Source organism: Nothobranchius furzeri, chromosome 14 (genome assembly GCF_043380555.1).
Source record: "Nothobranchius furzeri strain GRZ-AD chromosome 14, NfurGRZ-RIMD1, whole genome shotgun sequence".
Taxonomy (NCBI): Eukaryota; Metazoa; Chordata; class Actinopteri; order Cyprinodontiformes; family Nothobranchiidae; genus Nothobranchius; species Nothobranchius furzeri.
This window is the reverse complement of record NC_091754.1, coordinates 30,676,442-30,820,620: the sequence shown is the minus strand read 5'-3', so window position 1 is coordinate 30,820,620 and position 144,179 is coordinate 30,676,442. Positions and strand designations below refer to the sequence as shown.

General features: G+C 42.3%; 5 protein-coding genes across 6 annotated transcripts in view; 4 read left to right on the top strand and 1 right to left on the bottom strand.

Annotated features, from left to right (window-relative positions):
• ankrd50l (ankyrin repeat domain 50-like) overlaps window positions 1-7,075 on the top strand; it is a 21,964-nt gene extending 14,889 nt beyond the window's left edge. For both annotated transcript variants that reach the window (XM_070544059.1, XM_015965930.3), the window contains exons 3-4: window positions 2,380-2,597; window positions 2,800-7,075. In XM_070544059.1, coding sequence (XP_070400160.1) covers window positions 2,380-2,597; window positions 2,800-6,344 — 3,763 coding nt within the window. In that variant the 3' untranslated portion in view covers window positions 6,345-7,075. The remainder of the gene's footprint in view (window positions 1-2,379; window positions 2,598-2,799) is intronic.
• A 15,709-nt stretch (window positions 7,076-22,784) lies between these two features.
• fhip1b (FHF complex subunit HOOK interacting protein 1B) lies at window positions 22,785-46,270 on the bottom strand. Its single transcript, XM_070544060.1, has 12 exons — window positions 45,946-46,270; window positions 42,621-43,083; window positions 41,340-41,744; window positions 38,732-38,962; window positions 36,758-37,003; window positions 36,280-36,447; window positions 34,967-35,046; window positions 34,544-34,713; window positions 32,907-34,289; window positions 31,538-31,716; window positions 31,008-31,170; window positions 22,785-27,710 (listed from the first exon to the last, which is right to left on the bottom strand). The coding sequence occupies exons 2-12, from the start codon at window positions 42,747-42,749 to the stop codon at window positions 27,403-27,405; spliced, it is 3,462 nt and encodes a 1,153-aa protein (XP_070400161.1). The 5' UTR covers window positions 42,750-43,083; window positions 45,946-46,270; the 3' UTR covers window positions 22,785-27,402.
• A 3,143-nt stretch (window positions 46,271-49,413) lies between these two features.
• On the top strand, window positions 49,414-56,903 carry cnga4 (cyclic nucleotide gated channel subunit alpha 4). Its single transcript, XM_070544385.1, has 7 exons — window positions 49,414-49,559; window positions 49,900-50,055; window positions 50,166-50,272; window positions 52,069-52,652; window positions 52,760-53,005; window positions 53,300-53,465; window positions 55,918-56,903. The coding sequence occupies exons 1-7, from the start codon at window positions 49,414-49,416 to the stop codon at window positions 56,697-56,699; spliced, it is 2,187 nt and encodes a 728-aa protein (XP_070400486.1). The 3' UTR covers window positions 56,700-56,903.
• Window positions 56,904-59,582: 2,679 nt separating this feature from the next.
• Window positions 59,583-91,917, top strand: trappc10 (trafficking protein particle complex subunit 10). Its single transcript, XM_015965932.3, has 23 exons — window positions 59,583-59,763; window positions 69,293-69,374; window positions 73,670-73,805; window positions 77,020-77,219; window positions 78,727-78,922; window positions 79,029-79,140; window positions 79,216-79,463; window positions 79,547-79,693; window positions 82,486-82,600; window positions 82,737-82,813; window positions 82,967-83,058; window positions 83,440-83,580; window positions 83,834-83,943; window positions 84,077-84,609; window positions 84,684-84,825; window positions 84,930-85,088; window positions 85,166-85,395; window positions 86,430-86,530; window positions 86,612-86,735; window positions 87,034-87,198; window positions 87,326-87,506; window positions 87,646-87,840; window positions 88,465-91,917. Exons 1-23 carry the CDS (start codon window positions 59,703-59,705, stop codon window positions 88,710-88,712), a joined length of 3,795 nt encoding a protein of 1,264 aa, XP_015821418.1. The 5' UTR covers window positions 59,583-59,702; the 3' UTR covers window positions 88,713-91,917.
• Window positions 91,918-97,977: 6,060 nt separating this feature from the next.
• On the top strand, window positions 97,978-100,649 carry gdf3 (growth differentiation factor 3). Its single transcript, XM_015965933.3, has 2 exons — window positions 97,978-98,995; window positions 99,662-100,649. The coding sequence occupies exons 1-2, from the start codon at window positions 98,725-98,727 to the stop codon at window positions 100,510-100,512; spliced, it is 1,122 nt and encodes a 373-aa protein (XP_015821419.2). The 5' UTR covers window positions 97,978-98,724; the 3' UTR covers window positions 100,513-100,649.
• The last annotated feature ends 43,530 nt before the right edge of the window (window positions 100,650-144,179 follow it).

Genomic DNA, 144,179 nt, shown 5'->3' with positions numbered 1-144,179 from the left:
TGAGACACAAATCCAGTGATTTATGAGTTCATTATAGTTGGGCTCACTGCTTGATAACATTCAGTAATCTCATAACCATGTCCCGCTCTGTCCTTGGCCTCAGTGGGAGAGGACACAAGTCTGGTTTTATTAGGACACGATGAACACAAAAACATCATTTTACACTAACCATGGCTAATAAAAATAAGGGATTTCTTCACACATTGTTTATTTGATTTACTTATTTTGTTCCTCTGCACGTCTCACTCATGAAGAACCCTCTCAGGTGACTTTAAAGTATTTTCCCTAGCGATGGGGGCAGTAGATACCTAAATCGTTGTAAGCAAGTGATATTTTTGTGTTTGAGTAAGACCTTACCAACGGATGGCCATTAGGGTTAAAAATACCTGGGAGCACAACCTCCAGCAAAATGACAAGTTCATCAGACTCCATTCTAGGGGTGGGCAATATAAATGATATAAGGTAGAAACGATATAAAATTGGGTAATGATAGAGTTTTTGGCTATATCGCAATACCACCATGTCGCAATAGCACATGACTTCATTAAAGGTGCTTTTATACGACACACCATGCCAGCATATTGGCGTAATATTACCGCAATGGCATGCCTATAAACGTGCCATGCCGGCATGGCGTTGCGCGAATATTGCGGCATTCGTTCCATCTCGTTTGATAGTAATACATCCGCATCAGCACCTCACCTCTGACGGCTAAACGGGTGTCAGCCCCGCTAATCCCTTTGGAGTGACTGTGACTCTCCACAAGGATGGGTCAAATGCGGGGATGTAATTTCACCAGTGTGTGATGATTACTAATGAGACTTTACTAATAGACTTAAGCCGGGCGGACACTGTGCGACTTTTTCACTCGCAGCGTTCAGCTTCAGCTCAAACTGTACGACTTCCTCGCAGGGCAGATCTCACGAGTCATGTGCTCACACTGCACGACCCAGTTCTCGGATGCGACCTGACTGCTCACACTGTACGTCTGGTAGCAACACGTCGGACCTAAAAATATGCTAAAAATAGCAGTTTTTACACAACACGTCAGACTTTTTTGTCTTGCCTGTTGTCCTTCGGGAGTGCTGCAGGAGGACACACAGGCATTTATGGGGGTTGGATGAGCAAAACGAAATAAAGAAAGTAAATCTGTGTTTTGTGATCAGTTTAATTTGACATGAGCACGACAAACACGCTTTCTTGACAATTTTTGTGAGTAAAAAAACGTGTAGAAACAAAAACGAACAAGGTGTGTTATTAGGGAAATAGCGAGCAAGCGGCATTGATGCAGGATTGCGCATGCGCCGAGAGCGGTTCTGATACATTTTGGGTCGCAGCTGCTCGCAGCGCCGCTTCAACAGTGCGATACCCTCACAAGGGACGAGCGAAATATCAAACACGCCAGAAGTCCGTGCGACCTCACGACTGCTGATCGGCAGCTGGTCACGTGGTGTTAATCGCCTCTCGTAACCCCCTGTACACTACACGACCGCTCGGCGCAAAACTCGCCCCAATGTCGTGGATTCTCGCACGACTGGAAAATCGGCTCAAAAAAGTGAAAAAGTCGCACAGTGTACGCCCGGCTTTACACCCACTCCAGTGTATTTTAGACCAGATTTTTATGGTTATATGTTACCAACTGGGCATCATTTAATTCATTTTCAACAACATTTCTATAGATATTTCCAGAGGTTAATGGTAAAAACTACACATTGTCTCTTTAACTCTGGCATCATTCTGCTCATCTTGGTTGTCGTTACACTTTTTATGCAGTTCTTAAGTTGAAAACGTCTTGCCAGATGAGAGTAAATCCCAGATTGACTGTTGTTGGATTTTACGGCAGTAGCCAGTCACATTGTCTTCACAAATCTCCACACAAGAATGCTTTTGGTTTCACAAGCCAGTAAATTTGTCATGTGGAAGAACCATAAGGGATTGAAAGTGTGCTTGTGGGTGTGTATCAAGCACATGCATAAGTAAGAGCATGCTCGGTGTAGAGCAGAAAACGTCAAATGTTCCTCTAACCTGAGTCACCTGTGTGTGTGGGAGTTGTCACTCAAGGGCATTTCACAGCTCCTTTTGATTTATCCAAGTTTTGAAATGTTTTATTGTTTAATGAAGCACTCCCTGGTTTAATGGCAGCACAGAACTCAAACCGCCTGGAGCCATGGCAGGATAGCTGCTCTTTTATTGATCAAAACCGTTTCATTTAGTCTCACTGTTAGAGTTCTGATCCGCTCTGTCAGTCTGTTTAAGAGAAAATCCTCTCATTCCTGTCATTCTTTTCAACTTCATCATCCGCCCACATTTCTCGCTGTTTTTACACAGCTGTCTAAATCTTCTCCCTTTGGTGTCTGCCTCTTCCTCGTGCATCTGTAGAGCTGTGCTGGAACCCCTGTTGGACCTCCCTCCTCCTGCACAGACCCTGATGGTGGTCATTGACGCTCTGGATGTTCATTACAGACCAGATGAAAGAGTTGGGAAGAGCGGCTCCATTGCAGAACTCTTGGCTACCAATCAGCATCTGCTGCCCAACTGGCTGCTGCTGGTGTGTTCAGTGCGCCGCCAGAACAAAGATGTGTGCAAGATGTTCTCAGGTCTGTAACACGTGGCGAAGCACAGCTGCAGGGTGAAAAGTGATCATAAATTAGACTAAATTTGCCAAATATTAGCTTGAATGTATGGCTACTTATTTGTATTTAATTTGAAAAATAAGCGTAGCAGTCTTTGAAAACTACCAGTATTTAAAAAATGTAGTGTTTTAGCTATTTTAGCTAAAAAAAAGTTTCTTTGTTTTAGGTTTCCATAGGCTCTGCTTGGATGATCTGAGGAAGCCATTAGCGGTCCGTGATGTGCAGCAGTACATCCTTTGCCGGCTGGATGAAGAAGCAGCACTGCGTCGTCAGCTCACCCCCGACACGGCCGACATGCTAAATCTGCTACACATCAAAAGTGGTGGCTGCTTCCTCTTTCTGGAGCGTGTTCTGGATGGCGTGGCAGCCGGGTTGGTGGGTCTACGGGAGATCCGGGACATCCCTGGAACCCTCAATGGACTCTACTTGTGGCTCTGCCAGAGATTGTTTCCGAGGGGGCTCTTTGTCAACATCAAGCCTCTCCTTCATGTCCTCTTGGCTGCTCCATGGCCACTTACACCTCAGCAGCTGTTCACAGCAGTCTGGACTCAGGACACATCACTCAACATCCAGGACTTCCAGAGCAAACTCCATGCTCTGTCTCCTCTTCTGGTCGATGGCCCTAATGGAACCAAACTCCTTTTTCATGCCAACTTTACTGAGTGGCTGACTGATGTTAAGTACTGTACACAAAAGTACCTGTGTAGCAGGACTGAGGGTCATAGTATGCTCGCCATGTCTCTGACCCTGCAGGGACCCCAGCTGGACATCGATGGGATTTGTCAGCTAGCCACCCACTTGGTTAGCTCAGGTCACCACAAGGAAAACTCTTCATTATTAGCGCTGTGGATGTTGTCAACAAGTGTGCCAGCTCTTCCTCCCAGCTGCAGCCAAGCCCTCACCTCATGCTTAGCTCAGCTTCCTGCTTTGGTCAGTCAGGAAGTCCCTCAGCTATTATTGAAGAGCGGACTGGTCTCACCAAGCTGTTTTCCAGATGCAGATCTAAATGAAGACATGCAGTGGAATACTGATGGAGACCAACCACGAAAATCATTGGAGATGGAGGTGTCTGTAAAGAAGCTGCTAGACAGTGGCCTGTCTGTGAACCAGCCTACGTCTACAGGACAGACGTTACTCGCTAGAGCAGCTCATGATGGTTCTGCAGAATTGGTAAAATTTCTCCTGACACAAAATTCTGATCCACTAGTTAGTGATCCTCAGGGTCAAACGCCACTGACTTTGGCTTCCAGACAGGGTCACGTCAATGTGTTGTCTGTCCTTCTTGCATGGACTAAATGCCAGAGCACTGAGACAGCAGTGCAGATGATGGAGCACATTGACAATGAAGGCTGGACAGCACTGCGTTCTGCTGCCTGGGGTGGACACTGCGAGGCAGTCCGCCTACTTCTGGATGCAGGTGCAGAAGTAAATGGGTGTGACAGTGATTGTCGGACTGCTCTCAGAGCTGCTGCGTGGGGGGGTCATGAGGACATTGTCCTTACCCTCATCGATTATGGTGCACAAATCAATAAAGCGGATAGTAAGGGTCGGACACCACTTATTGCTGCTGCGTACATGGGACACCACGAGACTGTGGAGATATTGCTCGACCACAATGCAGACGTTAATCTAGCTGATGAGGATGGACGCACCGCTCTGTCGGTTGTTGCCCTTTGTGTCCCAACGGCAGCAGGAATCCAGAGTTTTGGTGAGGTGGCAGGGCTTTTACTTGAGCGTGGAGCAGATCCAGGACACAGGGACCATGATGGCATGACCCCTCTGCTTCTTGCAGCCTACGAGGGCCATGATGATGTAGTCGAGCTTCTGTTGGAGGCTGGTGCTGATGTAGATGAAACCGCTCATCCTGACGGGAGTTTCTCATCTGCAGCTGCTGTTACTCCGTTGCTGGCAGCTGCAGCAATGGGCCACATGAAAACAGTGTCCCGATTGCTTTTCTGGGGTGCAGCCGTGGATGCCATTGATTGTGAAGGCAGGACAGCACTCTGTTTGGCAGCAGCAAGAGGCAGCTTAGAGGTCGTCCGGGCCTTGCTGGACCGAGGCCTGGATGAAAACCATAAGGATGACCTTGGCTGGACTCCACTGCATGCTGCTGCCTGTGAAGGCCATCGAACCATATGTGCAGCTCTGACAGATCAAGGCAGTATGGCACGTGTTGGAGAGATGGACATTGAAGGACGCACACCTCTTATACTGGCTGCTCAAGAGGGTCATTGGAGCACTGTCAAACTACTGCTAGACAGACGCTCTCCTATTGACCACCGGGCATACGATGGACATTCTGCATTAAGTGCAGCTTTTCTGGAGGGCCATGCTGATGTTGCAGAGCTGCTCATGAAACGAGGAGCTGATACTGATGTTCGAGATGCTGAGGGACGACCTCTGCTTTACCTCCTGGTGCTCAACAATTGCCTTGACATGGCCGCTCTTCTCATAGAAAAAGGAGGCGTGCCACTTGAGTCCCGAGACTCTGAGGGCCGCACTGCACTTCATGTAGCTTCCTGGCAGGGAAATGTGGAGATTGTAGGTTTACTTTTAAACCACGGGGCAAACCCTAATACACAAGATGCAGAAGGGAGACCACCAATACATTCTGTGGCTTGGACCGGTCATGTGACAATGGGGCACCGTCTGCTGGAAGCCAGTGCTGTAAATATAGACCTTGCTTGCCATCAGGGGGCAACCGCTCTAAGCATCGCTTCCCAAGAGGGACATTCAAACATTGTGAGAATGCTTTTGGAAAAAGGTGCAAATCCCAATCACATTGATAAATATGGCCGCAGTCCAGTCAAAGTGGCAGGGAAGCATGGCCTTTTTAACATCGTCAGGCTCTTGGAGAGCTTTGGAGCTAAGCCATACCTAGGCCAGTTGCCTAATTCTAATACAGTTTCTCCTATGAAACCCAACAAGATCCCCTCCTTGGGTTTATCAGAGAATAATGCAGTTGAAGTGACAGGCACTACCTCCTCTTCCTCATTATCCTCTCCTGGCTCCACTGGAGAGCGGTTCCACTCATTGCAAAGCTCCCAGACCTCATCCACTTGCCACTCCCTTGCTACAGTACAAACAGTACCTGCTGACAGTCTCAGCTTTATCCAGCAGATCCAACAGCATTCATTGCCCCGCAGCCGTAGCCGTCACTCCATCCTCCCCCCACCCGGGAGCACGGGAATGGGCAGTCTACGTGGAAATAATCAGATGCAGCCCACTGGTATCCCTCACCCTGCTGTTTGCACAGTCACAGCCTCGGTGCACAGCTGTGATCTCTCTCAGAAAGGATTGTCACCTGAACTTGAATATCATGACAAAATAATGAAGCAAAACTCAAACCTGATAAAAAATAGAACGACCAATTACATCGGTGGTAAATGGCACTCATTCATGGCTTCTCTTGGAATAATGCCAGGCCAAGAAATCCCTCTAGGTGCTAAGAACAGAGAGAACCCTCCTTCGGACTATCCACACAGGCTTCAAAGCCCGTCTCAACCTGAAGCTTGGGATTCTCTAACCCATAACGTTTTGTCACCAGTTTGTTACAATTTTGTTCCCACACCACCTTGTAGTGCCTTGGCAGATGATGGTATGTTCACAATAACAACCACGGACCCACAGCTTCATCTCAAACAAGCCATCAAACTGCAGTTTGAAGGCCCCACCAGCGCAGCCTTATACAAGAGAGAGACACCCCTGTGACAATCAGTCAGATGAGACCAACAAGTCGGTCTTTTGTCACAAAATCTTTTATTTCTTTGCTTGGACTTGAGAGTCGGTGCTGAAGTATTTAACTTGATATGCTGTAAATGAAAAATAAGTACATTTCAGGTGAAGATGGACCCTTTTTTAATATTTTGGTTCAAGGAGAAGGCAGGTAAATGTTTTCCTTTTAGAAAAAAGATATAATTTCCTTAAAGAGGCCAGATGACCAAACTGGTAAAGAAAAAAGTTTACGTATTTTTCTATAATTTTCCTGTTATGTGCTGATGGGGCCGATTTGCGTAACACACAGCTGTTTTCTTTTTCTACTTCATTCATTTTTGCCATCTTATATGTATATTAGAGCAGAAGCACATCGGAGAAGGGCATAATGTTTTATTCTAACTTAATTTATTTGAGTTTAACATTAGAACCATTTAATTCTTTCGACAACATTTGCTTTTCTCTTTCCCTTTTTATTTGTGATGCGTTATAACGCTTACAGTTCAAACAGTCTGTTACCAAAATCTGAGTCTGTCCTAAACCACGTATGTTTGTCTATCCTGCCTGAGATCAGATGGGAAAAAAAAAATCTATTTTCTAAATTAAAACTGAAGGTTCATGATAAAATGTTAATTTGTTGAACATATTTTCTCAGTTGACCAAGCTTTTCTCTTGATAATTTTTCATTGTTGTTAATCACATTCTCTAATTAAAAAGACGATCAGTCATTTTTTCCTCACTGTGTGGTTATTTTTGAGATGTTTGCATGGGTATATTATGGCAGCACTTAAAAAACAAAATGTCACAGGCAGCTTCTGAAGTTGTTGCATCATGCAGAGATGAAAGTCAGCCAGCAGCCAGTTGGTTTCCATCTGGGATATTAAAACAAAACAACAGTTCTGAAACTTGAGAGGTGTTCTGCAGGTAAAACTACGGGTACTTTTCATCAATGTTTGATGAGGAATATTCATGAGGTTCTGAAACCACATTTTTGAGCTGTTTCCTAAAGTAGGTTATTTTAAAACGTAAAGGTTTGTCTCTATTGATGGAATAAGACAAATATAATATTTATTTTAATTTTTATTTAACCAGATGAGTCGACGATGTGGCCAAGAGGCAGCAGCGACAGAAACATAGTAAGCTTTACACCAAAGAAAAACAAATAAAACATACAAGATAAAAATAAGATAAAACAGTTACACATAAAGACAAAGGACTGTTCTCATATATAACATGTACAAGCAATCAAAACACTTAAAACACATGTTAAGTACTCAGAAGCACATTGGTCAGAAACTATTGATTGCAATGAATTATTGAAGGAATGTAGGCAGTGAGCTTTAGTGAATTTTGCAGCTCATTCCAGTCGTTGGAAGCAGCAAACTGGAATGAGGAGCATAACCAAAATAACCATGGAGATTAAGTTACTGGAACATAAATTGCACTGGTTGTTGGAAGTGATGAGTAATGAGCGAAAATATGACGGTGTTCTACCGATGATTGTTTTGTATATGAACTGATACCAATGTAACAACCTGTGGTAATAGAGTGATGGCCAGTTAACGAGTGAGTACAGATCACAATGATGAGTAGTGAAAGGGGCACCAGTGACGAAACGGATTGCTGAATGATAAATGACATCGAGTTTATGAAGAAGTTTCTTGGAAACAGTCCTATAAATTTAGACCAAGGTTTGCTTTGCAGAATGAGTAATGGATGACCTGTTGCGGTATAGAAACCCAATTCTTGACTTGGGCAAGACAAGTGAAAGTGTGCTGTCAAGCCAGATTCCCAAATATGTACAGGAACTGACAAGTTGTAGTTCTGTACCATCCAGGGAAACAATCCTAAGGTGACTAGTTGATTGCGCTAAGTTACGGCTGAAGATCATGAACTTTGTTTTACTTGTGTTAAATGAAGATGAAGGCTGGACAAGACATGTTGAAGACAATTAAAGTTGTGCTGCAAGAAGGACAAAGCTGCATTCAGGGAAGTACTGCATGCATATAAAATGGTGTTGTCCGCATATAAATGTATATGAGAACTGTCAACAGCATGAACAATGTTATTAATGTAGATTTTGAATAACGTTGGGCCCAGTATCAACCCTTGAGGAACGCCCACAATATAAATATAAACTGGACTAAAATCCAGAAATTGTTTATATTTTTTCATTCATAATGCCAGCTCTCAGAATTTTCACATGGTCTCCAGTAGAGTTATTGAAAAGTTTTTTGAAGTGATTAAACATTTAACCACATAACTTTCTTGGTGATTTAAGATGACGCCCTTCTGAAAAGAAACATTTATTCAGTTTTGACTCGTTGTTATCTAGCTTCACGTGAGGAACATTTGCAAGAGCGCCTCTAAGTTCACGCAGCAACTTTCATCTAGGTCCCATCTCGCTGTGAGTTGGCAGAAAAATGAATGTAAGAACAAATTCAGGCATGACTCAGACACTTTTTGGATAAACTGCAACAAGAACATTTGCACAAATGTTGAAATTAGTTTTCACTTACAGTGTCTTGTGATTTAATGTAATATGATACAAACTTCAACTTGACACATTTTCCTGCAGTTTTATTTCTCCAGCTGGTCACCAATGGTCACAACCCAGTGAGAGACTGGTTTCAGTCTTAGCTTGAGGAACTACAGTCTTTTTACACCCCTTAGTGTGTGTTTGGGTATTTTGTCCTTGAAGTGAACATGGGTCTTGTTTGGGTTTCACCAGGAAGTAGGATGTTTGTGGAAAAACCCTCCACGTTTCTCAGACATTCCTGCCTCATGTGGAAAGACAACATTTTTGCACCTGTTCATTTTGTTTCCCTACTTAAAGTCAGCGTTGATGTCAGAACTAAAGAATCTCTTTAAATCAGGAGTGAAAAAAGGAAGTTTGGTTAAGGTATTGGTTTAGAATTGTGTTTTTCATAATAAAATCGCCAAATAATCCATTATGCAACTATAAAACACGCAGACGTTTTATCACAAGACATCTTAAGCCGCTTCTGGAGTTAAACTGCCAACTTGCATATTGAGATCCACAAATTTGGTGCAAAAATGAAATGCTGACATTTCTGGTCTTCTGAGTTGATTGTTCAAGGGTTTCGTTGCATTGTGTTTCCAGGCTGAGTTAGATAATAGAGACATTTTGCATCAGTCAAGTCATGACAATGTCTTTTAAACACTTTATGCACCCCTTGGGGTCTGTCATGATCCATTCACCCATCGATTTCTGTTCATTTAGGGTTATTCCTCGGCTTCCTACTCTCACCATCTTGCACACCTGCCCTACACCAGTTTATCACCTGTTCTTTCTCAGAAATCACAGAAAGTTTGAGTGCCACGGTATATTCAGTTGTCACATCCTCCTGTGTTGATTCTTAACAATTTTTGGTTTGTTGTTTGAATTAAAACATTTAGTTTACCTGCATCACTTTGAGTCCAACCTTTCCGATTCCTGTCTGGGGCCCATCCCAATTCTCACACTTACGCCCTTGTGCAATCCTGTCCAGGTGTGCGAGTGCAAATGGGGTCCTGATTCTTAAGCATGGAAGTTGACCACACCCCTTTTGCACCCTTGAGTCCCTCTTCGTCCACGCCCGCATTGACTTCCAAACAAACAAATTGTTTGAAAGTTAATAAAGTTTAAAGTAGCACAAACAGCGACCACCATCCTGGACCGCAACGCTCCCTGTCCCAATTCAGCGATTCTTTGCATTCTTGAGTACATAATCGAAGCCTTACTGCACAATCCCTCCAAGTGCACTTCACAGAAGACCGTAGGGCGCAGTGCAGTGGGATTGGCCCTGGCTGCCATAGACAGTTCACTTTATAAAGCTCATATGATTTAGTCATCATGTAATATCGATTGCTTTAACTGAAAACACTGAGAGCAAACAGATGAACAGAAACTGGAGCCACAAAACGTCGTAGTTCTGGAACATTATTAAAGCTTTATCACATTAAGAAAGGAGGAGTTGTTTTTCTTTATTCTGTACAAATGTGCTTCATTCAGGGTGATTTATGTATCGAGCAAGAACTCAGTTTTATAACTCCAACCTCTTTAAGTGAATAATAATGGAGATACACTAAGATGTAAAAGCAGTTGTGCAGTTTAAGCAATATTTCTCTTTTCCCCAGCACTTTTTGTGGCATTGCTGCTGCTGCATGGGGTGAGTCATGGATGAACAGTCCTGCTCTGTAAATTAAATATAACTAGCTGCCTGTAAAACTGGGTGAGCAAAGTGAGGAGCAGGAAAGCTCGATGGCAGGATGGACAACCGGCGAGGAATTAGGACATCGGGTCTGGTGAGTGAAGAACAATGGAGGAATAGGACAGTCGATCAGTTAAGGAAGCAGCTGATGGGGAAATAGGTGGTGCTCCAGACAGGGGTGGGGGGGTGGGGTGGGGGTGGGGGGGGGCAGGAAGGCTTGTTCTTCAGAGGAGATGCAGCTAATAAAAGGAAGAGAGGAAATAACTGATCTGCAGATACAGACCAGGTTCACTTTGTATTATTGGTGACATCTAGTGGTTGTAGCATAGTCCGAAGCGAGCTGCTGTGTGTGTGCGTGTGTGTGTGTGTTTTCCACCACTGAATGGATTTTAATTCTCTAGGGTAGAAAAATCAACGTTGGGAAGATAAGAGTCATTCCAAACACATGCAGATGATCATCCATGATTTAGCATTAATGAGGTAAATAATGAGTAACATTAGTTTCAAGATTACTCCAAAAATTGCTAAAAGTCAATTTATTTATTATATTTATTATAAGTACCAGATTATCTTAGTATGAAACTCTGACATAAAAGTCAATAAGCAACACACATTCAAGGGGTTAAAGAATGTTAGATCTTTAATCTAATTCTGTATTTAATGTAAACAATATGACAATATATGATCATATAAATGACTTATTACTTTATTTTTTTCTTCTTATATTGTTCAGAGCTTGGCACATTTCCCAGCTGTCACCGGGTGAGAGTCCCGGCTCTCCAGTTCATCACAGGCTGAACCCATGTCACATTTAAAACCCTGTCCGAATTTAAAGTGCATGCTTGCTCCTGGAAAACATGCTCCAGATGAGAAAAACAGGAGCTATCCTGCTGTTAGACTGATAATCATAACCAGCCTACAGCTAATGTTGAAATTATTTAGTATGAATATTTTTTCTCATTTGTGTTTTGACGACTGCAATGCCTTTTTAAAATATTCTGCAGGGACATGTTTACCCCAGTGTTGCATCACCTCCTTTGAACAACTCTAGCATTTGAGAACACTGCAGAGCAAATTGGTTTGGGTTTTTAAAAGCAAGTTTTCCACATCTTTGATGTGACGGAGATATATCTTGGTGTTTAAAATCAGCAGGGTGCTGATGTGACATTGTAGGGTTTGAATTCAGAGGTGAGTGCAGGTCTCTTTATCCTACAGCTGTTTAAACCCATAGCTAGGCCTATGCCCTCAAGCAGAGACGTCACTATTAACGGTCTTCCCTCTTTATGCAACACGACTTAAAGATGATTTTATTTAAAAAGGCCCTCTGACCATTTCTTTCCTTTGGATGTTTGCATTATGCAACAAAGCCAGTTGATGAGTCGTTCTAGTTCAAAGGTAGCACAGCTCAGGCTGGATCAGAGGACACTGTAGAGCAAAAGGTGCAACATGGGCCCTAAGAAATTCTGGTTTGGCCAACTTGATTCTCACTGCAGGGCAACAATCATTTAATAATGTGTTCTGCCATCAGTTTTCCATCAGAGTGGTAACATCTGGACACAGTGACCTTACAGAAACAGGCTGTGTGGTAGAATCCTCACCAAAAAATTTTCACTCTTAGCAGAATGTGCTGCGGCAGAGCGCGAGCGCCGTACTTCCATGCGCAGTCACAAGATATTCTTGGCCTGTGAGAGAAGAATGCCTCGCTGCTGATGAACAGCTGGCAGGGAATGAGGGGGTGTCAGATCTGGGAAGAGGTCACCGTGAGGATTTCAGCTGTGCAGGGAAAAGACTTAAAATTCAAACAAAAACCTTTTATGTTATACATCACTTGGCAACCAATGCCAGTACGTGGGCGTCAGATCGAACAGATCCCAGATAGTTTTGCTTTCTGTGTGTAAGTTCATATGTGGTAATTCTTGTGTTGTTGCAGTCTGAGTTATTCTCGTCAATCTGATTATTTTAAGACCCGTTAGCACCAGGATGAACATGGGAGGATAATCCAAGACTGATGAGAGATGAAACACAACAAGAAAGAAGATTTTAGAACACACTTTTACTTCTTCTCAGAATAAACTCATAACAGCTGTTTTCCAGAAAGTTAACAGTTTCCTTGAGCACGCTCCTAGAAATTATTTTATTCTCAAACGAAATTTGTTCAGTTGAAAATCTAACATTTCATTTTTTTAGAGTGCAGCTTTAATCAAGTTATTTAACTACACATTTTTAGTATTCTACAACTAAAGTAAATTGTGCACCTCTAAGAATTTTACACACCCAAATACATGAAACAGAAGTACACAACGTGTTGCAGGAAAAACACAAATATAAACAACCAGCTAAATGTATTAGTCAGAGGTTTATTTTCCATTAAATGATGTGTAAAACTTCGTAAAACCAGACATTTTAGATGCAAACAAATCTTCACAAGCATAAAACGTATAGAGAGACCAGCAAAACGAGAGACTTTCTCTCTGGAAGTACTCCGGATGTGAAAGTCCCAGTCACAGCAGACCAGCTATGGTGTATTTGGTTCACTACATTTAACTAATTAAAACTAAACAAATTAGAATAAAAAATGTCTGAAAATACTGGAATCACTAAAAACTACAAAAACACACAGTCAATTATCAGAAAAGAAAATGATCAGAACAACCTCCCTTTTATTTGAATGGAAGGGGCGGAGCATACATTTTGAATTGCAACCAACCACTAGAGGGCCTAATGGCTTCAATCTCAGTAATAAATAATTGCATTAAGCCCTTTACAACGTTCATTATGTCCTCTTCTTAAATATTTCTTTTTGATTCGGACATGTAAGGTTGTGTTGTGCGTTTACCTCAACATGTTTCGACCGGCGACTGCGGTCTTCATCAGAAGTGTCACAGATGTTTGTGTGACGCGTCTTTATCAGCTGTTCTTCTGTCACGTGTCACTGGCCATGCCCACCGGAAGAACTGCTGATAAAGACGCGTTACACAAACATCTGTGACACTTTTAATGAAGACCGCAGTCGCCGGTCGAAACATGTCATGGTAAACTCACAACACAACCTCACATGTCCAAATCAAATAGAACCTCATTAAATAAATTGTGTTAAGTTTCTTCTTTTATGTTGATAATGTAGCTTGTCTTGCACAGTTACTTTGGGCAGCAGTAGCTCAGGCGGAGAGCGGGTTGCCTCATGATCGCAGGGTCACGGGTCTGATTCCAGCTCCCGCCAGGGGTATTCTGCAGCTGTGTCCTTGGGCAAGACACTTCACCCAACTTGCCTGTGTCAGCGGTGGTCAAACGAGCCGATGGCGCCAAATGGCAGCCTCGCCTCTGTCAGACCACCCCAGGGCGGCTGTGGCTACAAAGTAGCTTACATCACTGTAAGTGTGTGAATGTGAGAGTGCATGAAAGCGTCTTTGAGTGTCCTAAAAAGCGCCACACAAGTTTGTTGTATTATTATAATTAAAAGCGTACATTTTTTTACTGATTTAATACTTTGTCTGAGCTGGATTAGGGTTCAGTTTTCTCAGATATTTGAAAGCAGCAAGACCCCCCCCCCCCCCCCCCCATCAATCTGGTGCTTTCTCAGCAAGTTCTGATTAAAGTTAAACAAGATCAAATGTAACAAAACACTTGATGGCTGAAAAAACAGACAATGTATGTATTTCTTTATAAAAACCTGCATTGGACTACAGCTGGTTACTTAACCCTCCCACTGTCTTTATGGGTGACCCCACCAGGAAAGTTGACCATTGAGCAGGATTGATGATTGAGGTCCATGTGGCAGGGGTGAGGAGTGAGCACCACCTCACCCCTGCCACATGGACCTCAAGGGATAAACCATCAATCCTGCTCAATGGTCAACTTTCCTGGCGGGGTCACCCATGAAGACAGTGGGAGGGTTAAAGCCTCGACACAATTAAGTCACCTTTAACCACGATTTATCCATAAATAACTTGGATAATGATCCTGACTAAGCAAGCACAGAAAGTTAATCGTGAGTTTAAAACAGTGTGTCCCAATTATCCTTAAAGGGACTTTACAGAGTTTTGAATTCTTATGCTCGCGTTTGCCCCCTCAGGCCAAAAGCGTAACGGCAGCTTCAATAGTAGGCTCGTGCACAAGGCGCGCATGCTGTACGTGCACACTCCTTAATGAAAATAACAGCAGAGATAGTCCCTTGTGTGTGTGTGGCCCGGAGGACAGAGGACAGGAGAAAGTGCAGCTAATTAATTAAATAATTTGGTTCTGTACCTTTCTCTTCAGCACAGCCGACAAAGGTTTATGATGGGTCAGTCCTCCTGCATGCTCAGATCATTCCCTTCCCTTGCTTGAACAATTGTTCCAAAATGAAAGTTGAACCCACATCTTTTTTATCTGTGAATTCAATGCAGTTCGGCGAGTCTCAAATAAAAATTTGGGCAACTTACTGTAAAAAAATATACCATTAATGTAAAAAAGAAACTCTAAAACAACTATGTTCACATCCAGAATTGAACCTGGGTCTTCTGCACAAATGTCCAACATTTTACTAGGCGAGCAAAAGCACCAGTGACATCCTTTGTAACATTTACATCCTTGATGACAGCTGAAACAACGTTCAAAGAACAGTTTGGAGGGCTATGCCTGAGCGTGAACGCGCATGAAGCAGCCTGCTCGACCCGAGCAGCTCTCTTGTTCTGTGATTTTACAGAAAAACAGGCAATCACAGTAAAAATGCCAGGGCTTGTTCTACAGGACCAGGGCATTGCAGGAGAATGTATGAAGAAGAAATTTATTATTTCTATACATGTTTTGGTTGTCAAACTTCCATATTGCCCCTTTAATGAAGTATAAATTTCCCACCATAAAAGTTTTTACTTCTAGATTATGAAGTTTTGTGCTAGGCTTGAATTTAAAGTTACTCTTGTGGAACGATGAAAAGAAGAATGGCCCACGTAATTTGAAACTATTTGATTATAAAACGTTTGCTCTAAAGAACACAGCTTGGACAAAATGTTTCTGTTTTCACTGCTTCTTCCTTTTATATCATAGTGGATGTAAAACTGTGGAGGAAGAATACAACAGACAGTGCTGGTGGGAAAAAGAGAAGTGAGAGGAGTGAAAACCGCCTGCCAAGTTGGATGCTTTAGTATGATTGGTGACTAACGCTAATCTAATTACAAGTTTCATTTAAAACAGTTTTCATTCAACATGTTGAATAAAAAATCCTAACAAAAGGGAACAAAAAAAAAAAGAAAGAAAAAATTTGCTTAGTTAAAATATTAATTTGTTTGGGTTGCTGAACTAGTTCAAACGCTTGCAAACGCAAAACAACACGAACACATCAAATCTGTATCATCGAAAAACAAACAAACAAAACACAAGAGTAGCAAAATTAAATCTACAAACAAGGTTGCAACTACTGTAAACTATAGCTCCGGTATTTTTGTAGTTTAGAAAGACATACACAGGATTTTTCAGTGTAGGTCAGACTTAAGCCTAGTTTATACCTCTCTGTCAGCGGAGGTGCAGAGTGCTCTATGACAGGCCTGCAGAGGGTGACGGAGATATGCCCAATTTTTTAAATGTCCATCAAAAGCTGCAAAAAGAACAAGCTCATTAGATTGGTCAGCACACCACTTCCTTTAAATTTGTTAACAGCAGAGCCATTTCCATAAAATAAAACCAGGTGCTGAAGATATCTAGCAGCAGACATGGACCAGATTGAGGAACGTCTTCAGAAATCATTTTGACAGTATCAACATTTCCACAACCTTCACAGAAGGAGCATACGATGTGCAGCAGACTTTTAATTTGTAGAAGGAAATCACAGGAAGTGTGGGTTTGGAGGTGACTGACTACATGATGACGTAGACAATTAGGGACAGATTTGTCTATTAATTTGGTGGAAAATTATGCAGGTAACAGTGGTAGGACTCTCCCCCAAAAAGTGTTACACCCCCTGTTGGCCTGGTGGGGAATTGTTTTGCAAGAAATCCTAGTCAACAGTCAGAAGTCTGAAAGGAAATTGTCCATGTTGACGTGTGTGTGTGTGTGTGTGTGTGTGTGTGTGTGTGTGTGTGTGTGTGTGTGTGTGTGTGCGTGCGTGCGTGCGTGTGTGTCTCCACAAATCAGAGAAATATAAACACAGCTTTAGAGTATTAGGTAAAGTGCATTGATCTACAGAAGATGTTTGGAACCCTAAGAGGTCCATTATCCTGAATGTTTGTGTTGTTTCCCTGCTTCAAAACACCTGTTTTTGTTCAGCAGATGGTTAATGGGCTCCTGCAGAACTTTATGAGCTGCTGAAAAGAAGATTCAACCACTAAATGAGGTGTACTGTAGCAGGGAAACAACTAAAACATGCTGGATAGCGGCCCTTAAGTCCAGGGTTCTCCACTCCTGATCTAAACTATAATATGAACTATGTCTGGCTACTTCGATTCCAGCAGTAGAATGCTCTAAAATAGCTTTCATGGTGAAATCACTGTTGCTCTTCAAACACTGTGATCTGCTTTGTACTGGTACATCTTAATGCAATGATGCATGCTGTCAGACACAGCTAGTTGGCCCTCAGGTAGCAAGGTTAGGCCACGTGGACTACTCAAGCCCTGGCTTATTATGGGCCACCCCACTCCTTGTGCAGGGTAAACAATGATTCTGTGCTGCTCCCCCCAGTCTGCTACCAACACATTACCATCTGTATCTACACAGATGCCCCATGGACTGGTCAGGACTGGCCCCATACCAGCACACACACCAAGAACCCTCACCGTGTTCCAGCCTGGTTCCAAAACTTTAATACAAGGCAGTCGTCCCGTTTCATTGCCCCTTTCAGACACAGCTACCATGCCTGAGCTTAAGCAAGCTGCCACTAAGTAGGGCCTGTGAAATCCTGTCACAACTGTGCGTTCAAGCCGAGAGCCTGTTTTAGGCTCAAGCTTCAAGGCAATGAGAGTCCCTTTTCTGATATCAGCAACCAAAAACTCATCTAGCCTGGTTACAGTCACACCTCTAGGGGCTTCCAGTTCATCTTTTGTGGAGCCAAATCCAGACCCTCCAAAGGTCTGGAGCAAGCGACCATGTCGGTTGAAGACGAGCAGAGCTCTCTCAGCGGCACAGCTTAAAGCAATCAGACCCTTGGCATTAACAGCAATGTCAAAGTAGTTTCGGCATCGCCTGGTTGAGCAATCAGCATTTGGAGAGGCCACTTGTTGAAGCACATTTCCATGAGGGTCAGTCACCTGTTTCAAAGTAAAAAGTTAGATTGACCTTAAACATTAGACCTAATAAATGTTTAAAGAAGACATACCTGGACACGTGCATTTCCACAGTCCACAATAAAGAGTTGACCCTGTGGTGTGGCATGAATACCGCTTGGCAGGGTGAGGTCAGCTCGACCTGAACCCTGCTTTCCAAACTGCCCAATGAGGTGGACATCTCTGGGGTTGAAAACTATATGGGATGGATCAATCTCCTCGTCTAACTCCTGCAGAACCAGCTCTTCTCTTTCTCCTCTACTTCTGTTTAGCTCTTGAGAGGAACCATCTATTTCAGACATGGATAATGATCTAGCCACAAAGGGTTGCTTGATTCCAGATACTGTGGCCTTTTTCTGTTGCAAATTGTCATGACATATGTTCGTAGGGTATGAGAAGGTCTGGCCCCTGTCATGGACCCTAAAGCTCCTACTAAGACAAGGAGTCTCTGAAGGAGTCCTCGGCAAAGAACTGAAGTTACCATTTCTGACCCTACATAATTCTTGTTTATTTGTCCCACTGTTGATCAAAGGTCTTGATTCGTGTGTTAGGTCTACTGCAGACTTGGAAAGGCGAAAACTGTGGTTCAAAGAGGCCCGGTTCAAGCTGTAGTCATGAGATGGGCTAACAATAAAGGTATAGCTGGAATCGAGGCTGTCTGTTGGAGATAAAGCACGACCAGAATCGCCTAGTGTTCCCAGAGAGTGTTCATCTGAAGACTGGCTTAGGCAAGAGAGAGGCCGGCCCTTGGAGGTAAGGTCAAGGCAGCTTTGACTGACCAAAGAGTGTCTTGGAGTCATACTGGGAGATGTTAGTGCACTGTTGCCATATCTCAAAAGTCTTTTATTTGGTTGTGGACTGACTTTTAATCTATCCCCATCTTGGGTATTGTGTCTCAAGAAATGACTTATTTTAGCAGAATCTGGCCTTCGTTCCGGTGATGGAGAAGACATTCTGCTGGAGGCCACAGATAGCTTTTTCTTCCAATTCCTCGGAGAGAACTGATTTCCATACATCTTCATTTTGTATAGTTCACCTTTACTTTTAGAATCCATGTTTTTGAGAACTGACGGGACAGCCAGATACATGTCCTCCTTATATTGCTGAATAGAACTTGATTCCAACTCATCTTGGAATGACTCCCAGTCAGACTGTTCACATTTAGGAAGCCAATGACATATTTTTGCAGTGGAAAGCTTCTGTTCTTCTGCCGCTTCCCGTTCGATTCGATTTGAGAGGCTGCTCATTGTCACAGCCTTGCCTGTTGGTGAGCTTCTACCCTGTCCTTGAGACCTTTCTTCTTTTCTAAAGCTTTGATGATTGATTTCACACTCCATCTTCTTTGAATGAAGAGCACACGGCTTTCCATGTGGACCACAACCTCCGACATTCAGGCACAGGTTTTGGTCTTGCACATGCATGTCTCCAAAAGTGACAGCATTGGGTTGGGAGCTTGGTTTGTAGTTCACTTTCTTCAGAGAAATTGCGATTTCCCAAGGTTGTAAGAATTCAGCTACTTCCTTTAATAAGAGGTTCTTTGATCCATTTTCATTTAGGTCAGATCGACTGATTTCCCTAATTTGCTGCTGAAGCTGAGCTAATTTGCATAACTTTTGGTCCAGTAAAGTCTGGCCGACCCGTGCTGCTGCCATGTTCTCCTTCTGAATTTGCTCCAGGCGTTGCTGGGTGTCACGATGGTCCTGCTCTACCCTTTCAAGCAGACGTCGCTCCTCTCTGCGTGCTCCCAGGATTGCCCTCTCCACTCCTCGCTTAACGCTTTCAATCTCAGTTGTGTGACGCTCCTGCATGCGGCACAGTTCTTCTTTAGCCTGGGCAAGGTCACGCTCTGCCTGTGCTGCCCAGCAGAGAGGGGACTGACGTGGTGAAGAACCATTAGACTGACCATCTTGATTTGGGCTACTGGCTGGGGTAGGAGAAGTTGGACTGCTACTCAAAGGAGTGATCAAATGCATCATGAATGAGTCTTTTCTTCTCTAGCCTCAGTTTCTGTTGAAAGACAAGATCTTTAAAAGGGTCATGTTGAGATAAAAAATGATTTTATGAACTAAATAAATACCCGCTAAAGCATAAAAGGAGGACACATTAGAGTTTTGACTTTTGAGCCAACGAAAGCAACATTGACAGACTGTTTTTTTATTCCTAGTATTTGTACCTGAAAATGGGATCTTTGGTTTGTAATGGTTTTGTTTTGAATCTTCTAGCTCTAACAAAAGAGAATTGTTATTCTGGAAGAGAACCAACTCGTTTACTTCCAATAACATTGATGAGTTTTTACAGTGTATGACTAACAGAAAACCTGAATCTTGCAAAACAGTGATCTCTAATTAAACTTGGCATGTGACTTGTGACCATGGGAACAGTTGCAAACTTCATAAAAATAAAGCAGTTAAGAGATGCTGTGTTAGAGAGGTCAACTCATGAAGATGGTTTAAGCGTGAGATTATTTTTATAAGCCGATGAAAAAAAAAATCAGGCACCTGTGTGGACAACTGCTGCCACTACTAAACTGAGGAAAGGTCCCGAAAGACCCCAACGGTTTTTAAAATGTTTTGAGTTTGTTTTATATTTGATGTTCAACAAATATTAAGAGATTTATTGACTTAATTTATATTGCACACAGTGAGTGTCCAGTTGTCTTTCACAATCAATGTGCTGCTAAAACATATTGGCCTTAATAGTCGGCTTTAGTTATCACCATCGGCAACAAAATTCTTTTAAAATCTATGCATCAGCCTTAAATAAATACCCATAACAGTCAGCCGCTAACATTACTGACAAAAATATTTTTGAACATTATGTCCCTTTTTATGTCTTGTTGTGTAGGAAACTCAATTAGCTTCAATGATTTAAAAACAAGTGGGAACATGTTACCATCATGTCTCATTTCTGATGCAACTATTTGAGTAGACAATAAAATATTAATTGTTCTGAGGCTGTCTCAGACCTCAGGTTAATTTTGAGAGGTTTGAGATTTATGTTAATTTTGGTTTATTTGTTATTACTTACAGCTGCAAGGCTTTTGCAGTGGTCGTTGCCTTTGGACTAGCTCAGTATTTCTTCAAAGTGAATATAGGGGTATTTGTGCATCAGTTGGCTGATGGTATAAGGTACCCACCACATTAATAATTAAATACTTTGAAAGTAGCGATTTTCCCTCTTTAGAGTTCAGAAAACTCTTAACAGGGCTAATTTAAATTAGAGTACCAAAACTCCACTTTGATGTACTGTTTCCATTTCTACTGAAGGGTTTTCTATCACCAGCATAAACGAGCTGTTTTTGTGCTCTAGAGTAACCGGTGGAAGTGAGGCACTGGGTCAGTCCTAGCTGTGTGTTTACAGTCTCTGCTCAAATTACACAACTACATTATACATGATGGAGGTCCAGTTGTACTGAAACTCTAATTTCCCTCTGGGATTAATAAAGTATTAGTGAATTGAATTGAAATGCTCATCTATTGACCTACATTTGGAGAAGTCAAACAACAAAAACAATCACAAAAAAAGAAAACTGTTAAATGTAAAATAATCTTCAGATTTAATCACATCTCAGTGTATTTAAGCAGCATTGTAAATTAATGATCATTTGAACTTTTTCATACAAAACAATAAAAAACAATTTATTCTGTTTGTTGTATGCTCTGGTCAGGGAAATATTTTCTAATTAATTAAAATCCAATATAACCCTCCATTTTTGTCTTACCTGCGGTCCGACAGCAGCACGAATGACACCTAGCTCTCCTCTCCTTCACTTTTACCCCCGGCACCTCCCTCACAATGATGTTTCCCTTCCTGTTGCCTGTTGCTAGGACACCGGGCTGTTTCCTGTGTGAAAACTTTGAACTTGTGCAGTCACACTTGACATTTGACTCCTTTTTTAATCACATGTATCTTTCATGGTGGAGATGAACTTTAAAAATCTCCTCCAAACATAATGTTTAGAGTCGATTTCTGAGCCAGTGTTTCTGATCTCGGTCTCAGATTAAACTACTGAAAAATTAAACTTTTTCAGAATTATTTATATGAAAACACAAAAGGTTTAACATCTACTCATGTACATTGAACTGACTTTTCTCTCAAATATTGTTTATGGGTATCTACTTTTAATAGTATTTGCTGTATTTTTTTTAAGTTGTAAATTAACTAAATGAGGACTTAAAGCTAATTAATTTTTAGGTTTTAATTAGGGATGGACAATATATCGGCATCGATATCGGTATCAGCAGATGTTAGTCATTTTTTTACATATCGGTATCGGTACGATAAATAAAACTGGGCCGATGTTAACAACTGATGTTTATCTGTTTCTGAGGGTGAGGGGGGTGATGTGTATTTGTTTAGTCATGTGACAGTGATTGTAATCATCTCAGAACTGTAAATGTGTGTGGTGTGTGTACATAATGCAAATTTAGCTTTAGTAGTTTTCATTCCATACAAAATCTGCTGATTTTAGAAGCAATAATGTCAGTATATCAGTATCAGCAACTATCGGTTATCGGCCATAACAGTGACCTTAATATCAGTATCGGCCCAAAAAATTTCATATCGGTGCATCACTAGTTTTAATGACTTGTATGATTTGCATGTGTGCCCTAAATACCTTCAACATATAAATTTCTGAAGGGTTATTTTGTCTAAACAATTATTGCACACTTTCTGTAAATCACTGTGTCTCCTAAATGATAAATTGAACAGAAATGTTTTATCGTAACAACCAATGATTTATACAAGAAATTCATGATTAACAAAGCTGCCAAACGTTCGCATCCCATTGTAAATAGTTCAAATCTTCATATTTAAAGTCAAATAAAACCTTAAGACAAGGAGAAAAAGTCTATATTTTACTATAAAAAACATGCTTTGCTGTGATTGGCCAGTTTCTGCAACTTGTACAGAGCCCCTCCCTGTTTCGCATCAGATCTACAAAAACCTGTAAATTATTCAGTTATTCGTTCACATAGGAAGTATTTCTGTTTGAATGTAAGGATCATTCATTTATTTCAAAAGCAGCAAAAATAATGACACAAACACCAAGATAATACTGCTAAGCAAATAATTTATAAATTAATAAAAACATTCCCTTTGCAGTGTTCTTCTGACAGCTTTCCCGTTTTGTATTTTTGTTTATTTTCATGTGATGATTTCAAAATATAGAAAAATATTTACAACATTCATTTTTACATCATTTGAAAAAATGATTCATTCTTTTCTCATTGATTATCCCCCACACACAGTTCTGCATTGCAACCCACTGATCCCTTTCTACTGTTACAGAATTTCCATGATAAAGTCAATCATCATTCAGCTTCAATGCAGGAACACCAGAGTGTGCTGTTGCATAGATTACACAGGAGAAATGTGAGGTGAAAAAATTATATGGAAACATCCCAAAATGAGCATCACAAGTCAACACATGGAACATCCAACATGGCACATGAACTCACTCTAAAAGGAAGACGTGAGATTTTTACAGAAATCGTTAAGCTGCTAAAGCAAATTTGGAAAACAAATTAGCTTAACATATTTTTATGGCCCTTAACAACATTCTGACATAGTATAGCTATGAATTTATTTTGGAGTTAAAAAAAGAAGATGAAATTAATTAAGAAAGTGGCTCTCTTGCATTTGTTCAAGAACCTCCACCAATAACATGTTTTCTGACCAGAAAAAACTAATCAACCATCTGGCCAAACTTCCAAACTTCCCTGGGTCACTAAATACGCACTCATGTCCTTACCACTGGTGTGAGTAATTCTCCGCTCAACAATATCAGAGAAGGAGAAACAGCCGGCTGCTACCACTTCAATTTTAGGACACACCACCAGAGTCCCAAAAAGAAAACACCATCTGAAGTCACGGACACTAAACAAAGTTTGGACCTAGAAACAGTGACTGGTGTTTAAGACTATCTCGTTTCCTCTGGCAATGCGGGTTTGCTGGTTTCCGATTCTGAGGGACGCAGATTCAGGGGAGACACCCTGGGGAGAGGTGAGTGTTCTGTCACCATGTGTGTGTTAAAAAGCTAGCTTGTTTTCAAATTTGCAAAAGCAGCTTTAACCATGTTTACCTGCCAGGTGAGGAACAAGATGCTTTTGGATGCATGAAGGGTGAAGTTTAGCTATGATGATCAAATAAACTGCCATTTTTTTAAAGACATAACATCACATCTGCTGTAGTGTTAAACAAAGTGACATTAAAGTTAGCTTTAATCAACTGTTTTCTGTCAGTCAAGGTTAGAAAAATGTATTTCTTTAATTAACATGGCAAATTTAAACATTATGGTCAAAAAGAGAAATACCTAATTTTACCTAAATAAAATCCCAATGTAACTTTTATAATTAACCACGGTAGTTATGTGATTGGGAGTGTTTATAAACCAAAACAACATTAAATGATTTAATAAGACTTAACGCTCTGATCAGACGCTTAACAATGTTTAGTAGAAGTGGGTCAAAGCAGAAATCACACGGAGCTGTGACTGTTGGAAACAAAGCTGTCTTCAGTAAATATCAATGTATTTGTAAGTAGGTGGAAATAAGCATTTCCAAAGCCGTCGCACATTTCTCGCACTTTTTGACTCAATGAAACAAACCAGAGAAAAAAATGTTCTCAAACAAACCTTTATTTATTTTCTTAGTGTTTTTTTAACATGTTAAAAATGCATGGAACTCAAAAACTGTCCTGTCCCATAAACGTTTTGGAAAATCTCTTGTAAATGCAATTGCCAACAGTCGCAGCTCGGTGAGAACATTCTTTACAATAAATTCCCTCATGAAACGTCTTTTTATAAGCGTCACCATTCTTTATGTTAGTAGAAGTAAATTATAAGAAACAATGGGCTGAAGTGGATACAAAATGGTTTAGTTTTAGAGCCTCAACTCCAAAATTGGCACTTCAAAAAAACTCCTAAGTGATAGCTGATTTTTATTACAGTGTGTTGATTATGTGACATTTTTTTTCTTTATGTGGATGAACGGTGGTTTCAGGTCTTTGGTGTTCAAAAGAAAACCTGATCAGAATGTCACACTTTGCTTTTAAGCAACAAAAAACATAAATAAAATCAAGTAAATTGAGCAGAAACTCTGTGGAAGCTGGGCAGTAGGAGAATAGAGGATGGGCGGATGGCAGTGGGTAAACCTCAGTTGTGAATCTGCAAATATCTAAGCGTGGAGCGTCTGTTTCTTCTATTTCTGCTTTACTAAAACCTACATTGTTGTTTACAACATGATTTATTTCATACATGACCTAAACTGGCATGCACAAAACCTTTTACATATCACAGTTTAAAAAACTATAGTTGCTTTTGAAATGAGCCTAGAAATTCAATAGAAAAGTTATGTAATGAAATACCAGAAATACAAACATGATGGCTTTGACAAGCTGCAAAAACCTCTTTCAGGTAAAGGTCAAAATGTCAAGAAACACCGCAGGGTTCAGAGAAAAGACTAATGAATGTCGGGCAGTTTCTCTGCTGCAGAGATGAGAGGGAGGAAAAAAGAGACCGTGCAAACAAATTAGTTTTAGATAAAAGCCAACACAAAACAAGACACTAAGGGCTCTTGGTTTTGTTAAAATTCTCTCAGACTCCTGATGAATTAGTTGAAAATAGTACAAAGTATTTGAGAAATAACTTATTTTTCTAAACAAAAAGAACATTTTGTCCTGGCAGAAGCTTTTAACACTGACAAGCATCAACTTCAATCTCAGGGTAATAACTTAAATGCCGATCACAACTGCATTTCAACGTCCTCACATCCGTACCTAAAATAAAACCAACAATAGCTAAAATCATGTTAAGTGTTACAAAATAAAACTTATAGCAGCATGTTAATGTTCAAAATGAAACTTGATCGTTCTGGCTTGTCCTCAAAACAATAAAAAAAAAATGAAGATGGCTTTTAAAAACATTCAACTTTAGTCCCAAAAAAAATTCAAAATCTAAAAATAAAAAAGCAAAATGCCTCCGGGGATTTGTTTTCAACATATTTGAAGGTGCATGATGTAAGAATGACATCCTGTGGTCAAATTTGGGTACTACAGTTTATGTATCAAAACAAACCCCAAGTCCCCTCTGAACAACCATTGCCAGCTATGACTCAGCGCCAGAAGATTCTAGATGACGAGTGCAAACGAGTCATAAACAGTAATTTGATAAGTAGATAAATACATTTCACTGTAATAATGAGTTGTTGGTAAATAAAAAAAGTATTTGAGATATTTTTAGAGATGACTATTTGTTTATTATTCACGGTTAGCATTGTTAGCTCAATGTTAGCTTAATTTTAGCTCAATCTTAGCTCAATATCAGCCTCTCGCTCTCTTTCCCTGATATTAGAGTAAAACATAAAGATGCTGTAGCTTCTTAGGGGTACAAGAGATAACTTCTGGGTCGCTCTTTTTACTGCGCTTTTCCAGGCGGTGTCAAATAACAAATGCCGGCACAGTGTTTGTGTAGAAGACTTGGCAATTTTATAAGCTCATATGATTGGCTCTGAGAACCAGGAAGTATGACAGATTGTAAACAAAGACTATGTCCCTCTTCGGCCTTTTTAAAAGGAGATAAACTGCCACTCACCCCCTCCCCCCAGCCGGCTGAGAAGAAAACCTATGTCAATGTAACCTTCCTTCCAACGTGATTCAGACAATAGGCTGTTTTGTGATTTTTTCACTGTAAAATTCTTATTTATTGCACCTTCAAAGTAAAATACGCACGTTTCTTCTTAAAAAAAAGAATACTTTTAAAAAGACTAATTGGCACACAAAAAGAATATTTTTTACAGTGCTGCCTTTTTAAATCTCAGGCTTTTTTATGGCAACAGGTCACCGGCTCCCTAATAGACCAAAGAACTGTCATCACTCTTTAAAAAGGAGTGATTCATGAACATAATATTCAGAACACTACAGTCCTACGCCCTAATGCTGCTGATATGTAATTAAATGGTGCAAAATCAAAAAGCCAACATCACAAAAATGACATCTTCCAACTTTTCCTAGTACATTTAAAACACTCCTCTTGTTCCAGTTTTCATCTAAAATCCATCAGCTTTTTTCATCTTTCTGCAATGGCCGGTCCTAAGTGGAAGATGAATAACAAAATGTTTTATCCTGCAAAACTGGATTTGGCGTTTATGTTTATTTCAGTTGAGGAAGCAAATTTCTTGTCTGTGCACCCTTTCAAAATAAAAGATAAAAAGTATCAGCTAGCACCAGTATGTGCACCTACTTCTGTTATCTGTGGCTTTACTGTCACATTATACCATGACGTAGTAGTGTGTGTGTGTGTGTGTGTGTGTGTGTGTGTGTGTGTGTGTGTGTGTGTGTGTGTGTGTGCGCGTGTGTGTGTGTGTGTGTGTGTGTGTGTGCGCGCGCGTGTGTGTACAAGCTCCACAAAGTGTCTACTGAGACTCTCTGTGTACAGAATGTAAATATAATACATGATATGCACAATATCTTCACTTTTACAGATGAGGAAAAATCTTCCAGTCCCTTTATTTGTCTTATATTAATTTTGGTTTTTTTAAAAGATTAAAGTCTCAGTGCTCCAGTCTGGTTAAGAAAGACTTAAACGTTTGAGGGGTCTGTGTTTACCGTCTACTCTTCAGCCTCTTGGTTCTGAGGGAAGGGCAAAGTGACAGCGTGCTCTTGAGCCAGGGCAGCCAACTCTTTGAGGAACTCGCAGAAGATAACGGCAGAGTAGACAGCGTTCTTCACACGCAGCGCCTCCGCTTGTTTCTCCAGGCTGGAAGTGCCGGCGCTGCCACCTCGGAACAGAGCGCTGTGCAGTGATTGGCCGCCATCCCGGACGTGTGCGAATGCTAGCTGAGCTGCGTGTCGAGCCCGAGTGGGACTGTTGGTGTGGCGAAGGATCAAGTCTCCAAGGGATGGCTTACGGCTTTTTACTGGAAGGTAGAAGGATGGAGCAAACAGACCAAAGATGTGGAGTTACAAATGAATACAAACAAATGAACAGAAGAATTTATGTGTCGTTCATTCTTTCCAATTTCAATTGAAAAGCAAAAACCATAAGAGGAAAAACTTAAGTTTTCTTGTTATTTGTTTTTGAATCTGACAAAAAAAATTGTTTTGTTTTTCATTTTTCTACTTTATTATCAGATATAAACTCAAATTTTAAATGCAGGGCCAAATTAGATTGTACTATTTCATTGGTGGAGTTTACGTAGACATGCCAGGTGTATTTTTGTCTCCAGCAGACAGAAGTTTATGGTAAAGAGCAACAATCAGAGCTAATAGTGTTTTTACGGGACATCTGGACAAACACAGATCTATATCACCTCTATCAGTGCGCCCCAAGGCAGCTGTGGCTACATTGTAGCTCATCACCATCAGTGTGTGTGAATTGATGAATGATACACTGTAGTGTAGGGCTGGGCAATAAATCAAAAATGTATCATTTTCAAAATTTCTGACAATTATCGAGAATTTTTCCCACGTCAATAAATTTGATAATAAAAAAATGAAAAGATGTGTGTAGGTTGGCAACGTTCGTGTCCCTTTAAGAAGCTGTACCACCTTGAGTCACGTAAATATGTGAATCAACGTAATACATGTGACAGTCCCATCTAGTGGACAACAGGGAAGCATGAGAGCAGTTTACTCTAAGTCATTTAATTTTTGAACACAATAACCCCGGCTTTCCACAGGAGCCGTCAGCAGCACGTTACTGCAGCACGAGTCGGCCGTGTCTCAGGAGCAGCATGTCGCGGCCCTTACGCGCCGGTTCTATTTTCTACGTGCGACGCCTCTGAAACGGGTCAAGTTCGACATTTTTGGGGAAGGAAAGACAGGAAATCGGACGCGGAAATGGAGAGAAGCTCTCGAGATTTTCAGAATAAAGAACGTACTGCCTTCCGGTTGCTTTACTTTTAAAAAAGGTTACTAACTGTGCGGCCCCGTGAGAAGTTATCACATAGCTAGCGGTCTCCTTTGTTTTTCAGGTCCATATTGGCGATTATAAAACGGACAGAACATAAAAAACAAACCATGTTGTAGTTTTCTCCTGCTTGTTGTTGTGTTTACTGACGAAGTGTGACTTCGTGCTCTGTCGTGCTCCTGCTGCTTCGCGTCTCGTGGGAAGGGCCAAGCAGCAGTTTACGCGAGCAAGACGTGCTGCTGCAGTAACGTGCTGCTGACGGCTCCTGTGGAAACCCGGGGTAAGCCTCACATCAAAGCGCTGAGCCTGGCAGAACATGGCGCAGCAAAGTGAACAGAGACCAGCAAAAGGTCAGTGGGCCATAACGCTTCTTGTGTCTATCTGTGATGGAACTATTTTGATTCAGTTGAGCTTTGAGAGTTATCAAAAATTTTAGCTTCATCTAAAACTTCAACTTGTATTTTAGACTCAATCCCAACCAAAGAAAGATGCATTTCCATTGGTTACTGCCCCCATTCTAGGTATAAACAATCTATCCTTAGTAAATGGATATGTACCACCGCGTAATCAAACCTCTGCTTAAGAAACCTTCTCTGGATCCAGATGACCTAATGAATTATAGAACAATATCTAACCTTCCATTTTAATCCAAAGTGGCTCATGGCCTCAGATAAGAATCTTGTGTCTGTTCTAGTCTTGTTAGATCTCAGTGCTGCTTTTGACACAGTTGATCACAATGTTCTTTAAGAAAGGCTTGAACATGTTGTAGGGATCAAAGAAACAGTGCTAGGCTGGTTCAAATCCTATCTGTCTGACAGATCTAATTTTGTTAATGTACATGAAAAATCATCTTCATACTCCAGGGTTACTTGTGGAGCACCACAGGGTTCAGTGCTTGGACCAATTCTTTATATATATATATATATATATATATATATATATATATATATATATATATATATATATATATATATATGCTTCCAATTGGTAAAATCATTAGACAACATGGGATAAACTTCCACTGTTATGCTGACGATACTCAGTTATATTTATACATTAACCCGATTAACCTAATCGGTTAGTTAGATTACAGGCTTGTCTTGAAGACATAAAAAACTGGACGACTCTAAACTTTCTGCTTTTAAATCAAGACCAAAGTTCTCATCTTTGGACCTGAAATTCAGAAAAGGAAATTGCTTAGTCATTCACCTGACCTGACCGGCATTAATTTTGTCTCTGAGGACAAAGTACGGAACCTTGGTGTTATCTTTGACCAGGACATGTCATTCAAATCCCAGGTTAAACAGGTTTGTAGAATGTCCTTCTTCCACCTGCAGAATATTGCTAAGATTAGAAGAAGCATCCTTTCCAGGAGTGAAGCTGAAAAACTAGTTAATGCATTTATTACATCAAGACTGGATTACTGTAATTCATTATCAGGAAGTCCACAGAATGTAGTTAAAAGTCTTCAGCTAGTCTAAAACACTGCAGCTAGAGTTCTGGTGAGAAATAGAAACAGAGATCATATCTCTCCCATCTTAGCTTCCCTACATTGGCTGCCTGTTAAATTCAAAATAGATTTTAAGATCCTCCTTGTCACATATAAAGCTCTTAATAATCAAGCTCCAAATGGCCCCATAGATCCCATATTCCCATCCCAGCCCCCCCTCCCCAAGTATAAAACAATTGACAATTACGGTTCCCCTCCCGCACCCAACTTCCAAAGTGGACATACAATCACCCGCACACAGTGAGTGTGTGTGTGTGTGCTCTGTCTTCTCGATCCCCAGTGAGTCGTGGAGGATGGCTGCTTATACTGAGCCAGGATCCTCTGGAGGTTTCTTCCTGTTAAAAGGAAGTTTTCCTCTCCACTGTCGCTATATACTTGCTTAGTATGAGGATTGCTGTAAAGACATTGACACTAGTCAGTGACTTGATGCAATCTGCTGGGTTCCTTATACAGGAAACTTTTTACTGATTGGCTTAATGAACTGACCTGTATTGGAATGTTTACTTTGTGAAGTGCCTTGAGACGACTCGTGATTTGGCGCTATATAAATAAACTGCATTTAATTTAATCCAATCAAATTATTATGGACTGGACACATGAGTGTAATGGTGGCACGATACTACAGAAAAGCACTATGCCACCTGTTGTCTTGGCAGGGAATTGCTTTGCTTTCTTAGGTAACGGAGAAGTCCGAGAGCAAAACATCTCAGTCACTGCATGTGCTTCTCTCCCTTGTGGAGCAGCTGGAAAAGTATAAATCAGGCTTAACTTCCCCAGTTGGATCTCTGTACTTACTGAGAGAATCAGAGCGCCTCAGGGGGGGAACAGCTGCAGGGGAGTCAGCCCAGTCGAGTTTGCCTCGAGCCACCAAGTACTGCTGCGCTTTCCTCAGCATGGAGGGAAAGTCCTCGTGAGAGGCTGCAAAAGCCTCGATGCGGTTCTTTACAGAACCTAAAACCTGAAAGTATCAGGGCAGAAGGATTTTCAGTTCAGACTGATCATCTGAATATTAAACCATCCTCAGAGACTGAAGTGTTTATTGGAGTATTTTCTTTTCCAAGTACATAGAACAAAGAGTTTAACGTGTGGACGTTTGTTCACTGCTCTACCCAGCCAACTTAAGTGCCATTTTTACAAACTGTCCTTAAGTCTGATCCAAATAGGAAAGTTGGAAGAACCTCAAACCAAATATCCTTGTTGGCCTGATAACTTAGGAACTGATGCAAGGTGGGTTGAAAGCAAATAACCAAACTAAAAAGGGTCAAGAACAAACACAAACACTTTGATCCTCATTAAGAAGTGTGCTGCAGGTCAGCTGAATGTACCTGGATCAGTGACTTGACGCTGGGCTGGAAGACCATGTTGGTGTTGAGCAGGAAGGAGCGTAGGAGGGGCTGCGGATAGCAGGCCAGCTGGGCTACGATGCCAGTGAGGAGGATGTTGACGTAAAGAGAGTTCTGGAGCATGTTCTCCAGCTTAGCAAACAGAACCACCATGAAAGGTCCTTCAAGGGAAAAGAAAAACAGATTGCTGACTGAAAATGTACAACTCATACTGGGAACCTCCCCGAAGTTTGCAGAGCTCGATTTGTTTGCAAGTTTATCAAAAGGTCCCTTTACACTGGAGGCTGTGGTGACCAAAGGCTTCAGCTACAGCTCTGATCATTTTGGACAAATCTGATTTCTTTAGGCAAATACCACCTTTTTATGCAACTTATCAATGTTTTAGAACAATGGTTATGGTTTTTCCACCATAGAGGTTCATCCAGTAAATGTTTTGACTTCCTGTAGTTTTTGGCGTGTGTTTCTGTAGAGGATCTCAGAGCAGGTTAACAGTTTATCTAAACCAGGGGTCTCCAACACGTTGCACGCAAGCTACCAGTAGCTTCTGATGCACTTGCAAGTCGCTCACCTGGAAGCATAACAACCATTTTGCTTTCAGTGGAAGCAAAATAAAAATCAGATTATTGCACAAATACGCAGAGTCATTGCGGGAGGATTGCCACAAGGATCCCCGTTTCTGTCAACTTTGAATGCAGGCTTCCAAACTTTCTGGACCTGTCCTGTGATTTACTTTCAACAGGTAAGTCGGTCTCTCTAGGATTAATAAACACCAGCTGGTGACACAATAAGTGACATAATTTATAAACTGAGTTTTAAACAATGTTTATAAATTCAGTTGAAAACAGTGACTGATCATGTTATTCCACCGCTGTTTTCATTTTTTATTCATGATGAAGCCGAGTATCTTGCTTTTATTTAGGAAGCATAAAAGTGAAAGAACGGCTCTGACGTTTATTGGGTTCTCTGAGAGTTGGTGCCGACTGCTCGGGTTTCGTACTTCAGTCCATTTGGTGAGACAAGCCGTTGACATAAAGTGCTAAATTAGCACCATTGTGAGCAGCATTTCTAAGTGCCTCCTGCTGACTGTTAAATTTTACTTCTGCCATGTTCTACTTTATGAAAAGGGACTTCATACACAACTGGATTACTAAAGTGTGTTATACATCCCAAAGGAAAAATGGCAAAGATGTCAGCAGAAACTTCAGTGTTAAAGGATGTGCTACAGGATTACAAATGAAATTAAAAATGGCATCCATGGCTTCACTTTGCACAGTAATAATAACAATATGAATAATAGTGACATTAAACCAGAAGCGTGTCCCACTGGAAAGGGATAAATAATGTGACTTACCTGTGTATGGCTGAGAGGCAGGCTGGTTCAGGGGTCTGGCAGGACTACACACTCCCATCACAGACCCGTCCCCTCTAACATCTGTCAGCTTCTGATCCAGGGCCGATGAACGCTGCTCCTCCTCCTCCTCCTGCTGCTCAGAGGACAGAGATGCTGCTGCTTCTTCCTGCTGGCAGGAGGCTCGGTTACGCTCCTTCACACTGTCCTCCAGCTTCCTCAGCTCCAGCGTGAAGGCTTCAATGCTGATGCCCTGACCGTTAGCATCTCCAGGCAGCTGTGGGTCCTCTGGAGTCTGTTCCAGCAGCTCTTCAATTAGACTCTCAACAGACTGTAGCGTTTGGATGGACTCTGGAAGATCTGAGGAGGTGCTGTGAGAGCCTGAGTTTTCGCTGGTCAGCTGTTTGGTATCGTGTGCTGGCTTGATGGAGCTCTGATGGGAAAACTGATTCAGGTGAAGAGATTTAGCTTCACTGAGGTCATTGTTGCTTAAAATGGATTGTGAGAGGGGGGTGCAGCTTTGGGAGGGGCAGGAGACGAGAGACCCATTTTGATTGGCATTTTCATCCAGGTACTGCTGCTCTCCCAAGTCCCTCTTAACTTTCTTTACCTCCATTCCTCGGTCTCGACTGAAGGAGCATGTGTCCCCCTGCCCCAGGGTGCCGTTGTATATTGCATGGTAGCTCACAGTGATAGCAGAGGAGGATATGTGCGGACCTGGGGAAGAGGTGGAGTGTGACGCTGACAAAGCAGTAGTTGAGGAGGTGGAGGGGATGAGAGGAGGAACAGGTTTAGGAAGGAGTTCCTCCCGTTGCAAAGTGCGTTTTTTTGAGCGTGGCGTGAGGCTGATGCAGTTATTTTTGCCGATTGTGACGTCCCACTCCCCGCTGTCCCGATCCGAACCGCTCCATTCAGACCGAGCTGCTGCAACGATGGCTGCCCTCTGCTGGTTCGGAGGAGTGTTGCTGTTTCCTTCACGCTGAAAAGAAAAGTGCTCAGGGAACAAAGTCACGGAGGGGTTGGATGAAGGGGGAGCTGGGGGAGGAGGGGAAGTGTTGGGGGAGGGGTTTTCACCATCATAAGGAGCTGACCAATCTCGGCAAGCCCAGGAACACAGCTCAATATCCCGACGAGCGTCCTTGAGGTACTCCAGGTAACCCGCATCCCAGTCGAAAGCTTCCGTGTGGGTCTGATGCTTCGGGCTGTCGGGAGACAGAGGGTGGGAGCCGGATGGACCTGACTGCAGCAGATCCACGTTGGTGGAGGTAGAGGTGCCCCCTCCCCCTGAGCCCCCACCACCACTCTGCTGGCGCATGAAGAACGACAACCGAGACGGCGTGCTGTGTCTGGGCGGAGCTGGAGCCTCGGTGCTGGGATTATTCAGAACTGTGGAACGACAGTTGGGAAATCTAATCTAAACGTTGTAGATACTACTGATGTTTACAGACTTCTCAATGGTTTTAATGACAATAAAAGTTTCAAAAACTCAACTGATGAATGAACCAAGTAAAACAGAAACAGAGGATTGAAAAATCATATTAGGGAAAATAAATTCAACAAAGCTGAGAGCTGTTACTCTGAATTGTTTAATTTACACATGCGGAAACAAAGAAGAATCAGCTCAGATGTTTGTAGCTCACCTTTACTCCAGAAGGGGTTGTCCTCGTCCCGCTCTGCAGAGGCTGCAGCGTTCAGCCGGCAGCACTCCGGGATCAGCGACAGGAACTTGTTCGCCGACTTTCCGTACATGTCCGTCTCCCTGATAGCGCGACGCTGACTCAGCATTACATGAGTACAGGGCAGCAGAAACCTAGATTTAAAAACAGCCTTTTAGCTCCTAATCCAGATGTTACAAATTTATAACCACACACCCAAAAACAGACATGTGTTGGCAAGCATTTTAAACATGATGATCTTATGGGCTGTTTAGAACAAATGTCTGATGTTGAAGCAGAATGACCAATGTTTGACACGCCGGTGTAGGGTCAGAATAAAGCCTTTAGCACGGTTTAGCACAGCAACCAAATGAGAGCAGGTAGAAGTGTTCAGGTGTGCAGATGTACCTGAGAATGAGCTGCAGCATGACATCTTCACAGTTCAGAGACAGCAGAGTCCTGAAGAGACTTAATGACACCATGCAGAGCTGAAACAGAAAGAAAAACAGATCAGAAAACAAGAAGGAAAAACTGCTAACGTTTAGACTACTTTCTAAAATGTTTTATTCCCTTAAAGGTGCAGTGTGAGACATTTTTGGAGCATTTTTGCCATGTTGCTTGTAATGCAACCGATAAAAGAAAACATTTAATTCACCTCTGAAACGTACAACCCTGGAAAAAAACACGATCCATTCCTTGTGAACGTTCCATTCTTAATGACTGGATCCTGATCTATGCATCAAACTGGCCTCTGGCCATCCCTCTCCCCTCTGCGTGCATGTTAGGGTTTTGTATGAGTTCTTGGCTTTGAGCAGCTGAACAGGAAGAGAAGACAGAACTGGGCTAACTACATTAGCTAGCATACCAAATGAATGTTGGGTTGGGAACTGTTATAGAAATGTTATGTTCTATTATTATGAGTTTCATTACCCAGATGTATCAATTTTGGTCAGCTTGTAATCTCTCTCTCTCTCTCTCTCTCTCTCTCTCTCTCTCTCTCTCTCTCTCTCTCTCTCTCTCTCTCTCTCTCTCTCTCTCTCTCTCTCTCTCTCTCTCTCTCTCTCTCTCTCTCTCTCTCTCTCTCTCTCTCTCTCTCTCTCTCTCTCTCTCTCTCTCTCTCTCTCTCTCTCTCTCTCTCTCTCTCTCTCTCTCTCTCTCTCTCTCTCTCTCTCTCTCTCTCTCTCTCTCTCTCTCTCTCTCTCTCTCTCTCTCTCTCTCTCTCTCTCTCTCTCTCTCTCTCTCTCTCTCTCTCTTATCATGGAAACAAAGAAAACACAAAGAATGACACGTTTGTCCGAGTTTATGGCCTGTACTGTTAGTGAGTGTGCATATGTATAGAAATATATACATAAATAAATAAAGCTGTCAGCAGTTTTCCTTAATCCTAACTGTCTATAGTTAAATTATGGTTTTAATTTAGGACAAAAATAGTTATGAAATTCAGTTAATTTATCTTTTTATCAAGTATCATAAACTGAAAGTTATGTTTTTCAAAAAATTCTGCATCATGTAGAAACATTTCACTGTGACAAATAAAAAACAAGACAAATCAGTTTTTATTCAACTCAGCTGACTAGAAGTTTTGTCTCCAACATAATTGCAATAAATCAGTAAAATGTGTGTTTTACAGCTGTTGCTTTCAGCCCACTCACTTCCCACACAGCTGAGTTCATATTCAGGTCCCAAGCCTCGATCACATGTATAAAAATATATGTACACACCCTTGAGTTGCTGCTGATGCGCGTGAGCAGTGTGTCCAGGATGGTGTCATTGTCATGGCAATGCAGCAGGATGAAGCGCAGGAAGGTTCTGAGGAGGGACGTTTCCGTTATGCTGCGCAAGAAAAGATCTAGGTAGGCGGTGCTGGCGATCATCTCATCCACCGACGACTACAACACACACACACACACACACACACACACACACACAGAGAGAAATGTATATGTAAGCAAACATTAAAATGAGCAACATGAAACATCTTACCTCAGATCTAAGGATAAAGTTTCTTACTCATTCTAGGAATCATCAATAGTACAAGAACTAAAACTGTCAATTTATTATTTAATTACTCAATCCAAGAGAATCTCAGACAGTTGATTTGTTTCTTGCACTCTGGTCTCAAAATTTAAACGATCCACATCAAGAGGAGCTTTTCTAAAATCCAGCTGTCCCTACACCCTTGGCCCGTCCCTTTCCTACCTTATGCAGAGCGGGACCCATGACAGGGACGAGGAAGCCGTTGTGGAGGTAATCCAGAAGCTGGGAGCGAACCACGGGGTGTACGACCTGCACCACCGCATTGCAAAACTCAAGAGAGTTCATGAAGAGGACAAGCGACGACACGCCCATCCAGTCCTCCCGCCGCAAGGCGTGCCAGTCATCACCTCGCACCTCGATCTTCCTGGGCAGAGACGAGTAGAGGGCGCTGAGGCCCGTCGCCAACACCTGGTGTAAAGAGGGGAGGCTGATTATCTGCTGCTCAAACAGGCCAGCAGCTGATTCTGATTCATATCACGTTAACATTAAGATATTAAGTAGGTTTCTAATTGATTTGTGTTACAAAAGAGAGAAAAGAATCGCATAACAAGGTGTACAAATAAATCTGACAACAAAATAAGATAAAGAAAAGTTGTCATATAGATATCAAAGGGGCTCTTAGAGGGATTTTTGCTGCAACTCCATCTAAAACCATCAGACACAGCTGAGTGTGATGAGTGCAGAGATAGAAAATAGCACGAGCCAGACAGAGAGGAGCATTCGGTCCTCAACGCCACCTCCACCGGACCTTTTCAGCAGGAAGTAGGTCACCCTGATGCTGCTGGAAGCTAAATGAGCAGAAAAGAGCTGAACCAGCTCAAAAAGCACAATATGAAGCAGTGACCACAGTCAGAAACCAACTCTTTACTTTTATGCAGCAATTGTGACTAGTCTAGACACTGCAGTGTACGCGCGCGCGCACGCACGCGCACACACACACACACACACACACACACACACACACACACACACACACACACACACACACACACACACACACACACACACACACACACACACACACACACACACACAGATGATTTTAAAATCTTTGAGTGGTGAACTGTTTCTAGCTCTTTACTTACATCTAGTGGCCGCTGGAGGGATTACAATACAGCAGGCAACCTCTGATGATAATCAGAAACAATAAAAAGATCTGTTTATACATGACGACGAGTCTGATTTAATAAAACCCTTCACTGAACAGCAAATATCTGCGCCATTATTTATTTAATAGCGTCTCTGCTACAAGGGTTTCTAAAAGCGTCCAAGCCTGTTGTAACAAAAGCGGAGTGTTGCTCAGAGGCTTTTCTAGAAACGTCTCCTACAGGTAGGGATGTCCTGATTCAACTTTTTCACTTCTGATACAATACTGATGTTGCAGCCTTCAGTAGTGACGGATACTGACAACCATCAGATACGATATCAGCACCAATTCAATTCAAAGTTACTTTATTAATCCCAGAGGGAATTAATCATACAATTAATCATATACTTTTACCTATTTCGTCGTGTGGAACGTATGAAAGGCTTGATCAAGTGATATTACTCAGAGAACAAGAGCCAATAACAGTAAGTGTGAAAGAAATGACTACTTTTCCTCAACCATCGGTTGCAAAAATGTGAACCTTAACGGAGTGCTTATATCGGAGACTTTGATGCCGTCCGATATAATCTGATACGCTGTTTTGGGGCCGATATCGATACTGAATCTGGACATCCCTACTACAAGAATTATAAACTCTAATCTTTTCTTGCATTTTGCTCCTTTTGCTGAACATGTCTATGGTTGTCTTCGATGAGATCTGACAGTTGTAGATAAGGATAGATGATCTGCCAGAGTGCACAGTCATCTCCTTCCCCTTCCATTATCACGCACCATCGCTAACGCATCAGAACTAGACAGCACACATTCACATCCTCCTCCTTTCACGAGCAATGACAGGAAGCCAGGGTCCCACTTTGAAAACTGTTATACAACTAAAGAAGAGGGGAGATTCACTCCAGGTTTTAATAGAACTCATCTTTTAGATTAGCTTTAAACCTCTGTAACAGGAAACAGCGGGCCAGAGGTCAAAGGTTCCTGAAATCCAGACGTACAACTCCAGATAGGTTTCTGCGAGAGGCGTTACTCACCGGGCAGAAGTAGGAGTTTTCAGCGATGTATCGCGCCACAGCTTCATGGCTGGCTGAAGCCGCCATCACCAGCAGCAAGGCGTCTCGGGCCTGCTGTCCAATAGCTCCGTCTCGGTGGATGAACGGCACCAGGAGGGAGAAGATCAGCAAATTGGTGGAGCCCTGCTGAGCCGGTGCAGCATGGAACAACATCTCCAGAACCACTGGCTGCCGAGCCATGGAAACGCACACCTGATGGAGACATGACCAAAGAAACCTAATGAAAGATCAGAGAGCTGCACGGTGGCACAGCTGGTAGTTCTCGCTCATTTTAACTGATTAGGATCTTGAAGGTGAAACTAAACTTCACACAAAGCAGAAAGCCTGATAATGAAAACAGAAACGCGTCTGAACCACTAAACTGTTCCTCAGGCCGAGGCCAAACACTCGCACTCCCACACTTCCACTTTTGTGCGTTCCTGTCCAGGGGTGCGGGTGTACAGCATATCCCGATTCTCACATGTGGACATTGGCCACACCTCTTTTGCACCCTTGTAATACCAACAATCCATTTCTGCGTGGGAATTTTGAGAAGAAGGCAGAGGACTGGAAAATACGTCATTTCAGAAGTAAATATTAAAATACTGAATATTTAATTATGTGTACATCAGGGTATCTGCAGGTTTAAGGGAGCCAAATTCAAGACTTTTTAAGACCTTTTTAAGGACACTTTGACCAAATTTAAGCTATTTTTTAAATTTAATCTAAGCTATAATTTCCAGCTATTGCCTGGAACCGGTAATAACCACGTCGCAAACTTGGGATTAGCCATCCAGTTACCATTAAACTTGCACTTGCCCATGGCGCAAGCTCCCACTAGCTTAACCAGCTAATGTGCTCATCTAAAAATAGCCCCCTTTCACAACCAACTGAATGTGTACGGTTCCACTTACACCAACATCATACACAAAAAATGCTGAACACTAACTGGAAATTCACGAACATTTTATAGAAATAAAAGAATCTTGTTTATTGGGTCTTTGGTAATTTAAGACCGTTGGAAACTGTATTTAAGGATTATTTGTCATTTTAAAGAATTTTTAAGGCCTTAAATTTGGAAAAGCAAATTTAAGACTTTTTAAGGACCCGCAGATACCCTGGTATACATATCATTACAATCAAATGTTTCTCTATCGGAAAGATGTCTGTTGAAAAATAGTGTTACCTGATAACGTGCTGGTGAGTATTTTAGGACAGGTCATGGCCGAAATTCGATTACTTGTTTTAAAATCATTTCGAGAAGCAAAGAAGCAGAAACAGTGATGCAGTAGAATGTGTCGATCTCACTGTCCTGCCAACATCTGCACACATTTACTACGCACTCGAAGCCTCACATGCACTTCCACCAAGAGCACTTCACAGAGGTGCACAGGCTGCAGACTACTACAGTTTTAACAGCACTGATGGTCCATATTATCACTGTGGCCACTTTGGGGTTTTTCCATTGGACGGCTTCAGCACATAACACCAGTACTTCCTCACAAACCAACAGTTTGCTGAAGTGTAGCAAAGGAGCAGAGGTGGGCTGTTGTCAGCATCGTGTTCAAAATCTCAGATCAATTAACTTTTACTCACTGAAGTAAAGCGATTACCGTAAACCCTCTAATATTGGCCTGTAATCCATTAACGGCCAGGTATCACATTTTGGCCGGTGTCAGTCGGCGGAGGTGAATAATGGTCGTTTTTTTTTATTGTGGCTGGGTGGAATGTGGTAACAGGCAAGTACCACGGGGGGGGGGGGGGGGGGGGGGGGGGGTCATCCGTCTCACTTTTGATTTGCCAGTGACAGACCGTGAGGGTAACTTTAACCGTGGCAGGCGCGGAGACGAAGAGGAGGCGAAAATTTGATATCAAGTTCAAAGAGGACGTGCTGATTATGCTGCAGAACACTCTGGGGAGCAAGCTGCGAAACGTTTTAACATCGACCCATCAAACTGGATGAGGATTAAACTGAATAGAATTACCGGTATTTTATTTTTTTACTTTAAACTGGACAAAGATTGAATTGAATTTGAGGGGTGTTATTTTATTTTTTACTACAACCCAAACGAGACGAAGCGATTCAACTTTGAAGCGGTAAGGTGGCTGTTGCCTTTTCTAATACCAGTATTTAATAACGTTTAAAATGCAGCAATGTTTGCTATTGTTTTGTTACAATACAGTATTTCCCTACTGTAATTTAGCCTTGTTGTTAATGTTTTATATGCAAACCGTACCACGTTATGGTAACTGTACATTGTCAATAAATGAACCTAGTATTTTATAGGTTCAAATAGACACACCCCGTTTTTATTCATTCTACTGGTAGTTCATTTTACTCAAATAGAAATTGAGGCCTGCCTCTAATTCTGACCCTCCTTCCAATAAAGGCCTGGAGCTTGATGAGCTTGAGTAAAATAAAGGCCCGGGCCTGTATTAGAGGATTTACGGTACGTCCAGTTAGCAGAAAAATAACTTAAGGTCTCTCAGGGTCAATCACACTAACTTTGAAAAACAGACAGAATTCTCTGGAGAGATTAAAAAAAAAACAATACTAAACCCGAGAAAGGCCCGACAGAGTTTCATGTACCTGGTTGAGCAGCAGCACTAAGCTGTTCTCCAAAGCTGGGGGACAGCCGAGCTCCGGGTCGGCACAAGCTCCCAGCAGCCTCAGCAGGGGGTGGAGGACGGCTGTGTGTTGCAGCAAAGGCTGCTGGGATTGGCCAATGAGCATCTCAAACAACTTGAGCAGAGCCCCTTGGCTGTCTGGGTCCAGGCCACGGCGGACGTGCCACTGAACTAGGCGCTCCAGAATATTCTCAGTGATGACCAGCTCCAGTATGGGGCCTATGGGGGCCCCGCAGGAGCCACTGTCTGCGCTCTCAGCGGGGCGCTCCTCTGCCAGCAGACACAACATCTGGTCGGTGTTATTTCTCACTGCTGTCAGGTCGTCGCTGAAGGACGAAGTGTCACGCTGCTCTAAAACCCAGGAGACCTGAAGGAGGGAGGGGTTTGCATGCTGTTAATAAAACATGACCTTGATTTTTATTTTTATTTTAGAAAGCTGCTTTTGATTCATGCAAAACACTCAGCATCATAAAAAGTCCAGATGTTCAAAGGAAGACAACAGCATGTATGACTGCATCATCCTTGTGGAGAAACCCGCCGGTGGAGAAAACATCTGCTGACTCAGGAGCTTCACCTTTACCAAAGGAACTCGGTGTCAGGGTGACTGTACACCAGTGATGATGGTGCAGATGTGGTGTGTGTGGAAAACAGAAGTGTAATCATGGTGTGAACTGGCCTGGAGCCCACATCAATAACCACCTCTGTGCTGGGAACCACTTCGGCTCCAGTTTCACAACAAAAGCTTGTACGTTTTCAGTTCTCAGGTATCTATTTATCAATAACAAGACTTCTTCATTCTTACTTCATCATTTTGTTAAGAAAACGTCTTTGAGCAACAGGAGAGTTACAAACTTCACCCATTTAGACCAATTCACAGAATTGTGTGGTTTTTACAAACGTAAATATCACAATCAGGAGCCAAGCGCACCGTTCCAGTACATCCTGGCAAAGAAATACCAGACAGCAGAATAAAGGGCTATTAAATTATGGGACTGAAGCCAGCAGGTATGAGCTCTGAGGGATGGTATGGTTGGTAGCTCATAAATGAAGCTGAAGGACATAAAATCTGCATTTTTACAATTTTACGAAGCTGAATGTGCTGATTAGACTTTTAAAAGCATAAATAAATGTTGCTAAACAACCAGGAATAACAAGCACAGCTGATCCACGTAAAAAATACGCCAAAGCTAACAAACATCGACTGTTTCCATGTAATTTCACTAAGTGTCTCTCATGAGCTCACCTGTCTCCAGTGGTTCTCAAACACCATGAGACATGTCTCTGGGTCCGCCGTGCAGGGACTGGAGGGAGCGGCGCTCCGGTTAGACCGGCTCCCAGGACCCCGTGGGTTCAACCGGCTTAGCCAGCTCATAGTTGCCCCGGTGGGAGGTTTTATCAACTCAGAGATCAGAGAGGGGAAATAAAGTTTGGGTTCAGAGGCAAGAGAGGGTAAAAATAACAGAAATATTAAGAAGGGACAAAAGGAAAGGATTAGGGACAGAGAGGAAGGAAGGGAGAAGAGGGGTGGAGAGGGGGAGGGAAAGTGGATGAAAACAGGGGAAGGCTGGCTAGACGGGCTGTCAGAACGGTGGACGTCTGGGAGAATCGTGGAATTAAGAACTGTGTGATCCTGTCCTCCCTGTGGACCCTGTCATCCAGTCTGTAGCCGGCACCACTCCATGGCCGGTCAGGAGGGACACGCTGCTCTGTGAAAAACAAACAGAGTCAATATCTGAGTGTAAACCTTCCAGTCAGGAGAATACGTCCACCTGCCATCACTCTTTCATGTAAAGCTCCGTTTTTTACACAAAAACGTTTTGCTTTGTTCATGTGAAGGAGCGACACTAAAATCTGGATGTTCTGTCAGGACAAAAGGGTCAACGCTGTGCTGTCAAAGCCAGTAGCAACCGCAAATGTGACAGAAACACCTTTTATTAACATTTATGAATCAGGAAACATAAATTAACCATGGAAACAGCAGGAAATGAACATTTTTCATGTAAACAAATGAATATTTTCTCTGGTCTTTCTGAAAAGAGAAGCCACTTTAACTAAACTCATTAAATCACAAAAAACATCTAAACACTCAGAAATCATCCATGCCATAGACTTTCTGTATGCCGTTACCACAGAAACCGTTCAGTCCTTTTGCAGAAAACGACAGCAAAAGTCCTGTTCTAGCTTACAGCTTTAAAAGCAGCCTCGCTTTATTTAGACGACGTTCCGAGAGGCTCACCTAGCTCCGAGCTAACGCTCAGCTGATCTAGTCGGCCTTCAGATGTTTAATCTAATTTAATTGGTCTTCGTTTGAATTAAGTAGTTTCACCTTTCAGGTTTTAACTTTAAATAGCTTTAGAGTTTGACTCGTTGAGCTCAAATTTGGTGTGATGAGGCTGAGCGAGTGAATTAGCACTTTTTTTTATTAGGACCAAAAATAACTTCCTCTTCCGTTACCAGCTGTTATCGACCTATAACACATTTTTATGCGTCCGTTCTCAAACTTATATTTTCGTAAATAATAATGTATTATTATTAATATTATTATGTAGCTTGTTTTTGTTATTATCCGTTTGGCCATTTGTTGTTCAGAATGTTCCACTTATTGGGCTTATTTCAGCCTTAATCTCTGGTGCTCACAAACCACTCAAAAATAAGACAACATAAAGAAGAAAGACATTTAAAAACACATGTAAATGAAGATCAATACCAAATCTACATTGTTTTTAGCTTTATTTACCATTTTATTAACAGAAAAGGCTTTTGAAGCTGCAGGCTGTTGTTTTTTATTATTTTATTCCAAAATATATAAGCAAGAAAATCCAAGTCAATCTTTCCTTTTTTAGTCTCTTTTACTTTTTTAAAATAAATATTGTACGCATTTGAATTCTACTCATCAGCTCAGCTCCTCTACTGAGCTTAAACTGATTTTCAGGACGTTCAAGGTTGCTAAAGTTGGAATGTTTGAAAAAAGGATCATTAATGGGACCAGCTGGATGAAATTTCACCTGAGAGGCAGAGGAAAACATTAAAGTAAATCGGCTGCATATGTGTGATTACTTACAACTAAAAGATGGAGAAACAACAGAATGTTCTTATTAAATCAAAAACAGGACTTTTTCTAAATCAGTCCGATTTTTTGTATTAATGCATTCATGCAGCAGCTGATCAAACACCAACAAGTCATTATGAAAAGCCACTTCCTGTCATGTATTTTTTTTAAATAAATCCCCTCCATTCTCATGCATGCATCTTTCAGTTACTAAAATAAAATGCTTAGATTATAATTGCAGAAACATCCAACGCTAAATGAAAATACAACTGCTGAACATGAAAACTTAGGTCTCAACATCGAGGTCTGAGCTCAAAGCTGCAAGAAATTCAAAGTGTGTTTAATTTTCAGGCCGTGTGTACACAGGGCATCATAAACTCCCATAAAGAGAGTTCAAAGTTCAACCCCAGATTCCACAAAAGGGAGGCTGCTTTAGTAAAGACAGCAGTGATCAGGGATTCAATATCCTCAGACTAAAGGTCGAACACTCAGATACACTCAGAGTGGTAATGTGTGACAACAGTCACAACGGAAAAGTTAATAATTCTGTTTATAACCCTTTTCACTGGACTCTGAAGAATAAGGTAACTTATGTGTGTTGGAGGTGACAGAAGCACTGAGCCGCAGCTTCCCCGTCCACAACAGGCTTATTTATTTACAGCTTAATCATTTAAAAAGGCTGATCCAACAGCAATTACAGACACTTGAACAAATTGCTTTATTTCCTGCAGCCTGATGTTTGAGATCTTGTAATGATATATTGTTTAAAGTTTTTCCAAATTAGTAAATAAAGAAAAGGAAACCAACACAAGAACTTTGCTTTTCTTGTACAATGACTATGATAGTTTGAGAGGCAATAATCATAAACTGTATTCACAGATCCTGAAGTGTGGCACACTAATTAGCTGATTTAATCTAAACATCTGTACAAACAGACAATAAATGTAAATAATTTAGTAAAAACACAACTCAGTTCAAAAGGAAACATCATCGCTTCCGTCTACTTTTGGATTATGGCGAGAACACAAATAAAATAAAATAAACAACTGATTAAAACTCTAATTAATTTAGTTTCCTCTTATTTATGGGCCAAAGCTGACAAAAAATAATGTGTAATTAAAAAACACAAGTAAACTGGGACTGTGTTACACACTAAGGGCACTCTAATTTGACCCAAGATGAGCGATTTATTTTAATGCACTGAGATTACAGATTATCTACCAGTTTCATGTTTCAGCCGCAGTTTAGAGAAAAGCCTGTTGACAGGTTCCCTCCGTCTGACAGACAGCTCACACACCTGAGTGCATTTCCACTAAACTGCTTTGTTTCTACAATAAACCTTATTTTAAAGTCACCATCCAGCATCTGTCAGATTTCTCTGTGTAATATATCAGTCAGAAAATAACCAATCAATGCGTTTCAGTTCTGAAATGGTGTAGCAAGCTAGGTGGACTAACACTAACCCAGACTTAAATATAATCGTACCAGTGAAACTGTTGTAGTTTATGGAGAAAGGTACCTTATTTAAATCCAGAAGTCTCAGCAGTTGTTGGGAGGTGCAGCTTTCCCCGGACAGCTAACTGCTAGCTGGGTGCTAACGCCTAGCAGCTGCTGATGAATTCCACAATGTCAGAGCAAAAACGCCTGAGTGGCACAAATACAACGCGGAGACCACTGATGAGCGACACCACACGGTTCTAGGGAGGCGAACAAATTAACCACTCCTTCTTTCGAACAGCTGTGCATCCTGTAAGCGACAGATAAACATCCCATTTGATGATTTCTCAAACACTCTTCCCTTTCCAGCAGCCATCTTACTTTGGCTCCTCCCACTCAAAAAGTGAGTCACAGCGACGCTCCGCACCGCTGCGCGCGCGCGTTAAAGACGCACAAATCCAGCTGCTTCAACAAGACGCACTCTCTTCTAGAAAGAGTCATTATTTAATGGGCATGGTAATGGACGGTCTTAATAGTAAAATCTGATATCTTGTTGTATAAAATCTATTTTATATTATTAAATGTATGTTAATGTTATTAATGCATGCACTAAACCTAACTGGAAAAAATATCAAAACAAAACCTATTTTGAAAAATTGGTGAATTATTATTATTATTGTTATTATTGTTATTATTGTTATTATTATTATTATTATTATTATTATTATTAGAATAGAATTCAATAGAATAGAATAGAATTTATTGATCCCACAGTGGGGGAAATTCACTTGTTACAGCAGCAGCAACACTTAAGAGAATAATTTGAAGAAAAAATAATAACAAAGGTACATGTATAGGCAGTAATCTAGAGTTGTAACCTGTGACCACTAAAAACCACTAACAAAAAAGGAAAAAACTTGGGTTCCAACAGTATGCAGCATACTGCAGGATATACTATGTAAATCTGGTACTGAACGGGTATTGAACACATTCTGAATATTACATTGGTGTTATTGTGAACCAGGATAATGCCAGTACAGCTTAGACTGAGGAGTTCTACACTCTTACTGCAGAGGTGGATGAATGGTATACGGTAGCGTTCTGTTTTACATCTGGGATGTTTCCGTCTGCCTCTGAAGGAGCTGTCCATGGTCTCCACAGTGGAATGCAGTGTGTAGGAGGGTTTTTATAAGATGGTGGTCATCTTCCTCAGCATCCTCCTTTCACACGTCTCTAGTGTATCCAGTGGGCAGTTCAGAATAGTGCTGAAACGAATCATCAAATGATTCGATTCATTAAATTCCTCGATTCATTTTTTGCTGATTCGAAGATTTGTTAAATGTGCGCTCTACAGTCTGAACACATTTACTGGCGCACCATGTGGTGATCTAGGTGCTGTGGAGGAAAATAGAGAAACCAGCAAAGACAGAAACCATTGTAAAATGCAGACACGGTGCAAAGTTTGAGATCAAGAGTTAAACTATGAGCATTGCTAATGCTAAGCTAGCGGGTACCATTATCACAGCAAGTGTGGTTCAGAAAAAACGTGACGGTTGTGAACGACTAAACTCCACAAGCGGAAGGAGAATCTCCAGCATCACGTTTATTTGTGGGTGTCTGCAGCGGTGTGGGGCGGATCCGCTGCAGCTACCGTCTGGTTGTTGCTACGAGTCTGCCATCTGCCGCAGAAGAGAGTGGCAAGCCGTCGTAGCATATAATTCACTAACACTTTTTATATTTCAATGCAATTTAGACTAGCTTATGTTGCCAAACAATTCATAATAAAATAAATATACCACACGTTCGTTGTTACAGTAGAAATTAAAGTTAGCATTTCCAGTGGCTTCTACTGAACATGTTAATGAAGTAATGAAATTCTACTCCTTATGTGTGAATATTTTTAGATATGTTACTTTGACTAGGATGAGGTCAACACACACCTAAATTGTGACTGAAATGTGGGTCAGATGTTGTTCCATAAAATATTTATTAACAATAAATATCAGCTGGGAGAGAGGGAACTAGACAACACTACTTTATTATATATTATTGAGCCTTTTATCATTTTGCTTTTTATTTTCATATTTTTACAGCATACCATGATCTCGTTTCAATTAAAACGTCATCAAATAGAGTACTCGATTAATCGATGGAAGATTTGATAGAATACTCCAATACTAAGATATCCAATAGCTGCAGCCCTAGTTCAGAACCAAGCTAGCTTTGTGAACTAGCTTGATCAGTCTCTTCCTGTCTCGGTCAGAGCTGCCTGCACCCCAACAGACTTATAATAATAATAATAATAATAATAATAATAATAATAATAATAATGCCTCCTATTAATAAAAATTGTAAAACTAAAATGCTTTGGTTCTTGATGTGGGATTAAGAAGAGATTAAAACACAGACATGTCATTTTACAAACTTTACATTTTAAAACTATGTTAATTTTGAATCTTTAGGCAAGACAAGGCAGCTTTATTTATGGAGCACATTTCAAGCACAGAGGCAATTCAATGTGTTTTACAATTATCAGGACATGATATAAAAACACATAAAAACACAAATTAAAATACACATAGATAGAATTACAGTTTAGAGCTAAAGGAGAAGCCAAGTTACAGCGCAGATTATAGTGGAGATGACGCATGAGAAAGAAACAATTCATTTAAAGGCTGATGAGTACATTATGGTTTTTAGTTTTGTTTTAAACAACACTAGGGTTGGGGCAGATCGGAGGTCATGGGGAAGCTGATTCCATATTGAGCAGAATAGTAGCTAAATGCATCTCCACCATGTTTGGTTCTGATCCAAGGTTCTACCAGCTGACTGTTATCTAAGGATCTCAGAGCACTGTTGGGTGTATATACAGGAATGAGATCGGACATGTATTTTGGCCCAATGCCATTGAGTGATTTATAAACTAGTAGGAGCACTTTGAAATCTATCCTGTAGTTTACTGGCGACCAGTGTAGAGATCCAAGAACAGGAGTGATGAGCTCCGTTCTCTTAGTTCTTGTTAAGGCTCCAGCAGCAGCATTCTGAACAAGCTGCAGTTGCTTCACAGCTTAAAAAAGACCAGTTAGGAGACCACTGGAGTAGTCCAGCCGACTAGAAATATGAGCATGAAGAAGTTTCTCTAAGTCTGGTCTGGACATGAGACCTCTGACTCTTGATATTTGATGAAGATGATAAAACACTGATTTAGTTATAGTCTTAAAATGTCCAGAGAAGTTTGGAGTCAATGATAACATCAAGATTTCTAATCTGTTTTTTTGTCTTTATTGATTCTTGCAAAAACTTTGATCTCTTTATTTGTTATTTATTTGTGTCTGTGAGGTACAGAGATAGATCTCTTTGGCTGTCATGGAGAAGCAAGAATTCCCAGAGCACTTGTGACATCTGTTGTTGTTTTCTTCCATAGAGACCAGCATCGCCAGGCAGTGCCGAGGCACACCTGCTGGTTTTTAATCAGACACACACCACTGAGCCACAGATAAACTTGTTTCAGAGTAAAGGCCATGCCCACTTAGGCCTAAAACTGTAGAGAATGGAAAAACCAGATAGTAATGTTAGAAACAACCAGTGGCAGAAGCTGCTCAAGTGGCATAATGGACAGAAAATGAATGAACGAGTGGACGGCGTGAAGAGTGAAGAGAAACGACACAACTGTCAGGACTCAAAGTTAAAATTTAAGTGAGTATTTAAAATGTTGACTCAATTCTGTAGTGGAAACACACATTTAGATCTGTCATCTGTTATCTGACAGCGACTTTTAAATGTATGTTTTGTTACCTCTGTTGGTTTTAAATGCCATTTCAAATTAAAGGTAAAATTAATCTCAGCTAACCATAATTTGTTGTTTTATAACAAGAATGTTTGTCAAATAAAACTTGTCTTGAATAAAATTTTTCATGATAACATCAGTGATTAATACTTCTTCTGGACAGACAGAAAGTGACTAAATTAATGTAAAAACAAAATGACTTCATTAACATTATGATGCATTTTTGAAAATTACTACTTTTTAGTGAAGATGTGACAAATTTCTGATAAATTTTCATTCTCTCTCTCAAACCTTCCCTGTCAGCTGGAAAGAGTGGGTGATTGACCCTGCAGACCATTTTTATTACATCTGGCTACAGGTCATGATAGTACCTGTTGTGTACAATGGGGTCATCATTATTTTAAGGTAAATAATTGCAGTATTAGGATTTTCCTGAATGTCAAATAATAATATTTTTCTAATGAGCTGATCAGACCTTTACGTGGTCTCACTGGTGTTTTTAATTATTTTGTCAGGACATGCTTCACTGCGATTGCACTGAACCTCCTTCCAGTGTGGCTCACCCTGGACTATCTGTCAGACCTCATGTATGCCGCAGACATGATAATTACTCTTCATACTGGTAAACACACTTTACTTGGCTCCCTTTCACCATTGAGACATCTCAGGGTTCTGGCTGCTAATTTTCAAAATTTTACATTCGTAGGAATGAAATTCTAGGCATAAAATGCTCATAAACATGAAAGCTGACATGTGAAGGCAAGGCAGCTTTTACGTATATATCCTTCTTATTTCCAAAAACAATAACTTCAGTCTTGTCTTTGCTTATTTGGAGGAAGTTTGACTGCATCCAGTCACTGACTTGTTCCAAACACTGACAGAGTGAGTCTAAAGGACCACAGAGTTAGGTAGATTTAGGTGTCATCTGCATAGCTATGATAGGCACTATTGGTATTGTGTATGACCTGACCCAGGGGGAGCATGTAGAGATTGAAGAGCAGTTGTCCAAGAAAATAACCTTAAGCAGATAAGGTTGTTTATAGTTGTGTCACGTTGTGAGCCAAGAGGAGGTTAGGACCCAAAGATGCAGAGATTCCAGATGACACAGGGATGGTAGAAATAACGTAAAAAAAAATCCAAAAAGGCAGAGAGCCAAAAACCAAAATCAAAAAGTCCTAATAACAAAACCTAGAGATATCCCAAAAAAAAAAAAAAAAAAAAAAAAAAACCCGTAAGAGACCAAGAGATACAAAATCTAGAGAGGGGAATGAGACAAGGGTGACACAAACAATGACCCAACAACACACTGAGACGCAGACAGGGTTAAATACACTGGGGCAGGATGAGTGGGAGATATGCTGCAGGTGCGTGGGGAGAGAAACCAAGTGAAAACAATTAACAGAGGAAAGTGAGCAGAGGAGGGGAAACCAACATGAGCTAAGAGCAAAAACAAAACCTAAAGACAAGAGCAAGCTAAATAACTAATGTTCTAAGGAGGAAGGAGAACTACAAAAACCGGTGGAGAAAGAAGCACACTAAAAGAGACTAATTAAATGAAAAGCTGAACCGTATAGAAAAACTGCAGAGGGGTGACTAGGGGAGACCAACGGGGGCACAGGACCTGGGAGGGATAACCTGGAGGGGCTGCAGACCAGGGGACACATGAGGAACACAAGGAGACACATAAGGGAGACTCAGACGCAGACCATGACAAGTTGTTTCTTAGATCCTTGGAGTTTACTTTATATTGTTCTGCTACACCAGCTGTACATCTGTTTGATATCAAATTCAGAAACAATCACTAGTAAATGCTGAAGCCCACAATTACCAATACAGTTACCTTTTCCATTGCTGAAATCATCCCCATCGGCACACATTTTAGCAGTAATAACTGCAGCTATGTCAAATACGTTTGCAGTAAAAATATGTATTCCAGTCAAGAACAGCCTTCAGTTGTTTCCACATATTTGTACGGGCGTGCCTGTTCATGGTGCGACAAGTCCGTTTGCTGCCAAGTCATTGAGTTGGAAGAAACTTGTGCAAACAGGAGTCCCAGTGATGATTCAAAATAAATGCACCAAGTGGAGCAAGACGTTGCCTTGCTAGCTAAAACACAGCTTCCGTCCAACGGCAACTCCACCAATTGAAGCATTCATTAAAGAAATGTTGTCTGTGAAAAAAATGGGACAAAACTATCAAACTGGATGGTGAAAATGAGCAAAAGCTGGAAAAACATTTCAGACTGGTATCACAGTCAGGTTTCCTGGTCAGTCATTTCAGACTCTCTGATGCATTTGGAGTCATTAGAAAAAACGGACAACCCCGCGTACGTCTTAGGGTTTTCAGAAACATGGGAACTGGGTTATGTGAAAATCCTGTGCGTTGTGCCTCAAGTGTTTTGCTGGATTTTCTCTGCAGGTTACTTGGATCAAGGTATACTGATCAAGGACCTGACTCAGTTGCGGAAGCGGTACCTGCACTCTAAACATTTCCTGTGGGATCTGGCCTCCTTGCTGCCTACTGACTTCCTCTACTTTGCAGTTGGCATTGAAATTCCCCTGGTGAGGATTAACCGCCTCCTGCGTATCCCACGGTTCAGCGAGGCCTTGGATCGCATGGAGACAAGAACCTCTTACCCCAATACTTTCCGCCTCACAAAGCTGATGATCTACATCTTTGTGTTGATGCACTGGAATGCTTGTCTCTACTTTGCCTTGTCCAATTTCATTGGCTTTGGAAGTGATCCATGGGTCTACCCAAACATATCCGACCCAGAATTTGCATCCGAGAGGCGCCAGTACTTTTACTGCTTCTGGTTCTCTACCGAGATTTTCACCACAGTAGGCGACACCCCCAGACCTGAGAGAGAAGAAGAGTACTTATTCATGATTGCAGACCTGCTAATTGCCGTCCTGGTGTTTGCATCAATCGTTGGGAACGTTGGCAATGTCATCACAAGCCTTAGAGACCGTGACAATGTCTTTTTCCCCAACCACGAGCTGGTAAGTTGTTCTGCCATTATAAAAGGTTTAAAAACAGTAATGAATCACATTTATTTCAAAATATTGCCAACTACGTTTTAGAGGAAACAAAGTTTTATCTCACTTAGGTAAAAGCGTACCTGCGCAGCCACCACATCAGCAAAGAGCTTCGACAGCGCATCGATGACTGGTATCAGCATCTTCACATCAACAAGAAGATCATGAGAGAAAATGAGATCCTGCAGCAGCTGCCTGTACACATGAGGACAGAGATTGCAGTCAGTGTCCATCTTCCCACGCTCTCTAAAGTGACCATCTTCCAGAGCTGTGAGAAAAGCCTGCTGGAGGAGCTGGTTCTCAAACTCACACCTCAGGTCAGGAAGGGGAATCTTCTGGGAAATATGAAATATTGCAGCAGGTTTGTTGCAGTTTAAGGAGTTTGTGAATCAAACCGTGCTGAACTTCCAGATCATGACTATAGAGCTGGAAATGAGGATGAGGTACCATTCAAAGTGAAATAAAACAGATTTGTAATATTTTTAACTCAACAGTCACTATTCCTACCTACAATACATCTGCTTCTCACAGGAACAGTATGCAATGACTCACAGCTATGACACATGCTTGTTGCTCTCCAGAGGAGATTTTTCAAGGCTTTTATCTTGCAGGTGTTTAGCCCAGGAGAGTATGTCTGCAGGAAAGGGGATGTGGGCCATGAGATGTACATCATCAAAGAGGGGAAACTTGCAGTCGTAGCAGATGATGGGGTTACAGAATTTGCTGTGCTGAGTGCAGGAAATTTCTTTGGAGAAATCAGCATCCTCAACATCAAAGGTAAGAAGAGTGTTGCTCATTGTGTTTAGACTCAAACGGCGTCTCCTGGAATTTTTCAAAATATAGAAATGTGAAGAGCATCATTTACTGACAATATTAAATTATGCTGAATCAGTTTTTATCTTGAAAGGTAAAAATCATGTTTCTCTGATTGACTCAATGGAGGAAAAGCAAAACATTTAATTAAAAAAAAGAGAGATTTTACTCCAAAAGGCAACATTTTTGTGCAGGAGTCTGAACTAATCATGAATATTCAGCTATAACTTTATTAATCCCTCTGAAAGTATTAAAGATTGTTTCGAGTCTGTTATGATTGCTTGTACATATTGTACATGAGAACAGTCCTTTGTCTTTGTGTCTGTTTTTAGCCTATTTTTATCTTGTTTGTTGTTATCTTATCTGTTGTTGGTGTAAACCTAATTATTGTCACGACGTGCCGGTGAGTGGAACGGAGGTGAGGATCCACACGCTGGGGAGGAATCAGGCAGGTAGACAAACTGGGTAACGTAAAAGGTTTTAATAACAAACGCACGCAGGACATGGGAACAATGAGCCAACAAGAGACACCGAGCTGAAGGGGTTTAAATACAAGAGGGCTGGGAGCTTGGGTGATTGGAAAACGAGAGGCAGGTGGGAGCAATTAGCAGAGACACAAGGCTGAACAGAATGGGGGGACAGGACAGGGTGTGACAATTATGCGTCTGTTGCTGCTGCCTCTGGGCCAGATCATGGTTGTAAATGAGAATGAGTTCTTACTCGACTCATCTGGATAAATAAATAAAAGTTTCTGTTATAAGTGGTGCCACATTGACAGAAAAAAATGGGAATACCAGAACTATAATAAAAAAACTAATATATTGGAAGAAATTATGGAAAAAAGGGGAAAAAATCAGCAGTAATCACATCAAATCTTGATGCTGCACATTTCACATCCTGTGGTCCATTGCACTCTAAATATGTTTGTTGTCCGGGTTGTGGTGTTAGGTGATGCAGTAATATTTTTTTTCCACAAACTTTTATTCCATCCAACAAGTAATGTTGTTAAAATAACATTTTCTTGATCATGCAAATAAATTAATCAGTTACATATTTTTATAATGCTGCTTCCTTTGTTGTATAATTGGTTCTAACTAAAGCAAACAAGAACTGGTATAGATGTAAAATACAATAAATGTTTTATTCAATAAAGGACATGCTAGAATTCAGAACCGAGCTATTCACACACACACACACACACACACACACACACACACACACACACACACACACACACACACACACACACACACACACACACACATGGCAGCAACTCATCATGCTTTAGAAAGGTTTACTTTGCTTGTTTAGAGATTTTGCAACAAAACAGCTTCATTTTAAATATAAAAACTATTCAATAAAGCTGTGTGATTGGAGGCATAAACAACCAACCTTTGGGTGTGACTGAAAGCTAAACCAGTCACTCTTTTCTTATGCATTTTGTTTTACCTGCTCCTTGGCAGCATCAGATAATATAATCCAGCTACAATTCAGACAATCCTGGTAAGACGTGGTGAACTCTGAACGTTTAATCTCCAGTTTGTGCTGTTTGACTAAAAAGAAACTTGAATCTGAAATAGTTTTTGAGACATTTTACAAGTTCAAATTTTCTTCAGGTTAGAGCACCATTTATATCTTCCTGTGATGTGCAATATCAGCTAAGATGCTTAACTGTTTCATTTATTTATCATAAAGTAGCAAGTTTCTTTATACATGAATTAATCATGACTGCATGGCCCCTGTGCACACGTATACGTCTGCACAGCAGCTCGTCCGACATGTTTTAGGTTTGAAAACAAACTTCTCCAATACTTCATTTAGAAAAAATCTTACATCGGGTTAAAAAACTCGGGTGAGTCACAAGAAAGAGCTCTAAACTGAAATAAAATAACACAAATTTAAAAGACATTCAGCAGTATCGGTTTTAGATTAACTGAGAGGAAGAAAGCTGTCAGATGTGTTTTCAGAGCTGCTCTCCACCAAATAATGACTTTGTTTCACCTTTTACTATCATTTAATTATTGAAAAAGTAAACAAAGGAAACAACACTCATAACATTTCAAACTGTTTTTAAGTTAGTTGTCATTGTTCCTAAATCTGTCCTTAGATAACGTTGTACATGTTGTACAACGGCAGCTCCAGTATGTCGGATTATAAATCCATGATAACATGTTTATGCTTTGATGTTTCCTTCATCAGCTTGTCTTTTCATGAACAAAACAAATCCAAACAGCAAAATGTGCATCTTTGAAAATTTACAATATCATCTGTTCAGATGTGCAGCGAGGGAAGTCTCTGAAACCAGAGTGAAAAGTTCACCTTTGCATAATAATGATGAAAGTTGGTTTTATATCTTAAACCAAGATGCAAACTAATTGCATCAATCAAGTTTGAAATCCACGTATTTCTCCTGCAGGTAACAAGTCAGGCAATCGTCGCACCGCCAACATCAGAAGCATCGGCCACTCGGACCTCTTCAGCTTGTCTAAAGAAAACTTGACAGATGTGTTGTCTGAGTTTCCTGCAGCCAAACGTCACCTTGAGGAGAAAGGCCGACAGATCCTCATCAAGATGGGCATGCTGGAGGTGGGAGGAGAGGTGGAGGAGGTGGAGGCTGAGAAGGTTGAAACTAAGATACAGAGGCTGGAGAGCAACGTGGAGGCCCTGCAGACAAAACTGGCTCGTCTCATGGTGGAATTAGAGTCAAGCAACCGCAGGATGCAGGCCAGAGTGGAGCAACTGGAGCTGCAGGCCGTGGCGCTGCAGACTCAGACATCAGACGATGCACAGGAAGGAGGAGAGGGGAGAGATGAGGGGGTGGGAAGAGAGTGTGAATGGGAGCGAGAGGAGGCAGAGGGAGAGGAAGATTCAGATATAAAGATGAAAGAGCAGGGACATGATGATAATGTGTTCAAAGAGGGGGATGGAGAGAGCACTAAAAGTTCTAAAGAAGAGACTGAAAGAGCGGTGGAGGGAGATCAATGTGGCCTGAAGGAGTCAGATAGTCTCGAAAAGGCAACAGAGGACGCTGGAGAGGAAACTGAAAACAAGGAAGACGACGAGAGACCCGGGAAAGGGGATGGAGCTGAGATTGAAACTGGAGATGGAAAAGGAGAGAAAGGTGAAGAAGCAGAATCTGAGGAGGAGATAACACACGCTGAGGGACAAGAAAAGCAACCTGACAAAGAAGCACAGTAGTGAGAGGAAAGGCAAAAATGTATTTTTGTGTAAGTTATTCTGTTTTTGCATGTAAATGCTGTAAAACACAGCTGCCATGGTTGCTGCAATACATCTGATTTCCACTGGATGGCAGCATCGCTTCCTGTTTAGCTAGATGTGTGGCATATACAACTGACACCAGTGTAGTGAGCTTTTTGATTAAGGAGAAAAACCAGCATAATCCTCTGGAGAAACGTTCTAGTTGGACTTTTGTAGCTCACAATTTTCTTTTTGATAAAACATTTTTTTTAAATCTCTTAAAAAAACAATGGTTTATGCAAAACCTAAATGTCAATAAATAAAATAAAAATTAATTATTAGTTTTATTAAAAATTAAAAAAAATCTAAATACCAAAAAATGTAAGTTATTTTTTAAAGAAAGTTATTTTATCTGCATACACAAAATACTTTAATAAATCTTTTGTGTTACCGGTCACCATTGGGCAGGCATCATCTGTTGCTGTTTTTAAAAAGTTATTGAAGACTTATTTTTACTCCAAAGCTTTCAACACCTTGGGGTGACAGGGTGGTCCTGGTTTTTTGACTCTTTGTGTCTTATTTCATTTTTGTGCTTATTTTATGCTTATTAATTGGCTGTTGTCATTTAATTGTATTTTTAATTTTTTTAATGTTAAGTACTATGGATGAACTGGAAAAACGAGAAGATGGTGAAAATGTCCTTCTATTTCAGTTACCCAATTTAGACTGAGAGACCATCTAAAGGCTCAGGAACCATAGGTGTGGATTCATTTGCTGAGTGTAGTGTGACACTGAGCCTGGAATAGAATAGAATAGAATGAAATAGAATAGAATAGAAGTTATTGATCCCACAGTTGGGAAATGCACTTGTTACAGAAGCACAAACACTTAAGAGAATAATTTAAAGAAAAATAATAACAAAGGTACATGTATATACCCAGTAAGCTACTATTGTAAACTTCAATCACTAAAAACCACAAATATAAATTTAATTTGAGTTGCAGAACTTTGCAGCCGCCAGTAAGGGACACAGATATGTAAATTCCAATAGGTGCCATTAATACAGGTGGAGAACAGAGGAGCCTCTTATCAAAGAAGTCTGTGAGAGCCAGAAATGTTGCTTGTTTGTACGAGACCAAATACTTATTTTTCACCATCATTTCTAAATAAGTTCTTTAAAAATCTGATAATGTGATTTTCTGTATTTTGTTTCCTCATTTTGTCTCTCATAGTTGAGGTATACCTATGATGAAAATTACAAGCCTCTCATCGTTTAATGGTGGGAGAACTTGCACAATTGGAGGCTGACTAAATACTTTTTTGCCCCACTGTACATATGGGACAGCAATTACCTGTCTTGTCTGTTGGCTACATTGTAGCCACTGCTGCCCTGGGGCACACTGACAGAAGTGAGGCTGCCATATGCACCATCAGTCCCTCTCACCACTAGCAGCAGTAGCAAGGAGGGTGAAACATCTTTGTCCAAAGACACAGTGGCCCAATCCCAATACCTGCACTTCCACTTATGCCCTTCAATTGAGCAATCCCAATCAGGGGTGTGAGTGTGTGTCCCAATTCTCAAGTGAGGAAGTTGATCATGCCCCTCTTGCACCCTTGAGCTGCACTTTACCCAAGTCTGTATCGATTTTTTAATGAAAGTAGTTTTTTTAGGATGATTAGTTGATGCTCTGAAACTTTTAGACAAAGTAGAAATGGATGTAAATTTATTTCAAAGAATTGTTGTTTATTTGTTTAAGTTGTAAATAAAGTTGTTTTTTTTAATTATCACAGCGACCAGCATCCCGGCATGCACTGCAGTCAATATGCTGCCTGTCTCAGTTCGGCAATTATTTGCACACTTATGTACCACTTGAATCTTAATGCACACTTCTTCCAAGTGCACTTTGATGAAGACCGCAGGGTGCAGTGCGAGTACTGGGATTGGGCCAGTGACTGCAACAGACTGAGCAGGGCATGAACCTGCAACCCTCTGGACGGCCACTTAACTCCTTTGCCACAGTCAATAGCAGAGGTGTGACCAAGTCACTGCTTTGCAAGTCACAAGCACCAGATACTTTTAGTAACCAAGGAAGATCCACAGACAGTCTACTGTTGTGTTTAAGTGTAGTGTAGTGACAAGTTACTATCTGGTATGAGAAACCAGACGATTTTTTTTACACACATTCAATTGGGGCCACAGTCAAGGTTACACACAGTCTTCTGGGAGAGCCCCATGAAACGAGGGGAGATTTGTTGTGAAGTCATCTGTCTGATTGCCTTCAATAAAACTTTACGTGTGTGTGTGGGGGGGTGGGGGGTGGGGGTGGGGGTGGGGGGGGGGGTTAAAGGGTACACACAGCGTGCTCGAAATATGTCCCGGTGCACTGAGTCCATGTAAATAATGTAATATAAGTTGAAACTGGATCAATTTCAAGGCTCCACCTTGGTGTGTCTGTTGAGGGCTTCAGGGGAGCCCATCACCCTTCTGGGGGAGCCGGACTAGTGCTTTGTATTGTTTAATTTTATTGTTTTCAGTAGTTATTATAGAGTCTCAAATCAATATAACACAAATGTATTTCACTTTTATCACTTTAATTCATTTTTATAGAACTTGTCAACAATTGTAAATTATTATAATATTGACAAAATAAATAAATAATATTTATTGTAATGTATTATAATATTAGAATTAATATGTCATGATAATAGTTATTTCAATTCAATTAAAAATGCTTTATTAATCCCAGAGGGAAATTGATTAGTGATTGTAATGCACTTCATTCAGGATTAATGAAGACAAACGTTTTTATTTCAGATTCCCTAAAAAAAGAAGAAAAGAAAGAAAGAAAGAAAAGCCTGGCCCTTTAATGACGCACGGTTACGTACATCCCGGACATGCAGTGGGCATACAGGCCCCATCGATTCAACTCAACTGCACACATAAGCACTTGCTAATAATAAAGCCTAGTTTGTCATTTTCATGGAGTTCTACCGCTAACACACATGGAGAGTCAAGAGGAAAAGCCAATCATCTATACCATGGAAAACAAGCCGATAGTAACATGTGAGTTTGGGATATTATTTCTTTTCCTCATGACAGCAAGCCTGTAAGCTACATTCATTAGCTCGTTGCTAAGCTAGCTGCCTGTCACCCTCAGCCCATAGAGACTGCGTGTTGTCTGTAGTTCCTTTATTTCTACCAGCTCGACTGTAATGCCTGCATGATATCTGTGTCACCGTATAAACTAAATGTTCTTGTAAGACGAAGTTTCTCTCTGCTAGCTTGTAGCTTTGACTGTTAACGGGCCGAGTTAACGATACAACGTCACGTCTACTAGTTAGAGCTAATTTAGTAAGGATACCAGCCTGTTGTTCCCTGGTTGCAGCAACACATTCCCTGTTACCTGCTCAGACACGAGTCTTTACGTGATGACTTGGACCGGGACTATGTTACCATTCAGAAATCTTGAGAAAGCTTTTTGGAGAGGTTATTTTAGGAGTGGATGCCAGCTGCTTCTTTACTCCGCAGACTGCTCCATTTTTAGCATCCTTACCTCAGTGCATGAGTTTACAGAGGCACAGAAATTAAAACACGAGCAGGAATACAGCGTGTGTTACAGTTTATCATTGTAATTTTGTGATAGTTAAAAAAGGGAGGATGCACTGCACCAGGTGACTTTGGCACACCCTGAAGATTTATACGCTGTTCTGCACGATGTGTTCAGAAATTACTCCCAACTTTCCCCGCCGAACTCAAACTACTGCAGCAGATATTTTGACAGATCTTGACTATTTTTATGGCACATTCTTGTGTTTAAGGGTTCATCTGCAGACCCAGATGAGCAAGTTTTCGCTCCATGGCTACTGAAAGCCTCATTTATTTCTTTAAAGTAGAACAATGCACTTTCCACATTCTTCCTGATGATTTTAATGTAAGTTAAGTGTGGAAAAATCTGACTGAACATCCCTTTTAAAGGGTGAAATGATGTCAGCATGTGCTGACATTTTTACTATTGCATGTTGTAAAAATGTAAATAACATTGCATCTTGGACTGGAGCATAAATGTGCAACACTTTGCTTTGCATTAGCAGCAAAAGGAGTATTTGACCCTGTGTGTAGATGTTTGCCTTGCTGGGCGGTATTGGATATCAGCTTTTGAAAGCTTGTGAGAGAGCATTCAAAGTTCAGTTTTGTTTGGACATGTACTGATGCTTTCAAACAGATAATCTACATGTTGAGCTTTTAGCAGAGCTGCAGTTGTTTTCCAATATGTTTTTTACTTGTCTGAGTTATAGCATTAAATCTGACCAGATTTTGCCTAACAAAGAAACGTTTATACTGACAGTTATGATATGTTAGGATAGTTGTAATTTGTTACTGTGTGATTATCTTTTTTTATTGAATCTTTATTTATACGTGTATGCATACTGACAGTAGGATAGATGCAGTCAAGATATTGCTTACTGCAGTTAAAAGTGAGGCAGGTTTCCAATGCATCCTTTCCCTTTACCTCAACATAAACTAGCCAGTTTCAGGTCCAGGGGTCTCATTTATAAAACATTGCGTAGATTCCTTACTAAAACCGTAGGGGTGGACCTTTAAAGCGCCCGAGCGCCAATGGCGCTAAATTTTCTCGTCGGGCGGTAAATACTTGACGATTTACCGCCCGGGTGGCGCCCAAGCCTTGTTAGTCATTTACACACCGGCTTTCACCTACATCATGGCCGCGCCCTGTAGGAAGCCGCCATTTTCGTTTAGCGCGCGTGAACCTGCGCGCCTCTAGCCACGTACTGCACTTGTACGATTCGTGCACGTACTGCACGATTCTAGTTATAGTCACGTGAACTGTAAGTTCACTATTAAAGACGAAGTGGAACCACGCTAGAAACACACAAGCACGCAGGGAGATGGCGCCGCCACAGGGATGGGATTTCTTGATGAAATCTCCGGCAAAACGCTTTAAAACTGGTGAGGAGGAGCGAGACAGTTCGAAACTGTATGAAGCAGAGAAGCATTTGCGTAAGTGGAATGATTCTTGGCGGTTTAAAGAAGACGGGAGGCGCAGAGAATGGCCGTGTTCGAGTTGATCAGCGCCTCGCCTGGAGAACAGACGAGAGCAGACGGAAGCAGCAGGGGGAGTGGCTGAAAGCCAGAGTTTAAGTCGGACAGATTTCCCTGCATGTGTAGCTCACGGGTGACGATGGCTGAAGATATCGCGTTAGCGTTCACACTTGTTCAATTTTAATTCTGGTGCCTGTTAGCAGCTGAAACACATCCTCACGTGCTTGTGGATATCATATATTGTATATGAAGACATGACTGTAATAATAAGTAAAGGTTATCAGCTGTAGGTTTAGTGTGCTCATAGGAAACGTGACAAAAGAAAACAAAACACATTTCTCTTTATGGCCCATATAGTTGTCATCATCAACGTAACATGATTTACAGAATACATGTGACCAACTAACATTTCATGTTCTACCACCGGATGTTTGGATCAAAATATGAACCAATCAGATCTTAGATCAGGTGAGAGCCAGGCGTTTCCAGTCATCTAGGTTTTGCAGCCGAGGGAGAGCAACTGCAAGCCTTGCTCCAAAATCTGCGGCCGCCTTGATCTCACGAGTTTATCGTTGCCTACGTATGCATGACATCAGAGCAAGTCGGCGTCAGGTCGGACACAAATCTAACCGGCATGCACTGCTCGCCGATCACCGCTGGTCTAATCTGCGCAGAACTGGCTCATCTCGAACACGGCCAAAGGCTCGAGTACAGCAAAGCGGAGTTGGTGATGTACTGCGTTGTATGCCAGAAGTATGCGACGACAAAATCGAGTTTTGTTGAGGGAATAAACAAATTCAAACTTGAATACGTTATTGTGTTTGTGAATGTGTACAAAATGAAGGTTTGTTACATTTAAAACGGTTCAGTTGTTATTTTGACTCGTTTTGGCAGCTGACCAGCGGGGCCGGTAGATTCTTGGTGGGGCCGGTAAATATTCAGAGTTACTGGCCCGGCTGGCCGGTTGGTTTTGAAGTTAATGTCCACCCCTGACCGTACTTAAGCTCAGCAAAAACAATGTACTTATGCCAAGTAGGTTTGTGATCTATCAAACATGGAGTACGCACAGCTGCACGTAATCTCCGCTTCATAAGTCAGAAACTATCTAGAAAGTTTCTCAGCTGCTTTTTAGTCACATCTCGCCCTCAACACGCCCACTTTCTGCCATAAATGGTTGATGCAAAGTGCCTTGTGGACCTCATGCATAAACATAAGCCGGCTTGTTGCAGCATTTCGATCACGACCACAGATCAAGGAGGCGCAATTTCACACAAGCAGAAATTGAGGTACCTGTGGGTGAGGTGGAGAAATGAAAGGAAGTACTTTCGCAAAACAAATAAGAGAAAATCCACGGAGTGGCACAGCGTTGCTGAAGCCATCAATGCTGAGTTCTTCAGAGAGATCTGTGGCTGATATAAAAAAAATGATCCGATCAGGATTCGATCCCCAGACTCCCAGGTGAAAGTCACGCACGCTAACCAGTCAGCCAAACGGAGATCTCCCCTGTACAAGTAGCCAGGGCGCATGATCAATCGGGTCACAGTGACAGGACACACACTGTCACAGACACATGACATTCTGTCTCAATCTGCTCCCCTGCTGGTATTCTGCATTCCATATTCTGCGCTTCAGGTTGTGTGTGTGTGTGTGTGTGCGCACGCGCGCGCATGTGTTTGTGTGAGTGTGCGCGCATGTGTGTGTGCGCACGTGTGTGTGCGTGTGGGGGGTATTGTTCTGTGTGAAAATGAAGCAGTACGGGAGATAATGCTGCAGGATTTCATAATTTTATCCTTCTCAGCAGCAGCACTGCAGGTGCTTTCTATGTCCTAAATGTGCGTAAGCCAGGTCCTTAGTCAACTCAAAGTTGCACACATTTTTCCGCTAAGTTTTCTTTCATAAATCCCAAAGTTAGCGTGGAAAGTTGCTTACGCAGTTTTCCGACCCCGTTTTGTGCGTAAGCAAGCTTGATAAATGAGACCCCTGATGATTATTCCAAGAAAAAGGGACAAGTAGAAAAATGCCTAAATTCCAAATGCACCATGGGTAGTTTATGTTTATGTATTTAGCAGACGCTTTTGTCCAAAGCGACTTACAAGTGATAATCGGCATGTTGTCCTTGAGGCTAACAACAACAACAATAACATCAACAGCTTGACATCAATCATGGAGAGTAGGGATCAAGGAGTGGACAGTAGAGAGGGGACGGGTGCAGGTAGGGTGCTAGTTTAGAAGATGCTCTCTGAAGAGCAGGGTCTTCAGGAGTTTCTTGAAAATTGAAAAGGAAGTCCCTGTTCTGGTAGTGCTCGGAAGGTCATTCCACATTTGTGGAACGATGCATGAGAAGAGTCTGGATTGTCCTGAGCGTGGTGTAGGCACTGCTAGCCAACGATTCTGTGATGACCGAAGCGGCCGGGCCGAGACGTAAGCCTTTGCAAGAGGATTCAGGTAGATGGGAGCCGTACCATCTCGGACTTTGTATGCTAGTATTAGCAATTTGAATTGTATGTGTGCTGCTAGCAGTAGCCAGTGGAGCTCAATGAACAGAGGGGTGACGTGTGCTCTTTTTGGCTGATTGAAGACCAGACGCGCCGCTGCGTTCTGGACCATTTGAAGAGGTCTCACAGTACAGGCTGGAAGACCAGTTAGAAGGGCATTGCAGTAGTCGAGGCGGGTAGTATAGGGAGATAAGGTCAAGTATAGTTTGTGGTTCGTTATGTAACATATAGGACCAAAAATAAATTGGCAAAAGGTCAAGGATGGGTTCATGAAATTAAACCACTGGAAAACTCTGAGCATACAGCATGTTTTGGCTCTTAGTACTCCATGTGACCAATGTTCTTAGACATCTAATGGGCTAAAAAAATGTCATCATACTCATTCAGGATGTAAAAAAGGGTGACAGAAAAAAGCTCTTTCTCACTGCCTGAAAAACATTTCTTGTAAAGAAAAACAATTGTAACGATACGATAAAACAATTGTTTTCGCTTTTTAAGTTGTTTATGGGACTTAAAATGACAATGTGTAGTTTTTACCATTAATCTCTGGGAATATCCACCCAAATGTCGAAAATTAATTAAATTATGCCCAGTTGTTGAAAAATATTGGCGCAATTTGGCAGCTTCTTAATAAAAATCAGGTCTAAAATGCATTGGAGCGGGTCTAAGTCTCTGGGAGACGGCATATTAGACGCCATGTTTCCTTCTACAGGAGCCCGTGAGGACAAAATGCATTTACTGATTAGTAAAAAATGTTAATGAAAACTAATAAAACTTTCGCCATTCATAAACGTTGTTTTGAGGTCTCCGTTTATTCTAATGCATATACCAATGCGGCGTTAGAGTGATGAGATGGGATGTTGCTGGCACTCTACTGGTGTCACATTTGACCCCATCCTAACTTTAACCATCTTGCTATTTCTAATGGCGCTTACACATTAGCGTCGGCACGGTTGGGGTTTGGTCGGGCTGGATGGCGTGAGTTCGGTCTCGAATGGGTGGTGTAATGTTCACATTTAAATCTGAGGGCCCTTCTGAGGAATGCAAAAATCCCCGAGTTTGTGGGCGGCGTTTACTACACGCGAGAAAGTCTGCGGTGTCCTCCATTATTAGATAAACAAAGGCTGGCATGAGCCGTGTTGCATTTGGAGACTCTGAACCACATTATTATATTAATTTGCTGTTTGTGTCTTCATAATCTTGTGCCACACACACTGATTTCTCCCTTTAGCAGCTGTCTGCTCGCCAGGGTAAGAGCTCCGATGTAGAGAACAGGCTCACGCACAGAGCTATTCTCTTCTCCCGTTCCCACACTGAACGGCAGCTCCGGTACAACGGCGCCATGCTACGGACAGAAGTCTACCCAACAGCATGAAAATGAATTGCGCATGCGGGAACCCCTCTGCTGGCTCATTCTTCTCGCAGATCGGAGGCGGTAGGCGTAATTTCAGCCAGCCAATCAGTCTGTAGTGTTGCCTCAGTCCCTGTCTGACCGCTGGGGAGAAGGTCTGAGAAAAAGTCATCTGCACCGAAAACACAAATCTGACCGGTGTGTGAAACCAAATTCCCGTGCCATTTGGCACATTTTGGGGCCGCGCCGACGCTAATGTGTAAGCACCATAACCTTCCCCTCACTCCCATCCTAACGTTAACCCTGTTGCTACCTCTAACCATCCCCTCACAGTGACCAGGTGTTTCTGTTCCACGCGTTCGGACTGAGTGTGTTGGTTGGGGCCCAGGCGAGGGGGAGGCTCCAACTAGCGAATAGGTTAAGGTTAGCATGGGGCGAGGGGAAGGTTAGAAGTAGCAAGAAAGTTATGGTTCGGATGCGGTAAAATGTGTGTGGTCGGTACGGCCCCAGCGGACATCCCATTGCGTCACTCTGATGCCGCATTAGGATTTGCAGTCAGAAAAAGCCATACAACAGTGACGAAAAAGGGTCTTTTCGGCGTAGGTGTCTGACGCGGAGGTCGTTACCGACGTGCTGGGAGTGAGAATGTGTACTATACTGTACAATACTAATAATCACTTAATTAAAGCACAAATATGTCATGGATCTATAATCAGACATTTCTAAGAGCTATAGGAGAGGACATTAAGTTGTTTTTTAATTGTATTTGTACTGATGTACACTGATCTTGTGCTTCAGCATTTGAGATCATCTTTAAAAGCGAAGATGTTTATTCTCTTTAGTAAGAGATCTGCTGCACAGAAAGACCAAATGTTTGGTTTTTATTTTCATTTGAACTATGATTCAGTTTTTTTAGCCGACGGGATATTTTTGTAGGCCAATAAAAAATAACTGTGTCCTTTATTTAAAAACACTGTTATTATCCCTGATCTGTTTCATGACTGTGGTGATATGTCAAGCAAACCCTCTGTGAGGTATTTTAAATGCTTGTTTTGTATGTTTATTTTAGTCTGAGGTAATCTGGTCACCTCTGAACTCCTCTCTGCTTTGTAGTGTTTGAGTTTGTAGCTTTAGCTAGAGCGGGCCTGGTCTGAGCCCTCTGACGACAGCATAAAGAAACGGTGACCAGAGGGTGTATTAATAGCACTTATTCAAACTTCTGGGTTGGTTACATTAGTTACAGCTTTCGAGCAGTTTTCTTCCTACTTCTTTAAACCTCTCTGAAAACTGGATTTGTCAGTTGGTCTGTGTGTGTTTATTTTTTTTGCAAGAAGCTCCCTGAAGCAACGCAACAGAAGAATGCATGAATCTGTTACCTCACACATCATTTCCAAGCTTTCTTTTTCTTTTCCTGAGCAGGCATTTGCAGTCGGAAAGCAGCAAATGAATACGTGTTAATGTTGTTTTTTCCCTTCAAAGATCACCACAGGGAATCATCTGTCTTGATTTAGTCCCGTTTCCTACATTCTCTACCTTCACACCAGCTAACTTCATGTTCTTTTTCACCACATCCATGCAAACCAGAAACATTAGACAAATAAATTTAGGTTTTTGTGATTTTAACTTTGGTGAAATGATATTCCCACATATTGTCTGGTGTTTTGGTTTTGATAAACTAGTATAAATTCTGTTGTTCTGACAAAGATTAGAGAATAAAACATTTTATTGTTTATCCTACCAACTAGGGCTGAACGATCTATCGCTTTTGGACCGAAATTGCGATTTCAAACAGCACGATCACGTGACCGTCAAAGCTGCGGGTTTAGCTGTTTTGACTGATCCATGATCAGTTGTGTAACTTTATTATTATTATTATTTTTTTACATCCGGGGTTTTCCCCCTGTGTTGTGGCGGCGGCAAAAGCCAGCGCGGGGGAGGGGGGTGGGGTGTACCCTATATTTATGTAGATGGGTGTACCGTCCATAGCCGAGCCCAACTCCACAGCTGACAGAGCTGCACGTTCAGGTAGTTTTCCCTGTTCTATGTTTCCACACACATCGCAGCTAGAGCCGATAATAATGGTGACGGTACAGGATCTGCTCGGGTGCAGGATTGGCTTGGGGTCCTTCGACTGCCGATGACGTCAAAGTAGTTGATTGGCTGAACATGAAGCTTATGGAAGTTACGTTATCACGTTATGATTTTCATTGGTCAGAACAAATTTGCGGTCGTAGTCTTAGCGGTTGTAGTCCTGTAGTCCAAAAATCAACACTTTTTGGAGAAAATATGTTTGAATTTCTGAAGGAAATGTAAAATACAAGCAAATGATAAACGGTGACCCTCAAAAGCTCTTGATGTTGATGAAATGGGGCAAAATAAAATATAAGAACTTTATTGAAAGACACCAAGCAACATTTTGAGTCAAAGAATGTATTTAGATAACAACTAAGGAAATATGACGAACTCCATATTAATACAAACAGATATGGCTTCACATATAAGAACTGTTCTGTTTTTTGTCAGTCCGATGTTGGTTTTATGCAGTTTTACATTCTTTACAAAACAAAGATATTATAGTGTTTTATTAACAAATTACAATTATAAAGAAAAAATTTAGGTGCTAACAAACAAGAATTTATTAACAAAACTGCTGATGTCTTTCCAAAACGTATGTGTGAAAGCCGAGTAGATTTGCAGTAATGTGACGTCATCGGCAGTCGAAGGACCCCGAGCCGATCCTGTACCGACACCGGCACCATAGGTGAGCCAGGGGCAGAGAGAGAGAACATAGTTGAGTAAGGGAGAGAGAGACTCCTCTCACATGGGAGCAGGTTCAGGCTGATTTCTAAAGCTTGGTTTATGCTTCATCAGCGCGAGTGTGGAGTTGCGCACTTTAGTTGACTTGAAAGCTCAACTTCTCTTAAAAATGGTTTGAATGTTTCTGATGGCACACGTTAGTTCAGACAAGCTAAGGTGTCAGAATGTGTGCGTCTCCCTCACGGAACTGATGTTTGAGTGAGAAAAACTATCAAGACGGCTTCGAAAAACGTGCTGCCAGCCTGCCTTGGAAAACTGTGCATCATTTTTATGTTTAATACATTTAAAAGCTATTTCTACCTACAGATTCCGTCCATGCACTTTTGGAGTAGAACATGTTTTTATAAAGCTCCTCTCTAGATAAAAATCACAAGCACAAGTTACTTCACAAACACAAAAAAATAAAAAAAAGATAATAATGAGAGAAAATATTAATAGCTTTAACTGTTTTTATTGTATGATTAAATAGTAAATATTAATGTGAATGATTTGTTGTAGAATCTAGACCCTCTTTTCACTTCATCTACAGGATGGCTTGGCAGGCTAGTGTAGGTCCTTTGCAGAAAATCGTGAATTGAACCGAAACCGCAATTTCTGCTGGAAAAATTGTAATTCAGTCTTTTCTTAAAGTCGTTCAGCCCAACTACCAACACTAATGTAGACTTCAGTTGGTGATTAAAGAAGTTTATTTTAAATTAAAACATAATTTAGGCTTTTATTCTGAAAAGGAGCAGATTAAAAGGCAGAGAAAACTTTTGGAACAACCACTCACTTCAGCCTCACGTTTTCTTAATGTAAGAACCAGAAAGAACTACTGTTTATTTGAGGTATTATATGAATGTGTTTTTGTCTTTATCTTTTTCTTCAGGTGCCGGGGATCAGAACCTGTTCACGTCTCTTTATACCTCATTGGCTCAACAACTTCCCAGAGAGCCAATGGAGTGGAGAAGGTGAGTCCTCCTCTGCTAAAAACATGAAGGAAAATGTAACATGAACTACCAGTTGATGCTAGGATGATACCAAAAGAGGTTTTATATAGGGATGCAACGATACAACTTTTTTCCAAACCGATACCGATACTTGGATCTGAGTACTCGCCGATACCGATTACCGATACCAATACTTCTACCACACAAAAAATGCAATGATTTGGAATACAGATTTTTTTTTTCTCTGCTTTCAACAGAAAAAGACTGTGAGGTAGATAAAAAGTAAAATATATGAATGGAAATCATCACAAAACAAAAATAGGTGAACAGAAATAACAAGTTACAATGAAGCCACTTTCAAGCAACTGCATTGGTATCGGTTCCTGGTATCGGTTAACTTTTACCGATACCGATATCGGCATCGGTGCCGATACTGATACCAGTATCGTATTGGTGCATCCCTAGTTTTATATCAATTGCACAATTGTTCAAATTTTAACTTCAATTAATTTAACTGAGTTTAGTTTCCAAGTGTCATAATCATGTTTCATTTGATTAGCTATGTAATCACCAAACATACCTAAAGTTGTTCCACATTTCGTGCACATCATCACCTACAGAAACTAAATCTCAACATATATATATATATTTGTATTTTTTCATCATAGTGTTGTACAAACTTCTTCACTACGAAAACCTTTAACCACAACTGTTTCTAAATCATTAAAAACTAAAACCCAGCTCCATGTACTCCTATTCCTAAACTTTACCTTCTGGACAAATTGTGTGATGATGAGTCCTTGTAGTTTTATAAACTACAAATAAAACTTAAGCAAGCATCTTTGTTGTGAACTAAATTTACTTTGTATCTTCATTACTTTTGCCGTTCTTTAAACCGTTGAATTTTCCTACTGGGAAGTCAGAATTTCCGAGTACCGAGGAGAACGTGAATGCACCATTAGCTGATAGCAATGGAAGCTAAAATACCAAGCTAACATGATCTAAAACAGGTTATTTACATGCTGGAGTAGATTAAGACAATGAAGCTTTATTTAGATCATCATCATCATCATGATCATCACCCAGTTACCATAACAATTAGTGAGGTGGACCCAAACTTTAGAGATTTTCTCTCTGCTGCCATGCTGTTTGCTCAGTTTACAGCTCGCCCACAGCGACTGATGACATAATGCTCTTGCACATGCGCTGCTGTCTATTTGGCAAATCGCTGTCTCGCAAGTTCTCATGAATGAAGGGCAGGTACCTAATTCAATGGTACCGAAACAAGGCACCATTTTATATCACATAAATCGAATTCTCACTCTAAAATCAAAGTAGTTCATTGATTGATATAACGTTTTAAGTTGATAATTAACCTTACTAGTGACTGACTGAATGTAAGCATTTAACTTATCCAAGAGCAAATAATGATCCACTAGATTGAAGGCTTTAGGAAAATCCATCGACATATATATATATATATATATATATATATATATATATATATATATATATATATATTGGATAATTCCTGTCCATAGGCTCGTATTATAAGTTTTAATCTGAAATCGGAGGTGGCCACCACCCCCATTTTGATTATGTCACACGTCTCGTCACGCCCAGACAATTCCATAAAAGGGAAAAGAGGTGGAGCTGATGGTGGGGCTGTAAGGCTGAGATCAAATGACGACACCGTCAAACTGAAGCGATGTAGCTACAAGCTAACCCAAAGCTAACGCGGAGGTGGGAGCTAAGTTAATGGAGGTAGCTACCTAGCAACAACCGGAGCTAACTGTGCACAACACCAGAGCTTCTGAGTCAGAGATGCGCCGGGCTGACCGCTGGGTAAAACTGGGTGGAACACAGAGGTCCCCATCCGAGAACTCCAAAAGCCGGCATCACGCGCAGCAGACAGGCGCAGCTGCGGTCAGAGATGTCGAGCTGTCGCTGAAGGGAGGGTACCACACTGATAGTCGGAACCCAGCTCCACCAACATGTCATATTTCAACCCATTTTCAAAAATGCAGCATTATGTTAAATGCACTGGGTTTTACCCTATTACATTTAAATTTCATGCTTAAACAGTACATGTTAGAATCTGAGCTCAGCTAGTGCAAGAGCGGCAGTGACCTAAAATACATAAATAAAATTTTACTTACTGAAAAAAATGAAGTGGAGACACCTTGGATGCTCTATTTGTGCAATTAATACCACAGCAATCATTTTGTCCAACAATTGCACAAATGACATCCAAAAAGAACGCACAAACGCTACAACTAATGGTCTAAGTTGAGAGACTGAAACTGACGGAACAGTTTTAAGGCAAGGCCAAGGCTCAGACTGAGGCCTTTCCCCGGAGCTAGCTCAGCGGTCACGTGGGTCTGATGCTCATTAATTTTTCATTGAAAAGGAATTTATCAAAAATATTGCATTAGTCAAAAATTCTTCATCAAAAGTTTTAAGACCACTTGAAAAATGGCCTAAAATCTTTTTTTGCATAGTTAATCTTAACACTTCGAGTAGAGCTTCAACATGCAACAAGTTGGAATGGAAGTGAGACAAAACATTTTCTGAGGATGAAATTTATTGAAAATAATTAGGGATGCACCGATACCGATACTGGTATTGGTATCTGTGCTGATACCAATTCCAGTATCGGTATCGGTAAAAGTTGACCGATACCAAGAACCAATACCAATACAGTTGCTTGAAAATGGCTTCACTGTAACTTGTCATTTCTGTTCACCTAATATTTTACCTTTGTGATGATTTTTATTCATATATTTTACTTTTTATCTACCTCAGTCTTTTCCTGTTGAAAGCAGAGAAGAAAATAAAATCTGTATGCCAAATCATTGCATTTTTTTTGTGTGGTATAAGTATCGGTAATCGGTATCGGCGAGTACTCAGATCCAAGTAGCGGTATCGTATCGGTTTGGAAAAAAGGGGTATTGTTGCATCTAGGGTTGTCACGGTGTGAAAATTTTACCTCACGGTTATTGCGACCAAAATTATCATGGTTTTCGGTATTATCGCGGTATTTTTTAAAACGTGCTACATTTTCAGACAACTAAATAAACCCTGTATATCAGGAAAATATTGTCCTCAGTTTGGGTCTAAATTTAGCCTAAAATGTGTTATTTTGTAATTATGTTGTTTATTTGTTTACATTTTTCCCCTTTAGTCTTTAAAATACCAATATTTGCCCATAACTTCTTATTTTTTGTCTGTTTGATGTCATTTCAACATGGGGGTGTCCGCGACACGGTTTATATGCAGGTAGCGGGCGCTGCGGCTGCTTTATATAGCGACTCGTTGCATTCTCCCTCAACCCAAATCCTCAGATCACGCATTTTAGCTAAAACGCTAACGTTAGCTTGCCTTGCGTTGACTGTAGAGTTGTGGGTGATGGTCACGCAGATGTGTCATGAGATTTGAAGCGTTGCTGACTTTCACAGACACTTTTTCTGCACGTGCTGCAAGCTGGATAGCCGTCTTCTATCTACTGTCCCTCGGCATTCTTCAGATATCCAAAAAAATGCCCATACTTCCCACTTTGTCTTCTTTAAGGGATATTAAATGTCCTGAGCGCTGCCGTCTCCTCCTTTGGCTATTATTTCAGCTTTAGCTTCAAGAAAGTTTTGGTTGTAAACAACAAAGTGCGCAGAACAGATGATACGGTGGCTGGTAAGGGTCAGCGCGCCTACACTGCAGCCATGGTAATCCACCGAGATAATATATATTTTAAAAAACAAGACTGTTATTATTATTGTCAACTTTTTTACCGGGGTTTACCGCTACACCAGTTACCGTGACAACCCTAGTTGCATCCCTAAAAATAATGCTTAAACTGAAACAGTGTTTTACAACAGATCCCGTGTTTAAGACCACGTGTCTTCAAAAAGCCACATCTGTGCAAAAATGTGGATTGATTTTTATTTTCTATCGGGTTGTCGATGTCCTAGTGGCAAAGACAAAAACCACTTTCCCTCTGTGAGCGTGGTCGGGTTGTTGAACTGCGTAAGCAGGGTCTCACCTACACGCCACTGCTGCTGAGGTGGGACTCGGTAAGAGACTGGCATTTAGAATTTCTTAAATCCTGAGGGTTGTGGAACAAAAAGGTTATGGAGGAAACAAAAAAAAATCTAGTGCAAGACCCCCCAAAAATTTCCCCAGCAATGAGCCTCAGGAACCCATAGGGAGCCTAAGTCTCCTCCCTAATTGGTCGGCTCATAGGTCCCCTGAAGAACGAAAAAAAATGAAATGAAATGTAATGTACAGTAATGCTGTAAATCTCAGTCGTTTGTTCTGTGCAGGACTTACGGCCGCGCACCAAAAATGATCCACCTTGAAGCTAATTTTGTCCAGTTTAAAGAGGAGCTGCTCCCGAAGGAGAGCAACAAGGCTCTTCTAACCTTCCCCTTCCTCCACATCTACTGGACTGACTGCTGTGTAAGTAGATCACACACCCACACCCACACACACACACACACACACACACACACGCACGCACACACACACACACACACACACACACACACACACAAATCTCGAGATGCTCAGATTGAATCAAAATTGTGTTGAGTATGGTGGCCTGAACTTTCCTTGTTTACCGTTAGTGACTCGGCTCCTGCAGCTCGTGTAGTTTTCTGGTTATAAACAGGTTATTGTGAAGCACAGACATAATGACTGCTAATGAGAGGACTTGTTCTGCGTGGTTAGGTCATAGCCTGGTCGCTGTCACATGCAGGCTGTTTGGTAAAGTCTGTTTCTCTGCTGGAAGAAACTACCACTTATCTACTCTGCATGTTAGTTTATTCTTATCTGTGGAAAAAAAGGCACAGAGCTGTCATCCACTCACAGAATGGGTATGAGTGTTTTACCTCCTGCAGCTCTCAGACTTACCTCGTAGAACATTTTAGCTTTTCTTTCTGTATGATAAAGGTAAAGGTGGGAGCCTGCGGTCTCCAGCTTTAGTTAAACAGACAAACATGAAGCAGATTGTTAAATAATAATAAAAGAGGCAGGAACATGCTGACTCAGCAGCTGGATAGTTGGAGGAAGTGCTGCTGTGATCTTGTGACTCGTGATGTTTCCCTATAACTGGCTGCAGGGTTGGAGAGATAAATGCGTGTAGAGGGCAGCAGAACACACAGAACTACAAATTGTGACATTTGTTGCAAAAAAGTCTTAAATGTTTCTTAATCTTCTCACAATTGTTCTCATTTGATTGCATATTTTCCACACAGTCACTTCCAACCCTAACCCTACTGGAGCTATCAGTCGGCTCCCCTTTCCCACAGTTATCTCAGTTTCCACACATTATAACTGATGTCAAATAAAACCAGACTGTTTGAGGAAAAGTAAAAGTCGTGGATTTCCTGTAAATAGCAGATTTTTCCTTTACATCCACCTACAGCTTGGGACTGTCACAGATGGACTGCTTACTGAATTAGACAGTGGTCAGGGTGAGCAATGAAATGACCCAAGAACCATCTTTCTCTGTCTGACGGGTAGAGTTAGGGAGTAATAAAGCACACATTTAGCGTCTAATTTCAGTTCCACTGAGGCAAAACAACCAATTGAGTCACAAGAAAGTCAGGCTGAACCAATTCAAAGTCATGAACTGAAAAGTTCTTTGTGCACAACCCTGAAGACCCAAAGGTTCAGATATAGCAGCCAATGATTGTAACTGTTTATTGAACTTATAAAACATTGTGTAACTCTGGTTTCTCCCTGCTAGGAGACCGTTACTTAATGGGTGACTCATCACGTTTATCCCTCCACTCCTCACTTCCGACCAATTTAGAACAAACATCACCCTCGGGCGCCAATCAGCAGCAGTGCTTCATACAGGAAACCCCAGTCACATCAGGCTTTGGTAGATAAATAGCTATATCTACAGCTACAGCTAGCTTAGGTGAACACAACAAAATAGAGCAGATTGACACCCATACTCCCTCCCCTCCCTCTTGTCCCCCTACACCCTCCTGTTGTGTGAGACGGGCAAATGTCAACATTGTGCTACTTTGACTCACTCATCTCTCGAGTTTGAAGAACGTGGCTCACCAACTTCCACCCGTTCTTGTTCGACGCAAGAACAAAATGTGCCGTTACAGTAACGAAGGATTTGGTGGCAACCGATGTCCACGCATCGCATGTGAGCGCTATCCCGGTTGCCTTCTTCATGGACTCCAGAACGCTTGCTTTGTTTTCCTCGTAGAGGTGGGGGACTTCTTTTTCTGCAAAATGTTTTTGGTGAGGAAGTTTATAGCGCGGCTCCATGGTGCGCACCACTAACCGAAACCCCCTGTTGTTTACTACTGAATACTGGCGTAGATCCGTCGCGATTAAAGTAGCTATTGCTTTTGTAATGCTCCTCGCCTTCTCTGAGTTCTTCGGTAGTTTGGAGACAGTCTCCAGGATGGAGAAAGAGGTCAAAGAGGTAGTGCCACTCACTAAACAGTTCGGGCGGCGCGCGCGTCAAGGCTCCGGTTACGTGTTTGTTTTTTAGTACTGGCTTCGCAACAAAACTTTGATGTTATGTTTTTTTAAGCATCATTGTTCATTAATCGATGCTGAAACAACATGTTAAGCTTTTAGATGTCTCACCACATCGATTAATTGCACCCACCCCTACTGCAGGCACACAGCAGCAAAAATGTAAACAAACACGTCTGCTAAATTTCCCCGTGACAGTAGATGTGAAGTTTTCATCCTACAACGAAAATACGGCGCAGAGGACGCTTATTAATTTAATACGAGCTTTAAAGAAGAAACTCTGGGCGGTGTGAGGTTAGTTTTTAAAGCTCGCTGCAGAAATAAAAACACGGAGCATCAATAGTCAAACACAACACTGGTCTGTGTGAGCATGACACTCCTAGATGCCAAAATAACCTGTGAAATAATTAAAGACATCATGCTAGATCAGCAGCCTGTGATGCCACCTGGTTCTGCTCGCTATAAGAGCCGCTTCAGATTTTATTAAATAAATAATAATTTACCAAAAATGAATCAAACCGAGCTCTTCAAAACACTGAACCAAATCGAATACGATGTTAGCGTACCATTACACCCCGAATGTACACAAATATCAGTGAAACAGCACATTTGAATTGGGCTACAACGATTACTTAACATCATCATCGAACACTAATTATCATCAATGCAGATTCTCACCGCTGACACATCGAATGACAGCTTTTCTGCAGCCCTGGTCAGTGTTTGGCATGCTGTGTCCTAAATAAATTTTGCATGTTAAACAGCTGTTTTGTGACTGGGTGAGTTCACCTGAGAAAGGTTTATGATTGGTCAGTTGTAGCGTGATCATGCTGCATGCTCTTGTTCAGATCCTTCCCTTTCCGAGTGTCTGGAAGGACCATCCAGAGTGCAGGATGGGATTTTGGCAAAGGCAAGAAATATCGACAAAACGTCATTAGAAATGGCGACAGACATGTTAAGTTAGAAACTCTGTCTTGAATCTGGCAGCTCGCGGTATTTAGAGGTAGGTTACATAAAAAGCAATGAAGGAACCCATCTAAATCTGTTTCTAGATGTTCCAGCACATCAAATTTAATATAATTCACTCCCTGCCTGGTGAGTGCATGTGTGCTTGGTGTGTAAGTACCAGTTTAATACCTGACCATTAAGGTCTGTGCTGCTGCAGGACACGGAGATGTACAAGAGCTCCGTGAAGGAAGACATGATGCGCTGGCAGAACACCTTACGGACCCACGGCTCAGCAGACTGGGTGATCATCGTCGTGGAAACCAGCGACACAAAGAAGAAGAACAAACCAAATATTCTGCCTCGGTCTTCCATCGTGGACAAGATCCGCAGCGACTTCTGCAACAAGCAGAACGACAGGTGGGAGGCTTCTGCTTTTCTGACCAGCTGATGTAGACACACCTGGAATTAGGGATGGGTACCTTTGACATTTGAATCGATTCAGTACTAATTCCCAGTACCTAGGAATAGATACCGGTACTTAACTACCAATTTTAGATACTTTTGAGTGTTTAATATTTTAATTCTCTTTTATAATTAAATATATATTTTTCTCAATATATAAAACCATATTTGATAAAAATTACGATAAATAACATACAACTGTTTGTATTTTAACATCGTCCTTGTAGTTTTATAAGCTGATAATTAAACTGAAGCAAACATCTTTACTGTGAACTAAATTTACTGTGTATCTTCATTCCTTTTGCCATCCTTTTTCTTTGATTTTTCCTACTGGGGAAGTTAGAATTTCCGAGGAGAAAGCAAACGCACCATTAGCTGATAACAATGGTGGCAATGGAAGCTAACATACCAAGCTAATGTTATCTTAAACAGTTTATTTAGCTGCTGGAGCAGATTAAAACGATGATGCCTCACACTTAGATCGTTGTCACTGGTTTCATCTTCACCCAATCACCCGTCGCATTTAGTAAAGTGAAGCCAAACTTTAGAGCGTGTTCATGTTCTTCTAGTCGGAAATTCGGAGTTCCGAGGAGAAAGCGAATGCACCATTAGCGAAACGGAAGCTAACAAATCAAGCTAACGTTATCTTAAACATTTTATTTACCTACCGGAGCAGATTAAGATGAGGATGTATCATTTAGATCATTGTCGCTGGTTTCATCATCACCCAGTTACCCATCACATTTAGTGAAGTGGACCCAAGCTTTAGCGTGCGTTCTTTCTACCATGCTGCTCTGTTTACAACTGGCTCGCAGCGACCGACGACATAACGCTCTTGCGCATGCGCAGCTGTCTTGGCAAGTTCTCGTTATGAAGGACGGGTACCGAAACGAGGCATCGTTACAAATGATGCGAATCGGTGCTCAGTCAGTACTATGGAATTCGGTCGGTACCTTAAAAAGTACCGAATTCGGTACCCATTGCTATCTGGAAGTAAAAGAGAAACATCACCTTCCTTCAGTCTGTTGTTTTAGACTTCCTTCTTCTGCTACACTAACTGTTAGAGAATCCCTCTACTGTTGCTCAGAGTGGCGTTAAAGACAAGACAAGCACGTGTTGTCCAGAAAGGACAATTAGATCTGGAAGGAAACAGATTTTGTATCTCGTTTAAGCTTAAAAAGTGTGTGAGCTTGTACCGAATTGGGGAGACTGGTAAATCCAGGGAAAATATTTGACTTTCTGAGATTACTGTAATAAATTTACTTACAAATCTTAAAATTGTGAGGAAAAAATAAAAGGAGGGGTGGGGGATTTCAAGAATAAAGTTAGAGATTTACAAAAAGAACTCCTGGATCTTCTCTGATGTATCTGTCGTCTTTAGACTTTACCTTTTAGTCGGTAATGACCCTAATGCAGCAGCCGACCTTTGCAAACCCTCCTGGTTGTTGTTGTTTTGGTCCAGGTGTGTGGTGCTCTCGGATCCTCTGAAAGACTCATCTCGGTCTCTGGAGTCGTGGAACTCCCTGCTGCTGAAGCTGCGGACCCTCCTCCTCATGTCCTTCACCAAGAACCTGGGTCGGTTTGAAGACGACATGCGTACGCTCCGGGAGAAACGCACACAGCCTGGATGGAGCTTTTGTGAATACTTCATGGTCCAGGTAGAATAAACACAGCAGCAGGTGGATTCTTCTGTAGGACGACTAGAGGATGTAGCATGAATGGTTGAGAAGTGGAGATTAAAACGTGCTCTTTGCGTCGCTGCAGGAGGAGTTGGCCTTTGTTTTTGAGATGCTACAGCAGTTTGAGGACGCCTTGGTCCAGTATGATGAACTCGATGCTCTATTTACTCAGTATGTCCTTAACTTTGGAGCTGGAGGTATGTTGGGTTTCACTCTGTTTCTGGATTTCTCTCTCCGTTTCATAATCAGATGTGCTTTTTGTCTCTGTGCAGACACCGCTAACTGGCTCGGCTCCTTCTGTGCTCCGGTGCGTAACTGGAGCGGTCTGCTCCTCCGGCGGCCCATCGATATGGAAAAGAGGGACAGCATCCAGCGTGGAGAGGCCAGTCTCCTTGACCTGAGGAGCTACCTGTTTTCTCGTCAGTGCACTTTACTCATTTTCCTTCAGAGACCCTGGGAGGTCACTCAGAGAGCTTTGGAGCTGCTCCACAACTGTGTCCAGGAGCTGTGTCTGCTAGAGGTGGGTTCACACCTCCTCCCCTCATTTCAAACGACCCACGCCATCAGTTATTTGAAAAGGTCTTTCTTCCTGTCCTTGTGGAGGTGTCTGTTGTTGACGGGGCGCTGGACTGCTGGGTGTTTCTCAGCTGCTTGGAGGTTCTGCACAGGATCGAGGGCTGCTGTGATCAGGCTCAGATAGCTGCTAACTGCTCCCACACCGTCGGACTCTGGGCCTACGCCACAGACAAGGTAAAAGAACAAACACTTGTGCTTCCTTAGTTTGGTGTGTTTTCAGCTCTCACCAGGAAGAAGAACTCTTGTATTACCATCTGTGTCCACCGTCCTGATAAGAGACTATTTATAGGATTAATGCAAAAGACTTTCTTCTGTCTAGTTTAGGGTTGTCACGGTAACCGGTGTAGCGGTAAACCCTGGTAAAAAAGTTGACAATAATAATAACCATCTTGTTTAAAAAAAAAAAAAATTATCTCGGTGGGATTACCGTGGCTGCGGTGTAGGCGCGGTGATCCTTACCAGCCACCGTATCATCTGCTGAAGTTGCCGGCGGCACACATGCACACTTTGTTGTTTACAACCAAAACTTTCTTGAAGCTAAAGCTGAAATAATGGCCAAAGGAGGAGACGGCAGCGCTCAAGACATTTATTATCCCTCAAAGAAGACAAAGTCGGAAGTACGGGCAATTTTTGGATATTTGAAGAATGCCAAGGGAGTTTATAGAAGACTGCTATCCTGTTTGCAGCACGTGCAGAAAAACGTGTCTGTGAAAGGCAGCAACGCTTCAAATCTCATGACACATCTGCGTGACCATCACCCACAACTCTACAGTCAACGCAAGGCAAGTTAACGTTAGCGTTTTAGCTAAAATACGTGATTCGAGGATTTGGGTTGAGGGAGAATGCAACGAGTCGTTATATAAAGCAGCCGCAGCGCCGCCACCTGCATATAAACCGTGTCGCGGACACCCCCATGTTGAAATGACGCTATGCATTACGGGGCTCCCAGGGGCAGATAAGAGTTGGTCTCTCTCCGAGAATAATTATGAATCATCTGATCTAATATTTTTAAAATTATGACATCAAACAGACAAAAAAATAAGAAGTTATGGGCAAATATTGGTATTTTAAAGACTAAAGGGGAAAAATGTGAACAAATAAACAACATAATTACAAAATAACACATTTTAGGCAAAATTTAGGCACAAACTGAGGACAATATTTTCCTGATGTACAGGGTTTATTTTGAAAATGTAACACTTTTGTAAGGGAAAAATGAGAGGTTCTTACATTTTATTTAATGACCCGTAAGGCGTGGGATTCCATAGGAAATATGAAATCTGCCTCACGGATCGAGGGTTATTTAAACTAGAAGATCGCAACTTTTTAATGCAGCGATTATGTAACCGTTATGTATTCACTCAGAGACAACACAATAGAAAGAGTCAAGTTTAAAAGTTAAGAATTTTATTACTAACAATTAAACTAGGCTGACTTCAGAACTAAATGTATAGTGTTACTAAAAATGGATGAGACGGTGAATGGATGACGTGTCATGTAAATCAGAACCCGCAAATCCGGAGACGCGATTAGTTCTGACGGGAACTGAAGATGTTGGTTTGGAATAAGCTTGGGTAGTTTCAGAACCGCATGAGACACCATCAAGTCGCGCCTACCTGCCTGGTGGAAGTCCCCTGGTGAGATCAGGAATGCCGAGGTCCACCTGGACCCTCTCTGGACACCGAGCTGGTAGAAGAGCCGCGGTTCCGACCAGACCCGTCTCGAGTTACCTCCGGCACACGACTCTTTTCTTGGTGTCTGTTCAGACCCAGCCTGGGTCGGTGGAGCTTTTATTCTGAAAGGAGCTGTTGCCGCGCCTAGTTGTTGTAGCGACTGGATTTTCTCAGCTTGTCGTGGTTCTTTCGGTTGGAGAGTTAAAGGTCGGATTGGCCACTCCGGCGCTTGCTCTGGAATGCTTTGAACTGGCGTTAGAGCTGACGTGGCGTAGTTTTATACCTCGGATGTTATGGTTTATTGTCGAATGAAAAGTACCAAACACCGTCAGAAGCATGCCTCCGTCAGATCTGTAAGATTCTGATTGGATCAGTGAAAGAAATGTGTTATGTCTTTGTAACACTACGTGAAATGAGTCCTGTTGGAACATTTAAAGTTACATCACTTCATTTCTAAGATCATAATAAAATAATTAATATTTTATTTTCACAGGTCGGTCACATCTTATATTGACTAACACTTTGATGGATTAGCTTTATTAAAATAGAGTTCTTTGATTAATTAAAAGAAAAGAGTTCATTCTTCTTTCTTCTGTCTTCATTGCTGGAATGTAAACAGTTTGGAAGCAAATGCATGACCTTGAGGCTGTTTCATGCACACTGGCACTGTGTCAAAAGGAAACAGCTGTTAGGGTAGAAATGGCTCCTTCATCACGTTACACGTTTAAAAAAAATACCGCGATAATACCGAAAACCGTGATAATTTTGGTCACAATAACCGTGAGGTTAAATTTTCACACCATGACAACACTAGTCTAGTTTCATCTCTAAATGCCATGTTCATAGAGAAGTAACACCCATAATAATCATCTAAAGTCACAGTTTTCTTGTATATAGGGATGCAACGATGCCGCTTTTTTCCATACCGATACGATACCAACACTTGGATCTGAGTACTCGCCAATCCGATTGCTGATTCCGATACTTCTACCACACACACACAAAAAAAAAATGCAATGAATTGGAATACAGGTTTTATTTTCTTCTCTTTCAACAGGAAAAGACTGTGAGGTAGATAAAAAATAAAATATATTAATATAAATGATCCCAAAACTAAAATATTATGTTAACTGAAATGTCAAGTTACAGTGAAGCCATTTTCAAGCAAATGCATTGGTATCGGTTAACTTTTACCAATACAGATACTGTTATTGGTACCGATACCAGCATCGGTATCGGTGCATCCCTATTTATATCAGCAAACATCATGTAGTTGTTTCTGTTTGTTGTCAGCTGAAGTCTTTGGGGGTACTCTGTGGCCTGGTGACCAAGAAGGAACCCACATCCGAAGATCTGAACAAGACTGTGGATCTGCTGGCAGGACTCGGGGACGAGAGACCTGAAACTGGTCCGTCAAGCATTGAATCATTAAAAAATACCTTTTGAGTTGCATACTCCCAATTCTCATGAAGCATTCCAAAGATTCGTAGATTTGGAATGTAAACAAAGCTAGATAGTTTACGAATGTCCTCCGTCCTCCACAGTCAACAGCTTGCAGAGCCCTTACAAGAAGCTGAAAGAAGCCCTGTCGTCCGTCGAAGCCTTTGAAAGGCATTATCTTGTAAGTCACTCACAAACACGGCTTGTTGTTGGCAAAGAAGGAACTGCTGCACCAGTTTTTTCAATCAATACAGCCTCTGATGTAACGTTGTTGAAACGGTTGAACTGATTACTTTCCTCTCCTCTCTTCCTCGTTGGCCCCGTCTTGCATCAGGAACTCTCTCATGCTGCTATGGAAATGTATCAGGCCATCGGCCGGATGAGGTCGGCCAGGCTGGTGGGGAAAAGCCTGGCTGAGTTCTACATGTAAGGAAGTCGAGCTTCTGCTTCTGTCAGGGTGTTGTCACCGCTCACATTTATTAGAAAGGTCAACAGCACCTAACCTGCTGTTTCACTGTTCTTTGGCTGATTAGACCTTTTCACAGCAGCTGCCAGCCAGGGACCGGCAACAGAAACAAATGTTTCTGGAAAAAGGTCCAATCAGGCAGAGTACATAAAATGATCTTGTTAAAGTCTGACTCTGGTGTGATTTAAAGGCACTTTTGGTTATTTTTATGTGTAAAGTTGTGAAAAAACCTGTAGAGAAATGGCGTTTATGTCCAACAGGACTGATAAATTAATGGCTAGTCTGATCTGGCTAAGTGTAAACTATGCTTAAAGCTCGTGTAACATTTCTGTGTTTGCCAGGAGGAAGGGGGACCCTGAGCGGGCTGAAACCTTCCTGCAGGAGGCTTTAAAGTCGTACGTATCAGAGGGGTGGAGCCTCCCGGTGACCCACACCAGGAGGCAGATCGCCGAGTGTCAGAAGCTGCTGGGCAGAACAGAAGAGTATCCTTAAGCTTCATCCAACTGAACCTGCTGACAAAAGCACCATAAGGAGTTCATTAATAGTTTATTTTAATGATGGAATTAATGCATGTAGTTATTACGTTCTTTCTAGAGGAAACTCGAAGCTTTTTCGTGGAATATGTTTGAGGGATTAATTATTATGACTTGAGTTTGAGTTTTAAGTCAGTCTGGTTGGTTTCATCACAGCGAACAGGACTCCGCAGTAGCTGGTTTCCTTGACAACCAGCTGCAGCTACTTGCAGACATGTGCCTTGTTGGCTGGTGATGTGAATCTCACTACAGAGGAAAGAAAGCACTTTTGTCAAGAAATTCTCTCCTTTGCTGGAAAGTCTGGGGACCAGTGTAAGTCCTGGTGTTTATCACTGGTTTGTTTGGGGAACGAACAAAATGGAAAAGTTTTTGTGGAGAAAAGTTTCTCCTGATGTTTGCAAATGTAAAATCCTGACCCTCAGCAGCATCTTTGTGTCTCCTACAGCACACAAAGTGTCTCTCAGCATGAATGTTTTCACCCAGCTGACACGACTCCAGTTCCACCCCGCCACGCTGCTGGTGCACACCGGGGGCGTCCTGCAGGTGGAGCTCACGCTCAAGTCTTTGATGCCCATTTCAGTTCACATACAGCAGCTAGCTGCTAGCATTCACTTTGACGTGGATCACGGAGGGACTCTTGGGAGGTCCAAAGGAGTAAAGAGACAAACAAACCAGGGAACGGTGGAGTTTAATCTGGGGAACCCATCAGCAGGACCGACCTCCTTCACGGGAAACAGCCGTGTTTTAGAAATGGACGAGATTCAGGACAGGAGTCCTTCGGACAATTCTCTCAACGCCACAGGACTGGTGTGTAAAAACGCTCACCTGCTCATACGTCGCCATGGCAACAGCTCCCCTTCTGAAATGGCCAAATGCGTGAGCCCCCCCGCTGTTGCTATGAAGGAAGGAGATCAGATGCTGAAGGTCCAGGATGTAACATTAGAACCTGGAGAGAACAGCATCATCTTCACCGCACCAGTAAGTGGGCCTCTTGACTCGTCTGACTCTCGTTTTGCTGCATCGTTCTCACGTCTCCTCTGGCTTTTCCTCAGAGCGGACAGCCAGGGTCGTACACGCTGCGGCAGCTGTGCGCCACGGTTGGGGGGATTCAGTTCGTCCAGTCTCACGTGTACCCCTCGGTCCGATACGAAGTGTACTCTCAGGAGCCCCAGCTCACCGTGGAGCCGCTCTCAGGTCTCAAGCTTCTGTTTGAGTAAAATCAGAGGAAATTCATTGGAAACTGGTGCTTGTGATTTTTAAATTCTGCACTTTTGACATTTTGTTGTTTGTGTCTTCAGAGCCTCTGTTGGCAGGTCTGCCTCAGGTGGTAAAGTTCACCCTGCTGACGGGTCACTACACTGTGAAGAAAGGAGATGCTCTGCAGCTCAGCAACACAGACACCATGCCCATCCTGCCCTCCACCAGCTGCACCGCCCGCATCAGCAGCCCTGCTGCCGGTCAGCCATTACATTTTAAAGTCTTCGCACTTTTAAGGTGGTTTCTTCAACTCTTTTTTTCCCTGTAATGTAATCAGAGCTGGTGGGTGAAAGCGTCCTGTCCATCCAGTCCTCTGAGAAGGTAACCAGCATCAGCCTTCCTCCCACCCCTCCCTACCACACTCTGGACTTCCAGTTGGAGGTTTTGTGCATCATCCCGTCTGGGTTGGAGCAGCCGGCCAATGAGAGGCTGACAAATGGAGAGATCCGCCATCGTCCACGCAGCTACAGTCATCCTGATACACCAATGACCGCTATTGACCAGAGGGTGAGAGAAACAAGAGGGTTTGAGGTTAAAGATGCAGCCTTCGTTTAATCTACCTGTGGGTAGCAGCTCAGATTGCAGTTTGTGAGCGAGTAGATTAAGGCTGCAGTTAAAGGGTGACCGTTTGTGAAAATGAGATAAGTGTAGAAATTTGACTAAAAGCTTAGAGCCTGTGGATGACGGCTTTAATCAGCCAGCTCTTTTTCCGTTGCTCATCTTTTAATCCCTAAACTTTTAAATGACCTAGCATCCATTCCTCCCTTCTGATCAGACCTTCTGGAGAATGTGTTTTCTGGATCGGAGGCCGCTTTGAGCTGATGGGAAAAGCTAAACGTATATAGCCTGGCAAGCCAGACTAAATAAATGTATTATTTAGTCTGGCAACGCTCCATTGACGGCTCTCAGTTGTGGGGCGGGTTCTACCGTTGTCTTTCAAATGATCTCCGCATGCTACTGGACAATGAATGTGACATACTCACCGCAACAGCTATCGGTAAATGAGGCGGTCTGCAGTTGAAGAAGGAGAAAACACATCATTTTTTTCTAAATAAAAGCACTTGAATACATCTATCTGCTCCTGATTCTAATGAAGCCCAAGTTCTAATAGTCCAAAATTGATGTAAAAGCCGTTTCAAACGAGCTGTCGCTATCTTGTTTCACTCTGTTGCGTCATCCCACCCACCAGGCATATAGATTGCCCTGATTGGCCCACAAAGCGGATAAAGCTCTGTGATTTGTTCACTAAGCAGATAGAGCACTATGATTGGCCCACCATTATAGACCAATCACAGCTCTTTATGTGTTTGAAACTCCTCTAGAGAGCTGTGATTGGCCAGCCAGAATGCTGTTAGGGGCTGCAGAGGTTCCAGTGGAGCGTTCCTAGACCAAACTTTGCAAAGCAAGAACTTGGTCTAGTTCACTAGGCTAAAACTTACATGGTCATTTTAAGAAATCAAACCAGCAGCCAATGATTTATATTTGCTTTGGAAATCCATAATGTAGGTGTTTAATAAAGCTTTAGATGCTTCTGTGTGCAGATGTCCATCGACTGTCCGTGGTCCATCTACTCCACACTGCTCACCCTCACCTTCTACATCCCCTTTAAGACCAAACACTCGCTGCTTTCTGCTGGAAACAGGTGGGGCTCCATCATCTAACATGGAGTTTGTGATGCTCCTTCCTTCCCTCACACTGTCTGACCTTTGACCCACTCTTTCAGAAAGTACATCCAGGTGTGTGTGCAGAACATGTCGGATATGAACTTCACGCTGGCTGAAGTGAAGCTGACAGAGAAGCAGCACGCATCACTGGAGCTCCAGTCATTCAACACTAAAACACATCAGGTGAGAGGAAAGGGAGCGACGTGTCGTCTGCAGGTTTGGCTCCTAATGGAGCCGATTCATCTGCTTATTGGTAACAATTATTACTAATGTGCACTCAAAAAGTTTTTTTTTATCATTTCTTCTCTTTGAAAAGCATCCCTCCAAAATAAAAGTCTATAAGTGATTAATGCAACGGACCTATGATCTTGGTTAATGTAGTACATCGAAAAGCTTCTGTGTATAAAATAGGATGCCTAACTGTTGTGTTGATTTTTGTATGTGTATGTGTGTGTGTGTGTGTGTGTGTGTGTGTGTGTAGCTCCTGTGCAGTAAACACAGTGTGTTCTGCCTGTGGGAGGTGATGTGGAAGGATGACCTGCCCTCCTGTCTGCAGTGTGTTTTCTCTGCCACCTTTTCTCCAACCAACCAGGACACCTCTGCCTTCAAACCGTTCCACTACCAGTTCCAGCTTGAGAGAGTCACTGTAAGACCTGGAGAACGCTCACATCTGCTTTAAAAATGGGAATTTTAGAAAGTTTTTTTTATAGAGAATCACTATTAAAATGGTACAAGTTGAAGACCACCATTATAACATCCCATCCTTCTGTCAGACATTGTACAGTGTGCGAGCGGCGATCTCTCCTCCTGCCAGTGAGCAGCACTGTCGCTGTGGTTTGCTCTGTGGACTTGAGGTGAGTATCACCAGACTCACGGAGCCATCAGAGGGGGAGATCACAGAGGACAGCAAAACTGACACAGATGGACTCAAAACCACCAAACTCATGTATGAAGGTAAAAGCAGATAAAATGTTTGAAAGCCATAATAGGACCCAAAAATGCTTCATAACACGAATGTTAACCTGGTTTTCTGGTATTTTTGGGTAGATGATCACTAAGAAAGGCTTCTGCTCTGTTTCTGTGTGCTTGTCAGTGGCAGACAGCAACAGTAACTGGGCCGTGTGTGGGAAGAGTTCAGGCATGGTGCTGATGCCGATGAAGGCCAACGCCACCCACAGGGTGCAGATTGAGGTGATGCCTCTGTTTGCTGGACACCTGCCTTTCCCCAAGATCAGAGTGCTTAAATACCTTCCTCACAGCGCTGCGGCGGCCATGCAGCCAGACCCTGGTGAGACGCCGCCACTCACTCACCAGCATTTACCACGATCAGCCTCAACTGCCAACTCAAAATTCAGATTGCATTTATTTGTCCTGCTTCATGAATGCAGCATTAAACGACTTTGAGCTAAGTGCTAACTCATGCTAGCGCGCGCGCACACACACACACACACACACACACACACACACACACACACACACACACACACACACACACACCTCTTCCATTTGGGGTTTTTACTTGCAGAAACATGATTTTCTGGCTAATCTGATTCTTCAGAAGATGATCTTCTCGTGTTTGTTCAGTTTGGCCCAATTTGTTGTCAGTCCTCAAAACCATCTCTGTAAATTAGACCAATTCATTACAAAGCTGGACATGTTTTCAGTCGTAACTACTAGCAGTAAAGCCGGAGAACGTTGGCAGCTAGTTGGAGACACAGTTATACAAATCATCATTTGAAATCACTGAATCAGCACATTGGACAGCTGTTTTCTTTTGCCAGTCCTCCTAGCAGCCGAAGTTTGACTTGAGTGATTGTCCAAATGTCCCCGGGTCTCAGCAGCAGCTGACAGACTCCTGCTGACCTGTCCCCTCACCCCGGTGTGTGATGAGTCCGTTTCTGTCCACCCACAGACAGCTGCATAGAGAACGACAGTCTGTCCCTGCTGGACAAGACGCTCGACGACCAGGCCGACACGGCGAGCATCCGCAGCCGGGGCAGCGTCCACTCGGTGGGCAGTAGCGACCAGCAGCAGAAGGGCGTGGCCATGCCTCGCCTGGAGCCTTTCAGCCCTGGGCAGGTGTTCAACCACAGCCGCACACAGCAGGTCCTGGTGCTGCCTGCCACTGACGACCACATCATGGAGGTCAACGCCACATGACCCTGGGGGTGAGACGGCCCACGACCTTATTGTGAGACTTAACCCAGACCGGCTCCTCTGAGCTCTAGGTCAGGTCCGGGCCGGGTCCACACATCAGACCCGTACGGACCTTAAGTATGAAACCTTCACATCACTGAAGACATGGCGGACTACACAGTGACGAGCCAACTACTACTACTGCTGATACATGAAAACAAACTGTTCCCTGCCATACTTTGTACATACCTTTGAATGGATTTATAGATATAAATATATATATAAATATAATTAAATCAAATTGGCGCCTGCCGTGCTATTTTGAACTGAACAACATCACTCCTGATTGTCCCATGATGCACCAAAGCCCTAGGTGTGTGTGTGTGTGTGTGTGTGTGTGTGTGTGTGTGTGTGTGTGTGTGTGTGCGTGTGTGTGCGTGTGCGTGTGTGTGCGTGTGCGTGTGCGCGTGTGTGTGTGCGTACGTGCCCTGGCCCTGACTTGCTGTAACTGAGTGGCTGGAATTTCTGGGTCTCTTTAGGTGGGTTTGCATTTGAGACTTTTGTCCTGAAGACAAAAACGTTGCAGGATCCACAACCCTGCTGTACCCTCAGTGCAACAAAGACTGTGTTAAAGCAGGAAGTTGGCTGTAGATGTAGATGGTCATCTCCAAAGGCAAAACTAAACGTCTACTCGCTCCTACTGAATGTTCTAAGATATCAATGTAACTGAAAATACATCATGCTGTTTATTTATGTAATATGACCACATTGTTGAGCCAGCCTTGATGAAGAAAACTTTTAGGATAATTTATTTAACAAATTTTAGAACGAGGAAAGCAAATAATAGAAATACAGCAGCTGTTATGTTAAATTTGGATTTAGGATGATGGAGAAATGTTTATTTTTAAGCGTAAACATTAAAACAAAAGTCTCAGACTCTGACTTCTTAAAGAGGCTCAGTGTGTGTGTGTGTGTGTGTGTGTGTGTGTGCGTGCGTGCGTGTGTCTGCTCTGGTTCTGTGTGAGCATGAGTGTGTGTGAACAGGTGTTCCTATACAGTGCTACATGTGCATATTTATTGTGTGTGTTGCTAAATCTGTGTCCGAGCTATGCACACATGCTGCTTATGTAGAACAGATGAAGGAATTCCTGGATTTCATGTCTCTGAGAGGATGGATGTGGACCTCTGACCCCATCGCTCTACTTTTGACCTCTGTACATACTGATCTGTACATAAATGATTGAAATCAAAAAGGATTGCCAAATATATTAAGAAAGAAATAAGTGTAGTTTCCTGATTGGTTAGATTTTATGACACTTTTACCAATAATAACACCTGAAAGGGTTTGGGGGGTGATAAAGGGCAGTGCTGGTCTAAAAACCAATAAGTACGGAATTTCAGGTAAATCAGAAATTTTCCTTTATTAAATTAATCAAATTATTATTCATTCAAATGCCCAGACAGCAGTGACAGCACAGTTAAAATGCAGGAATGCAGCTGCGGTATGTTCATTCAGCTGGTTTGTAAACACTCAAATCTGATGCTAAATCATTTTAGTTTAAAGTAATGCAGCAGTTTTCTGCTCCTCTGCCCCACTGGTTGAAAGTGAAATTACAACTACAGTAAAAAACTGCTGCAGTCTGCTGTAGCTAGCGCTAACAACAAGCTAACACTAACATGAGCCGAGTCTTACTAAATAAGGCACAAATCAAAAAGATCTGCACTTGGACAAACAATATTATTACTGTAGTCTACCAAAAGGCCAAGTATTTCATCAAAAGGCCCAAACTACTTAGTTAACTCCATAGGCCAATCTGACACCGTGATGACAAGATGAACTGGCGTGGTCTCCAATCCAGAAACTGGTCAGTGACCTTGTTGCCAAATAAGGGAGCCACAATAAGTCCTCCTCCTGTCCCCCCTTATCTTAGCTGGAAACCCAAGGTCTCCTGCAGAAGACGCCTAATAAAGCTTATAATTCTTGGCTCAGTAATGACTTTAAAACCTCATATAATCGTATTCTGTTGAATGAAAAATTTGTTCTAAATCCAAAGTGTTTGATTAAGTGAATACATTACATTAGTGAATGATGGCTTAAAATGAATATTTTTCCTGTACTGATTTATTTCAGATCTTAAATTACACCAGATCAGTAATTGTTAATTCTAGTAATTTAATCTATCAGTATGAATATAATAAATATAATATTATTATTAATGTGTGGCAGCGTGAGTGTCCTGTCACAGTGTCCCGATTGATCATGCGCCCTGGCTACTTGGCCAATGGGATGTCCCTTTGGCTGACTGGTTAGAGCGAATGACTCTCCCCCGGGAGTCTGGGGATCGAATCCCGCCCGGGCCCTCGTTTCTCCACCTTGCCACATTTGGCGTTGTTGGCAGGATCCATGTAGTACTGTCAAGTAGGTCCATGGGTGTGGAGTTTGTGGCACCCTGCGTGGGAGCACGAGGACGTGCTTGTGGAAAGAGGGGTGAAGATGTGGCAGTGTGAGAATCCTGTCCGTGTCCCGATTGATCATGCGCCCTGGCTACTTGGCCAAGGGGATGTTCCTTTGGCTGACTGGTTAGTGCGTATGACTCTCACCTCCCGCCCACCCGGGCCCTCGTTTCTCCACCTTGCCACAATTGTTTAACTTTTTTGCTCCACATAACAGTTATAACATGTTCACTTCACACTAAGAGTTAACCTCTTAAGTATCTGAGTGAGGGAGTAATTCTCTGACATCTTTGTTAACGCCCTTTGAACTTGTCAAATTCTGATTTGTCTAAATTTGTCAACAACAGTTAATAAATATAGGGATCACTTCCTGATCCCTCAGTTCTTTGCCAGTTCACTCGGTTAGGCCGATTGGGTGACCAACGTGTTTGGGATCATTCTCTCTTTTGACCAAGGTCACAGTCGCTCTGCAACGCTTGTGAGTGATATCTGCCACCACAGCCTCAGATGTGGAACGTCTAAGCTGCAGACCCTGGCAGTATCTCATGGGTGGTGATATCTGAATTCAAAGGGAGCTACAACTCTTTGAGATTCCTGTAGCCACAGAGAACTCACCACTCTGGCTGCTGCAATAATAGAGGTCAAACGATTACTATAGGTCTTTACCAGGTTTGCACACACAGTAGCTGGTATTTTGGCCCATTCCTCCATGCAGATCTTCTCGAGAGCAGTGATGTTTTGGGGCTGTCGCCGAGCAACACGGACTTTCAACTCCCTCCACAGATTTTTTATAGGGTTGAGGTCTGGAGACTGGCTAGGCCACTCCAGGACTTTCAAATGCTTCTTACGGAGCCACTCCTTTGTTGCCCGGGCGGTGTGTTTGGGATCATTGTCGTGGTGGAAGACCCAGCCAAGTTTCATCTTCAAAGCTCTCACTGATGGAAGGAGGTTTTGGCTCAGAATCTCACGATACATGGCCCCATTCATTCTTTCCTTAACACGGATCAGTCGTCCTGTCCCCTTAGCAGAAGAACAGCCCCAAAGCATGATGTTCCCACCCCCATGCTTCACAGTAGGTATGGTGTTCTTGGGATGCAACTCAGTATTCTTTTTCCTCCATACACGACAAGTTGAGTTTATACCAAAAAGTTCTACTTTGGTTTCATCTGACCACATGACATTCTCCCAATCCTCTGCTGTATCATCCATGTGCTCTCTGGAAAACTTCAGACGGGCCTGGACATGCACCGGCTTCAGCAGCGGAACACGTCTGGCACTGCAGGATTTGATTCCCTGCCGTTGTAGTGTGTTACTGATGGTGACCTTTGTTACTGTGGTCCCAGCTCTCTGCAGGTCATTCACCAGGTCCCCCTGTGTGGTTCTGGGAATCTTGCTCACCGTTCTCATGATTTTGACCCCACGGGATGAGATCTTGCATGGAGCCCCAGATTGAGGGAGATTATCAGTGGTCTTGTATGTCTTCCATTTTCTGATAATTGCTCCCACAGTTGATTTTTTCACACCAAGCTGCTTGCCTGTTGTAGAGTCACTCTTCCCAGTCTGGTGCAGGTCTACAATTCTTTTCCTGGTGTCCTTCGAAAGCTCTTTGGTCTTGGCTATAGTGGAGTTTGGAGTCTGACTGTTTGAGGCTGTGGACAGGTGTCTTTTATACAGATAATGAGTTCAAACAGGTGCCATTAATACAGGTAACGAGTGGAGGACAGAAAAGCTTCTTAAAGAAGACGTTACAGGTCTGTGAGAGCCAGAGATTTTCCTTGTTTGAAGTAACCAAATACTTATTTTCCACCCTGATTTACAAATAAATTCTTTAAAAATCCTGCCATGTGAATTCATGGATTTTTTTTCACATTCTGTCTCTCACAGTTGAAGTGTACCTATGATGAAAATTACTGACCTCTGTCATCATTTTAAGTGGGAGAACTTGCACAATCGGTGGCTGACTAAATACTTTTTTGCCCCACTGTAGATGTTAAAGGTCTAGCTTAAAGTAAAAAAAAAAACATTTAGTGAATCTTTGTGTTAATAGTTTCTCTTTATTTCAGCTGAGTCATGGTAAAAAAAAAATAATAAAAAAAATCAAATCTTTTTCAGGAGAATGCCAAAAGCAACTGATACTTTCAAACAACAATGAAAACCTGATGTTACCCTGCACTTTTGACCCATGGTTGGTATCGTTTCTGTAATAACGCCCAACATAATGCACCTATGGAAGTGTATGAAGTTTAGCATGCTAGCTCATATCGCTCATTAGCCCGGCTCTGGCTTTGCTTTTTGTTCACATGTTCCACGTCAAAAATGTACAATTCATGCTCACAAAGGGAGGCGGGTGAAACTAGATCCAATAACTAGAACAGAATTTTCACAGTGATTGAAAGAAGTTTATCAAGGATTGTAAATTACAATTGTGTCTTATTTTGAAAAAACATCAAATTTATTGGTTCCCATCAGTATGTGATGAGCATTTCAAACAGAAATTGCAAAATGCTCCAGAAAAACATCTCCTACCACAGATTAGACATTGATCTGCTGCTGCTGACACTTTCACTGTAAAAGCAAATGGATGACTTAGTTATTCCACAGCTTTTCCATTTAGATTTTGTTGATTTCGAAAAAACAAATTTTTGAAATATTTTTCCCTTTGGTATGATCATTTTAGAATCTGGAAAAGTGGATAAATGTGTATAATGACTGTTTGGTTCATCATAAAAAATGTCCTTTTAAATTTGCATATCTAAAACAATTGTTAATGTAATCAATTAGCCTTTGATCTGCAGACAGCAATTCAGATGTTGTAGGTCACAAGTTGCTGCGCTCGGCTGACTGAACAAATACTTCCCAGCAGAAGAGCTGTCAGCTGAGACAAGACCTTTTCAACAGGGAGAAAGGTGTTTGTTCCTAGTCGAACACGTCTAGAATTTACAGGAAGAACAAATAAAATGGGAGTCAGGACAGGACAATGCCTTAAAGGGACTTTACGGACTTTCAAATTTTTATGCTCGCGATTACCCCCTCAGGCCAAAAGCGTAACAGCAGCTTCAATATTAGGCTCGTGCACGAGGCGCGCATGCTGTACGTGCACACTCCTTAACGGGAATAACAGCTGATACAGTCCCTTGTGTGTGTGTGTGTGTGTGTGTGTGTGTGTGTGTGTGTGTGTGTGTGTGTGTGTGTGTGTGTGTGGCCCGGAGGACAGAGGACAGGAGAACACGCAGCTAATTAGTTAAATAATTTGGTTCTGTACCTTTCTCTTCAGCACAGCCGACAAAGGTTTATGATGGGTCAGTCCTCCTGCATGCTCAGATCATTCCCTTCCTTTGCTTGAAAAATTGTTCCAAAATGAAAGTTAATCCCACATCTTTTTTATCTGTGAATTCAATGCCGTTCGGCCAGTCTCAAATAAAAATGTGGGCATCTTACTGTAAAAAAATATACCATTAATGTAAAAAAGAAACTCTGAATGAACTATGTTTACATCCAGAATCGAACCCAGGTCTTCTGCATGGGAGTCAGACATCTTAAAATGTGAGCTACACTCTAGTAACATCTATAGTATCTGTAACTTATATATCCTTGATGACACCTGAAACAACGTCAATCCAAAGAATGGTTCAGAGCGAAAATGGCTATTTTTGTTGCTAATTTGCAGGAAATATCTAGAAGAAAGTTCTACAGAAAGTAGCTAAGTGTCCTCAGAAATGTAGCTAGGTTTGTCACCAGGCGTTAGGAACAGCGACAAAGTGGCACTGCCTCTCTCTCTGCTGCTAAAGCTACTGATAGCAAATGCTACGGGCTATGCCTGAGCGTGAACGCGCATGAAGCAGCCTGCTCGACCCGAGCAGCTCTCTTTTTCTGTGATTTTACAGAAAAACAGGCAATCACAGTAAAAATGCCAGGGCTCATTCTACAGGACCAGGGCATTGCAGGAGAATGTATGAAGAAGACATTTATTATTTCTATACATGTTATGGCTGTCAAACTTCCATAATGCCCCTTTAAGAATGTGGATTAAGTGTTTAGAGAAACTGCATAGCTTCAAAGTCAGTTTTATTAACTTCATCCAAAAAGGTTCAAATCAAGGTAACTGGACTTTTTTGGTTTCTTGAAGACGTTTTGCTTCTCATCCGAGGAGCTTTTTCAAAACTGGAATATGGGAGAGTCATAAACTGTAGCTGTTTTCTCCTTGGATGGGAAGCGAAACATCTTCAAGAAACCAAACCAAACAAGTCCAGTTGCCTTCATCCCTTTTGGATTACCGTGACCTGGAAGACTGAGAACCTTCCCCAGCATATCATAATGACGAGGTGAAATAAAGCCCTTGATACTGATATTGAGAAGAATTCAGCCTCCTTTTCGGAAATGTGCTGGAAAAAATGTGTTGTTCTCTTAGGGATTTAATAATGGAGTAAGGTGTAAATACAAAGTTTAAATAGTGGAAGTACTTCCTGTAAAATCTTCCACAATAAAACTCTTGCATTTTGGCACTAGCAACAAGGTCACTTGCGCTAATATTTTTTTTTCAGTTTCAATTGAGTTCAAAACTAAATCAAAATGTGGTTATGTTTAACCCATCAAGCTTCAGTGCTTCGATCTCATAGACATCTTTTGACTTTGTAGGAACGATGAGGTGAAATACCGCCATCTGGTGGAATAACGTGGAATTACATGTCGATTCTGTTGAGAACATTTCAACCTCCTTATCTGAATTATTCTGGAAACAAACGTTTCTTGTCTTTTTAGGATAACATTACGAAAGAGTAAGAGTAGAAAGGCGGAAGGAAACTTATTTTATAAAATTATAAAAATTGCTTAGAAGAAAAACTTTCTCTATATCCTTTCAAAATAAAACTCCGTGGTATTTTGTAAGTAGCAACTGCGTCACTAACAATTTCTTCTGTCTTAATTTAGCTAAAAACCCATTTAAGACTGTAGTTATGTAACAGTTTTAAACAACAGTTGTGTGGAGGCAAAGTGGGAGCAACATTAAACAGCCAGACATTCATCTTTATTAATTCAACGGAAGAAAACAACGAGAAGGGACCTGTTGGATGAAAAAAAGAATCACTGATGAATCACATGATGCAGCAGCTTTTAGTTTGTGCATAACAACAAAAAAGTCACACTCCCACCTAATCAATCAAAGGGTGGTTTAAATGCAAAGAACCACAAGGTAGTCATTCTTTATGCTCTGAGAAAGACGGGGGAGGGGTGCAAAAGACAAAAACTCAGGTTAGAAATCTTGGTGTCATAATTGATTCAGACCTTGGCCTCACTGGTCACATTAAGGCTATAACTAGATCAGCATTTTATCATCTTCATCAAATATCACAACTCAGGGGTCTCATGTCCAGACCAGACCTGGAGAAGCTCATTCATGCGTTCATCTCCAGCAGGCTGGACTACTGCAATGGTCTTTTGACTGGTCTTCCCAAAAAAGCAATGAAGCAACTGCAGCTTATTCAGAATGCTGCTGCTAGAGACTTAACAAGATCCAAGAACATCACTCCTGTTTTTTAAGCCCTACACTGATTACCAGTAAACTACAGAATCAAATTCAAAGTACTTCTACTAGTTTATAAATCACTCAATGGCATGGAGCCAGAATACATGTCAGATCTCCTTTCTGTATACACACCCAGCAGAGCTCTGAGATCCTTAGAAAACAGTCATCGGATAGAACCTCGGGTCAGAACCGATCAGAACCAAACAGGGTGAAGCTGCTTTTAGTCACTATGCTGCTAACAGATGGAATCAGTTCATCATGACCTCAAATGTGCCCCAACTCTAGAAACTTTTAAATCACAATTGAAAACTTTCATGTTTTCATCAACCTTTAAATAAATGTTCTCATGCTGCACCTTCTGCACTGTAACCGCTCAGCCTTTAACGATGTTTCTTTTTCATTTTTAAATAGTATTTTCTGCCACATTGATTTTAATGTTCTTGCTAATGCAAAGCACATTGAATTGCCCCTGTGTATGAAATGTGCTATAAAATAACTTTGTAAAAACATTTCAATGTCTGTTTAAATATAAGTGTGTGTGGGTGTGTGTGCGACTGTGTGTGTGCGCGACTGTGTGTGCGCGTGGTCTTGAAATAATAACTAATAGTTGTTATGTGATGCGTTTTGTTAGAAATAGCAAAATTTTGCCCTTAAAATTTTGTAACTAATGATACCTATTTGATATCATCTATCAATAATTTTATTTAATTTGTTTAGAGAAAATTCCCTCTATGTCTACAGTGGATACCAGCGGGCTTAGTGTTGTAGCTGCTGATAGTTTCTGTATTAGGTCAAGATTTAATCTTGAGAGAAACAATAAAGATAAACTTATTGGGTTTAAGTAGTTACATAGTTAAAAAACATGAATTAACATAAATAAATAAAAATATAGAAATAGAAAAGTGGTTTTATTTTTTTAAATAATTTGTAGGAAGTATTATTGTCTTGTTTAGCTTTATGTGAACACTGCAGTAACAGCGTCTGTCCGCCAGAGGGCGGAAGAATCCTTTCTATCAAAGGCCAGAAGCTAAAGGATTGTTGATTCAATCAAGCTCACATAAATAATACACATATCAAGTTAAACGACACATTAAAAGTAAGTATATTAAAAGTTTATTTAGACAAAATAACTATACAAAACTGCATTTCTATTAGTCAATGGTTGTTTCTGATGTATTTGGTTTAGTTTTTTATTTAAGCAGATTATATATTTTTCTGTAAGACGTATTGAATCTTCTGTTCAAACGTGTAGGCTACCTTGTAAAGATATGATTTATTTAAATCTCTCTCTCTCTCTCTCTCTCTCTCTCTCTCTCTCTCTCTCTCTCTCTCTCTCTCTGTGTGTGTGTGTGTGTGTGTGTGTGTGTGTGTGTGTGTGTGTGTGTGTGTGTGTGTGTGTGTGTGTGTTCTTGTACATACTACATACTGAGGGCCATTTTGACTATTTCCTTACAACGAGAGGGCATTTTTGGGGTCCTCATTTTTTTAGAAGAGTACCGGTTTGTTTTTAGAGCTATGGTGTGAATTAAGTTTGAGTTAAGTTTAAGGTTAGAAGTAGATCAGCATTGTTGGAAGGTGGGTTAGGCAGTGGAGTCACAGAAATGAACTGAAGTCAATAGAGTGACCTCACTATGGTCGAAAGACAGCCATGTGTGTGTGTGTGTGTCTTGAAAAAAAACTAACAATTTTTAATCTGACATGATTGATTAGATATTGCATTTGACGCATTGACCCGGCCCGACCTGAGAGCGTGAAAAGCGCTTTGTAAAGCTATCGCAAACGTTTCAATATCCTAATTGTGCAAATGAAAAAGAAACATGTATTTATTTAGCTTGTTGATTTATTGGCTGCACGAGTCTTCCCTATATAGAAACAGGCTCATTTATTGTTTTAATGGTTTATTGGGTCTGAATCAGCAGCGACTGTTCTTCAGCAGACACTTTTGTGAATTCTGACCGGAGAGCAGCCTTTGATCTGGCCGCTCCTCATCAGCATTACCCAGCAGCGGGAGGCTCGCTCGGCGGGTTTAGGCAGAACCAGCAGAACCAGCGAGCAGACGTGATGGGTTCAGCGGTGGTGGTAGCCGCGTGCTTCCTGCTCGGTGTTGGAGCCCTGGAGGACATGCAGACCCAGGAGCGGATCTTCCTCAGCTCTCTGGGGCTCTCAGGGCGGCCGCGGCCCGCGGGGAGCCGGCAGGCCCGGCCTCACGTGCCCTCCGAGCTGTGGAGGATGTTCCGGAGGCCAGAGAGCGTCCAGGCCCGGGATAGTGAGCCCTGCACGGTGTCAGAGTACGGAGTCCCCGGTAACATCATCCGGTACATCCAGGACCAAGGTGGGAAACATACTGTAGTGATATGAGCTTATTGGTTTTTGACGTTGCAAAAATGCAATTTGTGTTTTTGTTGTTATTTAGTTAATGTTTAATTTTATTTTTAACAAGAGGGAAAAATATTAAATGAACAACTTCTGACTTGGCATTTTCTTGTATTTAAAACGATTCAAAATCTCATTTTGGGCATTCTGGGAATTTCAAGCTGCAGCAAAACTGGTGCACTCTTTACAAGTTTCTTGTAAAGTTTGCAACCTCAGTGGTGTACCCATCCCAAAAGTGCCCATGCAAACTGAACACATCTGCAAAATGTGCTGTCTTTGTTCTAGGACTGCAGGTCTAGTCCCAGGTGTTATAATGACCTGTGTGAGGTGCGCCATTATTTATTGATCAGAGTGTTATTCAGTAACGAGGCGGAACAAATCAAATGCATCCGATTAACTTGAAAAAGGGTTCTGGTGAAAAGCCTTTAATTTAAGATGTTCTTTTCAAAATCACACCAGAAAGCTGCTTCAGCAGCACATTGTGTGTGTTCCGCGGAGAGATAATGGCTTGTTTTTCTTCTCCATTATTTATGCTGTCATGCACCCAGTTTCCACTTAAAGAAGGAAGATAAAGCCCCTCCTGTGAGGCCCTGTTTGAGTTTTCCTCTATGTTTGTGTTTTGCAGGAGGGTTTGAGTCTGGATGGAGCAGAAGCAGCTCTCAGATTTCTCTGGAGAAGCAGCTTTTCTTCAACCTGTCTGTCCTGCAGCCAGTGGAGCTGCTGTCTTTGGCCCAGCTGGAGATCAGGTTCTTCTGGAAGCCCCTCAGACCTGCTGATCTCCTGCAGGGCTCCCGCTCCTTCAGCATGTCCCTGTACAAAGTGATCCGAGCCACGCTGAGGGGAGCCGATCCCCATGCCAGCCGCAGACTCCTGCTGTCACAGTCAATCCGGCTGCAGCTGGAGTCCAACACCATCACCATGGGCCTGACGGCGGAGGCAGAAAACTGGCGCAAACCAGGTCACAACTATGGTTTGGTTCTGGAGCTGCTTCCTCTCAGTGCAGATCCAGATGAGTTCCTGTCCTTCTACCCCGGTAACTCTCTCCCTCTGGACCCTGCTCTACCTTCAATCCAGTCCTCTTTGGTGGTTGTGTCTCTGAATCCCCACCAATGTCGCTCTCGCCAGAGACGCAGCACCTTCCACCTCCCTTTGATGCTCAGTAACGTGTGCAAAGCTCGCCGCCTCTACATTGACTTCAAAGATGTGGGTTGGCAGGACTGGATCATCGCCCCGCAGGGCTACATGGCTAACTATTGCCACGGCGAGTGCCCCTACCCACTCAGCGAGAGTCTGAAAGGCAACAACCACGCCATCCTGCAGACCCTGGTGCACACGCTGGACCCACAGGGCACGCCGCAGCCCTGCTGTGTCCCCATCCGCCTCTCTCCCATCTCCCTGCTCTACTACGACAACAACGATAACGTGGTTCTCCGACACTACCAGGACATGGTGGTGGACGAGTGCGGCTGTCGCTGAGAACACAGAAAACTGCTTTTATTTCATGTTTTGGCCTTTTATTGAAAGCCTCCTACCGTCATTGACAAGTTTTGTAACGTTGAATTTTAACCACATGGATGTAATTCAAATGTTAAAAATATTAAATTTTAATCACACGTTGTGGTAACGCTTGCCGTTATTGGAGCATTTTAAAGTGACAGGTTGTTGAGGGTAGTTTTACACCGTAATGCCGTGGCTGTCGATAACGTTACCCGTGGAGCAGAAAGGACGCGACCTCGCCAGGACTCATCAGACTTTAGAGAAAATGCAATGCTGATGCTAGTTTTCTGGTGTTGTACGTCCTGGATCTGCTCGGGGTTCTGAAACCTGCTGATGATGTCATACTACGGCAATACCACTCAACCAAGTATTGCATCTCTTTCGATTCTGTTCTTTCACATGTGTTTTGAAAATAGTTTAGCGGTTTTGTTACCGAATTCATGTTTATTATTACTTAAATGTTTTCAAACGTGGTAAAGTCGTACATCCAGCCGATTATCCAGTGCGATGCCATCGACAGGCGCGGGACCCTGAGCCAGCCAGAAGGAAACATGACGTCTAATCTGGCATCCCCTAAAGAGGCTAGACCCACACCCTTTTTACTTTAGACTAATTTCTAAGGTTATATGTTACAAAGCTGCTAATATTTTTCCACAACTGGAGATCATTTTATTAGTTTTCTACGATTCAAACGTAAAAACTACAGATTGTCACTTTGGAACTTGCAGAAAGTAATGACCTGATTCAAGAACCAATGTAACCATTTAGAAATGTTGTGTTAAAACCTGACAGGTCAGCTTATGTGAAATCTTGTGATATTTTAATGATCTACAGGTCAGATCAGTCACTCGTGTGTTTCTCAGCTAAGTGCTGTCGTGTGTCTGACGCCTCAATTCCTTCACCTTTCTAAAAGATGGCTGCTGAATGTTGGGAATTCCCCAACCAGTCAGAAGTGCTCACAGGTTCCAGATTGGTGCAGAAGTGCTCGTCCTAGTAGACAGTAAGCACTAGGCAGCTGCACCAAAGGATTTCACGTTTGCCCGTAAATGACCTAAATGCAACATTTTCCTAATAAAATAACATCTGATATTTTTTAAATTGCTCTTAACTTTGTTGACAATGTGAGAAAAGCAACATTCCAGCATCAAACGCTCATGAATACACATTCAGACCTTCAAAGCAGGACATGTCTGGCTTCGTAAAAGTTAAAAATCTCAGTATGTGATCAAAAGCTGTCAGTCAGAGCCGAACATAACATCTACTTTATGTGTTTTAAATAGGAAGAGAAAATCAGCCACTTCTACGGTAAAAAAATGTTTTTTTAAGCATTTTAGCTTTTTTTCCCCCTTATCAAAACACACACACACACAAAGAAAATCAGATTCATGGCTCTCCAGTGCTTCCCTGAGATTTGAACGTCTCACTGACCAGGACCTCTTTTATCTGCTGAAATAACCCCCTTATCTCACCATCCTGCGTGATAACACCCCACCCCCTCCTTCACCCAACAAGACAAACCGCTGGGGGTTGCCATGAAGACGGCTGGTCGCCACAGCAACCGGGGGAGTCCAACGGGATGTGGTGATTGCTAAGACTTTGGGGGTGTGAAAAGGATACCAGCAGAGTGTACGAAGAAGGTTCCAGGAGATTCCTGTCATGTTCCTACTGCTGAAATTAATTTCAAAGCAGATTTTTTTTCTGGATTATGAATGAATGACAGCAGAAATTATGAAATGATGAGGCGTCTCACCCTGTAGCACCTGGACCAAAAGCTTTTTGTGGCCATCAACAAACTTGTGGTGAAACTGATATTTGACCTCATGGTAGAGTTCATTCAGAGCAGGTAGTCAGCTGACTGCGTTATGATACATTTAGGCTTCGTTGATGTCGCAGCTTTGGGGAAATCCTTTCCGCTGGAGCTTGCTGTTTTCAACCAGAAACCAATTTGGGGTTATTTTCCTGCTGGAGGGGGTCTTTATTCCATTCACTGTGCAACTAGTCCCACAGCATGATGCTGCCACCACCATGCTGGACAGCGTCATCCTTATTGCCACGTCTCCTCTGACCACAAACCCTTTCTCTAGTGAGCAGGTGCCGCTGGGACAGGAGTTTCTTCTGAAGGTGAAGATGCAATAAGGGTCCTAAAACGTCGGTCAAGCTGCAGCATCGCATATTCAACGTCATTGTTTAACATCTCAGTGATCATTTGACTCGCCAAAAGTAACATTAATAATAGAAGAGCTTTAAAGGGCCAAAATAATTCCTGACGAGCAGAATGTAAAAGATAAATCAGGCTGAAGTTCATTGCAGTCTAAACAGTCATTTGCAGAGGTGTGACCAAGTCACTGCTTTTCAAGTCACAAGTAAGTCACAAGTCTTTCCAGTCAAGTCTCGAGTCAAGTCCAAGTCAAAGACAATCGAGTCCAAAGTCAATAATGTGGAAGTCCAGGTCAAGTCCAAGTCCTTAACTTTGAATTTTCAAGTCATAATCAAGTCATCTGTCCAGCTTTAATTTAATGACAGTGATAATAAATAAATTCCAGAAATAAAGCTTCCTAAACAGCAAGTCACCCCCTACCTGAGTCTTACTCCACTCCCACTTCCTGTTTGAAAAATGCGGTTGCCTGGCAGACCAAAAGGGCGGAGCCGCTAACAAATACACACACAGAGGCTCACAACGACATTGTGATCTCATAATGTACTAGCAGACATCATAGATTTAAATTCGAATGCAGTGCAGAGTTTTTACCTGACGACGGCGCTGCACTGACGGTTTTGGGCAGAATACTTCTATTTTAACTAAGATGCACTAAAGTGTCAAATTATTGACTCCATGTGTTTACAGCACACATAGACACTCATTTATATAGTTTATCAGCAAAAACAAGTTGATTTGGGGGTGACTTGCTCTTAAAAGCTTCATTTATTTGCTCAAACAAGCAGAAAGTGCAACTGAAACTGATTATAAACAAAGTGCTGCAGCATTTAGCAGTAAATCAAACCCAGAACCAAGAATGGTTTATGATTTTTGTCCATGTCGTGCCACTTTTGTGCTAAAATATCAAATATGCTCAAATCACCGTGGTTCTCGACCGGAAAAGAGTGGCTTGCCAACTCCTGGTCCGGAGAGAGGTCCTACCTCAAGTGGAGGAGTTTAAGTATCTCGGGGTCTTGTTCACGAGTGAGGGTAGGAGGGATCGGGAGATCGACACGCGGATTGGTTCGGCGTCTGCAGTGATGCGGACGCTGAGCCGATCTGTCGTGGTGAAGAGGGAGCTGAGCCAGAAAACCAGGCTCTCGATTTACCGGTCGATCTACGTCCCAATCCTCACCTATGGTCATGAACTTTGGGTAATGACCGAAAGAACGAGATCGCGGATACAAGCAGCCGAAATGAGTTTCCTCCGTAGGGTGGCCGGGCTCAGCCTTAGAGATAGGGTGAGGAGCTCGGACATTCGGGAGGGACTCAGAGTAGAACCGCTGCTCCTCCGGATCGAAAGGAGTTAGTTGAGGTGGTTTGGGCATCTGGTCAGGATGCTTCCTGGTCGCCTCCCTGGGGAGGTGTTTCAGGCATGTCCTGCCGGCAGGAGGCCCCCGGGTCGACCCAGGACACATTGGAGAGGTTACATCTCTAATCTGGTCCAGGAACGCCTTGGGGTCCTGCCGGAGGAGCTGGTGGAGGTGGCCGGGGAGAGGATGGTCTGGAGCTCCCTAGTTGGGATGCTGCCCCCGCGACCCGGACCCGAATAAGAGGAGGAAGACGAAGAAGATGTTCAAGTCATCATCAAGTCAACTGATGCAAGTCGATTTAAGTCACAAGTCATTGGCGTTCAAGTCCGAGTCAAGTCTTAAGTCTTTATAGATTTTATCAAGTCAAGTCAGAAGTCATTAAAGTAATGACTCGAGTCTGACTCAAGTCCAAGTCATGTGACTCGAGTCCACACCTCTGGTCATTTGTGATGTTTATGTGTTAATTTTCACTGTCTCATTTGATTCGGTTTTACAGAATAAAACACCAATTTGAACACATCTTTAAAAATCTGAGCATGCTTTTTAATTGTGTTTAATCGGTGGAAATCTGGGTTCAATCACACTGTGACAATATTGTTGCTTTATCCTGCAACCACATGCAACTTTTTCTGAACCGACGCCAGAGATGAATGAAGTGGAGAAGCAGCAGAGGGAGGCAGGAAGAGGAAGGAGCCTGGAGGACTTCGGCAGCTCTTTTCTGTCAAAGTCATTTCCACTTCACCCTCTGGGAGCAGCAGAACACTCCATCTCTAATAGTCAGACTCACAGCAGTGTTTTGTTTCCCGTCTCTAAAACTGAAACAGTATTTCTCGTTCCGACTTTCAAGAGAATCTTCACTCAGTGACAGATGAGCCTTGAAACAAGAACAAAAATCTCATTACTCTTTACATCTCTCTCTCTCAGAGGCCGGACAACAAGACGAAACATTGGTGCAAACCTTTGTTTCAGTTTTGACCAGATGTTCTTATTCCTCACAAGATGACCAGTTTGAGGAGTTATTTTGTCTAATTTTAAAGTAAAAACAAGAGTGTTTCTCACATGATCACAAAAGGGCATCAATTTCATTATGCATCAGAAATCCTATCTCCAGTGACATGATGGAGTCCAGGTGAGCTGAGAATGATCCAGCTTGACTCAAACCAGAGAGCCACGTCTTCTCACCCTGTGGTTCGACTCTCACTTGGATACAGTCCACGAGAACTGAATAATCAATCCCAGTCAAGATGGAGCCAGCATGACTCATCCCGTCTTCACTGGATGTGCCCACTTCCTGTCTCCAGGTCTTCTATCTTTATCACTTTAATGCTGCTGGACGCGGTTATGTTCTAGTCATCTTTGTGCCTCCAGCTTTGGTCTCTGCTGGGCTTCCAAGAGCCTGAAGCTCCAACTCCTTAGACACACAAACTGTTCAGGAGGTCTTCAGTCCAAGAATCTGGATCTCACTAATGAAGACGACTTGGGTCAATCTGCTGAAAACAGGTTGTTCACACCATTGGAAGACTGGAGATTAACTTGTCTCACACACATGCTGGTGTGGTGAAAACTGTCCTCCGCATTCGACCCATCCCTGTGGCGAGTGGTGAGCTGCAGACAAGGCCGCGAATTGGGAACTATTTGGTGGTTTAACCCCCCCAACCCAACCCCCAAGAGCCGAGTGTAAAGCAGGGAGGCATTGGGTCCCATTTTTATAAAGTCTTTGGTACAACCCGACTGGGATTTGAACTCTGATCTCCCAGGGTGGACACTCTACCATTAAACCACTGAGCTGGTATTTGGAATATATGTCAAATTTAAAATGCAGTGTAACAATTTAAGGTAATTATATTCATCATCTTAATATTTAAGGCATGTTAATAACTAATTGTTTGCTAATCTCTATGGGATCTAGTAAAAGAGCCTTAATTAGGTAAAAAAAATCTAATTCTTTATCAGGATTACCTTACACTGGATTAAATTTACCTCCAAATTTAATAGCATTATAATTAACTAAATTATATAAACAGCAATACGTTTTTATATGCCTGTGAAGAGTTGTTGGCTTCATTTTGAGCATCCCTAATCTACAACAGAAGACATTTCTGTACCGGCCAAGAGGGGGCACTGTGGCTTCAGCTGAAAGCTTCAGAGCTGATGACTGATTTGTATGAATTCTCCCAGCAGGGAGCTGGTTAGCGGTTAGGTGCTGAGCAGAGCCCATGATCCATGAGTAGTGTCTGAGTGACTTTCTCTGGGTTTTATCATTTCAATTCTCTGTAAACTTGACAATAAGATGCTAAAATCACAATCAAATGATGATATTTCCAGAGGGACGGATGTTTCCTAGGGAGGATCGTGAAATCTTTTCAGAAAACAAACAGAAACCTTGTTTTCAGTTGAGATTTAAACTCTCTGGCTCATAAAAAACTGACAGTCCCACAAACATAGACTCGGGAAACAAATACACGTCATCTCAGAATGTATTCTAAGGACATATGCTTAGGAAACCCAAAACCTAAAATCTATTTGTGAAAACAAGCTTTTTTGATTCCATTTTCACATATGATAATAAAAATAACAGATGCACATTTATCTCAGATTTAAAAGAAAATAGCTTTTTGAAGAATTGATGGGATGTTTTAGCTCCTACTAGCTGTTACTGGCTGTTACTATGGAGAAATGTTCCTGCTTCTGTCTGACATGAGTTAGATGCTTGTGCACGTGAACGGCAGAGACAATGGTGAGACACCTCTCTCTCTCTCTCTCTCTCTCTCTCTCTCTCTCTCTCTCTCTCTCTCTCTCTCTCTCTCTCTCTCTCTCTCTCTCTCTCTCTCTCTCTCTCTCTCTCTCTCTCTCTCTCTCTCTCTCTCTCTCTCTCTCTCCCTCTCTCTCTCTCTATCTCTCTCTCTATCTCTCTCTCTCTCTCAGACACACTCATTCTTCTATTGACCTCTGTAATTACTACCGTCTGCACCCCCCACCTCATCCCTACACATCATAGCTTCCATATTTCTAATCCTTTTGCAGACACACACTCGCACAAGCACACACACACACACACACACACACACACACACACACACACACACACACACACACACACACACACACACACACACACACACACACACACACACACACACACACACACACACACACACACACACACACACACACACACACACACACACACACACACAGAGTCACTAACCTAATCAGTGATAATGGAATCACTGGCTGTCCTGCCTGGTAACATCAGCCTCTGCATTATCAGCAGTGAAGCCTAAATACAAAGTAAACTATTAAGAGGAGGTGATGCTACAACTTAATCATCCCTAAAGAATCAAGAGATTTATGAAAACCACCTCGATTACTGTGGTAGTCATTAAGACTCCTTAGATGCTGTTTCTCCATTTAGTGACCAGTTTGGTGAGTGAAACAAACAGGAAGTGGAAAAGAAACATACTAGGACAAGGGTACTATAGAGCTCCAGGAGTTGACGTCACTTCTCCCGGCATGCAACAGTTCAAATCGAAACAGCGCCATCTTGGCATGCAGAAGCCCGCAGCTGGACTATTTGTTATTGTCAGAAAACTCAATCAAACGGGAAATATGGTAGATTCCTGTTGTGTCCCAGGATGCAGAACAGATGCAGACGACATAAGGAATGAGCCATCTACAGGATTCCCCAAGATCCGGAGTGCCGCAAACGTTGGATCATTGTAATAAAACGCGTTAGTGACTGGGCTAAAATGAAACTGGGATCCCGAGAGTAAAGGATTTCACTTATACAGCGACCACTTCATATCAGGTACTTAAACCAACGTTTCCTCAACTGTATATGGTATTTATTTAAAATGCTTTTATTACGATTCTTAGCGGGCTTCCTAAACTTATTTTGGCGTGGCTTTTTCTGTCTTGTTACTCATAGCAACAAGTAAACATCACATAAAATGTTGCCTCGTGATTTCTGCGTGCTGCCGTTTACGTGTTTTATGACCACAGCAATTAACCGGCTAAGCTGTATTTCATTTTTAAGCCATGGTTGATCAATTGTCAGATCACACATAAAAAGCACTTTGGATTGCTATTATCTGTCTCACCGAGACAGATCTCAGACAGATCCTGAGACGCTCCTGCCTGACATGTTTATTTTATTCACGGAAAAAAAATCAAACTAGTGATTTCTCTTGGCGTTCAGTTTATTCATTCAAACAGCACAGCACTCTATTTAAACTACTTACGTGTAAATCTGTTATTAGTCCATCCATCCATCCATTTTCATCCGCGTCGAGAGGCCCAGACTTCCCTCTCCCCAGCCACTTGGGCCAGCTCCTCCGGGGGAATCCCAAGGGGTTCCCCGGCCAGCTCCGGTAAGAAGTCCGCTCCGACAGCTTCTGGCGTTTTTAAAAAGTATCCCAGGGGCACGGTGAGGGTTGGAGATGTTTATTCTATTTAATTTCTGACTATATAAAACGATTTCTTCAGTTTTAAAGTGTGAAGTAAAATCCAAGCCGATCCCGTTCATGTTCATGTTTACGATCCGTGTTTGTTTAGCTTTTTGTACCTGCCAATATGGCGTCTACTAACTGAGAGTCACGTGGGGTCCGGAGCTCTATACTGTACAGGTGGAGGTGATTGAAAATGGACATAGGTGGGACTGCAAATGCTCCGGGGGTAAAGCGGGTCACAAATCCTTCGGTTACATGGAGTGGAATGGTCTGGGTCGGAGCAGGTTGTTGTGGGTTGATTTGGGTTGGTGAATTACGTGTCGGCTGGTCGGCCCTAACAACAGCTCTGTTGTTCAACGGACCTACAAAGAAGGAAAGAAAGAAAGAAAGAAAATGATCTTTCATATGCCGCCTCTCAAAATAAAAATCATGAGGCGCTTCAAAAGAACAAAACATTTAAAATATAAAAAAGAAACATTAAACTAAAACATGGTTCCAATGAGAATAAAAAAAATGTGATTAAAAAATCAAAAAAGGAAAGAGAAAGAGGGAAATCAGTAGATCCCGGAAAAGCTGGAGTTGGTAGAAAGAGCAGAATAAGGAGAGGGTGATGACAAAGTTCACACCAAAGCCAACTTCAACAGGTTTTCAGCTGCTTTTTAAAGGAGTCCACTGAGTCCACTGATCTCAGGCTCAGGGGGAGAGAGTTCCAGAGTCTGGGGGCCACAGCAGCAAATGATCCGTCACCTTTGGTCTTTAGCCTGGTGCTGCAAAACCAGTAGGCTTTGATCACTGGACCTCAGGGACCTGCTGGGGGTGTAGGGACTAAGAAGATCACCAATGTAAGATGGTGCTTGTCCATGTAAGGCCCTATAGACCAGAACCAGGATCTTGAAATGAACCCTGAAGTTGATTGGCAGCCAGTGAAGCTGGAGGAGAAGTGGCATGATGTGGGTGTGTTTGGAGGACTTGGTCAGAAGCCGAACACAGGCTTTCTGAACCACCTGTAGACGGTTCAGGGTGTCATGGTCTGTGTCTGCATCTTTCCCCATGTGTCTCCTGATGTCCTCCATCCCTCTCTAGATTCCTCTTCTGTGTCTCATAGCGCCCTCATGTGTCTTTTGTCTGCGTCTCATTTATGTGTCTTCTGTTTGTAGCTCCAGCCTTTTTGTCCCCAGCTCCCTCCTGGTTTGCTTCATGTTCTCTTGGTCTCCCCACCATATCTCTCAGGTCCTGTGTACCTTTAGTCTTCTCCAGTCATCCCTCTGCAGTGTTTATAGTTTCAGCCTTTCATTTTATTAGTCTCTTTTATATGTTTTGTCCCACCAGTCTTGGTAGTTCTCCTTCCCGTTAGAATATTAGTTATGTGGTTGCTTTTTTTGTTTTTAGTTTTTTTCTTAGGTCATGTGAGTTCCCTCCCTGACCAAGTATTGCTTTCACCTGGTCCTCTCCCCACACACCTGCAGCTCATCTGCCTCCCATCATGCCCCAGTTTATTTAAGCCCTGTCTTGTCTCAGTGTCTAGTCGGTCCATTGCTGTTTGTTGTAATTCTGTCAAGTTCTTCTCGTGCCTCTTGTATTTTTGGATCTCCAGATCTCTATCTGGATTTCTGGACTGTTGGCTCCCAGCCTTTTGGATGACTTTTGTTTTTTTGGTTACTCCTAAAATAAAGGATTTTACTTTACATCTTCCCCAGCCTCGTGTCATCCTGGGTTTCTGCATATTTGGGTCCTAAACATCCCCAGATCGTGACAGAATGGACCGACCAACCAGGACCCAGCGGATTACCTGGATGTACGATTTTTATGGTGACCCGGACTCCTGTCGGACTTTTGTCTTGGACTTGTTGAGATTTTATGGCCGGAACATGTTGGACACAGAACGGATTATTACGGCTGTGCTCCACCTAAGGGGAAGAGCCCTGCAATGGGCCAGCCGTTACCTCAAGCAATATCCATTAGAGGCGTTGGTTTTTTGGGATTTCGCAGATGATCTGCGGGATGCTTGCAGCAGCCCACAAGCTCCCTCCTTTTCAGTGGATCACAATCTGTCAGCAAGCGCTGTTGTAAGAGCCGCTCTCTCAGCATCTTCCAAGCACCACACCTCCCCGTCTCTGACCATCAGAACCGGCTTCGTCTCCTTCTCCCCTGAACCAGTTGGCGCCGTCTCAGCACCTCTGATGGGCCAAATCACCACACCCTCACCTGATCCCGACAACGCTGCCTCTTCATCCCTGGTGGGTTGTTATTCCTCCTCATCTTTTGTTTCTGCCATCTCCACACCTCCGTTGACCCAAGACCCCCCACGTCGACGACGCCGCAACCGCCGTCAGAGGTCTTCTGTGGTCAGAGCATCACCAACGGTTCAGGTGTCACCTGTACTTACACCTCAGCCCAAGCTCCGCTCGCCACCATCTCCAGCTCAGTCCGATCTCCTCCTCATCCCGGAGACCCGAGCTGTTCAGCCTGTCCAAGAGGTCCCAGTTTTACAGTCCAAATCTGAGCTCCACCTGCCTTTACCTTATCCAGTTCCAGTGGTGGTCCCGGAGGTCGTACCGTGTCCCGTTCCAGCGGTGGTCCCGGAGGACGCATCGCATCCTGCCTCAGCGGTGGTCCCGGAGGACGCATCGCATCCTGCCTCCGCGGTGGTCCAAAAGGACACATCACATCCTGCCTCAGCGGTGGTCCAAGAGGACGCATCGTATCCTGCTTCAGCGGTGGTCCAAGAGGATGCATCGCATCCTGCCTCGGCGGTGGAGGAAGCACAGGCTCTGGTCCAGCCCGTTCACGAGGCTCCGGTCCAGCCCGTCCATGAGGCTCCGGTTCAGCCCGTCCACGAGGCTCCGGTCCAGCCCGTCCACGAGGCTCTGGTCCAGCTTGTCCACGAGGCTCTGGTCCAAGGGTCGACATCTCCAGTCCAAGGGTCGACGCCTCCAATCCAAGGGTCAACACCTCCTGTCTCGAGCTCTGAAGTGGACGTTCCCGTCTCGAGCTCTGAAGTGGACGTTCCCGTCTCGAGCGCTGAAGTGGACGTTCCCGTCTCGAGCGCTGAAGGGGACGTTCCCGTCTCCAGCTCTGAAGTAGACGTTCCCCGTCTCCAGCTCTGAAGTAGAGATCTCCCCGTCTCAAGTCTCGACGTCCCCGTCTCAAGTGTTCCAGTCACAAGTGTTCCAGTCACAAGGGTTCCAGTCACAGGGGTTCCAGTCACAAGGGTTCCAGTCTCCCAAGTCTCAAGTCTTCCAGTCACAAGGGTTCCAGTCCCCTGTGTCCAGTCACAAGTGTTCCAGTCCCCTGTGTTTCAGTCTCAAGAGTCCCAAGTGTTCCTGTCTCAAGTCTCCCCACAAGTGTCTACGTCCCAAGTGTTCCTGTCTCAAGTCTCCCCACAAGTGTCTATGTCCCAAGTGTTCCAGTCTCAAGTCTCCCCACAAGTGTCTACGTCCCAAGTGTTCCAGTCTCAAGTCTCCCCACAAGTGTCTACATCCCAAGTGTTCCAGTCTCAAGTCTCCCCACAAGTGTTCCAGTCCCCACTAGTTTTCCAGTCCCCTCAAGTGTTCCAGTCCCCTCAAGTGTTCCAGTCCCCTCAAGTGTTCCAGATGCCTCAAGTGTTCCAGACCCCTCAAGTGTCCCAGTCTCCAGAGACCCTCCCTCGTCCACTGAAGACCCTTCCTCGTCCTCCTCCTCCAAAGCCCCCGATACCCAGGGTTTCCTGTTCCCGCCTCCTGGTTTCCCGTCGCCGGCCCCCGAGTCTTCCCTGGTCCCGCCTCCTGGTTTTCCGTCGCCGGTCCCCCAGAGTTTCCTGTTCCCGGCTCCTGGTTCCCCGTCGCAAGCCCCCGACACTTTCATGGTCCCGCCTCCTGGTTCCCCGTCGCCGGCCCCCGAGACTTTCATGGTCCCACCTCCTGGTTCCCCATTGCCGGCCCCCGAGACATTCATGGTCCCACCTCCTGTTCCCTCCTCGCCCGCCCTTGTGGGTTGTTTTTGTTTGGTCGCTTCAGTCGGAGGAATCTTCCTGCATGCGCTCTGGTTCTGCGACGCGCTCCAAGCCCCTCTCCACATCTTCAGCTCGCTGTGGACCTTATGTAGTACACGCTGACAGTGAGCTGCGCTGAGCAGTGTCCAGCTCAGATGTTCAGATGGGAATCTTTTATTGAGTGATTTAGTGTTTCATTTTTTTTAATGAAGTCGATTAAAAATAAAGGCACCCGGCCCGGCCTGTGTCCGAGGTAATTACACAGTCATTGGCCCGAAGCCCGGCCCGAGGGCCGTTGGGCCGGGCCGACCCGAGGGCCTAGGGCCTCAGTGCAGGGCTCTAGAGTAGATTAACCCTTTGATGCATAATGGTCACTACAGTGGACAGGTACTCAAAATTGTTATTTATTTGTTTTTGCTATTAAGCACAGCTGTTGAAAACTTTATTGCGTTTGAGCCCCTCCATTTGGACTTCAGTAAGTCAAGCCACCATATTTCATGTTCAGAATGCACGCTGTCCTCTGAGGTGGACATGTAATAAATTATTTGTAAATTAACAAAATGTTACAAAAAACATTTGTTGAAATTTGTTTCATTCACACCTAAAGATGAATGAAAAAATTGTTTAAAAAATCATGGTTGAAGATCTCATAATTCCTGCATCAGAGGGTTAATGTTAATGAAAGTTTTTCACTCAGTAGTGGAAGAACATTCTCTGCAGTTGTCCCAAATACTTGGTAGCAGTTGATCTTAAAAACTTTGTGAAGTTGGGAAATGTTTGGTTCAGAACTTTTGGGAAAACATAAGTACTTCAATTTTGCTGTGAACGCAGCCCCTGGAGGTCAGCGTGAGCTGTGGCTGCTGGTGTCCTGTAATGAGGTGACAGCAGGTTCCACCAACACACACCTTAACACCTCAAATGGACACACACAGCAGACAGCGATGACACCATTTCCACTGACCCTTCAGCCTGAGTCTGCTGTGTGTGTCCAGGTGTGTGTGAGCTTGTGGCGCTTGGAGTGTTTAATTAGAAATCATACGGCTGAGCTCCCGCTTCACACTGATGCACTTCAGCAACTTCGCATTAACTCTTATACAAATGGTGTTTTAATGAGCATCGAGCAACAATATCAAATATTTACATTCGGTCACGACACTTCTGCACGTTGGGATTTATTATCAATAAAGAGCATTTATTTGCTCATTAGAAGAAACTCCATAAAAAGCAGTCTTGACCTCTATTTGTTTAATTACTAGAGGACAGACTCGGTTCTTAAGGGATTGGGTTTGCAAATCTGTAAATTTGAATTTGATCCTGTCCTCCTTCCAGAGTGCTGAGCTTATTTGCTTCACTAAGTTTTCTGTTCCAACATCTGCCTGCAGAATGTATAAACGTTTGTGGGAGAGAAGATTTCATAACAAAACAGTCATTTAGAGACTCTGACATACAAACAGTTGAGTCTAAACACATATGTGACAGCACGTGTCACAGTATTGCTTCGAATTGAATAAACTTTATTGATCCCACAGTGAGGACATTCACTTGCTACAGCAGAAAAAAACACTCAAAGAAAAGGAAGAAAAATAACAAGATTACAGCTAAACACACAAAGGCGCAAAGCTATTTTTGCAACCTTAAACCACTAAAAACAATAAATAAAAAGGAAACTTGTGTTTCCATAATTATGCAGCGTAAGGGACACAGACATACTATTGTGTACCAGGATAATGCCAGTACCAGTTACACTGTGGAGTTATACACGCTTACCACAGAGGGGATGAATGACCTATGGTAGCGTTCCATTTTACATCTGAGATATCTCAGCCTGCCTCTGAAGGAGCTGTCCATGGTCTCCACAGATTTACATTTCTGGGTTTAATTTTAGAATTGATGTTTAGTTTTTCTGTTGGAGTTCATTTGATGACTTTTCTCTTTTAGGAGTTTTCGTTTAGTCACCAGCGTCTTACAGGCCTGCCCTTCATCTGCAAATCAGTCAGCTGCTCCTCATTCTGGTAAATCACCCCTCCCTGTATAAATGTCTGTTTTTGAGTTTGGGAATCCTAACACATTCCAAGGCAAGCTGAGAAACATAGTCTTTCCCATCGTGTCCTGAGACTTCCTTTAGGTCTCTTCCTGGTCGGACGTGCCAGTGGGGACCTCACCAGGGAGGCATCCCAAGCAGATGATTAAGCCACCTCAGCTGACTCCTCTTGATGTGGTGTGGAGGAGGAGCGGATCTACTCCAAGCCCTTCCCAGGTGACTGAGCTTCTCTATGGAGAATCCAGGCATCCTGCAGATAAGCCTCATTTTGGCTGCTTGTATCATTCTTTTAGTCACTACCAAAAGCTCATGGCCAGAGATAAGAGTTGTAACGTAGATCGACTGATAAATTGAAAGCTTCGCCTTCATCCCAGCGCTCTCTTCACCAGAGAACATTCACAAAAATGTAAAGGCTAGAAGTTCTCTAAGCAGCTTTCTGTTCAAGTCAGTGCAATCACACAAATTAATCATATTTAAGGCCCATGGGACTGCAGATGAGTTTAATTAATTACTTTTAAAGTGACAGCCTAAATGCAATGTAGACTGGCTACCAATTCAAAGATGACACAAAACAAAATCACATTGTTCATTTTTCATATTGACTGAAATATCAATGTATTTAAAAGTATACTGCAACTTTTATAAATATTTCATGAAGCTTGGCGGAGGACTGTAAGGACTGCAGAGCACAGTAGTCAGCAGAAAAAAGTCTTTATTAGCCTGAAGCTAAGAGGAGATGTTACCAGAGCAGAGTTCAGCACCGACAAAAGCACAGGCTTGATTTTTGAGATGTGGAACGAAGGATGGATCCGTAGAGTGCGGGGAAGGTGGAGACAAACCGGAGCAGGGTTCGGGACCTTGGAGATGGGGAAGGGTCCGATGAATCTGGGGGCCAGTTTCCGACAGTCCACTCTGAGAGGAACGTCCTCTGTGGACAACCAGACCCTCTGGCCCACCCCATTCATGGGAGCCAGAACACAACGCCTGTTGGCCGAGCGGGCATAGACCTCCAAGGTATGAAGAAGGCGACGTCTGGCAGACCACCAGGCGTGGCGACATCTGAGGGCGGCGGCCTGGGCAGAGGGGGTGCAAGCCAGAGGTTCCTGGAGGGAGAAGACTGGGGGATGGTAGCCATAAACCATAAAAAAGGGTGACACACCTTTTGCGGTTGTGGGCAGGGAGTTCATGGCATGTTCTACCCAGGGTAGATTCTGGGAACAGGTCGTAGCATTGTCCAGGCACAGCAGACAAAGTTTGGCCTCTACCTCCTGGTTGTGCCTCTTGGTCTGCCCATCAGTCTGAGGGTGGAAACCTGAGGAGAGGCTCACCTGGATGCCCAATTGGGCGCAGAACATTTTCCAGAATCTGGAAACAAACTGTGGACCTCTGTCGAACACAATGTCCTGGGGCAGGCCGTGAAGGCGAAATACCTCTCTTGACCAGGTTGACGGTACGGGTGTATATATATTGAATACTTTATTTAGACATCCCCTCCCTTTTGGCGTGGCGCTTTATGTTAAGCCTTTTTCCCTTTTGTAGGCTCTTTGTGTTTGTAATAAAATCCTTTGTTTTGAGACACAAATACTCTATTATTTCACCTACACACACCTTCTTTTACTCCCTCCTTCACATCACTCCCAGAGAGCTGAGGGACGTAACAGAGTGGGGGCTCGTCCGGGATTTGAACCCGGGACCTCTCCCTAAATGACCGGACCACTCGCTGTCATGGGCTAGGGAAAGGACGTGAGGCCTAAATTTTTCAGGAACCACAATCTGTTTAACTTGCGCCCAATCGGAGCCTTTAGCAGAGGGAGGAGTCCAGCAACGGAACAAAATGTCATTGTCTACCACATAAGAAGCTTGACCGGATTTAGGAGCAACACCAACCAGAGCAAAAAGAGACGCAAGACTTGGGTCTGTTTTCTGAGCGTCAGCTAAAGACTCACAAGTAATAGGTAGATCCATTTGGGGACCTCTAGAGGCTAGATAGGCGTTTTTACAGCCGAATCTGTCTCTGTAACATCGGACAATATTTTAAATAAAACATATAACGCTATCCTACGTCATTTCTTCTGGCCAACTCTGAAGCAACAAGTTTCACAGTTTTGCTGCAGTTGCCCTACGTGTCAGACTGTGGGAAATCCGAATCAAAAGATTCAACCGGTTCCTCTGTGCCCTACTCCGGTGGTCTCTGCTTCTTTCGAGCACATAGTTATAGATTGTGTGGGGCCTCTTCCTCCCTCTCGATCAGGGCGTAAATACCTGCTGACTCTCATGTGCTCTGCCACTCGTTTTTCTGAAGCCATTCCTTTGTCTTCCATCACGACCAAGAATGTGATTAAAGCATTAACTGGGTTCTTTTCTGTTTTTGGGTTACCTCAGGTCATTCAGTCAGATCAGGGGACTAACTTCACCTCGCGGATCTTCACGCAAGTAGCAAAAACCCTCAATATTAAACATGTCACCTCCTCCAGTTATCATCCTGAAAGCCAAGGTGTGTTTGAGCGGTGGCATCAGACATTAAAGACTATGCTCTGAAAACACTGTTTTTCCTCTGGTCGCTCCTGGGAAGAAGGTCTTCCTTTCGTTTTGTTTGCAGCCAGAGATGCTGTTCAGGAATCTACAGGATTTAGCCCTCATCAGCTAGTGTTCGGTCATTCCCCTAGGGGTCCTCTAAAGGCCTTAAAAGAAAAATTTCTCTGGCCAGTTCCTTCGGTGGGTTCTAGTCTTCCCACATATGTAAGCTCCTTTCAGAAAAGGCTAAAAGAAGCTAATCAGTTAGCTCAGGGACATCTGAAGACTGCAAAAGCCTCAATGAAAACTCGCTTTGACCTGAAGTCTCATTCTCGAGGCCTGCAAATAGGAGATCAGGTGCTCCTTCTGAAACCAACTGTTGACTCTGCATTATCTCCGAAATTCGAGGGGCCATAAAACTAGAAAGAGGAAATTATGTAATTAAAACCCATCTCATGCGCCGAAAGACAAAAGTCTGCCACATAAACAGACTCAAACTATTTTGTGTCCGGGACCCCGTCCCCTCTCAGATTAGTACTGTCGCTACCTCAGTGATTTCACCCCCACCTGAGGAGCCTGACTTGTCCTCCCCAGCCACACCTATGGGTCCTCCTACGACCCCTCGGCTCTCTAATTCTGAAGCGCTCAGAAATCTGCATGATAGTTTGAACCATCTCTCACCTTCTCAGCAGGTAGAGCTACAGGAGTTACTCTGCTCCTTTCCCGAACTATTCTTGGACATTCCGTCTCAAACTCATCTTATCACTCACGACATCACACTTTCAGATCCAACTCCAGTTCGGATGCACCCCTACCGTGCCAGTCCACAAAAGCGTGAGCTGATGAAGCAGGAAGTCCATTATCTTCTGGAAAACGGCTTAGCTAAGCCCAGTACGAGCTCTTGGAGCTCTCCTTGTTTGTTAGAGAACAAACCTGATGGCCCCTATCGTTTTTTCACTGACTACCGTAAATTAAATGCAGCTACGGTACCCGATTTGTTCCCTTTACCCCGGGTAGATGACTGTGTTGACAGTGTGGGAGCTGCCACTTTCGTTTCAGCTTGACCTCCTAAAGGGTTATTGGCAGGTCCCTTTAACCTCGTTCGCCTCTAAGGTTTCAGCGTTTGTGACCTCAGATAATTTGTTACAATATACTGTGTTACCATTTGGCTTACGAAATGCCCCGGCCACCTTTCAGCGGCTAGTAAATCAAGTTCTGGGTGGGGTTCCTCATTGCAGTGCGTATTTAGCTGACATTGTTATTTATACCTCAACCTGGGACAGTCATGTTCAAACCTTGCGCACAGTATTGAATCGCCTCAAGTCTGCTAATCTCACTTTGAACTTAGCCAAATGTGAGTTTGTAAAAGCCATGGTTCGCTATCTAGGTAAAGAAGTGGGCCATGGAAAAGTAAGAGCCCTCTCAGATAAAATCCAGGCCATGGTGTCCTTTCCACCTCCCACGACTCGTCGTGAGCTCTGGCGATTTCTAGGTATGGCTGGGTTTTATAGGTGTTTCTGTCTGAACTTTTCTGTTGTGGCTCAACCTCTGACCAACATGTTGAGTCCTCGCGTTCCCTTCTCATGGACGCCTGAATGTCAAAATACTTTTGTTTCGTTGAAAAACTTGTTGTGCTGTGCTCCTGTTTTAGCAGCTCCAGACCTCACACGGCCCTTTAAGCTGGAAGTCGACGCCAGCCAAACCGGTGCAGGAGCTGTCCTCATCCAAGAGGATACAGATGGACTTGATCACCCTGTCTGCTATTTCTCACGAAAGTTCAACCGGGCACAGTTAACCTATGCAACCATCGAGAAAGAAACATTAGCCCTCACCTGGCCTTTGCAGCATTTCCATGTCTATGTTGGGAACAGTGAATTTACAACTCTCGTCTTTACAGATCACAACCCCCTCGTATTCCTGTCACGCATGTACAACCACAACCAACGGCTGATGCGGTGGGCTTTGGTGCTCCAGGAGTTCAACCTGGAGATTCAGCACAAGAAGGGCACCGACGATGTTTTCGCTGACGCTTTGTCCCGGGTTTTACCTTCAGAGGCTCCCTTGTAGGTTTTGTTGTTTTCGGATGTAGGATCACATACAAGGCTAGTGTTGTTAGCGCAAGCTAACATCTCGGGAACACTCCACAGCGCTGGGGAACAGGATGGAACTTTCTAGGGCTTTGCCAGTGTCTGAAAATGAAAAAAGGGCTACTTTTTAATTTTATTCACAACAAATTTTATCTATCTAAATCTGAGACCATGGTCTTGAGTCGGAAAAGGGTAGAATGCCTTCACCGTGTCAGGGATGAGGTCCTGCCTCAAGGGGAGGAGTTAAAGTTTCTCGGGGTCTTGTTCACAAGTGAGGGAAAGATGGAAATGAGACTGACAGGCGGATTGGTGCTGCATTTGCGGTGGTGCGGGCGTTGTACCAGTCTGTTGTAGTGAAGAGAGAGCTGAGCCAGAGGGAAAAGCTCTAGATACCCTCACCTATGGTCACAAGCTTTGGGTAGTGATGGGTAGTACAAGTACTGCTCCCGCAACCCGACTCCGAAGAAACGGAAGATAATTGATGGATTTTATCTTTTAATAATTTTTTTCATCTTTTTATTTCATTCAAAATGTATACAATAAACTCAAGCAAATGCAGTACATAATCATAATGAAAAAAATAAAACATTTGAATGAAAAGGAGCAGATAGAAGAAAAATCTTATAATTTCTGCCCCTTTCCACAAAAGAAAATTAACTGTAAAACATACACAATATAACCTCAGTCCCTTTCTACTCTTTATATATAATCATTGACATTTTAATTGACCTTTTCATAATTAGTTAATACAGTTGATTTTATAAATTTTTTAAATGTAGCAAGTGAGTTTGATTCTTTAATTTCTCTGTTAAGAGCATTCCACAATCTTACACCATTTACAGAAATATTGCATTCCTTCATTTTGGTTCTGAATTAAAAATTTTTTAAAAGACATCAGTCCCTTTTAACACGTACCCACTTATGCTCTTATAAAACATTTTCTGAATATTAATTGGTAACTCGTATTCGCTCTGTATGTTATTTGCAAAATTTTCCACTCCACCAAGTCAGGAAATTTCAGTATTTTATATCTAATGAATAATGGATTAGAGTGATCTCCATAGTTACTGTTATGAATGATCCTCAATGCTCTTTTTTGTTAAACGAACAAAGGTTGAGTAAAAGTTTTGCATGTGGCTCCCTAAATTTCCAAATAATTTATTAATTAATTTAATCAGTGAGTGATACAACGTTAACAACCCAGACCAATTTAGTAGAAACTTGACTCTATATAATACTGCTATGGCTTTGGCAACTTTCCCCTTCATATAACTTATATGTTATTTCCAAGTGAGACTCTCATCGAACATGACCAAGAAATTTGGTTTCTTTTACTCTTTGAATTTCCATTCCATCTATCGTTAAATATACATCACAGCTTCTTTGTTGTTAAACAGTATAAAGTTAGTTTAGTTCAGGTTCAATGACAGTCTATTTATATCAAACCATTTATAACTTTAATCAGTTCACTGTTTATTACTTGAGTTAGTTCATGTAAATTTAATCCTGAATAAAACAACGTGGTATCATCCACAAATAAAACTGTACCAAGTAGATGAGATACATTTACAAGGTCACTGATAAACAATATGAACAGTTTAGGTCCGAGGACCGATCCTTGTGGCACTCTATAATGAATATCTATCAATTCAGATCTGACATCATTCATTTGAACAAACTGTTTCCTATTGTCTAAATAATTATTAACCCATTGATGAGCCACATCTCTTATTCCATACCAATGTAATTTAAGAAGTAATCTTGAATGATCAATGAAATCAAATGCCTTTTTTAAGTTAATGAAATTGTTTTTATTGTCTATTGCTGATGGTATTTTATTGACCCAATCCATTACTGTTATTGCTGTTGAATGTTTGGTCCTAAAGCCATACTGTTTATGGTTTAAATTTTTATTTTTGTCAATGAATTTATCCAACTTTGATGCAAACGCTTTTTCCAATATTTTGGAAAACTGTGGAAGCAGTGGCACTGGCCTATAGTTACTGAAACTCTGTTTATCACCACTCTTAAATAGTGGAACCACCTTGGTTATTTTCATTAAATCAGGGAAGATTCCTATAGAAAGTGACAAATTACAGATGTAAGTGAATGGTTCAAAAACAGATTCTGTTATAGCTTTTACAGTCACCATGTCTAAGTCATCACAATCACTTGATCTTTTGCTTCCACAGTTTTTTACAATGTTTCTTATTTCTTGTTGTTCTACTTTGTCAAGAAAAATACTATTGAAATTTCTAGTTATTGTGTTTATTGCATCTTGTATTATTGGTTTGCTTTCCACCAGACTAGAATAATATAAACAATCTAACCAGTTTCAAATAGTGCTCATCCATAAAAAAAACCATTGAGTCTTAAAACATGAAAAACTGGATAAAGGAGCACAAACAAAAAGCTCCAATCTCCTAAATTTCAAAGTAGTTCAGTTCACAGGCAAAGACATTCAGTCTAATCACTGACTGGCTTCCGTGTCAGATAGAGAAATTATTTATGGTAACGTCTCAGTGCTCGATTCCATAAAACTGTACTTAAATTTCCACGTTTGTCAAAGTCTTCTGTCCCTTTGGATGTGCGCTTGGTCTGTTTACCTTTTACAAAAGATAAGACTATGTATCTGTTTTCTCAATTACGTCTCTAAAATTGCAGAAATTTTCCCAAGGCTACATGAAAGTTTGAGCACTCTGGCCCGAAATTAATTATTGCTGCCCATCTGCTGTACCTGACAGCTTAGGAGCAAATAATCAAACTTATTGTTAAAGCTATGGACGTGCACCACAGAGGGCCTGAGGGGAACAGAGCTTATAATTAATCAGATCTCTCACCTTGACAGGGATTTAAATGGTTCTGTTGGTTATTTTCATGTCAAATCGGTGGAAGCTTCTGCCTGCAGACAGGAACGTTCTCACAAACTGGAGACATTTAAAGTATTCTGTCCTTTCTTAAATAATAATCAGCCTCAGACAAACAAGAGCAGAGGCGTTATGAAAGTATACAAACGGGTAATAGTTTAAGCAAAGCTAAATAAGTAATAAAGCATGATGGGAGTGAGGAGACTATGGTCAAAAAGTGAACCATAAAAGTCTTTGTCTCTTTCCTCTGAATGTCCTTGATCGCTGCAATTAATGCAGGTCAGACACTTCAGGACGTCACTTTGTCTTCTTACTGGAGATCGTACGTTACCGTGGCTGAGTGTTGGCTCCCCTGTTGATGAGGTTAGAGAGGTGGATGGCTAAGGTCGATCTGTGGTGGCTCCTGTCTACCAGTTTGTTGGGCAGGATTCGATGGACGTGGCCTGGAGGAAGGACAGGATAGTTTTAACTAGAATCCTTTTCTGTGGTGCTTTGTAAGCTGGTCTGTTTTTGCCAGCATCTCTACATCACTAACGATTCTTTCCCTCAACGCTGGTGAGGGTGAAGGAAACTGGTATATTATTGTTTGGCCAAGTTCCTAAGGCTGTAACTCTGTAGACCCTTAAAACCTCATGAGCTACGTTTCCACCACCGGAACTTCGGGGTAAATTTTGAAGAACTTCCCGACATGTTCGTGTCTCCACTTCACCGAGCCGGCCAAACGGCCAGGGGTAGGGACTCGGAATGGCCCCATGGAGTAGCTGAGTGGAACTTTTGGTTAATTCACGCTGATTGGTTGTAACTCAGTAGGAAATTACATCAGCAGATGCCGTTCAACACAACTGGCATCAGTAAAATTAGAATAGTTGAAGCAGAAATGGAAGCAAAAGAAAATAAGCGCAGATCACGCTGCTTTATAATTGCTTTTTCTAAACGCCCAACACTGGAAAACGGGGAAATCCCCACTGTCATGTTGGGCTGTAATGAGATCCTCAACTGTGTCCCAGACAAGCTGGTTCCCAAAGTCATACTCTCTTGGCCAGCTTGCTTCTCACACCAAACCTTCTGTCGGGAATCTTGGCGTGACCTTTGACCCAGCTCTCACCCTGGATTCTCATGTCAGTTCTCTTGTTCGCTCTTCCTTCTTCCATCTCAGGAACATTGCTAAGCTGAGTCCCATTCTGTCCCGCTCTGAACTTGAGACAGTTCTCCACACCTTCATCTCCTCACGCTTAGACTACTGTAACTCGCTTTTCACGTGTCTGAGCAGAACCTCCCTGAACCGTCTACAGGTGGTTCAGAATGCCTGTGCTCGGTTTCTGACCAAGTCCTCCAAACACACCCACATCACCCCGCTTCTCCTCCAGCTTCACTGGCTGGCAGTCAACTTCAGGGTTCATTTCAAGATCCTGGTTCTGGTCTATAGGGCCTTACATGGACAAGCACCATCTTACATTGGTGATCTTCTTAGTCCCTACACCCCCAGCAGGTCCCTGAGGTCCAGTGATCAAAGCCTACTGGTTGTACAGCACCAGGCTAAAGACCAAAGGTGACAGATCATTTGCTGCTGTGGCCCCCAGACTTTGGAACTCTCTCCCCCTGAGCCTGAGATCAGTGGACTCAGTGGTCTCCATTAAAAAGCAGCTGAAGACTCACTTGTTCAAGTTGGCTTTTGTATGACCTTCTTCACCACTCTCTCTTTATTCTGCTCTCCCCACCTATTCCCCCTTCCTCAGGACCCACTGATTTCCCTCTTTCCTATTCACTCTCTCTTTCTTAACATTTTTTTAATCACAATTGTCTATTTTTTTGCTCATTTTAAATATATTTTTAAACATTTTCCAAATTCTTTTTTTATATTTTTACATTTTTTGTTTTTGTGAAGCGCCTCATGATTTTTAACTTGAGAGGCGTTATAGAAAAGATATTTTCTTCTTTCTTCTTATTCTTCTAATTGTTTGACCCACGGCATGAAGAATCACCACTCGAGGCAAAAGGTAAGTAAAAAATTATTTATTTTGACTTGTTGAGGTGTGGTTGAAGGTCTGAGATCGGAAGGGTCCAATAGAGTTCTGCAGCAGAAACAAGGATGAGTAGTTTGCAGATAAACAAAGATAATGTGCAGAGAGGGGGGCTTACGGTTTCCTGAAGGTCTTGGAGCTGGAGAGGAGGGTGAGTCAGGTTGGGCTGAGTGAGGCATCCTTGACATGACGATGATAGCTGGGAGCTGAGCACAGGAGTCCAAAGGTGTCCGGGCTGGCAGGTGGGCTTTGGAGAGCGGGCGGTCGGGGCGAGCGGCGTGGCTGGCAGGCAGGGCTGATCCGGGGAGTCTCTCCATGAGAGGTAGAGTAGTTTAGTGGACGAGAGGTAACCGAGGGAGCCGGAGGACAAGCAGGTGAGTACCAGGGTTGCAGGAAACTCCAGAGGCAAACAAGACTGAAACAGGCAGAGCACAGGTTAGATACTACCCAGTACTGAGTAATCATCCGGCACCAGTGTTGGGCAAGTTACTTCAAAACTGAAATGCATTATTTATTACTTGTTACCCTCATTTTAAAGTAATTAATTACATTACAATATTACTGATTTTAAAATGTATGGCATTACACTACTTTTGCATTACTTGAAGTAACTTTCACCAATACAACTTCAATATGAATCTGGTAATGTGACGCTCAGTGAGCTCATGACATATATGTGGAAGGTGATGTGGTGTTTGAGCTAGGGTTGCTGTTAAAACAGTCAGATATAATAACAGTGCTTTAAAATGATTGTTTAAATAAAAGCAACAACAATCTGTACTCTCAACACGCTGCCATCTTAGATTAATTGAGCAGGGAGTGAGGTGGTGGGGGCTCCAAGCCTATATTTGCCTTGGTCCCCAAATGCCTTGATACGGCCCTGGATGTGGGACTGACTTCTTGGGTGATCTGATTCTATCACATGTATAAATATTAAATGCTTATATATTATTGCTTTTCACTGGTAAAAATGTCTATTGGGGATAAATCTACCTACTTTTTTCTTTTCAAGCGCTTAGTTTTGTTTTCTTGATTTTGTTTGAATAATTTCCTGCCCTTTCTCTCTCTAACCTTCCTGCATGCTGCATCTTTTCTCCGTCTTCCAGAAAAAACTGTTTCCTAGATTTCCTACTTTCAACTACTACTTACTAATCAGCCAAGGGGATCTACCGAAATCAAAAAAATAATAAATAAATAAATAAATAAAAAGCTTCGCGCTGCGCTCCAGCAGCAATGAGTTGAAATCACCGGCGCACAGATTATGAACTCAGCTGAAAAGTACATGAAGTACCAGAGAATATAGGCTGATATAAACGATCGCAAACGAATTACTTTGTTTTGGTGGAGCCATTTTGAGAATATAACAGCGGCCGCGGGCAGGACGCAGCTGGAGTATTTGAGCCGTTACCGCTGCGTCCTCTCTGCTCATAGAATGCCTGCAAAGCTGAGTCCATAAATGACGTCATATATGTGGATACTGGATCTTTTTTCAGGCTTCCCGCAATTTGAATTTTTAGGAAACCCACATCTTGATTCTGGGTTTAAAAATGCGTTGTAATTACCGCGTTACTGACAATTGTACCGAGTAAATATTACCATTTTCTTTCCCTGTAATGCCTTACATTACCACATTGCAGCAAAAAGCAATGCATTACAGTAGTTAATTACTTTTGTACCGCGTTACTCCCAACACTGTCTGGCACTGGTGAGTTGTCACGCCCTGATGCTGATGAGGAGATTAGCAGCAGCTGGTCTCCGGGGCATGCCCACCTGCAGACAGAAAGACTCAGCTCCAAACAGAGGTTAACTCAGCACAGACCATGACACCCACAACGACAACAGAGCATCAGAAAAAACCGAGCTTCCTCTGGTCATTGAATGCCACGTTTTGCTCTCATCCTCCAAATGAATTAATTTATGAAGGCAGAATAAAACTTTTTATATTATTAATGTTACTGTGGACACTTCTTGGTGTTGATCAATGGCATCACTCACTGTCGAAGCAGTCTGGATATGCTGACGTCTGTAAAAAGTCCTGGAATGGCTGAATTTGAATGGAGACACAGCTGCTTAGAGGACCAAGACGTCATATGTCCCGCTCAATTCCCCCCTCCCAGAATTGACCCTGTCAGGTACAGATCACTTTGTGATACTTTTTGAACTCTTGGGGCCACCAGCCCACCTACTTCTGCAGCTTTTCAATTGTGATGGAAAACCACTGAAACCAAGTAGAGTAGAGTTAAGCTGAGTCAAGCTATGCTGAGTACCGGTAAGTGTTAGTGGAAAGGGGCTAGCGTTTCAGAACGTTAACTTCTGCACAATTTGGGAAATAACGTCGTAATCTTGATATGACCTGACAAGATTGCTGGGACCCTGGGGGGATTTTTAAAAAATAACACAAGAACAAAACTACAACATAAGTTTCATTTCAGGATTCTGTTCACAATGTTTAGCCTGTTTAACCCTAACGCCCCCCCAATCGGGGGCCTCTACAGTTTCATGTCCCAAACATCTACAACTGCCCACATTCTCCAAACACAACTAAAACCACAAACAGCCCAGATGGGAAACAAGTCCATTTTAAATGGTAATAAATTAAGATACAATGATATTTGAACTTTATTTTAGAAGAGCATCTGACCTTCTCTGGTGTCTGCTGGAAAAACAAACCTTGAACAAATTTAGTTGAGGACCCCTGGAATAAACAAAACAATTGACTACATTTCCTAAATGGAGTTTGAACTCACAACCTCCTTCCTGTCAGCACTTTTACACAGGGCAGCTCTTCTAAAATAAAGTTCAAGTATTATTTTATCTTAATGTATCAAAAACCAAAAATTGCTTTGTTTACAATCTAAACTGTTTTGATTGTAGCTGTAGCTGTGCTCGGGGAATGCAAACAATCACTGACGGAAAAAGTTGAATCCCATCCTAATGTGCACATTGCAATGAAACTAAATCTCCTTTCCTGCCTCCTCCATTTGCTGCTGTAATTTTAGCATGATGCAGTTATCACCATGGAGATGACCTGGAGATGGACCATCTCTGGACAATGTCAAGAGTCTCAGTAGCCCTCTCTGCAGATTCAATTGAAGACTTGAGAGCTGTGGAGAGCCAGAACAGATGGATAACTCCTACATGCCCACTCTAGAATACAAAAAGTCAGATTCAAGGTCATTTCATTCACTTTGTGTTACCAGAAAGAGTTCAAATATATGATAATCCAGTAAAAAATAAACAAATAACTGCTGCTAACAAAATGAACTAATCTCTCTCTCTCTCTCTCTCTCTCTCTCTCTCTCTCTCTCTCTCTCTCTCTCTCTCTCTCTCTCTCTCTCTCTCTCTCTCTCTCTCTCTATATATATATATATATATATATACACACACACACACACGCACACACACACACACACACACACACACACACACACACACACACACACACACACACACACACACACACACACACACACACACACACACACTCACCCACACATGGTCCACTTAGTTACATGTTGCTGCAATAAATCTCTCCTAATTTTTATATAAAATGACTAAAAGTGGAAAGATTTGGTTTGTAAGCCAAGAAATGAATTTCTTCTTCTTCTTCTTCTTCTTCTTCTTCTTCTTCTTCTTCTTCTTCTTCTTCTTCTTCTTCTTCTTCTTCTTCTTCTCCTCCTCCTCCTCCTCCTCCTCCTCCTCCTCCTCCACCACCTCCTCCTTCTTCTTCTTCTTCTTATTACTTCAAACATTTTCATAACACTTCATTGTCTAAAGTATTCTAGGTAAATACTTGCAGATGTTTAACACACCTGCAAAATAAAAGTACTGCAGTTATACATTTTCTGGTAACCATAGCAACTGTGGATTACAATAATTTTGAGCATCTCTCACATATATTGTTTTATTCTCTGAGTGGAATGTTTGCTCTGATGTTCTGCTCCTTTTCATAGTCCACTGTAATGAAGTTTTATTGAATTAAATTAAAGCCAATTAATGGCTTTCTTTGAGATAATAGAGTTGGGAGTTGGGGCTCAAACATCTGTAAGCATGTTCTTGTAGCTCAGGGAGAACACAGATGGAGTCAGAGATTGAAAGAGAGATGAGAATGAGAAGGAAATAAGGTCCAGTGTGTCCTAGAATAGAAAGAGAAAATCCATTTATTCTGAGAGGCCTGCAGGGCTGGAGGTAGCAGGAGTCCACACACACACACACACACACACACACACACACACACACACACACACACACACACACACACACACACACACACACACACACACACACACACACACACACACACACACACACACACACACACACACACGGACCCATCCACATCTCATCCCTCTGGAGAAAATGAATGCTTTTCCTACTTTTGCTTTGCCCCCCCTCCCCTTTTTGCTCCATGGTTTTAAATGGGCCCCACATCCTATCACACACACAGTCCCTCACCTGGTCACCTGCCTTAGGTGTTGCGATGCCGATTCGCAATTTGCAGGGGGTTCTGTTTCCGGACTGCTTGGCCACCGAGAATGTGAGACCATTTATAATCCGGCAGAGAGGAAAGGCGAGGCTAGGAAAAAAAAAAGAGAATGGAGAAACAAGTACAAAGAAAAGGGAAAAAAATAGAGAGACACTGGGCGAGAGGTGATGAAACATTGAGAGGAGGTTTTGGAAAAAAGGAAATGTTGGAAAATGTGTGAACTGACAAAAGAGGATAAAACATGAAGTTAAAGAGAGGTTAAGATCAACAAGAAAATGAGTGACGGAGAAGACAGAAAAGGAGACATGAAGGAAAAAGGGAATGGGGGAGGAGAGAAGATAAAAGGGTAGAAGATGAGTCAGACAACAAGATGAATTAGATAGAAACAAATAAATAAAGGACAAAGAGAACGGAAGTAAAGCCAAACCATGAAAAGGAAATGATACAGGTAAGAGGAATCAGGTCTCACCTGCATGCCAACATCACAACTGCATCTGGACCAAGACAGTATCAAGACCAAGACAGCTTCTGGACAAAGTCAGCATCAGGACCAAGACAGCATCAGGACCATGACAGAATCCGGACAAAGTCAGCATCAGGTCAACGACGGCATCAGGACCAAGATAGCATCAGAACCAATGCAGCATCAGGGCCAATTCAGCATCAGGTCCAAGGCAACATCAGGACCAAGACAGCATCAGGTCCAAGGTAGAATCAGGACCAAGATAGCATCAGAACCAATGCAGCATCAGGGCCAAGACAGCATCAGGACCAAGATAGCATCAGGACCAATGCAGCATCTGGACCCAGACAGCATCCGGACCAAGACAGCATCAGGTCCAAGGCAACATCAGGACCATGACAGCATCAGGTCCAAGGTAGAATCAGGACCAAGATAGCATCAGGACCAAGGCAGCATCAGGACCAAGACAGCCTCAGGACCAATGCAGCATCAGGAACAAGACAGCATCTGAACCAGGACAGCATCAGGACTAGTGTTGGGAATCATTTGATTTTGAACGATTCCGATTCCAATTCCAATTCCAATTCCTTGTTTCCATTCCGGTTCCTATCGATTACCCGTTCCGGTTCTTTCAAGACATGACATGCTTTACATAAGCCAGCTTACCACAGGTCCTACTTGATGAATAATCTTAACTTCAACGTGAATTTTAATTCTATGAACAATAATATCACCTTCATTTAGACAGAAACATGTTTTGGAGAAAAAAAGAAAATGACTTGCAGCACAACCAGTGTGTTTGTTTCTGACCACAACCAAAGTCAGAAAGAAGCCTTTGGGATGAGAGGCTAAATGTCTCCAACATATACAGCTGTTTTCAGCTAAAACTCTCAGGATGATCATGTCCAGGATGACTGAGAACTACACCTCCATGCTGCAGCAGCATTCAGTCAGAACAGAAAGTGAAACTTAAATGTAGCTGCAGTCAGTAACAATCTAACAGATTTTAAACATTAAAACTCTCAACAGAAATAGTTCAGAAAGGAAATTTAAATGTTCACAACTTTGTCTGATTTATTATTATTATAAGTATTTATTGTGGCAGAAGCTGGTGTGGTCCACCACAGAGAAGCTGCACTAGCATGATGACTTTAATTATTCTACAGGTTATTGTTCAGCTTTCTGACGCACTCACACACACACACACACACACACACACACACACACACACACACACACACACACACGCGCGCGCGCACACACACACACACACACACACACACACACACACACACACACACACACACACACACACACACACACACATGTAGGGTTTGGTAAATTGAGTGCTTTAAGAGCTCAATATATATATTACCTCTACTTATGATCAATAAGCTGTGATACTCTATCTAAATATAGAATATCAACCCTGCATGGTCTTTACGGTGTTTATCAGAAGATTCTTGGATTCTTTCTTTATTAAGGAATTGTAAACACTTCGTTTTGATTCAGAAAACAGTCAGGTTTATAAAAGTAAGGTGATGTATGAAACCTATGTGTGAATGCGATGTTAGTCAGAACTTCCGGATCTAGGAGAGCTGAGTTCTGGATGTAAAAGAATTTGGTTTGCATTAAGCTATGAAGGTGGTCGTTGTTATCAAAACACATCAGACGCAATCTTTCATGTCTACGTACCCACTCGAAGATCCTTGTGATAGATCGGAATGTCGAAGTCCTCGGACTTCCAGGCACCGAGGTCCGTAAAAGAAACTGCGGCCCTACTAAACCGGTCTTAGAGTTGTCTCCAGGTCACAACAGACAGATGGAACCACATGTCTGGGACTCATAAGGAGTCTAAACAATATCAGCTTGTTCTGCAAGAACTGTTTGCTTTATCAGCTTCGCAGGTGCAAAAAGGTTTTGACGACGTGTCAAAAGCTTTGATGGTTAAAGAGGGTTTCGCTTCAGGTGGCCGGTCTGAAGCTTCCTCTAGAACTGCTGAATCACCCAGAGTGATCCAGTTTTGACGTTCTCATGTTATTATTTGTGTAGCCAACCAGAGGCTGACAGGTTTGAGAAATGTTACCAAGAATCTCAGAAACACACCTTCTTTGATACAGAGGCTCTGACTGGTGTAAAAGACTATTTATGTGTCAGAGTTTAACTTAACCTTACTTGTTCTTGTGTGAGTGCAAATGGAGATGACCTTGTCATATAAACATGATGAAACATTTTCAATCACTGTAATCATAACATAACATTCATTTCACACTTCAGTCATTGAGCACAGATTAATGAAGCATTTCATCATATTATAATTATTATAAGTAGCAACAAACAAACATTTATTTAATGATTTTCTAGCTTATAAGTTGTAGAAGTTCATATATGAATTAGGGAATCGGGGGGGGGGGGGGGGGGGGGGGGGCAATCGTGTCCCCCCACTTTTCCAAAGTCACTTTTTGTCCCCTGTACTTTTTACCATCCAAAAACTATATTAAGCTATATTAAATAGACTGGTAGGACCAAAAGTTCAGGTAGAATCTGATATAAATGAGCTCTATTGATCAAATATTCAAAAAATAAGTGTAAAATGGTGACAATGAGTAGTAATGAAAATGACTATCAAGGTGAAAAACAAAGCGGAATTGAAAGTATTAGTTTCTTTGTTTTACTGCCACCTGTGTACTTCACAGTTCTGCATTCCTGACATTGCAAAAAAAGAGCCTCTAGACAGTAGTCTTATACATAATTTTCTGTGCTTACTGTACAGACCCCCCGGTCCTCATGCCGGTTGTGTCCCCCCCCCCACCCCCCACATCTAAAGTCAAAACTACGTCGATGCATACTGGTGATTCTCTCAATGAAGTCATATTCTAATCAGAGAGTAACAGTGATGGTAAATTTGGCATTACTCCAAAAAAAGGATAGGAACGATTAATAAATCATGATCTTGTGAGGAACACTAATAACCTGTTAAAAATGCCCAAAGTCCTCATTTTTATCTTGCTGCTAAAGTGGAGCGCCATTGTGCACTGATTTTAAACAAGAGTGGCAGGGATGTATTCTTTAAATAGACATCATCTTAGACACACTTGTACTGTTAGATACCCTGAATATTAATATCACCTGGGGGACAAAAGGTGATGAGAACAAAAGCAGGCTATATACCAGTCATTTGCTACAGTACATTAAAGCATGAGGTAATAAGGGATGGTGTGAGTTGAATTATTACCCATAAGAGACTTAGTTTGGATCAGCAAGAGTGAGACAGACTATTGTAGGGTCACTATATCCCAGACCTACTGACACATTGGAGACTGGGAGGAATTGGGTCAGGGATAAATGTTTAAGGTAATAGATAGACACAGCAGAGATTTATGTGTGACTCCCTCTCTCTGGAGAGAAATAGAGAGGGGGAGACCAAGAGAGAGAAAGAGAGATGGGAGGTTCGAGCTGGGTCTAAATCAGAATGTCACTTGGTGCTAAATTTTTCCTAAGGCGTCCGAGGGTGGAAGAGCGATGAAGGGAAAAGAAGAAGCGGGGCAATGGAGAGAGAACTGGGACATGAAGAGGGAGTAAAATGAAAATGGAAGAAACTCGAAGACTGAAAGAGAACTCTGAATGGTGGAGTTCATGGAGCAGAAAACAACCAGTTTGAGGAGGAGCTGAGATTAGAAGGCCTTTGGTATTGCAACTGTTTTTGTACCGGAAAAGGAGTTGGGATTATTTTTAAGTCACATTAGCCCTTTAGAGATTCGACTCAACAAACCCTAACCAAAGATCACTCTGATTGGTTTAACCAAGCCTTGCACTAAATGTCGCATAACCTCCTTAAAGAGACAATGTGTAGTTTTTACCATTAATCTTTGGAAAAATCCACTGAAATGTTGTTGGAAAATATTGGCGGCTTCGTAACATATAACTATAAAAATCGGGTCTCGTTGGACAACATTTTCTCTGATTTTGCCAAAATAAAATGAACCTCTTGAAAACCACAAATTGATTGCTAATAATTAGCTTTGATTTTGTGACACATACATTCTTTTCAATAATCCATCAGAGATCGTCTTTGGTCTCCGCAGCAGCTGCCTGCAGGAATGCTTCTTCGCATTTTAACAGATCTGTGCACAGTGTGGACGGTGCGCAGCACAGCGGAAGCTTCAAGCAGCTGTTTTACAAACGCGAGTTAACTTAAGATCATTTCTTATCATTGTGATATTTGTACTGAACTAAAAAGCCAGACAAAACAGCATTTTGTCCTCAACAGTGGTTTATTAGAGTAGTTTAACAAACAGATTAGATAAACTTGCATCTCCAACTTTCAGTTTCAGCCACCTTGTCTCTTAAATGAACAGTAAACTTACAATAACCCCTTATGAACCATTACAACATTTAGAAATAATCTGTATTCTGTGTTCTGATGCTTGATGGTGTTTCATAATAATATCTAATAATTATATGATGATGTCTAATAATTTCCTGATACAATTTGCTGGTTTATTTTTCAAGCAGAGGGACTGTCTAATTCAATTCAATTCAAAGATACTTTATTAATCCCAGAGGGAAATTCGAGTTTCAGTACACACAATTCAGAGATCAGACATACATGGGCAAGACACATGACAAGAATTGGTGACTGTGGTCATTCGCAACCCGAGTCGCGCTACCTTCATAGAGATCAGAGGGTTACATGAGGATTGGATTAGGTGGAGGAAAAAAAGGCACTTCAGAGCTACCCTCCACAGGGAGGGCAGCTTTGCTATGCAAAAACCACCTCAGACAGAAATGCAGCAGACTTCAGACATTACACAACATAAGTGTCCACTAGGTGGGGTGGTGGGTTTGTGACTCTCCACACGTCAGTGGCTGCAGCCACGATAAGCAGCGCTCGTCACCTCAGTCTGGACAGGGGAAGGAGGTCATTGAGGTTTAGAGGGCACAGTGACTCCTGGAACGATTCGAGGGCCTTCACAGCCCGCAGTCCCGCCTAGGCTGGGATAGGGAGACAGAGTTGCCATAGCGACGGCAGCATTCCACATTTCTTCTGAGGGGGGAGTCTTAATCCTCATTTTCTGAAATTTTCAGAAAATCACACTGATGGATCCTCTTTCAAATTATTTCAACAGATTATTGTCACAATAAAATTATGTATGATATGTAAAGGTCAGAGGTCACTACATTACCCACTGTTAAAGAGCAAGTCATGCCTAAATTAACCTTTTTTTTTTGCTGATAATCTGTATAGATGAGTGTCTAATGGTGCTGTACACATGTGTAATGATTAGTGTGGCAGTTTGGTGCAACTTACTTTAAATTTAAATTTTCAGCCCAAAACCATAATTATATCTCCATCTTCAGGTTAAAAACTCTGCTCCACATTTATTCAGAACCGGCTGTGGCTGATGGCTAAGCTGAAAAATGGGACGTCAGCAAATTACTATGTGGCTGCACTGCACTGGTTTCCAGGTGAGGCAGCCGCACCTCCACCTGGCTCAAACATTTACTTGCTGACACTTTAGCACTCGGAGCCGCTTGCCTCCTTGAAAAAATGCCCTCCTCCTCCTTTTCATCTAATGATCGCAGTTGACCAGTGTCTGCTCTTCTTCTGAGCGGTAAGTCTACTGTGAGTGTGTGCTTGCGTGCACGCCTGAGTGTGCATGCGCTAGTTAACGACTCGTTTTTTTTTGACTGAGAAATTCCGACAGTGCACGCAAGGGGGTTGAGGGGATCTGCCACTACCTCAGTGCTGCTGTCTCAGTCTGCCAGGCGACGCCTCTTTCAGAAGCGTTTTTCTAACAAGAAGTGTGGATGAAACAAGTCTCCACCCATGCCCTGACTCCCACTTTAAACAGTGACAAATCTGAAGCTCACGAGGACATTGTCCGACATGGTTCAAAATGTCCTGCGTGAGACAATCCTATATCTGCCAGTTTGGCAGGCGTGGCTCAAACGTTTTCAAAACACTGCAAGCGGTGCGGAATGGCAGCGGAACGTTTTTCTCGTGAGCTTCAATGCGGTCCATTACACACCGAGAGAGTCTTGGCTGCGGAATGGCTTTCTCACTGTGCTTCTCGCTGGACTCGCAAGATCACAAGATCCCTCGAGACTTCAAAGGTCACAGTTTGTTTATGCAATCCGCCATTAAACCAAAAAGAAGAAAATCACATCTGATATGTCATATATGATGTTGGTCCTCTCCACTGCCAGGATTAAATGGACGTGTCCCAGAAGCGGCAAAAATAGAATCGGATCCTATCTTTAATGGTGTGGCGCGGCTGTTTTCAAACACTCCATAGACGTTCAGCTGATGCTTTCAGTGTGAAACCAGGGTCAGTCTCTGGGCAACACCAGATTAGAGGCCATGTTTCCTTCTATGGAAGCCCATAAACACAAAATTAATTTACTGATTTGTGACGAATGGTTACAAAACTTTTATTTATTATCATTGTTGTTTTACACATTTACCTCTTCCCTCATTGCCAGTGATGAAAGGGAGTCTGACATTCTTGACATTTTGCTGGAGGTTGCACTCCCAAGGATTTTTGACCCTAATGGCCATCCATTGGTAAGGTTTTACTTTACACAAAAGTACCGCTTGCTTGCAGTAACGTAGGCATGTTCTGCCCCCATCACCAAGGAAAATACACACTGTCACTTTAAAGCATTGCACGCAGCAATTATCGGGACTGTGAAGTGTGTGACACATCATCCTAAATTTATGCTTCAAGTCCATTTTATACATGCAACGCTTCCAGAACGCGACATGCTCAGTTCAGATTGGGCCTGAGAGGAAGTCAAACTCAAGGGCGGTATAAAGCATTTAGACTTTAAAAAAAAAAGTACGTGCAGATTTCTAGTTGCTTAACTAGTAAATAAAGTACGTCATTTCCTGTTTACCTCCATAAGAAAACAGAGCAGAAAATAAAACACAGACCTTTTGGGATACATGATACCATCTTTCTCCTTGCTTATTGTTGTGTGAACTCCTGAAATCCCGCTTGATCTTACAATTATACAGTCGTTTTGTGACCACGTGGGAACTGCTGCATGTAATGCTTTTCATGGGTAAAAAGCATCTAAAACGCCACGCGCTGCTTATGCATCCAGTGGAAAGCCGGAGTAAGCTGCTGACTCATCTCAAGATATCTGCATATGAATATGAAATTAAAAAATATATAAAAATACAGAATTTTCTGCTTGTACTCATGGTACTCATAATAAAACTCCTTGTGGTGATTTCTCCATGTTTACAATGTATTCTGAGTTTAAATGGATTAAAAAGGCTGCTGGATCAATGCAGGTCAAGGTCTTGGTTGTACAATGATGTGGATATTGATCAGTTTTACGAGCTTGTAGTTCTAATCCCATATACGGCATTACATTCTCACTACCCAGTGTGACTTAATCCTATTTATAGCACAGTGTGCATGACCTCCATGGACACATGTTCTAGTCTTAACATAAGTGTACTATGTAATGGAGGACATTGATACTGACAGCAATGTGGTTTGATGAGTTTCTGAAGAAACGTAACACCTTCCTGTTTGTTTTTAATATCAAGTCATCTCTTTACCTGTTGTTGATAAAAGAAGATCTGAAGGGTTCTTTCCCACATACAGAAACTCTACTTCAGGCATTTTTATTAAAAGTGACTAAAAGAGAGAGACGAGAGACACAATCATGCTTGCACACATCCTCAATGGTCAGTTCAGAACGGCTGGTTGATCTAACATCCAGGTTTCAGGACTGAGGGGGGAAGGTGATGAAAATCAACACACACAAAAGAAAACCGTGCTACTTCACACATAAAGGCCTCAAGCTGATATTCTATTGAGGAAGCAACAACACCAATCACCAGCCATTCACCTCAGCCTCACAAACATGGATTTGTTTTTGGTTTCATCACATGCATGTAAATAACTTTTAAAACCAACATCTTTCAGAAATCTGTTTCTGAGGTTGAAATATAAAACTTGAACAAACATTTACAACAGTTAAGAGTACAGAACAATCTAACATCAACATTTCTTGCTGCCAATGTTAGGTTACAGAGAAAAAACAAAATATTAATATTTGCTTGAAGGTCCATCATCTGGTTGATATTATAGACATACAATAATTATGGACGTAGGACCACTCATTTCTCTCATTTCTCTAAATGAAGCCAAATCCATGCATTCCCATCACCACCATTTTGGCCGTGTCACATCTTGTCATGTGCAGACAATCCAAAAATGCGACAAAAGCTGAGTGGGGCTGTAAGGACAGGAGCAAATGTACTAATGTAGCCACAAGCTAATAGAACTAACCTACCAAAGCAATGGGAGCCTCCATGCAAGACTGTAATCATGCTGGGCACCTGTGGAAATCTAATATGGACTGTTAAAATACAAGCAGAGCCTCGGACCGCTGCGATCAGAGCCGGGCGCGCAGGCAGCACACATGAGATCATGCTTCACTCCTCTGCCACAGCTGGAGATCAGTGGGAGATTAGCTACATGCTAACCCATGGCTAATGGAGATTTTCAGGCATTTATAGTGAGAAAAACACGGTTGAGTGACTCCAAAGAGAAGCGACATCAACTCAAAGAGCTGCAGTGTTTTTGCAGTCCCTCTCAGAGAGCTCCACAGGCGACCAGCACAACTACAACCTCAAATGAAGCCAGATGTGACTCGACTTCCTTCAGAGACTTGACTGGGCTTAATGCATAAACATCATGCTTTTTCTTACAATGAGACTAAAGATGATTTCACACACACTCTTAGATTCACCCTACACACCATAATAGTTCTGTTTTTGAACCTCTGCAACATTAAGATATAAGATTAAAGAAAAAGTAAGAAAAACAAACACAAATGCCTTGTAAATGCTTTTTCTACCTCTGACCTTGCCATCTCTTAGGCAAACTCTACCCATCCCTGCCTCCAGAAGGTTAAAGGCTATCGCTGAAAACATACATTTTTATTTGTTCACCATTTCTTTCATATGGACAAACACTTCCTTTTCTTTTCTGTATCCATAAAAACTAAATGGTTTCATTTTCTGCCTATTAAAGGCTGCAGTAATAATAACTTAAGTGATGTGCCAATGGCTCCAGCCTGTATCTCCAAACAGTAGAGTCATATCACACTTTGCAATTAGAAACAGCTCCTGTTCCTGTTCTATCACGTGTGTGTGTGTGTGTGGGCACGTTTCCATTAGTAATTTTATGAGGACATAAGTTCCTTTTACCAATTGCTTCATAGGGATTTGTGTCTTCTGAAGTTGAAGGCCACGCCCCTGAGACAGAAATAAATACACTTAAAATAAAGACTTGGCCTTCGATTACAATCTGTACTAGATCCAAACTAAAAGCTGCAACAATGTGTTCTGAAATTATGAAAATGTGACTGTGTGTGTGTTTGTGTGTGAATGCTCGTGTCTGCGTGCGCCACTGCTAAGGAATGTATTGAAACTGCCATCATTGTGTGATGAGTCAACACACAGAGAGCAGTTGAGTTTACAAAAGGCTCATGGCTTCCCAAATTTCAGTAATAAGTAGCAAAGATGTTTATGGTTCATTAGAAGCTTCCGTTTAAAGCAACACTGGAGTTCTGACTAGACAGAACTCATTCTAAAGCTGCAGATAGGGAACAATGGCACAACAGGGCAGGTAAAGGTGGTGTCAGCCACCACTTCCAACAACGCTGATATGAAAACTGATGTGCTAAAGTTTATAAAATAATGTTTGCATGAGCTGTTATGAAATTTTGAAGAACATGAAGAAAATCATTTACTACATCATTTCATATTTGTCATTCTTTGACATTTTCTTCTCTGTTTTGGGATTTAAAGTGGGGTTTAGCTTTGATCAAACATATGAATTGAATGTGAAACACTGCTGTGATGCTACACCTGTCCTGGTCTGTGAGTTTGTGTTTGTTAGACTCTTACCTGAACAGAAAATCTACTGGGGGAGTGGCTAGGCTGCTGCAGCTCACATATTGGCCCGCAGTTACCCTCTTCAGGTTTGTTGGGATTTAAGGAGATGTTGGACCACCACAGCCTGGCGAATCAGTCTATATATGTGAATATATATGGCCACAACCCGTTTGTAGCCCCGTTGACTTGCATTCATTTTTTTCATTCTTCCAGGGACCCATGGTCAGGAAATAGATGGGCGTGACTTAGACTCCTTTAGAGTGCGGTGACTGGCATAACAAAAGACTGGTTGGGCCTGCTGAGGCTCAGCGTGGCTAAATCGACCTGCAGAGCAAAATAATTTTGCTTCGACTGTCTGTCTAGATTTCTAGGTTAGGACCACCAAACTTCACCTGATGATCAGCCTGATAGAGTTGATTCGGTGTCGTTCACGTCAGATCATTGAAACTCCTTTGTGGAAGTTACTGTACATGTGTTTGTGCTCACAGTGTTGTCGCTATAAAGTCAATGGGTGTTTCTCAATGGCCAGAAACCTTGCCATGATGTCTTGGTCCCGCCCCGGTTGCCTAGGAGATACATCATCAGGAACCGGCAAGGTGTGTTACAATGTTCCTGTTCTATCGAGGCATCTGTTCTCTGTTTGTTAGCCGTTTATCTAGCTGAGCGAGGATACACGGGAGAAGTCTTGTAGCCTAGCCTTGGTCAAAAATTTCCCAGAATACACTGATGTATTTTCAAAAGGAAGGCGGATCAGAAGCCGGCTGCTACTACTGGGGCAAATTTCAAGTTTAAATGTAAGTCAACTAATTGTAGCTATTGACCTGATATCTGAAATGTTCTTAGATCCAAAGAAGTTATCTATGGTTGGTTAGATGCTTAGTAAATGATAAATGACCCGCGCTTGTATAGCGCCTCTCAGAGTAAGGACTCCAAAGCGCTTTACACTACAGTGTATCATTCATCCATTCACACACACATTCACACACTGATGGTGATGAGCTACGATGTAGCCACAGCTGCCCTGGGGCGCACTGACAGAGTAGTAGTTGCAGCTTTGGTGGCTAACAGTAACTTGCTTACATATTTAATTTAACCAATATATACACAATTAAAAAGCAAAAGGCTCGTTACATATTTATATTGAAACGTATATGTATAAAAAATAATGTTATCTCCCATGTCACGTGATGTTACGTGGAAGCTGCGGTCACATGATGCAAGTCTGTTCCATTTAACCCTTTTCTTTGGCCAAGGAAGGACATTGTCCTCGTAAGCAAGGCGCCTGGCCTTGCAAGACATCACCTTGCGAGGCCAGGCGCCTTGACATTAAGAAGCAACACTGAGCTGAAAATGGTGGCGACAAGCTGCAAAAACCATTCACGTGGGATTACCCAACAGTGATTTTGTCACGTTTTGGAGGGATGTTGGAACCCAGAATGCAGAACCCAGGATGATACGAGGCAGGAGTTGATATAAAGAAAAAGTCATTTTATTGCAGGAAGAACAACATAAATCCAAAAGCAGGAGAGCCAAGACCCAAAAATCCAGGGAGTTCAAAAACACAAGAGGAACGAGCAGACTGACAGAGTAAATCACGCTGACAAAAAACAATGGACTGACACAACCCAGAGACAAGACAGGGCTTATATAGACTGGGAGGAGCAATTAGGGAAACAGGAAGCAGGTGTGTGGAGTGAGGCTGGAGGAAGGCAGGTGACAACAATTATCTGGATGGGGATGAGAACCAGAGGAGGGCAGATAAACCTAAAACTATATTAAACACAAAACTAAACCTAAAGACTAAAGGGAGGACTCACACAAACACATACACATACTGACACACACAAACTAATATACACATACAATGAACTGGGGAACAAGAGGCTGGAGCTACAACTTAAGACACACAACAGAGATGCAGACAAAGGACACATGAGGGCGCTAAGAGAACACAAAAGGAGAACCTGGAGTGGGAACTGGAGGAGCTGGGGAACAAAGGGACACAGAACATGAAAGTTTTCACTTGACGGGGTCACAGGGCATTTCTTTATTTTCTGTATTTGCACAAAAATTCTGAGACAAATTTACTCTCAAAACAATCCCCCTGGTTCCTCACTGGGCTGTTCTGGCAGATGTTTGTAGAGACTCAAATTTCAGGAGTAATGTGAGAATGCATTCATTTGTACATTATTTCTTGTGTAATGTGTCCTTATGACACATGTACGATGAACGCTACACGAATTTCTCAGAAACTCCTAGCCGTCCTTAAGTCAAGATGAATAAATTCTCCTAATGTTGATGTTGGAGGGATTTCTCTGTCATGATCAGGGACATTTGCAAAACTAAGCTGAGAATCGTGACTGTTGCTCAGTGGTTGTTTTCAGTTGTTGTGAATGCAGTGCGAGAATGGTGCAACAGTTACGCATGACAATCAGAACGATACACAAACTGGATCCACTCCACAGTCAAGCACTTATGCAGAAACATGGAACTCAAAGATGAAATACAGGAGCTGCTGGCTCAGGTTCAAGAGGAGTTTGAGACACATCGTCATGTGCCTTACGTGGCACATCATGAATGTTACTGCAAAAAAACATGGGAAATCCTCTCCAGGTGTGTGTTGGTGTAGGTTTGGTTTACTTTGTTTGAAGTTTGTGGTTTCAGCTGCAGCTATCTCTGCTTCAGCTGCAGTGTGGTTAAATATGGAGGGAATCTGTATCTGCAAAACTCTGCATCTCATCATTTCAGAAGAAATCCCAAAGATGAGATTTAAAAAAAAAGCCAGAATTATCTGCAGGACTGGTGTGAATCCAAAAGCCCTTAAAGAAAATCTCTACATCTGTGTGTGCTGCAGTGATAAAGTTGCAGAGCTGAAATGGTCTCCGTGCACTCCGTGTTTACTTTGCCACCATTATCTTTTATATGCCAGCAGAATGTGTGGCTTGGCAGGGAATAAATAGGCTGTAAATCAGAAATGTGTTTCTGCACAGGTATGAGGGAATTCACATGCACAATAAATATTCAGGCAGGGAGCATGAATGCAGACAAACTCAGTTATTTTGTAGGAAAAAACTAAAAGAATGAGCCTGATGTGTTGGTTAACTGTGCAGAGCATGAACAAAAATCCACCATGTGAACAGGAGAAAATCAGCCACGGCGAGATTCGCTCATCAACACATTTGAATATGCAAATAATTCTTGGCACAAAAAGCCCTGACAGGCTGTTATTGCATGATTCCAGTGGGTGCAGAAATGGGCTCAAAGGATATTAGAGGAGGAAGAACAAGCGTGTGGAGGAAGAGGAGGGGGGTAGCCCCAGACAGTTGCTGGGGAGACGTGTGCCTGTTGCCTCCATTCATCCATCTGTGGGTGTCTGAATGTGTGTAATCACACAGGAATGTAACACTTACCGAGGTGTTTTTCTTTTGCCTGCACACCAGAAATTACTGGGCGACTTTACAGCAGCCGTTATGAAGCTTCACATGTTTCAGAGAACTGTTTCAGCTAAAGCTCAACAGCTGGTTTACCACACGCAGAACCAACCTGTGGTTGCTTACATGTTGCTTTGCATTCATGTCCATTTTGGGAGACCACTTCATCCAGCCTAATGTTTCCTAAAGGAGTCAGTCAGAGCGCTCATTTTGTTTGCAGAACCTCCTGATCCATTTCTAAAGTATAAGCTGGTTCTCATCGTCTGCGTTTGTCTAACGATTTCTGCGGATTTAAACAGTGAGGCACACCCAGGCTGCTAATCCCGCTTGATCTCCCAGTTTGTGATTGCTGCTTGCTCAGTCTGCTCCCTCGCCGCACATTTGAATGTTTTTACAAGTACAACACACCTGTCCACCGCCAACTATCTGTGTGTGTGCGTGTGCGTGTGTGTGTGTGTGTGAAGGGGGTGTCACCGTTAAAACAAGACAAAATAAAATTAGTTTTATGTAAAAATTTTAAAACCACAAACAGCAGCTGCCAACAGCCACCTGCTGCCCCAGAATGTCCTGTACAGCTCTACATGTTGTTGTGGTGTCACATGATGGGATGTTTTAATTGTAATTAGTGTTTTTTGAGTTAGAAACAAACTATAATACCTAAAACATGATTTTGACCTTTAAGTATACTTGTTTGTTGAAAAACAAAACCCCAAATCTAGGCTAAATCTGACCTAAAAGTGAATGTTTTATTTAATAAAATAAATATTCGGAGGTAAAACCAATATGTGCATTTAGGCTAAACTGGTAAAAACATGTCAGAATATAACTTGCATCTACAACTTTAATCGCATACAATCATTGTTTATGGCTATGACTGAAATAAATAAGTGACAATGTGTCTGCAGTGTAGTCCACGTCCTATTTGTAGCTCCTTGACTTTGCTTTTCCCCTTTTAAAAGAGAATCAGGCGCCCATGGGCCCAATCAAATATAAATTATAGTAAATAATGTATTTATTTTCTGGCTGCAGCATGCTCATTGATTTTTTTGTTCATCATATTTATATATAAATAAATATATTAGCCTCAGAGCCCTAAAGCTGCTGCATGTCGACTGCAGCATCCTCCCTGAGCCGCATGGAGGGAAAGCACTGAAGGTCAAATGATAATTTGGAGGAAAAAGGAACAACACAAAAGGGAGAATGAACACATCTCTCATTTGCCAGTCACTCTGTATAGGTCGGGAAAATGTGAACACCCCCGGAGAATAAGAAACTCTAAATTGCAGTTGCTGAAAGAAAAAGGACCTTGAATTTGTTTCACTGAATCACTAACCTCTCCTGGTCAGCTGCTGGCTGTAGGGTTACCAATAGCAATAAAAAATAACCAAAAACGTCATGATCTGCGTTAAATCAACAATGTGTGGATTTTCTTCTTTTTCAGTTTAATAAACTGCAGCTGAATTCCTTGGAGGATTCATGTTTGCACAGCATGAAATGTCATGAGCTGTGGTGACTCCTCTCAACAACCTATCTTTTAGAATGTGTTGCAGGAGAGGGAGTTTTCCAGCTGCCCCTGGTCAGCAATTAGCAGGCCTCCTACATAAGGTGGATGGAGGACAAAGCTCGATGCCGGATAATTGCTACAGCTTGGTAGTTTCCAGCCCTCGTTGTGTCTTCTAGGTTTTTGAGACTCTAATGTTTTTGTACTCTCGTGATTGTGGATTTTTTTGATTACCTGCCTTCAGGTTTTTTCCCCGATGCCTCAGGATACTGCTATGCCACAGGATTCTTCACTCATGCTCCATAGGATCCCCGGGCTCTGCTCTGACATGTTTTCCATTCACCCTGACCGACCCGCTCTCCTGCTCTCCTCACGCTCCCTC

What these genes read in the sequence shown, in the direction of transcription:
- fhip1b (XM_070544060.1), bottom strand. Translation starts at nt 42,749, where the DNA reads ATGAGCTGGCTAAGCCGGTTGAACCCACGGGGTCCTGGGAGCCGGTCT. An exon ending in TAGTGCTGCTGCTCAACCAG is followed by an intron (nt 38,963 to 41,339) that starts GTACATGAAACT and finishes TGTCTCCATCAG; the next exon opens with GTGTGCGTTTCCATGGCTCG. An exon ending in GCGTCAAGTCACTGATCCAG is followed by an intron (nt 31,171 to 31,537) that starts GTACATTCAGCT and finishes TGATACTTTCAG; the next exon opens with GTTTTAGGTTCTGTAAAGAA.
- cnga4 (XM_070544385.1), top strand. Translation starts at nt 49,414, where the DNA reads ATGGAAAAACCAGATAGTAATGTTAGAAACAACCAGTGGCAGAAGCTG. An exon ending in GGGGTCATCATTATTTTAAG is followed by an intron (nt 50,056 to 50,165) that starts GTAAATAATTGC and finishes TTATTTTGTCAG; the next exon opens with GACATGCTTCACTGCGATTG. An exon ending in TTCTCAAACTCACACCTCAG is followed by an intron (nt 53,006 to 53,299) that starts GTCAGGAAGGGG and finishes TTTATCTTGCAG; the next exon opens with GTGTTTAGCCCAGGAGAGTA.
- trappc10 (XM_015965932.3), top strand. Translation starts at nt 59,703, where the DNA reads ATGGAGAGTCAAGAGGAAAAGCCAATCATCTATACCATGGAAAACAAG. An exon ending in AGGAGCTGTGTCTGCTAGAG is followed by an intron (nt 79,464 to 79,546) that starts GTGGGTTCACAC and finishes GTCCTTGTGGAG; the next exon opens with GTGTCTGTTGTTGACGGGGC. An exon ending in GCATCATCTTCACCGCACCA is followed by an intron (nt 84,610 to 84,683) that starts GTAAGTGGGCCT and finishes GCTTTTCCTCAG; the next exon opens with AGCGGACAGCCAGGGTCGTA.
- gdf3 (XM_015965933.3), top strand. Translation starts at nt 98,725, where the DNA reads ATGGGTTCAGCGGTGGTGGTAGCCGCGTGCTTCCTGCTCGGTGTTGGA. An exon ending in CCGGTACATCCAGGACCAAG is followed by an intron (nt 98,996 to 99,661) that starts GTGGGAAACATA and finishes TGTGTTTTGCAG; the next exon opens with GAGGGTTTGAGTCTGGATGG.